The 144,179-nt window shown below is 35.7% G+C and overlaps 1 protein-coding gene across 1 annotated transcript; it reads left to right on the top strand.

Annotated features, from left to right (window-relative positions):
• Positions 1-58,934: 58,934 nt before the first annotated feature.
• Positions 58,935-135,199, top strand: LOC145679705 (venom dipeptidyl peptidase 4). Its single transcript, XM_081750274.1, has 16 exons — positions 58,935-59,037; positions 71,461-71,602; positions 81,317-81,414; positions 81,742-81,816; positions 85,139-85,191; positions 86,863-87,056; positions 87,611-87,780; positions 90,602-90,708; positions 95,288-95,411; positions 96,307-96,527; positions 98,816-99,032; positions 104,354-104,550; positions 107,227-107,421; positions 111,710-111,870; positions 131,850-132,061; positions 135,080-135,199. The coding sequence occupies exons 1-16, from the start codon at positions 59,026-59,028 to the stop codon at positions 135,185-135,187; spliced, it is 2,286 nt and encodes a 761-aa protein (XP_081606400.1). The 5' UTR covers positions 58,935-59,025; the 3' UTR covers positions 135,188-135,199.
• Positions 135,200-144,179: the final 8,980 nt, after the last annotated feature.

The following is a 144,179-nucleotide window of genomic DNA, read 5'->3' as shown; positions in this document are numbered from 1 at the left end:
CACGTGAGCATCCATGTGTCTAGTGGAGCTCGAGCAGGCACATTGACGGTCGAGGCGTATCGCACACTGCTTGCAGACTACGTACACCCCTTCATGACAACCATGTTTCCCAACGGAAGTGGCATTTTTCAACAAGAAAATGCACCATGTCACAAGGCCAGGAGTGTGATGAAGTGGTTCGAGAAATGTTCAACAATGTTCTATATCTGTTGACGGTGTGCGAATTACAAGGGGGATGAGGGAAATTTCCATTGGTAATACTGGATGTTGCTATAACCAAAGATTTCCCTCTATGTCAAAGCTATGAGTAGTTCTATATGTAGTGTGTATGAAATAAATTATTAAGAAATGTAACCTATGTGGCTTTCCGATTCCAAAAATGGCTTTGGTTCGAATAACATCATAAAACAATAAAAAGAAGTTAAATTTTATTGTAAAACCAGCATCCTTTCAAACTCAGACAGAAAAAGGCTGACACGTTTGTGTCTTTGTTCGGAACGAGAAAACTCATGAAACAATGGTTAGCCACTGACGAAACTGGCATTAAGAGAACTTGTATTTCTATAAAGGATTTTTATACATACATATAACCACCAGCCCTCGGAATGAAATCTTCTGAAACACTGATCTTGATGCATGGTTTAACATTTTACTTGAATCTGGAACACTATCACAAACTATTTAAACTTGAATCGATTGGAAAATGGAAATGAAAGCTGTTTGTAAGAATCATTAAAAAAAAACTTTAGGTATTCCTTGTTTTTAGGATAGTTTTCATTTGAAATAATAAACGCTGGTATACTTTCGAAGGTAATAATTTATTCCGAGTTAATAAATTTTTAAACACTTTCAAAAACTGTGTTTACATTTTTGAGACATGAGACGAGACGAGGCATTTCAAGAGACGTCGTCTCGTCTCGTCTCGGAAACCTAGCCGCCGAACCAGGATATGATCAAGGTAGGGACTAAAGCATAGTTGTCAACTTTATCCAGTGTAAATAGAGTAGGATTGAAACCCATTTTATCCAGTGTATACCAGAGCGTCAAGGGAAGGGCGATAATTATTTCATAAGTTCACACACGGCACGATCTAGCACTGAATCTATTGAAATCTTACTACGTAATAATTATCGAGTGTCTGCACTTTTTCTATTAAAATTCATGGTATATTCTATCATAATATAAATTGTCACTCATGTACTGTATGCTAATGTAACTCATGATAAAAGTGTTTTGTTTTAAAACAAAATGAAACGGTTGAGGTGGACTCTGGCGAGTAGAAGACATGCAATTTATTAAATCGCCTCGCAACCTACGTGGCCACACACTTAGGTTACACTCTTCAACTTTTTTCCGTGTTATCTAAAGTATCGACAAATCTTAAATTCGCATTGCCAATTTGGATTTTCTAACAATTAATCTGTTGCAACTTAGTTTGGATGCAAAATCCTGACTTAATTAGCATTTAAGAACTTTACACAGTGTGCATTAAAATGATGACAAATATAGTGAAATCTCAGTTTCAAATTTCATGTCTACCTTGAATCTAAATACCTTTGCCGTCATTTCCTTCCATGTTGAAAGGAGCCGAAACTTGCAATAGATCTCAATTTTTTGCTTATATAATCTTTAATTCCCACTATTTGTTCATAAAATTTTAAAGAAAAAATCAAATGAAATCTTTAAGTTTTACATCCCACGTTTATGGCAATTAGGCTAAAGGAGACGGTGATGATGAGAGATGAGTGAAATGGTGGAATGAAAAATCTGGGAGGAAACGGGAAAACCCCGAGAAAACACACGAGCACGGTGTTTGTCCACCACAAAGTCCACACAGCGCGAGCTGGGATCGAACATGGAACCCCAAGCACCGGAGGTGAACGCTCTACCACTGAGCCACCGCGCCTCCAAAATTTTAAAGAAATGTTAGTTACTAACAAGTAACACTTCCGATGTGTAACACTTCGATTTTGATAAAATTTGGCAGGTAGATATTACACATGAAATAAATGAATACGTGTCCCCTATTTTCTGCGGAAAAACAGTTTTAGGGGCAAAAGCCCCCACGCAAAATTTTGAAAGTTGACGGCCCGCAAGGCAAAAAAAATTGAACGGAAGTAAACGAAATTTTACACACATATTGCAGACAAAATTAGGGAATACGTGCTTTGTATTTTCCTTAAAAAAACGGTTAGGTGGGGCACGGAACCCTCCAAAACTTTCATCATGAAATATTGAAATTGCTAGTAACAGTATGTCAGATGTGTGTAAAGGACATGAAGAATTGCAACGAAACTTTGTGTAAGAACAATACGCAAAAAAATAAAGGAATACGGTTTTTTTATATTCTGCGGAAAAACGGTTTTAGGGGGCAAAGCCCCTCCAAATTGTTTTTAATTGAGGCCCAAAAGGCCAGAGGAAGTTAACCGAAATCAATGAAATTGTGCACAGATATTGTAGATATAAAATGAAGGAATACGGGTTCTTTATTTTCTTGAAAAAAAGATAACCGTTTAGGTGGGACACAGCCCCCTCCAAAACTTTGATCGTGAAATATCAAAAGTGCAAATAACAGTTTGTCACAAGTGCTTGAAGGACATGAAAAATTGGAACAACACATTGTGTAGGGACAGTATTATGGAAAAAGTATACGAATACGGGTTTTCTATTTTCTGCGGAAAAAAAGGTTTTAGGGGCAAAAGCTCCCACCAAAAATTTTGAAAATTGAGGCCGAATGGCCAGAGGATGTGGACTGAAGTGAATGAAATTGTGCATAAATACTGTAGACATAAAATTAGGTAATGCGTGTTTCTTATTGTCCTGAAAAAAAAAAAAAAAGAAACCAGTTTAGATGATACACAGACCCCTCCAAACTTTTGATCGTAAAATATCAAAAGTGCTAATAACAGTATGTCACAAGTGCTTGAAGGACATGAGGAATTGGAACAATCTATTGAGTAGGGACAATACGCAAAAAAAAAAAAAAGAAAGAAAGAAAGAAAGAAAGAAACGAATACGGTTTCTTATTCTGCGGAAAAATGGTTTTCAGGGGTCAAAAGCCACACCCAAAATTTTTAAATTTGAGGCCCAAAAGGCAAGAACTGCACCGAATTGAATTACATTGTGCACAGATATTGTAGACGTAAGATGAGATAATTGGGTTTCGTATTATCCTGGAAAAAAGCGGTTGAGTGAGGCACGGACCTTACAAACCGTTGATTACTAAATATCAAAATTGCAAATAAGCATATGTCGGACGTTCCTAAAGAATATTTCGAATTACAACGAAACTTCGTATATTCCAAAACAATAAATGAACCGTGTTTTAATTTTTGCAGGAAAACACTGTTGGGACCTAGGCCCCATCCGAAAAAAAGTAAATATTTCCTTAATAGCGCAGGAAGGAGTGGACCGAAGCAAATGAAATTGTGTGTAGGTTTTATATACACCCTATGTGAAATAATCCCTTTCGTGTTTCTCAAGTTTCCCTATCCGTTGCTTCAAATTTGGCAGATCAAGAGCAAACTGCAAATAAATCGACACGTATTTTTGTTTATGCGCAAAAACATTATAAGGGTTAAAAGTGCCTCCTGAAATACTATAAAAAAACGCTATACTGTTTGTGCTTGTAGTTGATCTGAAAAATTTAAAGAAATCGGATGGAGACACGACATATGTGAAACACGAAGGGCCATAGTTCACACACTCAATATCTACATACAATTTCATTCGCTTTGGTCCACCCCTCTCGCCTCTCAAAGCCTCGGTCCACTCAACAGTTTTTTGTTTCAGGAAGAATACGAAACATATATTCCTTCATCTTACCTCTGCAATACTTGTGCACATATCATCCATTCATTTCGGTCCATTTCTTCTTGTCTTTCTTGTGTCAACTTTCAAATTTTTGAGTGGGAGCTTTTGCCCCCTAAAACAATTTATCCACAGAAAATAAAAAAACGCGTATTCGTTTATTTTTTCCTATTGTTCATACAAAATGTTTCGTTCAAATTGTTCATGTCCTTTACAAATATCTGACATACTGTTACTAGCACTTTTGATATTTCGTGATCAAAGGTCTGGAGGGGTCCGTGCCCCACCTAACCGTTTCTTACAGGAAGATACGAAACTCGTATTCCCTCAGTTTTTATCTGCAATATCTGTGCAAAATTTCATTCACTTTGGTTCACTTCTTCTTACCTTTCGAGAGTCAACTTTAAAAATTTTGGGGTGGGCTCTTTGGCCACCTAAAACCCTTTTTCCACAGAAAATAAAAACAACAGTACTCGTTTATTTTTAGCGTTTTGTCCATACACAAAGTTATGTTGCAATTCTTCATGTCCTTCACACACATCTGACATACTGTTACTAGCACATTCGATATTTCGTGATCAAAGGTTCGGTGCCCCAAACAACCCTTTTTTCCAGGGATACACTTAACCCGTATTCCCTCATTTTATGTCTACAAAATCCGTGCACAACTTCATTCACTTTGGTTCATTCTTTTTGCTTTTCGGGTGTCAACTTTCAACATTTTTGGTGGGGGACTTTGCCCCCTAAAACCGATTTTCCGCAGAAAATAATAAACAGTATATGTTTATTTTTTGCGTATTGTCCATACACAAAGTTATGTTGAAATTCTTCATGTCCTTAACACACATCTGAAATATTGTTAATGGCACTTTTGATTTTTCGTGATCAAAGGTTTGGATGGTTCGGTGCCCCACCCAACAGTTTTCTGAAGGAAAATACGAAACACGTATAATCATTTCACGCCTACAATGTCTGTGCAAAATTACATTCACTTTGGTTCACTTCCTCTTAGCATTCAGCATCAACTTTCAAAATTTTTGGTGAGTTTTTTTGCAACCTAAAAACCGTTTCTTCGCAGAAAATAAAATAACTATGCGTTTATATTTGGCGTTTTGTCCATACACAATATTATGCTGCAATTCTTCATGTCCTTTACTCACACATCTGACATGCTGTTACTAGTACTTTCGATATTTCGTGATCAAAGGTTTGGAGGGGTCGGTGCACCAAACAACCCTTTTTTTAGGAATATACTAAACCCGTATTTCCTCATTTTATGTCTACAATATCTGAGCAGAACTTCTTCACTTTGGTTCATTTTTTCCTGCCTTTCGGGCGTCAACACTCAAAATTTTGGGTAGGGGCTTTTTCCCTCAATACCCGTCTTTTTTCAGGAAATAAAACACAGTATATGTTTATTGTTTGCGTATTGTCCATACACAAAGTTTCGTTGCAAGTCTTCATGTGCTTTATACACCAGAGATGTTCACCCTCGCGAGGGTGGCCCTCTCGAGGGCATCCTCACCCTCAAGATCCCTCGCCCACAGTGACGCGAGGGCGAGGACAAGTTTTGGCCGCGAGGGCGAGGGTGCGCGAGGGCGAGGACAAGCTTCGATGGCGAGGGTGAGGGTGCGCGAGGGCGAGGAAAAGCTTCGACGAAAAGGGTGAGGGTGCGCGAGGGTGAGGACAAGTTTCGGCAGCGAGGGCGAGGATGCGCGAGGGCGAGGACAAGCTTCGATGGCGAGGGTGAGGGTGCGCGAGGGCGAGGAAAAGCTTCGACGAAGAGGGCGAGGGTGCGCGAGGGCGAGGAAAAGTTTCGGCAGCGAGGGTGAGGATGCGCGAGGGCGAGGACAAGCTTCGATGGCGGGGGTGAGGGTGCGCGAGGGCGAGGAAAACCTTTGACGAAGAGGGCGAGGGTGAACGAGGGTGAGGGCCAAGTGTTACTGCGGGAGCGAGGGTGCACGATGGCTAGAGACAACTTCCTTCAGGAGAACGAGGGCACGAGAGGAAGGAGGACAAGCTTCCTTAAAAGCAACTTTTTTGGAGTTTGCTGTTTGACCACTTTTGGAGAGAGGCAAAATTTAAATATCATCTGCCATGTCTCCTAGATGAAAAGTTAGTGTCATAGCAAGGTTATACATTAATCGTATTTTTCCTTTCAATTAATTGCAGTAGTGAATTTCTCGTGTGTACGTACATAATTATTAAAAATAATAATGCAAATAAGAATAATATTTGATTTTTCCCATGAAAGTTTCCGGGTAGAAATAGCGCTACATTAAGAAGTAAGTGTGCCTCATTGTTGCCCTCCCTGTGCTGGAGACGTTTTAGATAAGAAGTGTCTACTACACTGTCATGTTTAAAGAGTGTTGGTAGACAGACAGACAGTCACTCACGTCATTCAGCAGTAAATGACAAGAGCGCTGATATCTGAACAAACACAATCAATGAGAGAACCATCAGAATGCAGTAGATCAGATGGAAAAAGACTTGACGGAATGACTTTGGTTCATAGATGGCCATTTTGCTCTGGACTCTCTCGGACTCGGGCTAATTTTTTTCAACTAAGCTCTCGCTCATTTATTCCTTTGGGAATCGTGCTCGGGCTCATTTCACTCAGTTGGACTCGCGCTGACTTATTTCATTGGCGCTCGGGGTAGCGCTTAATTATTGAACCCGAGAACGGTTGAGCGCGAATGCCGAGCTAGCGAGCGTTGGGCTCGTGAGTTTGGATGCCCATGAAATGGGCTGATTAATAGCATACATCCTCCTCCAATGTCCACCACTGATGAAGTTGTTACAATTAATCGGAATTTTTAACTTTTCATAGTTTTTTGACAGCCCAAACTATTATCTGAATCGATATTTGTTAAAATAATGTCAGTCACTATTGTATCGATTTTCATTGTTTCTGCTTTTATAATCTACGTGGGTAGAGCTATCATTTAGTTACAAAATAAATAATATGTTTTTCTTGTCCTTAAATAGAAATATCTGACACGTTAATACTGAAATTTTGTTAAAAGAGCTGCTTTAACAAAATAAATTTAATAAGTTCCACAAGACATAAGTTGTTTATGCAGCCGAAATTTGCAACTGTTGACTGATTGCCGTTTAGCGTCCTCTTTCGTCAGCGAGGCTATATGAGAAGTGGACCTATAGGTTTAACGCGGAATTCGATCTATTGTCGTTCAATGTTCTCCCACTCGGAATTGTCCCCAGGACCCCATGCACCAAAGGTTCGCGTGCAAGCCAGTGAGATAGGGTTTGTATGTTGTGTTGTTCAATGATTTTTATTATTAATAAAATACGTTACAGGATGATATACTGATTGTAAATATTATAGTGGAAGTATTGAACGATTGTGTGGTAAAAGGAGAAATATAAATTTGGACAAATTAAAAGAAAGGCCTGAAAAAAACTGTAGGATATATGAAACATATAAAACTTAGGAAAAGCCACTTCAGCAAAACGAGCAGGATTTTGTTGTGGGTAAACAGTTTAATCATATTATTATTAATTTTGCACAAATATGCCACATAGCATGGGCGGCGATTAGGGGCGCAAAGGGGGACAGTTACCCCCCCCCACTCTTTTGAAATGACCCATTAATGTCGCTATATAGTTTCATTTGGAAATATAAAGTTTTTGTATGTATTAAGGTTCATAGAATGAAAATGGTGCCATAAAATATTTGCCGTTCTGTGAGTACGTATTAGTTGTCTTCCCGTGCAGTTAAGAAAGCTACAGGAGTTGCGTTTTAATTACCACGAAAAATGGCTCAAAAATTAACCTATCCGAGTGTACTTTCATATTCATTCCTTCTTACAAGGGCTCGATATGTTAGTCAGCCGCTTTGGAACTAATTGAGATAACATTTCGCAGAAAAAGAAGTCCTTCATACGCAGTGTTTCTTTCAGAAACAATGTTCTGGGGGGGGGGCACACTTAGTATCACAGGGCGGCACTACAGGTACTATTCTATTCATTATTATATTATAGACGTATTATTTTGGTCTCCTTCGGGGGGAGGCTCTCAGAGCTTTGGGGGGCAGTACCCCCCAAAAAAACATGTCTGGAAGAAACACTCTTCACAACTTATTCTGTAATTGCACAAAAATCGACAGTTCCTGAAATGTCTTTTCTTCTTTCTAATAGTAAGGAATATTTGATTTGATTTTTTTTAATATCCCTTCAGCAGTGAGACTATATGAGACGTGAACCTACCGATTAACGTAGAATACGAACCACATGAGCTCCCGCCAGGAATCGAACCCGGGTCTCCCACGTCAAAGTTGCGGCATTGTTTTGCAGTGTAATATACGAGTTCAGGGGTGAACATATACAATTTTGTATATACAATTAAATTTAGTGAATTCAACATAATTCTAGGTTTTAGGATTATTTGGGATAACTGGAGTGTGGAGTGATTTTAAGTATTGTTGAAATGATATGAAATGAAATCTTTAAGTTTAACATACCATGGTTATGCCGGTTAGGCTAAAGGAGACGGTGATAATAAGAAATGAGTGAAATGGTGGAATGAATAAAGTGGGAGGAAACGGGAGAACCCCGAGAAAACCCACGAGCACGGCGTTTGTCCACCACAAAGTCCACACGGCGCGAGCTGGGATCGAACCTGGGAGCCCAAGCACCGGAGGTGAATTACTGAGCCACCGCGCCCCCTTAAATATTGTTGAGTTTATATATATTTCAAGAAAGTGAAAACTGCACCTAATGGCAATAAACATGTTTCGGGAAGCTGCAAAAGTATTTCTTTAAATGTCGCAGCATATGCTTGTACCGTAGTATTTACTGTCTTTCTAAGAGTAATAAGATATAATAGCATGCATGGAACTAAAAAAATATAAATTGTTCATTAATTCTCAGTTTCAATATAACTTTTGCAAAACAAGCCTCACTTTTCATTACTATTCGATTAATATTATTCTTTCTGTTTATTTGTTTTGCAAATTTGTTATTAAATAGATCCCTAATCTGATCATACAAATTTCCAGACAGAATTATAAGATATTCATGAGCAAGGAATCAAACCTCTTCTTACACCTTCGTTGTTTAAGAGTACAAAGCGCTAGTATCTACTTCGCGTTGCTCTTGTAAATTTACTTAATAAAATATGAAACACGATATATGGTATTTGAACTGGAAAAGAGTATCCTAATAGTTATACAACATTTCGTCAAGAAAAATGTTAGAAGCAACCAGGAAAACTAACATTGATTTACAAATATTGAGATCATGTCTTGCCCCCCTACTTGTAACGTCCAACCGCCGGCACTGCATCATAGCCCAAATACTGAACATATTTACCTCTTCTGGGATGCTTGTCTATCAGCAGACAATTATCCTGGACATAACAGACATCAAACATTACGCATAAATATCTCTTGTTTTTAACTTTTTTTTTAGAAGACAGCTTTATATCATGAGATCGAACCTTTGGAGTTATAATTAGAAATTTAAGGAGACTTTACAGGTATTCAACATTCATGAAATTACAGAACTTATAATCACAACTGCTAAACGTTTCTCCAAGGTGTTAAACGTTTGGTAAAGGAAGTAACAGTCACTCTGCCGCCACTCATCAAACCTTGATTTCACCCTCACCCTCATGAGAGCCGCCCTTGTGTGGCTGAATACTTATGCTTACATCATAGTTCAAGGAACATTTTGAAGTAAAGGCATTGGATACTGTTGATAAATGATGTAAACGTCACTATCGACCGAGATCTCCATTGTAACAGTTGTTCCATTTTAGGTGTTCCACAGTAAGTTATACGATGATATGTTTAGTTTCCTTTCTTTAGGACGTATGTTAAGCAAGGGCGGATCCAGGACGGACTTCTGGTGGGGGTGGTGGGTCGTAATACTGCTACTTAGAGCTACTTTTAAGAGCTCCAAACTCTGGGATGCGTTTTATTTGTATATATAAAATAAAGAAGTTTCCTTTTCTGGGGGGAGCGATCGCCCCGATCCCCCCCTGGATCCGCCACTGATATAAGGAAATAATTCAACAAATAGGTTGAATAATTGATGCTCTGATCCTCACGAAGGAGGCCCTCTCGAGGCCTCCTCACCCTCAATTACCCTCGCCCTCAATGATACGAGGGCGAGGGTGCGCGAGGGCGAGGAAAAGTTTTGAGCACGAAGGCGAGGGCGAGCGAGGATAATGGACAACTCCTATCGCGAGGGCGAGGGTGTGCGAGGGCGAGGAGAAGCTTCGACAGCGAGGGTGAGGGTACGCGAGGGCGAGGACAAGCTTCGATGGCGAGGGTGAGAGTGCGAGAGGGCGAGGAAAAGCTTCGACGGCGAGGGCGAGGGTGCGCGAGGGCGAGGACAAGTTTCGGCAGCGAGGGCGAGAGTGCGCGAGGACGAGGAGAAGCTTCGATGGCGAGGGTGAGGGTGCGCGAGGGCGAGGACAAGCTTCGATGGCGAGGGTGAGGGCGCGCGAGGACGATGGACAATTCCATTCTCGAGAGCGAGGGTGAACGAGGGCGAGGGCCAACTGCTACTGCGAGGGCGAGGATGAGTGAGGTCGAAGTAAAATGAACATCTATGTTATATACATCTGACATACTGTTACTAGCACTTTCGACATTTCGTGATAAAAGGCTTGGAGGGGTCTTTGCCCTACCCAACCCTTTTTTGCAGGAGTATAAGGAAACCCGCTTTTTGTCATTTTACATCTACAATATCTGTGCACAATTTAATTCACTTTGGTTCACTTGTTTTTGCCTTTCGCGTGTCAAATTTCAAAATTTTGCGTTGGGGATTTTGCCACCTAAAATTTTTTTCTGCAGAACATAAAAAGCCCGTATTCGTTTGTTTTTTCGTATTGTCCATACGTAAATTTTCGCTGCAATTCTTTATGTTCTTTACACACACCTGACATACTGTTACCAAACAATTGATGTTTCGTGATCAAATGTTTGGAGGGACCCATGCCCCACCCAACCGTTTTTTTAAATAAAATACGAAACCCGTATTCCTTCATTTTACGTCTGCAATATCTTTGCACAATTGCACTCATTTCGTTTCAGTTGTTCTTTCCTTTCGGGCGTCAACTTTTTAAATTTTGATTTGGGCTTTTATATTAAACCTTTGCAATATATATATATATTTAAATTCTTTTTTGGTGGCGAATGAGAGAAATGGTTTCCTCTGATATCTGTTTCTTGCCATTCATCTTGTTTGAACTGTTTAAGTAAAAACATTTTGTAACTTTTGATGTCATCCAACTCCGTCACGGTAATAAAATTGTCATTCTTAACAATTTGTTTCATTCTCTTATTTGCAGTTTGCCACACTGATATATTTGTTACAAAATTGAAGTTTTGTCCAACGCCTTTCGAATTCGCAACCAACCGAAGCGCCGAGCTTTTTGGGTTGCCTGCTATTGCAGGAAAAGGAGAATTGCAGGTGGTAATGCACTTTTGGAGTCGTGTATACATACTTACTGCAACGAATTTGTGTTCTAAATAATCGTGTTTAGCATGTGTATATAATTATTGTTACTATTATTGTATATTTGCAGTTCGTTAATTACTCTTGTAATGTTTTATAATACTGCTTGTATCGTGTTATTCGAAATGCTGGAAAATGCCATGATTTACTGGATCATGGTTAGAAAATATAACCATGTGTGTTTATTTGTTGTTTTTGAATTATAGTTAAGCTGTGTATGTATTTGAATTTGTTCATGTTGATGTACTTGTTAATATTGAATAAAGTAACTTAGGGTATTATTATATGATATAAAGACTCAAAATAGAGAACTAAGAATGATCTAAATAGTGTAAATAATTTATAAAATGAAAATTATCATTGCAACACTTTATTTTTACTCAAATATTCTGTTACATATGTTTTATTCACATAGACTCTTATGTACTTATGTTACTCTCAAATAACCACTTAACATTATTTCCAAGTTCCAAGTTTTTAAATGTAGTTTATAATGTAGTAACTGTATTCTTGCGCTGAATAACCAAACAATCATACCATTATTTGTATTTTAGTATAAATAAAGAAATCGCTAGTCTGACTAGCCCCAGGTAACTGGGAAAGCAGCCAAGAAGACATTGTATCAGTATTTCTCAAACTGTTTGGTAACAACTCCCAAAATCGGTAAAATATCAAGGAGTTTGTAAGTTTAAAAATATTCATTCGTAAATGACTTTGTGACATTAGTATTATACAAAGAGTAGACGTCGTAACTTTTACTGACGGTCACAAGCCCGGTGAATGCTGAGCGACAGTTGCCGATTGCTTTTCCTGTCATTTGTATTTTGTGTATATCTTTATGTAGAGAGGATAGAAGTGTGAAGGGGAGATCGACCAGTAGGGTCAGTGAGCGCGAAGTACGTCAGGGAAGAATGAGCATCTCCGCTCTATAGGACGAGTTTTTTGGAGTGAGTGACAGCTTCTACACGGGGAGGGTTACTGATCGCGCGTTGAACAGAAGAAGGATGGGTATACCACCATTGAAAGAACTCCCCCGCCACGGTGCTATAGTACCAAACATGTTCTTCTAATTACTTGGTTCTCAAGACAAGTTTTTGGGCCATTCTTTTTCCTTGAAATCCCATTATTTCAATTCGTATTTGATGCTTTTGTATTTCAAGGCGACAGAAGAGGTTTCTATGGCTTTTTTTTTTGTTATATTGTCGTTTCAAAATTTTATTAAATTTGATAAATAATAACAAATGATATATATAAAACCAGAGTAACCAGACGACGGTGTATGGCCCTGCACCGGCCCCAACCAGGGGTTTCCCCAGAATTTTGTTTCGGATTCTGTATTTTTGCTGGGGGAGTTTGGATATTGATGCATGGAGGAACAACATAACGTAAACGAAATTACATGTGTGATAAAATAAGGCAGAAAAAACATTTTCTAACAAGTACACCTTCTCCAAAAAATACTTTTCATGGCTTGATCGAGGGCTACTTCAGAATTGACTATCTCTACAGGGTACCCCTGGAATTTTCAATTAAAGTTTCTAACATTTCTTCATACATTTATCCAGGGACGTACGAAGAGGTTGGGTACTGGGGGCCCGGAACCCCCCCCCTCCGAAATTCCGACTTTTTTCTAAATTTAGTCTAACTTTACGGGTAATTTTACATATTTTAATATAATTTAACCTTAAATTGTTTTCGGACCTTCCGAAATGATTTGGACCCCTTCCACAATAAATTCCTGCGTACGTCTCTGAGGCAAATACAGATACTTTATCTTTAGGGGTGATATGAAAGGCTATGTATTTTTCTCTGTATCGATCGATGAATTATGGCAACAACCATTCAAACGATTGAAACAGATCAACGTGAAGCTTCCACCACAGCAAGTATATATAACAGGCACGTATCCAGGTGGGACCTGGGGGCTCATGTCCCCTCCGAAACTGAAGCACGTTTTTAATAAACATACTTTTACGTTTTTGAGATTCTTTTGTTTCAAATTACTTCGAGTCTGTGAAAATTTTGGTCAATGTGTTGTCGTCTTCTTTTAAGTCCAAGAACATACCGTGATACCATTGCCCCTTGGTGGAATAAAAAAGAACACTTTTAAATAGGATTAAAATTTCGTTTCTGTTCTGTTTACAACTTTAAATGTAATAGAAGTATACACTCAGTGTTTTCTTGTTATTCTTGTTATATGCTATCGCAGACATTTTCCTTAGTTACATATCTCTCGGAAATATTTGTTTGACTTTCTTTGTGCCACAATACAGTTCGTTCAAACTAAACTGGTTCTTATAATGAAAAGTAAGGAAAAGTTTAAGCAAGAATAGAACTGTTGCATTATATTATTATTATTATTATTTTGAAAACAAATTGATATTTTAAAACATTAGAATTACGTGCTTACGAGTTTTCCCCTTGTCACCCCTCCGCGAAAAGAAAACCTGGATAAGTGCTTAATATATAGTGATTAAATTCCCATCAAATCAAATAAGTTCTCATGTATCCGAACTTGATACATGTATTCAAACTACAGACCAGGAGAGCATAACGTGTTCTACAAGATAAAATTTTGAGATGACCAATTTCACATCACATCACATCAGGATTGTGAAGACAAGGGACGTACTCAGGGAGTGGGTCCGGACCCCCCAATATCCCGACATTTTTGTAAATTTAGTCTAATTTTAGGTTCAATACAAAGTTTAATATAATTTAGCCTCAAATTGTATTTGAACCCGCCCAAAAACTTTCGACCCCTCCCGACATAAATTCCTGCGTACGTCTCTGGTGAAGACTATATCTGAATTCGGTTTCTCGTAATAAATAATATAAACAAAATTTTATATAGGCATATTTAACATTACTGTACTCTTTTGAACAACAGTTTCATGATTTGTTAAGATTGTTTTCTGATTTATAAGATATTATATTAGATTCAGCTAAAAACATACCACCATATTTTAAACGTTATAACATATGTGGCAACAGTAGCGTAACTTGAAGCCTCAGAGTCCCCATAGCCCTTGGTTATGTGCCCCCTGGGCCGCAAGGCTTGTGGGGGCGCAATTTACGCCTATGTGTGGCATATACTATTGGGAAATAAACTATTCAATAAAATGATTCTGACAAGTATTCAGTGACATAAATAGAAAATATTTTGTCCAGCAGGATAAGTGGCGTAACAAGATGAAGGACCAAGAGAGGTGCCCCTCCCTCAATTCTGATAGAGTTTGAGGGGCGTCAAAGGTACATAAGATTCATTTTGCAGCCCTCAATAAAACAAAAAGGAGGCAATATTACAAACAAAAAAGTAAGTATATTAGTTATTTCTTTTGTCGGCGCTGACTGACTACGGTCGCGCCTTCGGTAGAATCTTTTTGTACATAAAGTAGTTACTATATAAATTTTCTTTGTACTGTATATGTGAAATGAACCCTCCAAACATAATGTATAAATAAACATGAATAAAAGAATAAATAATGCTATTGCAGTCACGGGAGATGTAAACATATGCCTTACTCCCTTTATCTATCTGTTAGGGAAGCGTAATAAAATAGGTTTCCCACGACATTTTAAACTTCCGTACTCGGCTGAGTAGTGTTTTCTTTTTTCCTCAAAATCAGCTAAACGGGACGTTTTCCTTCTTTAAAAAGTAGTATTACTGTTTTATTACAAACGGTAATAGTTTTTGGGACTATATTGAGGAATAAGAGCTCAAGATTTAAAATTATCGCACTTTTTCGTACGGTAATCGGGTTTTGATGTACATCTGCGGACAGTCAAATTACTGTACAATTTCCATCCCTAAATCGAACAAAATCTGTTTTTAAATACATTAGTATTTTATTTCGTAACAGAAGAAAAGACTTGATGGGTTGAAAATATATAAATATTGGGAACAGAAGGAAGAAGTTAAAGGGTTACTTACAAAAATAAAAATAACGTAAGTGTATTAGCGCGATATTGCACTCATTGGTACGCGTTTTCGTGCACAGAGAAATAATAATAATAATAATAATAATAATAATAATAATAATAATAATAATAATAATAATAATAATAATAATAATAATAATAATAATAATAATAATAAAACGTATCAGATACTACATAGAAACACATTATATACCAAGCAATACAGAACAAGTAATCATTTCATTTCTTCCTTTTCTCTACTTAAATGTATTTAATTTACTGGTATTTCGTATTCTGAAAATGTACAAGAATGAAGATAAAACAAGAAATTCCCATTTATCAAAAACTTTCAGTACTTTTTTTTTCCCCTTTTTCTGAGACTTCAAGGGGGTCCGAATAATGATGAGAATCTTGAAATTATTTTCATTATTTCGATCACTGGTTCTTAACAATGGCTTAACGCCCCCACAGGCGTTTTCCTTTCTAAACGAGGCTTGGAACAAAAAGGGGCGATTGGAGGGTGTTTGAAATTTCATGACATGTTATAGACTGTTTTCTTATTATTAGACGAAAACTATGACTTATTTTACCAATACACACAAACATACACGTATAAATATACAGAAGAATTGTGTATATATAAAACAATTATGTTCTTTATGTTCATTATTTGTCAACTGATTTGACTGTATTTAACACTTTTTCATTATTGAGATGGCAACATCGAATTAAACAACAAACATTTTCACACACGTTTTTGCGAGCGGAGGCAAGACCGACTGCGATGCTAACTCCATCTCTGGACGGAGAAATAAAACTCGTGAAAGTCCTTGGCTGTTAACCTTCTGCGTCGATTGACCGGTACCACTTGGGGACTCAGTGCCCACACTCTCCTCACTACCTATAAATTGTTCTTACGTCCCGTTCTGACTTACGGCTTTCTTGCCTGGATCTCGGCCGACCCATCCTTCTACACTCGCTTACAAATTCTGGAACGACATGCACTTCGACTTGCTTTCCGCATTCGCCTTCCCAGTCCTACCCGAGAACTATACAATCGAACACCATTTCCGCACATTCTCTATCACTTAGAAACGCTACGTCTTCGCTACATCTCTCGGCGATTTAATTCCCACCACCCTCTGCTTTTTGATACCATCCATCAGTGCGCTCTCATTAGACCCCACACTACACTCCGCCACACTCCCCTCTCACTTCTTTTCACACTCTACCGTTACTCCCTCCCCCCGGACAGCCCAGATCTCATTCTTATCAATGACTTCATCACCGATACAGCCCCTCCATATATCATTCCATCATTCGCACAGTAGTCCTAATGTTTTACCAGGGCTTCCCACTGTCTTCATCAGATTCGGAGCTGCCCCCGAATCAGAAGATAACATGCATTTGTTTCACTAATCTCAACCCGTTGTTGTGATGTCTAATGCACCTCACCATCATACCTTTCCTCTTACCTCATTAATGATTATGGTTAATGGCCATAATGTCCACACACCTACATTATAATTATCTCCCCCCCCCCATATTGGATAAAATACTTCCTTATGAATTATAATTATGAAAAAATATGGTTTAATAAAGTTTAATAAAACTATCAAAACCCAACCATCGTTCTCCACTCCTAGTCGTTCCACTTGCCCCTCTTCCCGATGTAAAGGGCGGTACCCTTTGGACGGGTGCTAGTCGTACGCGACTAGCAAAAAAAAAAACTTTGCAGTTCGATACTCACTCAGAATTCAGAATCGATTATCGATTCACAGGGCTAAGGTCGATTGCTAACGCTCTACGAGCATTGTCTAGCATTTTTTGCTCATTTAGGGAGGATTGTACTGCTACAGACAATCGACATCCCCTTGCAGTCCGTATTGCTGACTCAAGTGGGAGCCCGTGGCCATCATCATATTCGTTTTCTCATCTCTTTTGTGGAGGGCCAGTGCTTGCACTGACCGACATCTCCGCGAGGACGTATTGTTGCCTCAAGTGAGAGCCACAGTGGGCTTCCTCTCGATCGAGGACACTTTAGAACCTCATTCAATAGTTACTTTCATCCTCTTCACCGCAATCTTTTGCGCCCATCTGGATGGCGTCAGGTGGCCATCAGGGACTACCACAGCAACCTCCAGGGCCGTCTCTGAATCCCACGTTAGTGGGCCAGGGGACTGACCGAAGGCATACATCTGCTTCTCAAAGCAAAAATACTGGTAGATCCCGATCACGCACACCGGATAAACATAACACTTCCTCAACTCAGCCACCGTCTAAGCGTCATCACACCATGAGTGAATCATAACAGTCTGTTTCGTCCATGAACCTTGACGACGGTAATGAATTTCTATTTCTGCAAGATTCCTCCAAACCTCGTCTCCATTCATTCTTACTAACTAATTTTGATGCCAAATTTGAAAACACCAAGCTGGCTTTCCAACAGCTCATCAAATACCTACCCCGCGCTTCAGTCGCTCAAATTGTTCGTACACGAAACGGGATAATCTTCAAATCGTATGAGTCAACATTCTTAACCACTGTACGTAACAAATGCAGCTTTGAAATTTTTGGCAAGAATGCTCAAATGAAGCGACTCGACTCCAAGGAATTTAAACAGACGCCACCACCACGAAAACCACCGGCTCTGTCAGTTGTTATTAGGGGGGTTGATCTCTCCCTCACAGACGACGAGATTCAGGAAGAACTCACTCTCGAGGGTCACTCCATACTTAAGTGTATCCGCATTAAAAGCGATCATGGAGCCACGTACATGGTACGAGTTTTAACTAATTCACAAACCACCATTGATGACCTGTTAACTTATGGCGCTCTTATCTATAAAAAGAAGCATAGAGTCGAGCCGTCCAAATCACAGCCACCTTTACCACTGAGATGTGAACGCTGTCAGGCGTACAATTCTCATCCGACTTCGAAATGCACACAACCTAGCAAATGTGGATACTGTAGTGGTGCCCACGACACCAAGGCTTGCACTAACTTAGCTAAGCCCCCTCAATGTTCTACATGCCCGGAGCAGCACCCGACTTATAGTTATCGCTGCAAAGCACGGCCTACAGCTGAGCCTCTAAATCCGGAGCTAACTGTGCCGTTAAGACCTGTTTTACCACCAACTCAGCAAGCTCTACCACTACCAACTGCCGACGAAGCTATTACTATCCAACAACTACTTTCATTTTTCACTATCGCTCTGCAAAATATCCATCCTTTTCTTCGCCAACACATTCTCGGCGTGGTCAACCACTCTGCTCGCCTCATCTTTAAGTGAGGGGGGCGCGGTGGCTCAGTGGTAGAGCGCTCACCTCTGGTGCTTGGGGTCCCGGGTTCAATCCCAGCCCCCGCCAAGTGAACTTTGTGGTGGACAAACACCGTGCTCGTGGGTTTTCTCGGGGTTCTCCCGTTTCCTCCCACTTTCTTCATTCCACCATTTCACTCATCTCTCATCATCACCGTCTCCTTTAGCCTAACCGGCATAACCGTGGGACGTAAAACTCAAAGATTTCATTTCATTTCATTTCATCTTTAAGTGTTCCTTTCAAGCCACCTACTCTGGCCCACACGTTTATTTTCATGTTACCCCACTTGAAGAACATGCATCACCCGAAACTTCCAACCCTTCTGCTGCATCGTAATTATGGGTATTTCTCTATTATTTGTTAATATCCGGTCACTAGCCTCTCACTATACCCTTTTTGAGCAGCTTCTCTTAGAAGAAACCATCCAAGCCTTTCTCATCAACGAAACTCATCTAACCCCATCCATGTCGTTCAAAGTACCTCGCTATACATTTCTTCGTTGCGACTCTGCGATAGCAGCACGCCGAGCAAACGGGGGTGTGGCCATCGGCTTCTATCCTTCAATCAGTCATCGCCAGTATCATCCATCCTTGCCTAATCTGCCAGAGTATCTCATTATTACTCTGTACTTTCGCTCTCTTTACCTTACCATAGCCACCATCTATGTACGCCCTGGACATCCAATCCCCTATTCATTCTTTCAATATATATCCAATACCTTTAAATACTATATCATCATGGCCGACATCAACATTCATAGCCGTCCGGATAATCAAAAACAACGTTTCTTTGATTACATCACTACTCATACCACAGGCAATATTTTTCATATCCCCAAGCCCACTCGACCTATCACTGAAACCACACCAGACGTAGTAATTTCCTCTATCAACCTTTCACAACGGTGCACTCTTGAGGTACTAGATTCCATTGGTAGTGATCATCTTCCCATCAAGCTTCACATAGATCAACCACAGGCTCCTACTCCTCGAGAATTACCAGAACCTCGTCGTATTCCACGCTTCGACCAAGCAAACTGGGAAGATTATCGTTCAACCATTACCGCCGACTTACCCCATATTGTGCCGCCTACAACAGAAGAGGATCTATATAATCGTATCTCCGACATCACCAGCTCTATCCGTCATGCTTCTGACCTCCACATACCAACCACTGCACTAACCAGGTATCAACCTCGCTTACCACCAAGCTACTTACCTCTAATACACCGTTCCCGTGAATTCTTCCGTGAGTTTCAGCGCACTGGGAACTTAGAAGCTCTTCGACATCATCGCAAGCTCCAGCGCACAGTCCGAAATTATGTCAAGGCATATAAACTCCGTAACTGGGTAAAGACTTGCAACACCTTAGCAGAAACTTCCCACCCAACTAAGTACTGGAAGCGTTTTAATATGCTAACGGGCAAGCTTACCCGGACGCCTTATCCATTGCTAATTAACGACTGTCCGCTACATACTGACGAAGAAAAAGCCAACGCTTTTGCCGACCACCTCCAAACTACATTCACACCCTTTTCACCAGACTTTCCCCGGAGGCATCCTACTGACATCTTAAACTTATCAGCACCATATCTACAACCAAGTGAAACGCATATCCTCCCCGGTAATAATGCTCTTACCGCTCCTATCTCTACTGCTGACATCTCATCTGTTGTAACTCGCAAAAAGAATACAGCTCCTGGTCTGGATCGGATAACGTACCGCCACATCAAAGAAGCACCTTACTGTCTTCTCCTCCTTCTTTCTTATATATATACGTTCATTCTCCGTACCGGCTATTTTCCCCCAGACTGGAAAACCTCATCTACCCTCATGTTTCTAAAGCCTAACAAACCTCCAGCTTCTGTTGCATCCTACCGACCGATTCAACTAACCTCCGTATTTAGTAAAATCCTAGAACGCATCATTGTCATCAGACTTCATCTTCATCTCACTACCCATAATCTGTTACCTGTGCATCAGGCTGGTTTCCGTCCTAATTTTAGCATTAACGACCAATTACTCAGACTCATAAATCTCATTACGAATCATTATATTAAATAATACTGCACGTCCGTCTTGCCTCATTCTTTTCGATCTCGAAAAAGCTTTTGATAAAGTCTGGCACTTAGCTCTCATGTTTAAACTTCACCGCTTCCGGCTTCCACTCTCTTATCTCCGCTTCATCTTTCATTTTCTTTCTAACCGCCTCTCTTACGTAACCATCAATAGCTCTCTATCTCATCCTATTTTTATTCACTCTGGTGTACCTCAAGGCTCCGCTCTTTCACCCCTTCTATACCTTTTGTTTGTAGCTGACATGCCGGCACTTCCTCTCAATGTGCACACTTTTCAATATGCCGATGACACTGCTTTTCTTTGCACAGCCCGGACCATTCAACAGATTAATTCTTCTCTCAGCATAGCGATTGATTCCTTCCTTCGATGGTGCAATACGTGGCGACTTCACATCAACTCCACTAAGACGCAGGCAATTGTCTTTATTCCACCTCGCAAGCGCTCTCGAATACAAAAAAATCCGAACCTTCTTAACATCAGAGTCGATGGCACACGAATTCAAACCGCCAAACAGATTACTTACCTAGGTCTCACTATAGATCATCACCTAACTTGGCGGCCATATTTGAAAGAAATCATTCGCAAGGCCTACAATCGACTAAATCTACTTAAACGTCTTATTGGCCCCACCTGGGGATTACAGCCTAATACAGTCCTGAATACCTACAAGGTATTTTTACGTCCCATCTTGACGTACGGCCACCCTGCCTGGGTTAGTGCTTTGCCTTTTTTCTATGCCAAATTGAAAGTACTCGAACGCCATGCTTTCCGTTTAGCTTATCGAATCAAGCTCCCGAGTCCAACGCAGGAGTTGTATGACCGCATAACTTTTCCTACCATACTACATCACATAGAAAAGTTAAGGCTCAAATTCATTACCACCCGATTTCAGCAAAGACATCCTTTACTTCTGGACACCATGGACATCGACCGCCACTACGATCTGGGATATAATTTAGTCACTTGCCCTCTATCTTTGCTCTTCTCCCTTTATCTGAAAACAATTCCACCTGACCACCCCGATCATTTTGTCGCTTCTGCCTACGCTTCCGACCATCTTCCCCATCACGTCTCGCCCACATATGTTGCACTGTGAACTCATCATACTAACAGGGCTTCACTCGTCTTCATCACTGTCCAGAGTAGCCCCTGGACAAGAAGATAACCAGCATTCGTGTTTTAACAACTTGTTTGTGTTTGTCCTGTCAAGTGCACCTCATCATCATCTTTCCCAGCCCTAATGATTATGATCACAAGATCATAATGACCAAGTGGATACCATACTTGTATAATATAATGAAATAAAGATGAAATATAATAAAGTGGTATATATAAAATGATGCTCCAGTCTTCCTACATATCTCTTAGACCAGCTCCAATATCCTCTCTGCCCCAATAATTTCACCTGTCAACCCGGATAGAGGGCGTAACCCTCGCAAGGGAGCTAGCCTTCGGCTAGCAATTAAAAAAAAATTTGCAGTTATAGATGCTGTTACTGCGTAAGACACCAAATATGTAAACTCCTTTTATCGTTGTATCTCAAATTTGCTTTTGCATCACCTCTGTACTACGAGGAAATCTGTGCACTACATGTAAGTCATCTGGATACTACTTCAAATCATCTCTATCGTACATGTAAATCATCTGGGTACTGCGTGTAAATCACCTGTGTGTTACGTGTAAATCATCTGGGTACAGCGTGTAAATCATCTCTGTCCTACATGTGAATCACCTGGGTACTGCGTGTAAATCACCTGTGTGTTACGTGTAAATCATCTCTGTCCTACATGTAAATCACCTGGGTACTACGTGTAAATCACCTGTGTGCTACATGTAAATCACCTGTGTGCTACGTGTAAATCACCGCTGTCCTACATGTAAATCGCCTTGAACTACATGTAAATCAAATACGTGCTACTTGTAAATCACCTGCGCGGTAGGTGTAAAACACTTGTGCAGGACGTGTACGTGTGCATTGCACATGTGCTGTGCACGTGAAGATGTTGAATAGGACCTGGCATGTATATGTGCATCACATGTACAGGCGTGCATTTATACAGATGATGCACATGTTGCATCCGTGCAATTGTACATGTACTATACGGATACTGTACGTGCATTGTGCTGTCTGGGATTGGCGGATTATAGTCCTAGGGTAATTAGGGATGTCTCAGGATTGTTTTCCCCTGAGATCATAGTGTTTTATGGCACTTTGGGGCATTGTGGGAATTTTTGATAAAAATTCTCCCGCCCTTACTATTCAAGATAGAAACTTGAAATTTGGCACACACATTCAGTATACAAAGTACTATTTATCAGATTTTTTTATGGCTACGGTCACACAGGGGGGGCCAGGGGGGCCAAAGTTCGAGAAAAAAATTTTCCCTCCGAAATTTTCACTTTGACATTTTTTCCCGCTTCTGGTATATGGTATGAGCATGCAAGTGGTACAATTCGAAAGCCAGCTCTATTCTGAAGAGAATGAGGTATGAACCATGATCCTAGGATAAATAGTGACGATACAGTAGCTGCTTGACTGAAAGTCTAAAAAATAGCCCAAAAAGCCAGGATCCGGAAAGGGTTAATGAAATTTCTAATGTGTTAATATATATATTGAAATTATTTACGTGTATAGGTAGAGACAAAATAATGGGCCGGGCGAGTATTTTCCTCTTCACCAATTTATTATAAAATTCCTAAATACAATGTCTTCGATTTACACAGAATAAATAGTGTATTTTCTTTTTATTGACCAAATGAAGGAGATTGGTGTTTTGCACGGTGCCTCTTCTCTCAAAGCAGTCTCCAAGGCACCTGCAAGGTTTTGGTAAGTCTTGAAGAAAAAAAAACCCTCAGTCCAAGGCAACTTCGTGAGGTTTTGGCTGTGGTGAGGATCCTTAGTCCAATGCGTCTTCGAGTTAAGGAAAGGTGTACCTCTAATCCAATGCCACCTCGGAGCAGGCGTTGGTTAGTTGATCAGTGGTGAGACTGATAACTGGTTCTCCTCAGACTGCGCTTTTAAAGAAGGCCTCTTGGTGGTTCGTTCCTCCTCGGGCTCCGCCGTCTTGATTTCGTGTCTTCCGTGTTGACTTCTCGTCTGCTTCATTGTTTGTAATCAATAACACGTGTTGTATTGGCATGTGCTTTTGTTGTGATGTGGTGATCCTTACAATATGTAAATTTAAAACATTTTTAACGCGTATCATCACCGTTAACTTTAGTACTGTGTTACGGTATAGACGAGTGAGACCAAATATGGCGTGATGAGTTGATTTTTTGTCACTTCCATTAATATTGGTACAGTAAATGGTAATGTTATTATTACTTAACTCGTAGTGTTAAGAATTATTATTGTTTGCAGTGTATTATAATAATACCGTATGCTTGTATATATTATGCCGTTTTTGTTTATATATATACCGACCATTCACAAGCATCCCACCCTCGTCCGAAAGTTTAATTCGAACACTGCTTATAACAATATTGTTTTACGCTTCCTAATATCCCTGGAGCTGTTCCAGTTTGCCCTCATATGCAATATTACTGTCGCTCTTGTTAAAAGTGCCAAAAGTGACACTACGATACAACTCATCAGCAGTTCCATAAAAATTTTGCTCTGGGTAGTGAAGCTCGTCAAGAAAAACTCCAGGCATATGTAGCTGCTTACCAATAAAAAAAAAGCCTTACTAAATTGCTCTATGAGCATGCAACAAGAATCTGCAGAATAACGTTACGTGTGTGATGTACGCTTAATGTACACCAGAAGCCATTTTCAGACTCTGAGGTACTAAAAAAAATGTATGTTGTGAGTGGCGGCAGCACTTTTTTGAAGAGAAAAAGAATATTGTTGCCGCAATTCAAGGTATTTCATTGTTGGCAAGAAGCAATACGAGAAGAACCGAAACTTTGGCTGCTGACAATAAATGTAGTCTGCTTGATCTTCTGCGGAAGACGCCTTCAACGCCATAACACTTGATGAATCATGTGACTTGTTGAAGAACAAAATGCCTACTTTCATGCGATTTTTGGATATTAAAAGTAAAGCATTTGGGGAATAATTGCTAGCAATATTGCCTTTTAAAAGCAAGACTTGTGGAGAAGATGTATTCAAGGCTTTTGATGACCTAATTACAAAATCAAACATTAGTTATCGATAAAATGGTGTCTCTTTCAACTGGCGGGGCTCCAACGACGATTGGCAAAGAAATGGGACTAGTCAGCCCCTTGTGGGAAACTTAGTGCCATTCTGAAAGAAATAATGGACAGGTTGATTAAGTTAATTACTTTAATGAGGTCTCGTTCTGCTCTTCAGCACAGGCCGGTAGCCAGCCCAAAAATGTAAGGGGGGGGGGACAACTGAAGTTAGGGGGCCCGATCCAATCATATCATAGTTCATCACCGTATTATAGTTCATTTTCAAGCCTACGGTGAAAAGTTTAGGGGTAAGCAAAAATTTTAGGGGGTGCCCCCCTAAACACCCCTGGATACGGGCCTGGTTCAGCACAGACAATTCAAAGAGTTTCTATCTGTGATTCGGTGCATTCTGATTTACTACAATACAACCATGAGCGTTGGCTAAGTAAAGACCAAGTGAATGAATGCTTTTGGCAAATAAAAGAAGAAATAACCTCCTTCTTAGACAACTTGGATACATAGGAAGCAAGGAAGCATCTGGAGTTCCTAGCAAACAAACTTGGCTGGAGTCCCCAATTACACAGAGTGCAGTTGAGGATTTTCGGATTCTGTCATGGAATCCAATCACTGGCTGAACGTTGACAAAAGTCTGCGACTCTAGCCAGAGATTACTTCCACTTACCATGTATTGTAGTTTTTATTTTAACCCTCTTCACTGGGCTGATGTCTCGCCTTTAGTACTAATGGCCCAGGTTTCGTTGCAGGTAATGGGGCGTTTACACTTAGTCGATTTGCGTTCGATTCAGTTGAATTGACGTCACTTTCAACTTAATCGACCATGTAAACGAGACTTCAACTTAATCGCTTGTTGATCGAAGGCGATTAATCGACTGGCAACTGAATTAAAAGACGTTCTATTTTCTGTGGTTGAAATAATTGAACACATCCATCAATCTGATTCGGCCTAGTTGCTTCGATTTAATGGCAAATGCGTGCGACTAAATCGACTAAGTGTAAACGCCCCATACGAGAGAAATCAAATTTGAAACGTATTACGATAGCTCGGATTCCCCTTTAAACTGTTAGTCCGTTTCATATAGCCTCATGTTTGAAAAGAGATGCTAACTCTAATTGTTTTTGAAAAGGTCACTGTTATTTTGGGGAGCTTTGAAACTGACACACATCATACGGACATTTCAATCGCAGCAATCTAATAATAGAAAATTATACGTCTGCTAAGGGTTTTTTCAACCTGCCACGCTTTTCATAATGTATTTTTTCTTTCCATACTGATACTCCGTCTTTTAACTGTAACAACATAAGAAAAAATTGTGTGATCGACCTTGTTTCTATGATAAACAATTTGTGTGTTCGTATGTGAGAATATGTATGCTGTTTGTGTATGAAACCTGTGGGCGTTCTTGTGATATATTTTTTAATCATTTATGAGCAGAAGTAATTTAGCTGTCCTGTGTCATTCACGAAGAATATGCTTATGACATGTAATTATATTTGTTTACTATGTCTGGTGCACGGCTTTTTAGTTTCATCACGTGGGAAGCAAATAAGAGATTTTTAGAGAAGAATAAAATGATATGTGATTGATTTAAAAAAGAAGCATTTGTGCATACATACACCTTTACATAGTTTCAATGAATGCGAAATATCTATACATATGTGTATCTCGTGCCAAAGAAAAAATAAACGAATGTACATTCATAGTGATAAATGGGATCAGATAAGTTGAAAGAATCTAAAAGTGATAAAGTGCAGAAAAAAATGTTAGTTATTAATATCAATACTGTTTTGTTTGCGTTGAGAACTTGATGGATTTTGTAGATTGTGATAGATACTAACTAACTTACGGATAATTAATATGTTTTTATCTTGATAAGAGGTAATGGAAGTTTCCTAAATTTGATAATGAAAGAAATTCAATTCGTGGTACGTATTTTCACATTAAATGCAATGAGAATAAGGGATCAAGCTGTCTTACGAATAAAGAAAATGCATTTGCTTTCTTATAATTTCAGTGTCATAATATACGAAACTTAAAAGATATTTACGGAGTATACTTCTGGAAATGCTGATTTATTCTGGTGAGTGATATCATCAATTTTGTTTTCAATTATGTAGTACGCTTTACCGGTGGTAAAGCATTCTTTCAATAAAGCAAATATGATTCTGATCTCTATAAATATAGTGATACTATATGGCCTACTTAAACGAGTCCGTATGTTTGTTTTGTGGAGTTGCTAATGTGTGTTTAGCTCCCTTACCCTAACAGGCATAATCATGGGATGTTAAACTGAAAGAATCTTTGAGTTTTACGTACTACGGTTATGTCGGCTATGCTAAAGGAGACGGTGATGATGAGAAATGAATTAAATGGTGGAATGAAGAAAGTGGGACGAAACGGGAGAACCAAGAGAAAATCACGAACACGGTTTTGTCCACCACAAAGTTCACTTGGCGCGAGCGGGAACCCCATGCACCAGAGGTGAACTCTCTATTACTGAGCGACGGCGGATCCCGTTAAACTGCAAGAAAGTGCTGTTGGGGTTGAAAAAGTTCTTGGGAGGGGAAATATGATTATTTTCCTCGATTACCTTAAAGGGTATCGGGAACCTCCGAGCACTAGAAACCAAAACACATAGTCCATTTCTTGGTTTGTTGAGTTATAATGTTATTAAAGTGATCGTTGTGATTTGAAGTGGAAATAGAAGCGAAAAAAAAATCACTACACAAAGTAATGTATTCTGATAATAGAAGGACTACATATAAATGTTAGAACTTTGCAGAAAAGAAAAAAAGTAGACTCATATTTCATTTAATACAAAAACAGAGTTACCTGTTCGCTGAACAGAAATGTGAGAACTATTATCAAAATTGGTATATTTTATTAAAAATCTCAAGTAAAATAAGTGTGTCTGGCAACATTGCCATGTGACCGAAGTTACATGTAAACAAGGTAATTAGTCCGCAGCTTTACCGCACGCACAGATAAATCCGAGATATACACCATCTAATAACGGACTTAGGGACTATGGGTGCAAACAAAGTGTGAAGTTTTCGTGAGACGTCCCACAAAATAATCGGACATATCAGACTTTTCGGTTCAATGCGTTAGCCTACGGTCACAGTCCATCCGATTTTTCACTCTGGGTTTTACGGCTGACTGGTCGGCCGACCGCGTCTGCCGACTGCTTGGTCACACTGCAACCGATCCGTCGTCAGTCTGTCTTCTTGTGGGATACAGTATAGACGAGGAATTGCTGCTATTAGAAAATCCTATGTTAAAACTATTACTTTTAGAGCAAGATAGGAGCGAATATGTAAACTATTTTTCAAGAAAGAGAGAAATATGGCGAGTTTCACACGCTATTTTCAAAATTCGTGGAGCAGCCACAGAAGTTTTTTTTTCAGTACTTCAGAATGGAACAGGATAAAATTTGGCACATCTTACAGAAGATCCGAGGACGCATAGAGAAGCAAAGTAATTTTCGAAAATGTATATCACCAGAAGAACGGCTTGCTGTAACATGTCTCAATACTTGCGATGAGTTTTAAACCACCCGCTGTTCTGACGTAGTTTGACAACAAGAATAAAATAATTTGTTTCCGATCGGTGGTCGGTAGAAGTCGGCCGTAGTCGCCAGACCATGTGGGCGCCAGTCTGACCACGTACACTTCTCTCAATGCACTTGTTAATTTCACCGATGTCGTCAGAGTATGTCAGACTAAAAACTCGGTGAAAGTCGGATCCTCTGTGACCATAGGCTTGTCGAATTTTATACAATTGACGACTGAATCATTTCTCGCTATTCTTAACAATATTTTTCATGTTATTATATCGATTAGCTCTTGAAGATTTCTTGCTTTGATATTTGTTGAATTTTTCGTGAAAAATTCTCATTTTATTGATAATCCCCTTTTCCTTGATGTGGATAGAAACATATTTAATTTAATTTAAGAAGAGTTTATCACCTGCCTAATTTGAATTGGTTTCTATTTACCAGTGTTAATTTTCTAGTTCAGAATATATTTATCTGTAAATGTAGGGATTTGTCTTATAAATATCAATGCATGAAAATTTCCGGTATATAAATTCGTAAATTATTATAAGTAACATATACTGTAAAAATACTATAAATCAGAAAATGATACCTAATTACTTTCATGAAGTTGAAACTGGATTTGAAATATGCCAAAAGCGATATAAGATGCCTGACTTAGGCTGAAACTTTGGGATTGAATCCATATCATTCTCAGTTGTTAGACGTTGAGTCGGCGTAGAGGCGTATATGGGGTAGGGGAAACAGATCACGTATCTTGAGAGCTACTGACGGAGAAGCACAAAATACCATAAGGTCAAGGTCACCGATCCTGGGAGGGCCGAGGGGGACCGGGCTCCCCAAAGCTCATGTGGGCCCCTTATTGTATTTGTGAATATACAATATTTGGCATAATTTGAGTGCAATTTGTCTTAAAATCTTCATATATATATACCTTCTGCATCTGAATCCCCCCCACAAATTTACAGAGAAATCGGCGCCCTTGCATAAGGTGCCCGAAAACATAGCCTTCTTAGACTTCATATTAGTAGTCTATGATATTTATATTATCTATAGCCTTCTTGTCAATGTGGTCGATATCATCAGTTGTAAAACTTGCTGGTTGTGTAGAATCCTTTCCGTCATCTCAGTCTATTGAATTTACTTCCTCTGCCAAGTTTGAATTTGACAAGTTAAAAACCTGGCAGGTTATTTTCTCATTACTTTTCTCTTCCTTTCCTTCCTATCTCTTTCTTTTTACTTAGCATATCCGATGTCTGATGCATCAATTTCACTTACGAAGGTGGATCAATTCAAATACATCACTGAACATAAAGTCAATCCAGTATGAGATATGGAAAGGAGTCTTCAGGCGAACCAGATTAAGTCATTATTTAAGTTTCTGAGTGGTGTGAGGCTCAAGACAAATCCTTCTATCAAACAATTGTAGACAAATTGCAACTCGGAATGCATAAATACATTCATATAGGAGGTGAATATCCTATGTTTCAATCCAACTGTAGAGTCCCTTCCAGGTGTGACAAAGCTCTTCACTCTTCCCTCTTGAATAGGGCTGAGAGGAGTAGAGCGAAGTATATTTTTACCTCTATATAGTGTAAAACCAACACGTATTCAGCAGAAAGGAAAAAATGTAGCATATTCGAGTTGCTATTTCTTAACTATACAAAAAAAATACACAAACATAGATCCATGAGTCTATGTGGTACTTTAGAGACATATGCTACATCATATGCAACAGTTGCAAAATGAACTCTCCTTAGGATTAACACGCACCACAACAAATAATGAAACCGTTCGTCAAGTTCAGGACATAGGTATGGACGATAAAAAAATGCATATTAATAGACAGTGCAAAGACAATACTACATGATTTTTCATTTGAGATGGTGAGTGAGGATGGCTCTTAATCTTTCAACAAATGAAAAAATGTAACTGACTTTAAAAAGAATCTTGTTTTCTTTCAATTTCTATGTTGTAATACTCAATGAGTAAGATTTACTTTTAATAAAAATTTATCTTTTCTATTTCAGATCGAGAAGCTGTAGGAAGTATGACAGCATACAAAACAATGTTTTCTCTTCAGATATTCGTGTGTGTTTTCCTGCAGCAATCTTTCGGCAGTTTTCGCATTCTCTGTGACAATGCAGATGAAGAAGAGGAAATGTCGAAAATCATCACTTTAGTAGCAAATCCAATTTGGTCTGCCTCTTTGTCAATAACAGTTTTTGATACAACAAACCGTTCGATTAGTACTTTAGTCATTCAACATTTAGCAAATAACCTAGAACTTCCGGTAATAATTGCATCTCTTTCCAAATCCACAAATACAATGGAAACATATAAGAATGTGTACTCTCCAGCATACGATGGAATTTACATGATTTTCTCTGTAAATGATCTCACTTTCAAATCAGAATTACAAAAATATATTACTTGGCCATTATGGAATCCAAGACTTAATACAATAGTGTTCTTGCAAACATATAACTTAGAACAAGACAAACTCGAAAATGTATTACAATTTACATGGTTAAGTAAAATGTTAAATGTGCTATTGATTTCCCCTGTTCACGTATCAGAATCAATTGCCAGAATTAGTATCACGACATTTAACCCCTTTACAACAACAAATAATTACAACACATTCACGTATGAACTAAGAAAAACAAGAAATTTTAACTTAAACAATTCTTTTGAATTCATGTCAATTTTTCTCTCTGACAAATTGACCAATCTTTATGGTTATAAGTTAAGAGGTAGAGGATACAATAAATTCCCTAATGTAATATTTGATAACTCCTCTATCGTTATACAGGGTGAAAAAGAAGGCAAGCCAGTTGTTTTAGATGGAGTTGACGTCAATACTATACTCACCGTGGCTACTCACATGAACTTCACACCTGATATCCGGTACTCGAATAATCCCTGGAAAACAAAAAATATTTCATATAATACTATACTATATGAAGTTGTGACGAATGAAAGTAATTTCTTTCTTAATGCATTACCATTATACATTAACGAAACAAATGTATTGGATTATTCAATAGTGGTCAACCTATTTCCTCTCTCATTTGTTGTTCCCGCAGCAAGAATTATTCCATTTTGGACAATGATGCCCCGTGCTTTCCATAAAGATGTGTGGAGTTTAATTATAACTAGTATTGTCATATTAGCATTAACTATGAAGGTTTTCACAAAAGCTTTGAAAAACAGTAAACTAGAAAGTGATAACATTTCGTTCTTATATGTTTTATCAATTCTTCTTCAAATGTCTGTTCGTTTGCCGGTAACCGTACCAATGAGAATACTGTTCATTACGTTTACACAGTTTACCCTTATTGTGGCCACTACATATGTTGCACATTTGGCACAAATTTTAACTATTCCATTTTACTTTAAGGAAATGAACACTCTACATGATGTAGCTGCCAGTGGCTACGAAGTAAGAAGCTTTCCAGATCATGAAGAAGCTATTCAAACGTCTACAAACCCTGCAATGATGGAAATGTACAAGAGATACACTCCTGACAATGATGTTAAAGGCACACTAAAGCTAATGGCCAAAGGCAATCGTATAGCTCTCTTCGAACCAAAAACATTTCTAGAAAATCTTTTCATTGATTTAAACCTGTACAGGAATAGTCGTTCCTTATTACATATTGTTTCCCAACCAGTTCTTGTTCATTTCAATTCTTTCTTATTCGAGAAACATTCACCATTTCTTCCTAAGATAAACTTCTACATCAGGAAAATTCTAGAAACAGGTCTTCGTCACAAATGGCATGATGATTTAATTTATAAAAAGAAACTTAGTAAAGGACTGTTAAGTGATTTTGGTAGTGATACAGACAATCGGATTGTCCTCTCGCTTTTGCATTTAAGATATTATTTTTATTTCTTCTTACTAGGACTTGCAGTGAGTGCGATTACATTTATTCTGGAAAATGTCTATGCGTGGTATCTTTGTTATAAACTGAAACGACTTTGAACATTTGTTAACTACTTTCATCGTATGTTAGATATTGCTTTGAATCAGACATTGCTGTTCGCATAAATAATGCATTACATATACAGTATAATCATTTACTTGTATAAAACTGACAGTTTAAAATAAAATTGCAACTAAGTATTTCTTTTAATTTTCTGTTAACGACAAAAATTGGTATAACTTGATATATGCAAGTTCTTTTAAGGTAATACTGACTATAACGAGGTTTCACCATACTTAAAAGTTTTTTCATCAATAGTGTTTAAAAATTATGGTAATTATTCGATAGCTGTAAATTTTTGTTAAAGTTAAATCCTTCTAATCACTAAAAAAAAAGGAAAGATAAATGAACAACCTTTTTAAGAATAAAAGTTCCTGTAAAAGCTACAGAGGTGGCTAATGATGATTCTAGACACATCTTTTCATATACCGTATTCGTTTGTTTCAGAAGTTTAAAAAATTTGGATAAGTATGATCCTTGCGCTTACCCTTCAGTACTTACATAAATTGGAAGCTGTATCCACTGTTAATTAGAGCTCCTTCATGAACATATTTGATTAGTATAAAATACTTCAGAGCGGAAGACCCGGGTTCGGTTCCCGGTAAGAGCTCATGTGGTTCGCATCAAAAGTTAAAATTTGGTAATATCAGGTTAGCATTTGATATCAGATTATCTAAAAGGTATTCAGCATTTGGAGGTCAAATTTGAGAAGACATTTATTGTCTCATAAAAATAACGTTATGAGACCGTATCTCTACAGGGGATAGACAAAAAATCTAAAAACACTTCATACAGGACACGTAAGTTTGGCCCTCCACTGTACAACACGTGTTGCGGTTGCCGATAGTTTTTTGTTTTCAATGTATCAGGTGGACCTTTTTCTTACGTCAGCAGTAACCACTTCAACTGTGAGTGTCGTGGTTGAAAGTGCTGCGGTAAAATGGGCGATCTGAGAGACTTCCAAAGAGGCATGATCTTTGGTGCCCGTCTGGTTGGAGCTTCAATGGCAACAGTGGCAAACATTGTGAGGGTATCGAAAGGCACTTTGTCCAATGTCACGAGGACATACACAATTTATGAGCAAATGACGTCTGCAAAGCACAACAGTGGTCGAAAGACAATCTTGTCAGATAGGGACCGGAGGGCATTAAAACGGATTGTAGCAGCTAAAAAGAAGACCACTGCAATGAAAATTACGTCTGAACTCAATTTCGGTCTACAGAATCCGGTTTCATCGAAAACAGTGCAATGGGAACTTCATAAAATGAAAATTCATGGCAAGGCCGCTATCGCCAAGCCCCTGGTCACAGCAGTAAATGCAAAGAGGCGTATCCAGTGGTGCAAGGACCATGAGGCGTAGATTCATGAGGAGTGGAAACACGTAATGTGGTCCGATGAATCGACCTTTACCTTGTTTCCAACAATCCGTCCTGTTTACGTATGGAGAACACCGTCGCAGGCCTATGATACAGACTGTCTGCTCCCAAGTGTAAAACATGGGGGTGGTTCTGTTACAGTGTGGGCAGTGATATCGTAGTTTTCTGCAGGTCCCATCATAGCCCTCCATGAAATGATGAATGCTAAGGTGTATGAGGCCATTTTGGGGGACCAGGTTCTACCCAGGGCCCAAATATTGTTCCCTGGTAGTGATGGCATCTACCAATGTTTTTTCACCCTGTCACGCTGCAAAAACGGTGAAATCATGGTTTGAGGAGCATGACCATGAACTATCACACCTCCCCTGTGTCCCACAATCACTAGATCTGAAGATCATTGAGCCATTGTGGTCTGAGTTAGAAAGGTGTGCTCGGTCTCATTACCGTCCACCAGCATCCCTTAAGGAACTGGAGCATGTTTTGAAGGAACAATGGTACAAAAGTCCACACACCACGATTCAGAAGCTGTATACGTCCATTCCACGTCGGATCGAAGCTGTTTTGGACGCAAAAGGAGGCCCCACACCATACTAGGTATGACTTTCACACTTTTGCAAACGTTTTAGATTTTTTGTTCAACCCCTGTGTGTATATATATAGGAAACCATGTCCTATACAGACAGATAATTGACCATACACAACCCGTAATGTCACCATATCAACATGTCTTTATTTTACACAAATCAACAACAAACCTTGCAATTATCACAGACTTTAATGCAAATTCGTTAGATGTAGAATGTATGTCTATCACTTGAAATATATACAGATTCTGAAAAGGCGTTTGACAGTCAATCACAAAGTATTATTTTATAAGTTAGGTGAATATAATTTTGCTTCTCCCTTGATCAAGTTCTTCGGATCATATTTAAGCAATCGTAAGCAAACTGTTATCTACGAAGAGTATAAATCAACTGATCATATTGCATATTCTGAAATTCTACAGGGTTCTAACCTAGGTCTGTTATTTTTTTCTTTTATTCATTAACTATCTCCTTGATTATATATATATATATATATATATATATATATATATATATATATATATATATATATATATATATATATATATATATATATATTATTAACAAATTGCTTCTTACGAATGACCTCAAATATATACGGTAGGATAAAGACCATCCATGATTGTTTCAATTTACAACATGGCATGGAAAATATTCCTAACTGGTGTTGCCTTAACAAAGTTAGTAAACATAAACAAATGTAACATTTTATCGTTTACTATAAACAAAAATCAAATAGAGTTTAATTATTCAATGAATCAGATCTTACTAAATAGATTAAATTCAGTCAAGTATCTTGAAGTTACATTTGATATGAAACTGACATTTATAAATTACACAATAAACATAGTAATTGAATTTCTCAAAATGTTAGGGATCGTAATTAGAACTGGGAAGGAATTAACAATATTACCACACTAACAAAAATGTATTATTCCTATGTTCGATAAAAATTGGAATATGCTGCTGTGATATGGAACCCATCACAACAGCAATTCTGACACCAACTGAAAAAAGTCCCATCTAAATTTATCAAAAACTTGGCATACAAGAGTACTGGAATCTTTCTATCTTATGAAAATTATCTAACATTAATAGGCAACTCTGTAATCCTATACTTGAAGAAAGGCGAAACGTGATAGCTCCCTTTTTCTTCACAAAATAGTACAAAACGAGTTTAATTGTACGGATCTCATATCGACACTAAATTTTCATGTCCCGGCACTTAAAACTCGTGCTGATAACTCTGGGCTGTTCTATTGCAAAAAAGCAAGGACAAATGTATTATTGAAATCACCAATCTGGAGAATATGCTTTTCTTATAACAAAATATTTATCGAACAGAAAGAAATTGACGAACTATATGGTTAATAAAATTATTGTAAATTTATTTTGTAATACACCAACACTATAATTGGGCTTATACCAATGTGTTGATGACAAATAAATAAATTATATATATTGTTTTTATTAAATTTATTTCAAACTATGTTAACATCATTCAGAGAATTCTGCAAAGACCGAAATAAATTATAGCCTGATGGTGCCAGGCCTGTAGTATACGGTGGGTGCATTAAACCCTCCCAGCAACGCTCTCACAACTTCTTACCGGTCGTTAAAAATGTACACAACATCCTTTCTCATGACCAGTTCCGGCCATTTGTTTTGAATTTCTAGTTGTTGACAGCACAGGTCCGAGTCTATTGTTCTTCCGACCTTCAACAGCGGATGCACGATGACTTTCCACCCATCAAATGCACAGCATTATGATCATTTATGTCAATATGGCATTGTCATAGACTGTAGAGTTTCTCCTCACTTTGTCCACTATCTTCATCGCACATTGTTGTAAGTTATCCATTTTTCATCACTCATGAACAACCGCTTGAGAATGGTTTAAGTTTGCTACGTTTCAGTAGATATTTGTAGATAGAAATTTGATTTGGTAAACGTTTACGAGTCAAATCATTTGGTGCTCAAACATTGAAATTCTTGCTGTAGCAAGCTTTCTGAAAATGATCTGTCAGTGTTTGGTAATAGATGTTCCAATCATTGGCAATATCATGACTTCCTATATACCAGTTTTGATTGACTTTTGTCAGAATATCATCCACTTTTTCTGTTATTTTCACCTACAACGAGTAGTAAATTACGTAGGCATCGAAATTACCAGAACGAAAGCTACTGAACTATATTTTAACTGCTGCTTTTCGATAATGTATCTTTCCCAGAAACAGCACAAATTTCTTCATGTAGCTGCACAGCATTTGCGTCTTTATCGGAATGGAATTGTAAAAGTTGCGAAGTTTTAAGAAAAGTTCACGCATCCTCATGGTGCATTAAAAGTGCACTGGTCATAAGAATTCCAACATATTTTGTATATCTACTGGCTTCAACTGTCACCTGTTAAATAGCATTAGGCTTGGTCAGTGACGACGCCATCTTTAATTTCTTAGGAGGGCAAAAGAGGGGCAACGACATTTTTTGGAGAGGCAGCTATTTTTAATATCAAAATGATAGTTTTATTATGTTTGACTTCCATTAGAGTTCAACGTGTATTTCGTTGTTGATTTCATATTATGTAATTATAAATTAAACTTATTTCAAGTAAAATTTGCAACTAACAAATAAGATAACGTCTGCAACATAATACAACTTTTGATAGCCTAAATATAAATTGAACGGCTTTTGCGTACGATACATATATATATATATATATATATATATATATATATATATATATATATACTTATTACGAGGGTCTGCTAAAAAACTGCGAGTGCAAATGATGAAATTTTGGAAAACATATCTCTGTATGTGCAATTAAAAATTTTCATGTTAATAATGAAATTCTATTTCTGTTTTTCAGGCCTCTGAAGTGAGTATGCGTGTCCAACCAACGAATTTCACGAAGATCGAGATCACAGCTATTATAAAATTTTTGTTCCACCAAGGAAGTCACCGAAGTAAATTCATGAGGGAATCAGCGAAATACTACGGGAATCTACTCCGTTATATATGATGGTGAAGTGAGTGATACAGTTTAAACGTGGTGATTTCGCAACAGATGATGCTTTACATCCAGGATAACCGAAAGCAGTGACTGCCCACTAAATAGGGAATGCAATTCGTTGAGTAGATTTTCAGTTTAACGTCCCTTTCAGCAGCGAGGCTATATAAGACGGGACCTACTGATTAACGTGGAATCTGAACGACATCAACTCCAGCCGGGAATCAAATCCGGGTCTCCCACGCCAAAGGCGCGTACGCTTATCGCTTAGCCACGAAGGAGCTCTGGATGCAATTCGTGACATTATTCTTGAAAATTGCAGAATTTCAGCAAACCATGTGGCAGAGATTGTGGATATTTCTCTGTAACGCGTCGGTATCATAATCCATAATGACTCTCAGCATAATGGTGTCTAAAAAATCTGTCAGGAGATCGAAAAAGTGAAAGGGTGACGGCATCAAGGGAAGTCTCATCCCATTTTAACCGCAATGTCGATAATTTCTGTCACGAATAGTAAAAATGGATGAAATATGGTTGTACCACTGCGTTCCTAAAACGAAAAAACAGTCAATGGAATGGTAGGACTCATTTACCCTTGCCCCAAGAAGTTCAAGAGATAGAAGTAGGTTGCGAAAGTGTTTGCAACATTCTTCTGAGACAAGGATAGAATCATATCCATAGACTGCCTGCCCAAGGGTCAAACATTTAATGCAGAATCTCTGCATTACTCACAAAACTGAAAGAAAAATTGAAAGTGCAACGCCGCGGAAAACGACAAGAAAGGAATTTTGTTCCTTCAGGAGAATGCATCTGTGTATCAAGCAGTATAAACACAACTGACATTGCATGATCTAGGGTTTCAATGTCTAAATCATCCTCTGGATTACCCAGATTTAGCTCCATCTGACAATTACTTATTTCCAACTCCAATAACACTTGAAAGAACGCCATTTTAGACCTGATAAGGGTAGTGCTACGAACAGTGGTGCGAGGAAGTCTCCAGATTTTTTAAGTGATCTGCAAAAACTGGAGCACCGTATAAGTGTATTGAACCTCGGGGAGAGTATGTCGAAAAACTACAATTTCAATGTTCGACGTGCAAGTTTGTGTGGGTTACGAATTTTTCTGCAGCTTCTCGGACATTTCTATTCAATATCGTAGGCATTACGTCAGTGCTACCAGTGAAGCAAAATAACTAAGGCAGCAGAATGAAATTAAATCTTTAAGTTTTACGTCCCGTGGTATGTAAAGGAGACGGTAATGATGAGAAATGAAGGAAATGGTGGAGCGAAGAAAGTGGGAGGAAACGGGAGAACCCCGAGAAAACCCACGAACACGGTTTTTGTCTACCACAAAGCCCACTTGGCACGAGCTGGGATCGAAGCAGAAACCCTACGCACCAGATGTGAACGCTCTACAACTGAGCCACCGTGCTCCCCCCCTAATTACTAACTAAAGATCAGCACTCTGACAATATATTTTATTGGGAGCTAATCAATTTAATTGCATACATTTATTATTATTATTATTATTAATATTATTATTATTATTATTATTATTATTATTATTATTATTATTATTATTATTATTATTATTATTATTATTATTATTATTATTATTATTATTATTATTATTTGCAGTAAAGGAAAGCACACTTCATCTACTCCAAAAATTAAGCTCTGGTACTAGCAAATTAAGATGTTATAAGCCCATCCTATGAATATTGAATGCCGAGAATAATGTTTCAGACAAAAGTATAGAACCTTTAAATAAAACAAAATGTTTGTTTCTAATCGAAGTTGATCCGAAGACCAACTCGATTAGGGTCTATTGTTGTTTGCTAAGTATAGTGAAAGTTCTGTTTCAAGTTGAATCGTATATTCGATGTTACCAATTCTCCGAAAAAACAATGTTGCCTATTCTCACTGTTGGAAATTAAAAATCATAAGCAAGAACCATAACTATAATTTACTGGAAAAAGCGCTAAATTAAAAAACAGAAATATGTCATACTCAGACACTCAAAGAAAAAAGCTTGAGCATTAATCCGATACATAGTAAGTTCGTGGATAGTACAATTTGACAATGAGATTGGTTCTGATACTGACGTATAAAATATCATATGTTAAAAGCTTGTAGGAGTCTAGGGGTGGTCAGGGGGCAAGAGTAGCAATCAGGGGGCGCTCGCTCCCCTTGCCCACCTCTGGCATCGTAAATGGGCTTGATCCACTGTGATTTATACCCTGAGCTTCCATTCACTAACGTCACCTCGTGCCAAAATATTCAATACTTTTAGACTACCTGATGTTTTTACTACTCAATGTTGTAGACACGAGTTCGAAATTAAAACCTCACAAATGGACAAACCTATTCCTATGGCACTTGCAGCTGGCTGAGCTTCACAGCCGCATGGGAACGAAGATGCCAGAATTCGAACCCAAATCGCCCAGTTGTAGGCAGACGTCTTACTGACTACGCTATTGCACATCTTTTCACAGAGTAAGCACCTCTGCGTTTTCTCGAAGTTACGAAATAACTACTTTTTGTTGGAATAGCAACTGATGAACTGTAAGGCGATGTAAACATCAAATTATAGTAAAATGTTAGTTTAATAAACGGTTAATAAGATCAGATTATTGAAGTGGAGATTAATTCTCAATTCCCATCCCAGATCTCAACCATCGTAAAGCTATCTTCATTCTACGAAACGAAATCTTTCAATCCATACAAAATAGCATTGGCCATTGATGAGCAATCCATGAGTACATTACATTATCAAACGTGTCACATTTAAGAAGAAAATTAAATAACATTACCTTCCGAATTGCATTGTTATTGAGTTCTTATAAGTTTTAAAGTGTTACAATTAATCTTATATTTTATTTTAAAAAGTAAAAAAAGATAAGAATTGAAAAGAGGTAAGAAACTAATTCGAAATTTGGCTGGTAATACTATCGCTTACACCACATTAGTTCCGCTGAATTACCCTCTTACTTTTACCTTATATTCATATTTTCGAGCACTTCTCCGAGCCTTAAGAGAAGAGTTTCTTCTGTGTATTTCAATATTTTTACACGAAATCTTAAATGACAAAAGCCGATATATGCTTGACAATATAGATGCTAGATTTAAACCAAGAAATATCAAAACAGTTCACAAGGTATTAAGCAATTAGGAAGAATACAGTAACTTTTCTCAGGTGTTAGTATGAAACAGTTTTTCCAACGTCAAATAAATTGTACACACACAGACACACACACGCGTTCATATCTATATCTATCATATATTTCTATCTATCTATCTATATGTATATATATATAAATACGGATTGTGCCACTTTGTCTGGAAAAGTTTTTTATTCCTTGAGATAGTTATAGAGCTAAATAGGGAATTACGATACTTTTTTTTGTTGTTGTTGTTTGTTGTTCTTAGAGTGACCTTTCTACTACTTTCTGGACCGATAGTGACCTGATTCACCCAGGCTCGTATTTATACATTGTGCGCCCCTGTGCTCTAAATAATTTGCCGCCCTCGCACAAAATTTTCCGACCCCTTTCCCCAAAATGAACAATATTAGGGTTAAATTCGTAACTTTTGGTGTCGCTGAGGTGAATAATGACAGTTTTAATCCAATTCAACTTCAAAGTCGTACTCTACTTCCCAGGGAGGAGCGAGATTTTAAAAATAATCGAAAACGACAGATATTAGTTTGAATTCATAGTTTTCGAGGTCGCTCAGTTTAACGGTATCAGTTTTCATGATGTTTCCCTCCCTTGAGGTGGGAGAGGATGACTTTTAAAAATAATCATATAAGCTAGCTAATTAGTACCTACTGTAATTAGAGCGAATTAAACACAATATTATTTTCTCGCGCTTTCTCGGGACTCTGCGGGTTACTAGTTTTAAATATTACTTTATTATGAGTCTTTTAAAAAAATCCAAAATGTTCCCGCTCCCTAAATTCTGCCGCCCTGTGCTCAAGCACAGAATAGCACTTACCTAAATACGGGCCTGGATTTATCCATAATCCGCCTGGATTTTCATTAAAAAGCAAGATTCATTTTTATTATCTCTTGGAAGCGTGGATTTGTTTTTTTATTTCCTCTCAGAAAGCCTGTTCATTTTTTTAGCAGTCCCTATTATTTTTATCAGCCTTTAGAAACAAAAGCTTGTTTTTTTATTTCCCTCAGAAAGACCTGTTCATTTTTATTAGGCATTAGAAAGTCCTTTTTTATTTTTTATTAGCCATTAGGAAGCACTGTTTGTTTTTATCAGCTGAGATTTTCTTTATTTATCTTATGACATGTGTAAGACCTTCCCGCTGGCGCCATTATTGTTTTGCCCCGTCGCGGCTTTCCTTTATAAACATGTCTCGCTTTGGATGATGTTAATGACCGTGTGATTTTGGCCCACCCCGTCCGCTGCGGCTACCTTTTATAGATCCGAGCTTGCTTCGCGAGGCACTATATGTATATCGAAAATAGGGGAACCAAATCCTAATAGCACACGAAAGTTACAATTTGATTACGTAAGAAATTAGCAAAATTTGAACAAAATTTTTACCGCCACGAGGAGGCCAAAGTTTGGGGAAAACTTAAAGAAATAGGCCTAATGTAATAATGTTTAAAATATATTGAAAATGACAAGGAGTATTCCTCAATAAAATGCAAAATAATCTTTATCTTGCACAAATTACATATAAAAAATATCACTTGAGTTGATAAATTACTACCATAATAATTCAAAAATATATCAATAATCGTATTTTGCACTTGAGGGATTAAGCTCTCTAGTTTAATAGCTTCAATGGAATGATTAGGGAAAAGCGATGACAAACTTGGTTCTAGGACTTACAAATAAACTGGGATCTAACTGACTAGATTGTGTGATGAAAAATCCTTAAAATATAGGAAACGGGAGACAGATATGGAAGGTAAAAGACGGAAATCAAGAGGAAATAGCTTTACGGCAGTATTTCAAGTACAATCCCTTTCTATATGAGTTGGCTACTTGCAACACTTTTGAGTTCTTGGTCCTAGTCATGAATGTGTAGATATGAGTGGCTCTGGCTCGGTAGACGGCTCGTACAGTTAGTAGAAATTTAAACTTGAATTGAGTTCGTAGGTCTGGCCCAACACGGAATTCTCTCTCGTTTGGAGCTACGGTCAGGACAGCGCGCTGATGTGTTCAGTCAACTCTTGATTCAGCAGGTTTTTCAATTTCATATTTATGAATATACTTCTGTCATGATATAAACGATGGAAACTCTTCTTGGCATCGCTATCGAACTTTGGTTTCTTGATCTAGCTTCCCAAAATCTCTTGATCTCTCTGACTCCCAACCAACGTTAGAGACAGTTATCTATTAATTCAGAAACCTACGAAATGTTGAGTATCGCAGCAGTCGTTATGTAAGAAGGCCAGACGTGTGCTGGCACTTATAGAATTGGGTGAAAAAGAATTAGTCTATAGTTTGCTGGCCGCAAGGTAAAAGCTGATATGTCACATTTAGCATAAAATCATTTGTATATCAATTGGTTCCGAATGTTGATCCCCAACTTTACCCAAAATATATCAAAGGCAATTTTCTCTTAAAGTAAATGATAAAATTTATTGATACTTTTAAGACTATTTGACCATATTTTGCTTCCAGATGTGAAATCAAATCATACATAAATATTTCTTGCATCGGTTTCGAATCTTGTAATGGCTGCTGCTTTTGCTCCTGCTAAAGAACCAACAAATCTTAACACTGCGAATAGCAGGTAACGTAAAAATAGAACCACCAATATGTTCTTTCGTTAAAGCTCTGATCTTTTTCATTTGTGTTGTATTTAGAGTAAAATTCGTTCCTTTACCTTCTTTGATTTTCTTGGTTTTACCGTTAAGTTCTTTGATCGTAAGTATATGATCTATTTTTAAAGTAATTAACTCGTTGTGAGAAATGGAAAAGATAGCTTCTTTTATTGAATACATTTTCTTTGTTATAGAGAAAATCTTTATGAAAATACCCATAAGAATTAAAAACAAAATAATAAAACATAAACATACAAATCCTACTCTGATTTAATTCTAATCCTACACACACTTTGGCTTCATTGCAAAAGTACTTCCTAAAACAGACAAATTTTCAGTAATTATTGACAAGTCTTTACCAAATATTCTTCCCCGTACTTTATTTACTTTATTTTCTTTGTTGCCAATATGCCTTGATCTCGTATTTTTATTATCTCTGTAATATATATCGAGTTCTTGACAAGCTTCGTCTAATTATTTAATACTTCCATCTCCTCTTTGTAATCATTGTTGAAGTTTGTAATCGTTGTATATAATGTTTGTGATTAATATTAGTTTCGTATGGTTTTGTTCTGTGAAAATTTCAAACTTTTCTTACTTTCATTTTAGTTATTAATAACAACATTAAGTAGTCCGTTACTGTAAACGTTTCATCAACAAAAATATATTATTACATTTTATTCATACTTCTTCATTTCCAATTCCCTAATAACGAATTTTTCGTTGAATCTTTTGTAAACCAAATGTATAATTACGTTTCTGTTTTGGTTTATGTAAATACTCAGCTATTTTTCTTTCAAACTGTAAGCGGTGATTTTCAGTTCGGTATTTCTTGAGAGATTGGAGATACACCCCCTATTTGAAGAAACATTATTTTCTTTTGAGGTGGTGTTTTTCTTCTTTAAATAATTCATGGCCAAATGTTGTTTCTGATGGTGTTTTAAGGTAATATAATTTTTCTTTTACAACATAAACAAATTTCTGTTATTAGATCTTGGTTTTGTTCTGTTACTTCTTCAATCTCATTTCCTATATCGTAAATAGCATCACTTACGAGCTGTTCTTACTTTTTGTATTTACGTAGATTCCTTGTTTTTCTGCCAATTTTCAAAACCTTTAATGACGAACACTTTCAACTTAATTTCAATTTATCTCAATTTCTTTCTTATCCGTTTATTAGATAGAAAATGTTCTAACGTCAAATGATTGGATGTTGTATGTTGAATATTTGGATGTTGGACGTTTAAACGTTAAATGTTGAACGTTAAACATTTCGATGTTGTTTGAATGGTATTTATTGAACGTTAAATGTTTAGATGTTGGATGTTTGAACGTTGATCAAAAATTTTATGAAAAATACCATAAAAATGTAAACAGTATGTGAAATGTTTATAAATCTCTCAATTTTATTTCTGTATCTTCCATTGTTAATTTTCGTCGTCATATCAGTTGCTATAAAACCATAATTATCATTCCAGGAAGTAGAATATATCTCTTTGAATTTCTCGTAAGACATACTTTCCCCCAAAACTCATTATACACAAGGTTAAGATTAGTATCATGTTGACAAAATATACAAATGAAATTAACTTTATCTCTTACTAATTGTTTTGGCACTTTTGCTTATGTTTTAACAAGATAAGAACAATCCAATCCAAATGTTTAAGTCTTTTTCATGTAAAATAATCATTAATTTTGTGTTGATCTTCATTAAACACAGCATTTGAGTAATTTTCACATTTATCAATAGTTACAGTCAGAAACGATATTCAGTTTAGTTGGAGGTATAAGAAATGATAACTCATACCTATACTTAATATTGTTTCTGACGGTACAATTGAATCATTACTTGATAAAAAATTATGCTTTTTGATCTTTAAATTTCAATTATTATTCTTCAAATCATCCTTGCAGTTGTTCGAAGTAGGTCAAGCAAACAGTGTGAATTCGTATACCGGACAAACAATCAAATATTCATTTCATTTATAACATTAACCATTTCTTCCCCTTGAGTTCCTATCCTTCCTTCTTCGGAATATGCAGCAAAAGATTTTAAATAGACTACACAGTCTTTTACAGACTAGGGTATCTTCGATACAGTTATTTAGAAGTATGCTACACGGAGGGCTAAACAGATTTTGTATACAGGACGAACAAACGAACATTAATCTTTATATATAAGATAAATGACCCTTTCCCTTAGAGTTCCAATCATTTGTATTTAGGACATACATCAAAAATATAAACAACTCAGAGTTCCTTCTGGATATGACCTCTTAGTTAAGGTTACTTAGGAATATTTCAAAAAACGTTTTGGATTTGCATACCAGCTAAACAAGCAGACAAACATTCTCATCCTTTATTTGATTTTTCCTTGAAAAATCAAGAACACTATATACCGTAGAAGTTCAGTCGAACTCATCCGATCAGGACTGAAGCTAGTATGGTTTCAGACCTTAACCAAGTATATAAGTGTTTGAACTATGTTGTGCAGGCTTACGGTTCCCAAATTATTGGCGGTGAAATTTGCACCATATTTTCGAAAGGAAGAGAACATAATTAAACACATCGGATCAGAATCAAATTTTGCATGATGGAAGAAATTCACACACTTTAAAAGTGTGTAAAATATTGAGTTGCTGAGTGTTCTACTTTCAAAGTTATCTGCGGTCGAATTTTACGTTATATTTTCAAAAACAAAAACCTATATTTATGTAAATGATCCGATTGGGATCAAATTTGCCACGATGATAGATCTTGACCGGCTATACAAGTATATGTAATAATATGTTGTGAAGACTTATGGTTCCCAAATTATTCTCTGTCAAATTTTGTCATGTTTTCGAAACCAAAATCCTACATATCAAACTCATTATATCGGTATCAAACTTGGTATGTTGGACGCATTTTATCCACTGTAAAAATGTATAAAATATTGTTGTGAATGCTCATAGTTTCCGAGTTATGGGTCGTCAAAAGTTTGAGTACTTTTTTTTTCAAAAAGCATAGTCCACATACATATAAATGATCCGATCGGTATCAAATTTAACATAACGGTAGACTTTGACTAGTTCTATAAGCATATAAAATATTATGTTGTACAGGCTTATGGTTTCTCAGTTTTAGAGATTGAATTTTGCATCATATTCTCTAAAGCAAATACCCATACACCAAATTGATCGAGTTAAAATTTGCCTCATGTATTCTAATAGAAAAATCCTTATTCGATCAGGATTTAGGCCTTAGGCTTACCGACTTAGCATGGCGGTAGACCTTGATTTCGTTATTAGAGTGTGAAATAAGACTTTGTAAGTCTTTTGATATCCAGAATTATGTACAATCGAATTTCTAAATTATTGTGGATAGCAAAATAAAATAAATAACAATTAATAACAATTAAAGCTCTGTCTTGATCTGAAGTAAAACAAAAATGTAATGAAGTACAATTTCTTACGAGTATGCTTATTTAGGGAAGGAATTAGGAATTAAATTTCTGGGCTGCCAGCATCTAAGGCCATTTAGCCCATCACGTATATGAAGGATGACAACCCTCAGTGAGCACACTATCCGATGAAAGGGAAGGAAGAAAGGATTGGGGAAGAAAGCAAGCGGCTTCGGACCATTATGTTAGATACTATCCCGGTATTTGCCTGGTGTGAATGAGGAAAACCCAGGAAACCCTAATTTAAAATTACTGGCCTGAAAAAGCTGTTATAATTTACCACACCAAAGGCGAGAGCATTAGCAACTACGCCAAGCGGGGCTACTACTATGTTTGTTTCATTTGTTATATGTAACACTATAGTGGTATGGGTTGTTTTTGTTTCGACATAATTCAGTCTATATGTTTGAAACAGTTTATTTTACGAAAAATCTAAGGATTTTTTAAATGTATAATCGATATGTTATATTTTTTATAACTATTTACCTCAAACATTGGTAATTTTGAGAAAATTGCAGAAAAGTAGAATTCCGCCCTTTTCACCCTACAAAGCAACAAAAAATCCCAAATTAAGTTTTTGGATGTGCTGAGCACATCAATATAAAGGTATCCACAAAAAACACAATTCTTTCGGATCTTTCCGAAGGTAAAGACTCATTTGATTGGACTTCAAGACGTTTTTGGTTTATATGACATCATCGAAGGAGTTAGGCTGTAGGAATAGAAACAAATGCAGTTTCAATCAAGTTAATTAATACGAATATATGCAAGATTTTTTTTAATTTAAAGAATTCAAAGGGTATTTTTAATTTTACACGCTTTGAAAGTTCTGCTTTTATAAACTCAATACTTATTTCGAGTTGAAAAGATCATATAAATGCGAGTATTGCTGTTAAAAGAGGAAGTACGTTATTAGTCTTGTTAAACATAGTCTGCCTAAATGATTACATATATTAAGAAGTGGAAGTGTTCGTGGAATAAAGGTTAAATTCCTGTCGAGTGGCGAGGAAGAGGTAGAAATAGACGAAAGAGTTTAGGTTTACTGTAAATAAAGACCAAAGCTATCAGCCGTGTAAGTTTCTAATGATTGAAAATTTTGTTATTTTGCTTTTAAATAAGCCACAATTGACTAAGTACCTAGGTATTTACCTACTGTAGATTATTTTAATTAATACAATTGAACTATATAAAAGGAGTTATTTCGTAAAATAAGATTATATTTTCATATAAAATAGGTGGCTGAACAGTTTTCGTATACTGTATTGGAATACGAAATTGTACTTGTATTTTTGTTGAATTGTATAGATATATTTGAGCCGAATATTATCCAATATGACTGCAGAAAGTTAGAGTATTTAATACTGCTTCTGTATACTAATAATTAAATAGGGCCTACATGTAATATTGCATTTTTTTATTAGAAGCAGATCAGTTGTGAACTGCGTCATTGCAGTTTTCTCAGGTAACATGCAGAGTTAAATAAGATTGAATCCAGTTGTCAAATCATGAATCTCATTAATGTTAGTTTATTTATAGTGTTTTCGAGCAGCTATTAAAATATTTTCTTGTCCATATAAACCGTTTGCAGCTTCCCACTTTCGAAACTATGACTGTACACTTGTACAAAATGCGATGGTCCTAACAGTAGATTCGGTACCAATCACTGAAAATTGGCAATGTCGTGATGGGATAAGTTAATTTGTTGTGCACAAACGTTTAAGATCTTGAAGTTTAGTAGTTAGATTTAATCTCCGAAAATACCCGAAAGAGTTGGATTTTTGTGGAAACCTTTATTTTGATGTCCTTCGCACAACCTGAAAAGTAGCCTTAACTTTAGCCTCGGGTTCTCTGTTTTGAGCGTGACAGGGGTGAAATTCTAGTGTATGTGGTTTTTTCTCGATAATTATTCATTTTTCGAGGAAAATAGTTATGAAAAATTTTAGCGTATAAAATTCTGCATAAAAAAATTTCTTAGACGTATTAATAAAATCAACCGTTTAGAAGATATAGACTGAATTATGTCAGAAGAAATAGTTCATTATATTTTTATTTTTTCTGTTGAAGGTAGTTATTATTAATCGCTCTTTATTTTGTTTTTACTATGTCCAATGATTTAGAAATTCAACTGTACATAACTGAAGAACCCAAAGCATGCATAATGTATTATTTCACCCGCTAATAAAGAAATCAAGGTCTACCACGATGCCAAGTTTGATCCCAATCAGATAAGTTCGGTGTATGGATTTTTGTTTTAGAGAATATAACACAAAATTCGACCGCCTGTAACTCTGCAACCATAAGCCTGCACAACATATTAGTTCATACACTCATATAGCTGGTCAAGATCTACCATCATGACAAATTTGATCTTGACTGGATCTTCTACACAAATATAGGTTTTTGTTTTTGAAAATATTACCCAAAATTCAACCTCTCCCATAAATCGGAAAGTATAAGCCTGAACATCTTAACCCATAATCTTAACAGTCTATATTAGGGTTACCTTAATGATGTCAGCAAAACGGAAGTTAAAACACAAAAATAAGTAAATTAACAAACATTATTTAAAAAGTTATACATGGGTTATTCAGCAAGAAGTAAACACCCCCTGGTTTATTATTTTTTGTTTAAACATTCTGTTTTACTAATTACTTAGATATATATAGTGTTAGGAATCTTGTTAATGTTATATTTTTGACACAATTTCACGGAAATTCATGTTAAGGTGAAATCGATTAGATATAACCATGACTACATTTTGATGAGAATAAACATCAGCAGCTGGTCACGTAAGTAAATATGATTTAAAACCTTACCTATTCCAATATGAAAGGTGTATTTTTCTTGTTAAATAAGAAAATACTTGTAAAATACAAATAACAAATATGATTCGTTTTCTGATAAATGTTTGTGAATTATGAAAGAAAATTATGTATTGATATGTAATTTAGTAAAGAGCATGGACGTTATTTTTCTTTAATATCAATGTATCAATCTAACTTGTCTTTATCAATGGTGTCTGCTAAGTGTGATAGATGTTCTGTGTGAATTATAGGTAAGTTCATTGACAAAGCCAATACGTTTGGTGCACATATATACTGTTTACAACATGAACAAGTACTTACAGAAAAAAATGTTGTTGTGTGTTTACTTACTATAATTAGAAGGTGTTTTAATATTTGCTAATCATTAGAAATGATAAATTTGTTTTTCTATCACAATGACATCCAAGTGTTGATTGAACGATATTTCAGGATTGTTATAGCCAAAAGAGAGCAATTGATTCAACATTGAGAACCCAATGGTTTAAAATGAACCAAGACTTGTATAAAGTCAGTTTATAATAACATTAAAAGAAGTGGATGTTTAGTGTATAAATATTCTGTTTATGGCTTACCGAGTTCAGAAAATAGTATTTCTGTGATTACATTTGCTTGCCAAAATCTGGAATATAATAAGAGTTCCTGATAGAAATTATTATTGACTGTGCGTATAGAATCAATATTTAAATAGATTTGATAGTACTAGAAGGTGCGTAACACCCAGAAAAAGTAACAGTAAATGATTTACTTATCTGGTTAGATAGGTGAATAAAATGAATAAACAAATGCTACTAAAATTTGCATAATAAAGAATATGAGTAGTATTGTCCGTAGAGTTATAATCATATACATTTTGTTTACATCTGTAACTGAATAGAAAACACGGAGAACAATCATAAAGCCTTAGATTATTCTACCAATTTTGTTTTACATTTTGTGGTATTCAGATATGAACTCGGAGCTCCTTCGTGGCTAAGCGGTTAGCGTATGCACCTTTGGCGTGGGAGACCCAGGTTCGATTCCCAGCAGCTCATGTGGTTCGGATTCAACGTTAATCAGTGGGTTCACGTCTCATATAACCTTGCTGCTGAAAAGGACGTTAAACGCAAAATCAACTCAGATATAAACGCGTTCTGAATAATACCTCGGCATTTAGTGGTAATATTCTTTATATATATACAAATATATCTCTTAATAACTATCGTCATATAGATGTTTTATGTGATTTTAGAAAATATTAGATAAAGTAAATTTCCTATTGGAAGATAAACATGTGACTTTTAGATTGATGATAAATCATATTTCAGCATTGGATTGCTATTAATAGGTATTGGGAAGGCACTTAGGATAGGCAGAAAGTGTTTTACAGAAAATGACAATTCAAATGTATGAATGTAATTGTTAGGCTATTAAGGGAATAATAGGGGATACTTACTATACGAATTAGTGTGGAATAATATTATCCTTCATGGGCATTTATGAAAGTATTTGTCTATGTGATTGTAGGGATCCTAGGTGAATATTCAAAACAAAAGATAGAAAAGTTTGAAACTATATCTGTCTTAATACATAACAGAAAGTAGTTGATATTCTAAGAAATGTCTTAGATGAATATAAAGATTTGTGTAGCATTAATTATTTTACTGAGCTACACTTCTAGTTGAATATTGTGAGATAGATAACTCCTTCTTTTCCAAGAATACATCAACAGATAAAAATAATATTAGTTCTATTACTTATGTTTGAAATTGTATCTAATATGTGTATTATGTATCTTACACGTTTATGATTTTCAGGTAAAAGGTGTTTCATCGCAATGGTTATTTACAAATTCTTCATTTATATGCATATTTTCAAGTGCTCGTTCTTCCCAAAAGTAACTTCTGCAATTCTAGATCCACAATTGGAAGAAAATGATATATACAGAAGTTTAACTTCAATAGGAAATTCTCTTTGGTCTGACTGTCTACAAATCACAGTATTTGATGGAGTGTATCTTTCAACGGGTCATTTGGTTATTAGATACATAACCAGTGTGTTGAGAATTCCTGGTGTATATATAAACTATCGAGGGGCTGCTATATCAAAATTCAAAGGCACTGCCCCCTTACTGCTCAAAAGTATTCATATTATTACTTCTAAAGATGAAATTAGTTTCAAATCAGAAATTCAAATGTACAATATGTTACCCTTCTGGAATCCACTGATCAGAACATTCATTGTATTAGAAGATTTTGATCTAAGAGAAGATCAAATTGAATCAATCTTTGATCTTGCATGGTCATACAAAATGTTAAATGTGCTGTTGTTTTATCGTGTTGACGAATTACACACCAAGACATCAGTTCGTATTATTACATTTACTCCATTCTTCCCAAACAGAAATAGTCGTAAATTGCTTCTATATCAATTAACATATGATAACATATTTGACGAAAAACATTTGGTTAAAAATAAAGTTATGTTTCCCAATAAACTTAACAACCTTCATTCGTACCCAATCACGGGTGTAGGTCTTCATAAATTCCCCATGGTATTGTTTGAAAATGGAATATATGAAAGACATCTGAATGCTAATACTGTAGGTGGACTCGATGACAATACCATATTGACAATAGCAGTTTACATGAATTTCACACCTATCATCAAAAATTTTGTTGTGCATGATGAAGCTGTGAATGCTACTTATAATCCTATTTTATACGAGGTTGTTAGTGGACAAAGTGATTTTTTCCTTAACAGTCTACCACTGTATACTAATGAAACGAACATCTTAGATTATTCAATAGCAGTTCAACAATTTCCTCTTTCTTTTGTCGTTCCATCAGCTGAAAAAGTACCATTCTGGGAAATGATAACTCTTGCTTTCCAACCTAATGTGTGGATTTTAATTACATTTAGCATTGCTATCACCAATGTGACTTCAAATATTTTTACAATGATTTTGAAGAGGTGTAATACAAGACTTGTGCGTAACAGTGTCTCTTTATTAGATACTCTTGCGATCCTTCTACAGATATCTGTCCGTATGCCAAAGGCAATTTCATTGAAGGTACTGTTCATTGCATTTACATACTTTAGCGTTGTAATTGCCAGTATTTATGGTGGCTATCTTGCAAAAATTTTAACTGTTCCTCTCTATTATTTGGAGCTAAACACTTTAGAGGATGTGGCAAAAAGAGATTTTGAAGTTCGAAGCTATCCAGAACATGAAGAAGCTATTAAAGGATCTGCAAATCCTGCGATGCAAAGAATGTTTAGAAGATATGCTTCTGAATATGATATTGAAGGACTACTCAAAAGAATGGTCAAGAAGCATGACATAGCTTTGTTCGAACCCAAAGTATTTCTCGAGGATACCTTTATTGAGTTGAATCTGTACAAAGAAGATCGTTGTCTCTTACATATTGTTCCTCAACCAGTGCTTGTCCATTACCTTTCATTTTTCTTCAGTAAACATTCGCCGTTTCTTCCCAAGATCAATTTCTACCTTAGGAAGGTTCATGAAGCTGGGCTTCGACGCAAGTGGTATGTTGATTTAATTTACAAAAAGAGACTTGAAAAAGGATTGATTAATATGCGTATAGGGCAGACACATCATAAAGTTGTCCTCTGTCTCAGTCACTTACGATTTTATTTTTATGGTTTGTTACTAGGGTTGGGAATAAGTATTATTGTCTTCCTTGTGGAACATATTTGTACGCATTATATTTTTAGGTTTCTGTGACAATAAGGAATATAACTGTCAACAAGTGAAGTGGTTAACAAGTGTACAAATTAAAGATTTAGAACAGACCAACAGTGCAACACTTACAGTTTGAAGTGAATGTATGAAGTCGCTAAGTGTGTCTAACGGTAAGTCATAAATACACAAAAGACAACAAAAATAATCTTTAATCTATTAGCTATACAAAAAAGAATAATTACTGGTCGGCAAATTATTATGCAAAAAAAAAAACAAGTACAAGTAACTTTATGTATCTTTTCGAAAAAAGAAACAGATATACTTGTAACATAAAGTGATAACAGGGATGTAATGGAAGGTATACAGAGGTACACAAGGATTACAAGCCTAATGTCTGTAGTTCATCGTATACTCACCTTAAATTTACGAATTACGCAATCGGTATGCAGAAAATTAACATTGTTTATTTTTTCCCAGTTCTTCGAAATAAAGAGAAATGTATCAGATAGATAATTTGTCTAATGTAGCCAAAGGTTTAGGTAGTTGACGAAACTGCCACGCATCGATATTTTAATGAAAACATGGCGTTTGCTCCGAGACTGTGTTATTTCCGTTTAGAATAAAAACGATATTTGTGTATTTAATGATTAAACTTTTCTGCTGGAACAGTTTATTTTTGTCTAGTAATCTTTTATTTTCATTACGTGTGTTTATGGCAAGGTGTCAAAAGATAGCAAATTCTCTAGTTGTCTCAACACTTTTTGATACAGTTACAGAAATTTATAAAAGGAAAAGATAGAAAAAACAAGTTGTTTTGGTTACATTGTGGAAATTCTGGTCGATTGTCACCAATATCTATTGGAAAATTGAGAACAAGGTACCTTATATAAAACATCGAAATCTAAAGAACTATATAAAATTACGATGCAAAGATATGAGTAGATTAAATTCACAGTATAAAAATGAATTCGCTTCACAGCACAGCGAGCGCATATGTTGTTCCATATTAAACTAAAGAATTTCTTAAGCACAAGTTGACACAACTCTCAGAGAGTATGACACGCAATACTCATTGTTGTTTCATTTCACTAGCAAAATTTCAGAATTGAAACTGCTATTACATCTTTTCGAGCCCACTGGGAATGAAACACGCGACCACTCATATCAAGGCGAGAGCGTTAGTGGCTACGCTACGCAATGACAATTTATTATCTTGTGTTCTAAACGTCTCATTATGTATTTTATTTCTTCATCCTTCCTGTCCTCCAGGCACTTTGTATCGATTATTAGTCAATAGCCATAGACCTTCGAAAAAATGTTTGAATTCAAAGTTGCGATATCTTACTTCTCTTAGATAGAAAAAGACATGTGAAGCTATTTGAGGATCTTACTTTTGAAATATTCATTTAATTATTCGTTCATTGCGGTAAAAAGTTAAATGAATAACGTTTCAACGTAAGGTATATGGCTGAGGTCTCTTACTCGTTTTGGTAGACATAGGCAGTGGTGTCATTCAGCCAGTTAGCACCGGTTCACCAGAACCGGTTGTTAAAAAATTTCGAGTTCGCAGAACCGTTTGTTATACCCAGACACAAACACACACACACACACACACATTAGCATGACCTGTCCAAGAGTCAAAGAAAGAATCCAAATAAAGGGCCTAGCGGAATAAACATGTGAAAACTGCCCTCAAGCATATCTGCACCAAATTTACAGCATCGATTAACATTTATGAGAAACACAGTTTCCAAAAGTTTCAGCCCCCGAAGCGCTTTTGAAGGGATGTTAGGAGAGGGGGAAGGAAAATTGAATTTTTCTTTTCTTCTGAACGGCTCAACAGATTTGCATGAGAAAAGGATGTTAGGTCGGAAAATATTTTTTTGAAATTTTGGGGGGTTGAAAATTGAAGTCAAAAAATAAGATATTTTCAAAAAAAATAGTGGAAGACTAACTGGGACACCCACAATCTTTTGCCAGTTTTATCTTGAGAGTGTCCCTAACAACATATATTCTTTTCATTTGGCTTGCAAGTTTACTTCATAGTGAAAAAAGGCAAATGTACATAGGCCAGCATCTATGTGGTATACGTATGATACACACTGTACACCACTAGGATACCCAATACCTTTGAATGGGGGGATGAAGTTGTTATAACATTGGAATCTTATGATAACAAGTATTTTTTGTCTTAATGGTAAATGGTCTCTGTGTTGAAGGGGATTCTCGACCCTGTTCACACCTCTGTTGGCTACGCCACTCTTGTACATCAACTGAAATTATACATTCCCGCATTTTGTATTAATTTTGCACATAATCAATGGTCTGTGATATATATAGATCTTTGTTTAGTAATTGTTCTTGTTTTGTAACAGATGGTTAATAATATGCCTGTTGTTAATAGGTATTTATGTGTCTAGTTTGTTTCGATGGTATTACTATACATATGTGTGTTTAATATGATCAAATAAAGAATGAATTAAAAGAAATTAATCCTCATCACTGTTTTCTTCCACTACTGGATCGTCGTGCCGCCGCGGACGGGTACCGGCTGCCTCCGGCGGCCAACCACCATCAACAGCAGCAATACCTCTTTCCGGCCGCGACTTCCTGATGGGGATAAAACTTTATAATAATACATGGTGTATGGTGGTCGGGTGTAATTAGCCTGCATGCACATGTGTTTAGGGATCGTGCACAGTGTTTCCATATGTAGATAAAATGTGGTAAATGAAACGGTACAGTGTTGGGTAACTCCGACATCGAAAAGTTTGGGAACACAGGTTTATTTTATCAATTCAATATACTATACAACACATCTAGTAAAGAGACTTATGAAAATTTATCCTGTACTTTTCAGATTAAATTTGGTGCGCAATTAGGTCCGGAAAAGCTTAAAACGTAGCTGGACTGTAGAAACTATGAGCGTAGTTGTGGACACTGTAAAAGCGGGAATGGACTTTCAGACGTGCTGACAGGGGACATGTTTTTAAAATTCCTTGATCATCTCGCAACATACAAACCCGAAGGTCCAATTTTACTCCACTGAGACAAGAAAAAAAGTTCTATTGAACTTTTGGCTATCGGACAGTTTCGGATCTACAAAGTGCCGAAAGCGTGGGAAAATGAGTTTCGGACGCCAATAGTTCGGAAACTATCCTACGTAAAGAGGGCGGGTAAAAATTCACTGAAGAAGTCATACCTGCTGTATTGAATTTTGCATGTTTCACAATCCTACCATGCACGCGCAAGGGATTCCCCAAAGGAACGTAGGGAGTCCCGGATAATCTGCCAAATTGAAATTGGTCTAAATTGATATGAATTAATAGGGTTTCTACCAGGTAACAATAATTCGTTTGTATTAAGTCGATATCTGGAACAAATACAAAATGGCGGACACTTCCATGCCCGTTGTGTGATCTTGCATAATCGCCAGGTACGGATGTTGGCCAACAATGACTTTCTGAGTATTAAGTGTAGCAAATTTGTTCTCAAATGCTCTAGAAAGACATCTGGAGTGTCGGTAGAGCACAACAGATGAAGCAGGGTGATTCACATGTGTGGAAACACGTAACGAAAAATGCCCAGAAATGCTCTCATACTCAGTAAACGTGAGTTCAAAGCGTCGGAAATGTAAGGAATAGCATCAAGAACATGAAAGCCATTGCCAATTCGCCAATAATATTCGCTCATTCCGATGCAATATGATGTGCACGGTTGCATACCAATAAGGATGCAACGACTGAGGCCAAGTTGAAATTGTGCAAGAGGAGTCACAAAGAAACTGAGTAAACTAAATGAATGTCACTAGTGGGATCGCATGGTCGATATTGAAATGTGGCCAATGTGTGTGTTCATATCAACATGTAGCTAATGGACACTACTGCTGGGACACCGTCCCAACTGCGAAAACTAGGAAAATAACGTTGTACATTCTACTATTACATCTGGTGCACTTTTTGGTATAACGTAACTAGAACACGATTATATCAATGTCCCTCTTTGTTTGGGACATTGTCCCACAGTCGACATATATGAAAATAAATCTCTTAATCCATGGTTCAAATTCTGATAGAGCGTGAAAATAACAAACTAGTATCATGCCCCACGTCTTCTGGGACATGTGACGTACTCGAAATATAGAAAAATACCTCGGGAAATCCGTATCTTACACACAGGGCACATGCCAAGACATAGACGAAAATGAACCAATTTGGCACATGTAACACTACTGATAGAACATTATACATATGGAAAATAAAACGACATGAGAAATAGGAAGAAACGTCTTAAAGCTCAGATTGTTTACAAGTGTGCAGTAGGAGTAAAAAATGAAACACACAAGCATGTCGGGAGGCTGTACAAGAGCGCTTGCCAAATAAAGTGGGTATTCCTCAAAGGAATGAATACAGATAAAATGAGGCTCCCTCGAAGGTTCAGGGCTAGAGCGCTCGCTTTCGCTCGCGTGGTCGCAGTTTCCAATCCTACTGGGAGCCCACGGCCTCAGATTCAAGACCCGAGTATTTTTTCTCCTATTTTTCGCATATGGGACGGTGTCCCAGCAGTAGTGGGACATGTTGACATTTGTCCATTAGCTAGATACATGTTGATATCAACACACACATTGGCCACATTTCAATATCGATCATGCGATCCCATTAGTGACATTCTTTTAGTTTACCCAGTTTCTTTATGACTCCCCTTGCACAATTTCAACTTGGCCTCAGATATTGCATACTTATTGGTATGCAACCGTGCACATCATATTGCACCGGATTGAGGGAATTTTGGGACAGGCTGAGACAGGACATTATATCAGAAAACCAGCATGACGTCTGTTTGTTAACATCCAGAACACACTTCATTGTCCTTCTGTGGACTATATTGTATGTCGAAACGAAATCAATCGCTTTCTGCGTGGAGTTATACACAATCTTAGAGAAACTTACGACTGTAATGTTCTGTAAAGTAGTGATAGTATTGTGTGTGTATGTGTAAGTATATGCATCTAATTATACATAACATAGTATAACATAGTATTGTATGTAGTGTAGAGTAATGTAGTGTAATGAGTACGACGTGGCGATCAATATTTTGTTATTAACTGCGACAAACAATTTGACAACATATATAAATACATTTATTAAAAAATAAAGGAGGAGTATAAAAATATTTGCTTGAATATTTGTTTGACGTGCTGTGTATGTGTTCATTCAGCATGTTTCTCAAATTATTGAGTATGAATGACACGACTACGTGATGGATGACATGCTTTCTTCCGAGCCTATTTTAGTATTCAAGATCTATGTTCAAAGTCTATTTTGATAATCAGTTTGCCAGTTTTTTCTTTGCCATTTTTTCATTTACCATCTGAAACTCGCAGGTAAAAAGGTCCACTATAATCCAAGATCCTTAGGAAGATTAGTGATGATAGATTAAGTCTCCTCAACATGTTACGCAAAGAAAAATTTGTAGAGATTTTTAGTTATTTGTCCTAGAATTAGAAAACTTGAGGATAACGATAGTATAACTTTTTGTATCCATAATAGAACAGGAATAATCCTAATCGATAAATGGACATCAGTACGTCAACGTTAATCCAAACTATTGTTCTGATTTCACACTTTACAACACCAGACTTCTCTTATATAAACAATGAATCAATAATAAAGATTTCACAAAGGTATTTTCCAATATCTTATCAGAAGAGACTATGGAGTGATATTCTTGTATTTCCTAATCAGAAAAGGATTTAGGAGATTTTCGCTAAATCTTTTAGTGGGATTATAATATTTTTTTAACACACACACACACACACACATATATATATATATATATATATATATATATATATATATATATATATATATATATATATATATATATATATATATATAGACTCTTATATAATATATATCCTTTCGGAAGTGTTTGTTACTCGGTGTGCTATTATATTATAGTTAGTTGCTTTTTGTTCATTCTTCTTAGCAAGTGTGAAATGCATACTAAGGTAAGAATTATTTAAGCGTTGGATTGAACGTGTGGAGTCTTGATCAAAGCATTACATTTTATAGAGCTGTTCTTTCATCCACTCCTAAAAATGAATACTTGTATCAAACATGCGTGATTGGTCATTATGACATTTTTTTTCACCCATAGCTAAAGTTGAATACTCGTATTAGCATCATTTCTGCTTCAGTGTCATTCTTTCATCCATAGTTAAGACTAGCACCATACCTGGTTGATTGGTCATGTTATTCTTTCACTCATAATGCAAAAAGTATGTGAATACGTAATTGACATCGTCAGACTGACCAGATATCGATTGAATATTCGCTATTACTGAAGATCGATAATAAATGTACCGTATTGTGTAAAAAGTTTATTTTTGTATTTATAACTTATGTGTCTGCTTTATATAATTAACCTTCGATTATGGATCGGTTATTGATTGGAACCGATAATTCTAGAAAGATTCAACCGACATTCTTTATTTTACGTTTTTATTTGTGACTCCATTATCAAACTCTTCTGTGACAAACGCTTAGCTGTCCATTACAAAAAAAAGTACATATTTAAAAAAATTCGTTTTCGTTCAAGAGTTATTGTGTAGATTAACGGACGGACGTAAATAACCCTTATCTGTTAAAAAAGAAGTTAACGAACCAATTTTGCTAAACATATCATCAACATCTTCATCATCAAAGCAACCCTACCATTATTGGCAGATCATTTGCTGCAACTGAGAAGCTTCGATGTGGTTCTCAGCTAGTCTCTTCGTCTTTACGAAGCAATTTTCTGTTTTAATATCTTCCTTCAACTACAGTCTGTTTCACCCCTTCCCTGTCTTTCCTTCTATCATACCTTCTAGCATGTCCCTCACAGTTCCTCCTCAGTCAATGTTCCAACCAGTTCCTTTTCCTTCTCTTAATTTCATCTAAAATTCTTATTTTCTACCCTAGTGCTACTATTTCTAACACCTTCTCGTTCGTTTTCCGTTGAACCCAGCTAATTTTCTCCATTTTTCTCCATGCCCACGTTTTGAGAGGCTATATTTTTCATTGCTTTTGCGTAATGTCGATGTTTCTGCCCCACAGAGTACATATTGGAGTTAGTAAAACAAAATCTCAATATTTAATTGGAAGTTTGTTGAATACAAAGATTAGCTAATCGTGGTTGAAAAGAAAAACTCCATTGCCTTTAGAGTGTAAAAATAGTTTTGCAATTCATTGTATTTTAGTAATCTGTGCCGTCTTTACGTTCTTCCATGCGTCTCAGGGGTAGCCTCTTCAATTTGGAAACCAGTGGAGTATTGGATTTGTTAAAAAATATAAAAAGATTATGAAACGTTGTGATTTATCTTATAAGTAGTGAAGCATGGGCACCCAAAGAAAACAAAACAAAGTCATCGCCTATGTTGTACACTATCACCATACTTTCATATTGTAATTCCATTATTATTGGCTCATTGTAGAATTTATTATCCCATATATCCAGAGTAAAATTTACCTATGAAAAGCATAAGATTTCTTAAAAGCAAGACTGCAAAACTCTTGCAAGCCAGACCAAGACCAAGGGTTCCAGTGCAAGACCAAGACCAACACTCGGTGTGCAAAACTAAGGTCTCGCATTTTCTCATCATTACTGAAGCTAAGAAATTCAAGTGAAAGATGTAATCATTTTTCCCCTTCCTTTTTACATTCTATATTTTAAAAAATCAAGTAGTACCGGTACTTGTGCAAGACTCTTGCACTAGAGTCTTGGTCTTGCAGGTATGGTCTTGGTCTTGGTCTTGATCTTGGTCTTGCCTGCAAGACTCTTGCGCTCAAAACTACTTTGAAGCTGAAAACTTACGTGGATGTGGTTCCAACTAGTGTTGTGTTCCTGTCTGAATCCTACAAAAGTATGAATGCTTTGAAAAAAAATCATGGATGCAAGGCACGAGGGACATGACAGACTACGAAAACTTCAAAAAGTTGATGCAACACGATGGTGGAGCAAAAACAAGGCACTGAATGCGATAATCGATACTAAGGAGTTTCGCTATGAAACAGGAAGTCAAGACGAGAACGACTGTTCATCATCATCAATATCACATTCAGTGCCTTCAGCGCATTCAGTGTAAAAATATTTCTTACATTTTTATTGTTCTTTAATGATATTGTACAGGACAGGCCCTGTTCCAAAATACTTACAGTCCCAAGGATTGGACTGTCTTATGGCCTGGACACTTGTAGACATTTTGCAGCAGTAGTATCAGAAGAAAATAGAGGCAAAAGACGATGTTTGTTTAATGCTTTAAATATTATGTGAGGAGATAAATCAACAGCTTGTGCAATCTGGTGTAGAGATAGAAATGGAAGAAGACTTTCCGCCCAGAAGAATCTCAAAGAAGAGAAAATGCCAGGAAACTTGCCGCAGATGAACTGGGAAAGAAACTAAATTTTCAATACAGCTGCTACATATTTCAGTGATAGATTTCAGCAGCCAAAAGACTTACTGTCTGAACTTGAAATGTTGGATCCCAAACAGTTTTCGGAAATCAAGAAGAATGGTGTGCCTGCAGGACCTTTAAGAGTTTTTTCGAAAGAAACTAAATGTAAAAGAGGAGGAAATATACAAAGAGCTCCAGCAGTTCTCTGTCATGTATGACACTCTGTCACAAAACGTTCTGCTTTTTGATGATCCCGAAGAGAATGATGCCCCTGAAATAGTAGAAGAAAAAGATGATGATTATGATGATTATGTATCTTAGCCTGCTATGCGAGATGGAACATCTTTCAATGGGATTCACGGCAAGAGTGATAATGATGCTGCAAACATCTTCTGTAAAAATGTTTGTCATATAAAGGGAAAATTTTGTATCAATTTCTATGTCAGTCTACAGTTGTTTTAATAATTTATACATTGTATACAAATATGCGTTGTCTTTACTATGCACACAAGTGATATATGAAAGGTACTTCTCAAAGTTAAAGTTGGTGAAAATAAATCTCAGAGCTAGTTTGTCTGAAGACATTTTGGACACATTTTTACTAATGAGTATGGAAAGAGACATGTTACATTTAGTTAGCGAAGTTATTCAGGAACTCTGCAATTCATCATCTGAACTGAAAAGAATCTTAATTTTTTTTTTAAATTATTAGTTGTTTAGTGTTTCGGCAGTGTTTTCCATTTCCAGTAAAACTATCGTGTTCATTCCATAGTCAAAATTATTATTAGTTGTTTAGTGTTTCAGTTTTCACTAAGCTGTCATCATCATTGCTAAGCTGTCCTTTTCATTCCATACTAAAACGTTATTGGTTATTATTTGTTTAATGGTTCAGCTACTATATGGCAATACAATAATTATTATAAAATATTCTATCGAGAGTTTATGTTTCTCGAAATCCTGTGATTTGCTGCTAGATTACAACTTGCTGTGACATCAAATTTACAATGACCAATGATAAATCATAGCTTGCAAAAAGTACCAAGTAACAACGAAGTTGCAACTGCATAACATGATGGATCATCGCAGATTGGTGTTATAGTCTAAAATTTCTATAGCAATTTTAGAAATTAGTCTACAACGAGATACAACGAGATACTTTGTATCGATTGATAATTATCTGTATTTTTGGGCAGAAAGTGCTTCTACGCAAACACTATGCCTGATATAATGTTAATTTAAAAATAACAAAAGAAGAATGTTTTTAATATATGTAAGAAAGATGCATTATTGTATAATTGGTTGCTAGGTAGTTGTTTATAGATACTCAGTGGACATGTTTGATTGCAAAACAGTTTGTATGAATATACGTTAAAAGAGAATCAACGAATAAATTATTTACTACTCATCATCGACGTGTAATTTCAGTATAAAAGGTGAGAATAATAACGGATATAATTACGGAAGTTATTTTAAGGTGTGAACAATTACTGCCATGAAAGATTTATTTATGTTATTAGCCGAACCAGGGTTGACGACCACCTTTGGTGAGTCGTTGTAAGTCTTATAGTCTGAGGGCCCTCCTTGGTAACTGCGGCCTAGGCCCTAATACAGAGATTGTTCAGTCTACATTTGGCCAATTTCGACTTCCCTAAAAATTTAGAAGAATCCATGGCACCAGGTCCGTAAGTGCTCGATGAATTTCCCTTGGTTCCTAACAATAGAACGACAGCGTAATTTCCACTGTAATAGGTTTCTCTGAAGAACTGGGAGGGGAATCTTGTCCCATTTAATTTGCACAGCTTTCTAAAGTCCTTCCACAGTTGCCACACGCAGTTTACCCAAAGCCCGCTTCAGCAATCCAAATCCACAATAGTCCATAGGACTTGCATCTGGAGATCTAACAGTTACCTCATTGAAAGGTATCACCTGCATACCACTTGCCTCCTCCATCTCCTTGTAGGATGCGAGGGACGATCGTGAGGTATGTGATGAGGCCTTGTCCATGTGAATGCGCACCAGATTGGCGCCATTTCCGTACATTATTGGAATCTCATCTAGATCGTCCGCATGATCTGCTTCTAAAAATATTGCGAATTTATTTTGCAGTTCTTCACCACCCTACGAATCTTCAGTTTACCTCGGTAACAGTAGCCAGTAACGACCATGAACCCTTTTGGGAAGGATTCTTTACAGACACGGACCCACCATCTGAAGTTCTTGGCCCCTTGCTCTCGGTTTACCACAGTCGGAAAGGTAAATCCATGCTTTATCGAGCGTTACGACGTACATCCACCTTTGTTTTGCCAAATGCCGTTCTTACAGTTTCCCGGCGTTACACTTTTGTTCCTTTTGGTGGGCATCAGTGAGAAGATGGCCGCGAGCTTTCATGACTTTTTCCAGCTTGAGTTGATGGTGTAACGTCCGGCTCACAGTCCCCAAAAACACGTCAAGACGATTAGCCATACACCTTTGTGTTGGCGGATTTTCTTGCATTGCCATTTTGCGAAGTTTAATCTCCATGGTGGAGGTGGCCTTGATGCATTCCCGCTTCCTAGGCAACTTCGTTGGCGATCCAAATGGTGGAGCGTAGTTGCCCTTGTACTTTTTAATAACATTTTTTATTCCACTTAAACTGATGTTGCAACCATTCTTCTTGCACTGTTTTCTAATGACAGAAACGCTAAAGTGGGCGTCATAAAGAGCCGCAACATAGCCTTCCCAAAACTGGCTTAGTTTGGGCTACATTATGGTCACAGAGCGGAAACCCACATACTTGGAAACAAATTTAACACAACACTCACGACAATAGTCCTGTTTTATGTGTTATTGTCGTCTCCGCGGGAAAATAACTCCGTTCTCAGGAAGTCACTGCACAACACTGCAGGACGCCACGAGCCAGGTCGGTTGAGTCCATTCTGCCCGGGAGGGGGGAAGGAACGAAATCGGCCAAACGTAGACTGAACAACCTCTGTATACCTCTGATATGGACGTGTGATTGAATTTCCTACTGGTGAAGGAATTGCACCAATTGAAATCCATCGACGCTTGATAAAGGTTTATGGAGACGATACAATAGACGTGAGCAATGTGAGGCGATGGGTACGATATTTTCAAGATGCTGAAAAGGATGTTCATGACAAGCCAAAACCCAGTCGACCCTGCACAGCTGTCATCCCTCGCAATGAAGAGCGTCTTGATCAACTCATCCGTGCTGATCGCCGGATAACGACCATGGAATTGTGTACAAAGCTGAATGTGGCGAACATTTTCAAGACTCGGAAGCTATTGTCAAAGCTATAAGAAAGTGGTTAGCCTCAGCTGGTTCCTACTTTTACAATCGCTGCATGCAGGCTCTAGTTCATCGTAGGCAAAAGTGCATAACGAATGGTGGAAACTATGTGGAAAAATGACAGTCTGTAGTAAAATATTGCTGTTTAGCCGTGCTGTTGTTATTTATGTATCTCCATTAGTTTCCATGAACAAATGGGAGTCATTATTTTCGGAACGACCCTCGTACTAAGTCTTCTATTTCTTGAAAACTGAGAAACATAATAAACTAGCGTTGATTACTCGCTTCGCTAGTTTGAAATAAAAACTTTAAATTCACAACGTCTTAAGTTATATGTTTGGTAAAAATGGCAGTAAAAATTAAATATTACTATCGTATGCTGAATTTGGATTTAAACAGCATCGGAAGTGTCACTCTTCATCTCAGCAGCCCCGAAAACTATGGATTCGTCACTAATATCGGTCAATTTTGGTCATTTTTAAATATATTCCCCTCCTCTTTACCTGAGTTCCACCTCATCGATGTTGAAAATTTGAACGACATTAAATATGCATAACATATAAAATTAGTTTATATCAATAATAGTTCAAAGGAAAGTTGCATTTTTTATATAATTAAGTATTATCAATAATAGTTCAAAGGAAAGTTGCATTTTTTTATATAATTAAGTGTTGACTTACATGGGGTAATTATCTTCTTATTTGTACGGAAAAAATAGGAAAACAAGCTAATTCTGTTTGTTAAGAACATAAAGTAAATAAAGTATCAGGAAAAGAGAAAAAAGGAGAGAGAGAGAGAAAGAAACTATTGATATGTTATTCCGCCGCTATTGTTTCAGAAGTTTTGTAAGACTTTTAAGTAAATAAAAATCCATCATATAAGTACTGATAATAGGGCAACTTATTATTTTCAGAGCTTTTAAAGGTCAGGGTTATTGTGTACTAAAGTAATCTAATCCACCATTGTTCATAAATTGTGTTTTTATGTCAGTGGGATTTGTACTGGATTTTTTTTTAATCTTGAAACAGATTAGTGATAAAACTTGTGCAATATTCTGAAAATGTGAAACAACGTGAGGATTACACTGTTCATTGCAGACGCTCGTAACGTAAACAAATTTATCTTTGTCTCAAAATGGGAGTTTTCGTTTTTTTTATATTATTGTTGGTTTTTCTACTTATAAAGAATAAGGACGTTTTAACCAAATCTTGAGCAAGTCGTGGCCAAATACTGAACTATTGTTATAAATATTCTGTTGGTTATAGGGCTGTCAAGGTATTCTGCAACAGTTGTTCCGGGAAGTATAGTGGCTCAGTGGTAGAGTGTTTACCTCTAGTGTGCAGGGTCCTTGGTTCGATCCTAGTCAAGTAAGTTTGGGGTGGACAACATCGTGTCCGTGCGTGTTCTCAGTGTACTCCCGTTTCCTCCCATTTTCTCATTTCACCAACGCTTCCATTATCATTCATTAGCTTTAATCGTCATCTCCCTTAGCCTAAAGGACGTAATCTTAAGTGAAAGAAAAAAAACAGTTCTTCCGTCGTCTGATTGAAGTACTCTATCGTTCACTGGATTTAAAAAAATAATTTTATGGTCTTTAATTCTGCTAGGTAGAATGAAATAAACTTCAATCTTACTATACGCAACTGATTATACATCCTTTCCACAAAAGTCTTTCCATTGCATATCTTGTTGTTTTTCGATCTCAGAGGGAGGAAGAAAACGGATTAAATAAAAATTGTCAGCTGACTCAAAATTCACTGAAATTTGTTGGGGTCTGAATAGGTGCATTGGCTCAACACCGTAACATTCCTTTTGTCTTTGCTAAGCTTACCCTTACTTCTTTTTTTTTAATGTGTTAACTTAAAGACAATAAAGAATAACACAAATGTTGAAAGTATCATGTCCATGAACCTGGCTCCACCCACACAGCACTAATTTTAAAACATATGCCAAAAATAAGTGCCCAATTAGTGGTGACGACCTGTAATGTTAAAAAAAAATATGCTGTTACACACACATCAAAAATACAAAAAGAGAGAACATAAACAAAAAGATTCATCTAGCCCCACCCACTCAACCAATCGAGATGAAACCTGTACACAAAGTGTTAAATTAGTGCTGACAATGCTGTACAGAAAGAAAATTAGTGCTATTAATCTCAAACAAATGACGAATCGATTGTTTCCCTTGATGATGCCGCTATTAAAGATTCTAGAATATATTTTGGCCTTCTGATAATAGCACTAATTTTCTTTTTATGTGGTATCGTCAGCACTAATTTAACACTAACTTTGTGTATAGGTTTGATCTCAATTGGTTGAGTGGATGGGACTAGCATGAATCTAGTCCCACATAGAATCTTTTGTTGTTTTTCGACGTTTTAACAGCACATTTTTTTGTAGGTCGTCGGCACTAATTGGGCACTAATTTTTGGCATGTTTTAAAATTAGTGCGGGTGTGGGTGGGACCAGGTTCACGGACATGTAAGCAAGGTAGTATCTACAAAACGTTCATAAATACAATAGTAACGTTTTCTAAATGTTTTCTTTTAGACCAGAAATTTGGGTGCGCAGTTTGTAACGTCATAATTGGCACCCAAATTTATACATTATAACGACTTGAAAACAAATTAGTAGTTTATAATAATAGCTTTCTACCTACACATGCTGGTTTACTTTCTTTATTCTTGATATCCTTCATTGGTCTTAAGTTATTCACTAAAATTCTAAGAAAGTAGAGGTGGGTTTAAAGAAGACCCTTGCCGTGTATGTCACCATTTCCATCTTGCCGATATATGACGCCAGAGCACTCTTTTTCGCTTAGAACAGATACTATAAGAAATAGGATCGTTCAGCAATCGTTCTCCGGAGCTCCACCACATAGCCAATATTCCTTTCTGCTAACCCTCGGTTCATCAAGTCCCACACCACTTCAATAAGGTTCATATCTGGAAATCGTGCTGGCACTCCAGCAGAGGTATTTTCACCTCGTTAAACCACTTCTTAGCCTTTCTGGAGACATGTCAAGATGCATCATCTTGTTGGTACAATCAAGTCTTCCTTCTTCCCAGCAATTTTATCTTTGACGGAATCCAATATTCCTTCATCAAATTTAAGTATCTATCAGTATTTACAAAACCATCCACGGGTCATTAGGATTTGGGATCCGCTTCCCTTTTGGAATTTCGGCACCGTGCATTCAGGTTTAAATTTTTCTTCTGGTGTTCTGGCCGGTTAGACAATACCTGAAAACTTGTCTAATCTAATCTAATGCAATGATATTTCGCCCATTTGTATAGTTGCTTTCGGTTGACAGCAGTCAGAAGTGGCAACCCGCTATCTCCTTCCCACTTCGACGAATCTTAGTTTCATTGTAGCTTTAGACACTTCTTACCCAAAGGATCTCGTAGTTCTCTTGATGTAGCTGCTTCGGTCACTTTTGAAAGGTTCATCAACTACCGAACAGCACGATTGAACAAGAACAACAAATATGACTGTGACAGTCAAAAAACATTTTGAACGCTACTGTACTCCGCTAGACTTAGGATTGCCATTCGGCCCAGAAAATTCCGGACCGTCACAGAATCGAGATCTGCATCCTGGCGTCCCGAAAATATTTCTCGGGACGCTTACATGTCCCAGATTTCAGCGAAAAAGAAAGGAAGGGATTACTATAGTTTGCTTTTTTCACATAGTTAGGTATATAATTATTCTCCCGTCTCTTCAACTTCTGAGTATGGCAATTCAAAAATTGAAAAAAAAAAGTCATACTGAGATAAGCATACATGCGAGTTATTAAGTTGTTAGTTTGTTAAAAATGACAGAAATAAAGTTAAAAAAAGTCAACGAAAGAAGTTCTTTGAAGATAACAAATGCCGCCAGATCATTTTGAGAATGAATTAGCCGTTCTAAAAAAAAAACGAACAGACAAAACGTGTGAAAGGGAATATCATGCCTTGAATAAGCTAAAGCATACTCTGTAATCCACAAAACATAACAGATCTGACAAATCAAAAAAATGCTTACCAGGGGGAGGGGGTAAGTCATCTGCTTACGTTTGCTTAACTAGGGAGGAGAAATTCTACTAAAATGAATAAAAAATGTAATTATGTAATACTTCAACAACTCTATCTAATGGATAGTGCCGCGGTGGCTCAGTGGTAGAGCGTTCACCTCTGGTGCTTGGGGTCCCGGGTTAGATCCCAGCCCCTAAGTGAACTTTGTGGTGGACAAACACCGTCTGCGCGGGTTTTCTCGGGTTCTCCCGTTCCACCATTTCATTCATTATTCATCATCATCGTCTCCTTTAGCCTAACCGGCATAATCGTGGAACGTAAAACTCAAAGATTTCATTTTCTATCTAATGGAAGACAGTAAATTAGTATATAACACTTCTTTTTAATTTACACATTTCAAAGATTCTCGTAATTTAGTAGCGTCCCGAATTTTCATTTTTGAAATATGGCAACCCTAGCTAAATTGCACTAACACTGTACTGAAACAAAAACTGCCAGTGACGATAAACATTCAACGAACCAAGAATGTTATAAAATAGAAGATCTACCATGAAGCCATGCGTCTAAATTTCGCCCACTCCCCTGCCCGAACCGTCCAATAAGATCGCAATGTTTTAAGCCAACATTCATGGCCGAAACGAGAGTAGCCAATCAGTCGGGCCGATACTCGGTTGTTTTTTGGCTTCATTGAGTTAATAAGATGAAGATACGTATGGGCAAATCCTGTATTTTGTAACATCCTTGAAATGAATTGAAAGCACGAGGAAAGCAGTAGCGTAATCTGGTTATCAAGGTCAACAAATGTCTAAAAAGACCCGAAACAAAGAAAAACGCAAGCGGCCCAATCGGTCTCTGATTACACAATGTGACGAACCGTAAATTCAAGAGTACTTCCAGTATATCCTTTACGCAATTTTCTTATTGTTGTTTACGTTCTTTTGCTAACCATTCAACATTAGAACAAAGAATAATCTTTAAATTAAACACAATGAGCCGTATCCAGAGGCGTTCTTACTTGTGATTAGCGTGATGCTATGGGTTTGACTAACGTATGTTTCATGTTGTAATGACGTCAATCACACTGAATACTACTCAATATCTCATATTTAGACACAATGAAAATTGTTAATGGCTTCACAGACTATCTTCATAACAACAAACTCAAAACGGCATTTTCTTTTTCTTTTTTTAACAACACTTTCCGCTAGAATCGCCTGCACGATTTCCCATCTACTATTACTTTCTTAGCTAATAATCTTTTGGTGGTGTATTTACAGGAGTCGGTTACAATATAATCAATGGCGTTAAAGTCCTAGAAAGTAATGTTTAAATGTGTTTAAAAATAAAAGCACTGGAATGACGTTGCTACAGCTGTTTCCTCCGTGTAGGAAACTCTCTTAGGAGAACTAAGGCGTTAAAAATCTAAGTTAAGCCATAGTGCACTGATATATCAAAAATAATCAAAATTACTGCAGCAATCTAAGATTTGTCCGTCAAACATTGTTACATTATTTCTTTATTTGTATGAAAAATAATGTATCAGATCAGTAATTCTATGTATTGAATATCATCAACAATATGCAACTACTTAAAACGTTCTTAATTTAAATGACAAATAGCGGCGATATTTATGTGTATTCAGTTAAAATCAAATTAAACTTTAAAAGAAAATGAGAAAATTTCCTTCTCTTTCTCGTAGTTTACTGAGAATGGGGACAAATAAAGAAACTGTGACGTCACATATCATGAATTTTGAAATGTCTGTAAAACAGGTACTTAAATAGACAATGTTGCTAATTTAGCCATTTTACGGCTACATTTAACCATTTCCATAAGGTGTTTAGCCATTGAAAACATAGTTTAGCTATTACCTACAATTTTAGCCAATTTCAAAATTCAAAGTTGTCAATTTCTAACCGTTTATATAAAGCGGTAATTGAAGACCTTTTTCAATTAAAATTTTTCTAATATTATGAATAAAGACGTAATTAAGTGTTATTTCTATTTTCATAATTATTCTCCTCGTTGTAATATTTGGATTGCCACACCACAATGTATATCGCAATTATCTTATTTATAAATCTCGCTTAGCAGCACGAACTTACGGTAAATCGGAATTTTGGAGATTCCATCTTAGTATAGCTGATTTAATCGCATAATTAAATTTTAAGTGAGAATTTTGACTGTATGTTTGGCATGGACGATATATTTTTATTGTTGACCTAGAACAATTTCGCTATTGACATGTAGCCAACATTACGAAGAAAGAATTCAAAAAATATGTAGCTTAGTTGTAATGCAAGGAAAGCGCGCTGTGTAAATACTGTATTTTAAGTATGGGTTAAGGATGACAGTATTTACATGTATTTCGATAATAACAGGAGAATATTCATCATGTTGTAGCTGTACAGTAAAATATGGCATATTTTGTTTAATTTATTGTCGAAGTTTCTGTTATTTATAAATTTGACTATACTTTTAAAGAGTGTAGACACAATTAACTTGGTTCTGTACATCGTTTGGCTATTTTCTGAAGGCACTCATGGTAACGCTAAGTTGATGTTCGCAATCATTTATTCACACAGTATACCAAATAAATCGACAATTTGTGCTTTACTCTCATACATCTCTAAACTTATGTATGAATATTTTAGGAGATTTATAGATCTATCATTGCAACTTTTTTTTTTTTTAGAGTTTACTTTGGACACTCTTTGTATTATGTTCCTTGCACCAAATTCAAGGACGTTCTCTGAAGGCGTCATCTGCATTCACTTTAGAGGAAGTGATTGGAGCAGACTTCGCCACTAGCGGATTTGGTGCCACGTGGGTGACAGGTAAGCAACAATGATTATAACCAAAAATTGCAGTTCCAAAAGTTTAAAACAATTATTTGTAGAACTCTCAGTTCTTAATTTTTATTATACTGTTAACTTCTTTAAATAATATCATATTTTGTTGCCAATTTCGTATACTAATAATGTCTATTTATTTTGTTTAGTTTTCGTTTACATCAATTAGATCGTTATTTAAGTAGCTTATATGTGGACATAGTGATACTAATGATCAGGTATGTTATCCATCGGAATGCATATATTTAGGAAAATTTTTATAAATTGTGTGAATTTATATTATTTTAGTATTGTATTTTAAATATTTGTTTTCGTTAATTGTGAAAAATATTTTCAAAATTGTTCATTCAAAAACTTAGATGATTATTGAAAACTAGCTGAACCTGCACTCTCTACACAGCGCATCATTCACATATGAGCATGAATCTGCTTGTTATTCCTCACAACATCTGTACATGTCTTTTTACCGACACAAGTGAAAGACGTCTTGATAAAAATCGGCAAAAAGTACCATAAATGGGAGATTTTTCGTTTATTTTTTCAATATCTCGCACCGTTTGCAAGATTTTAGCCTACTTCCGGTTGGAGTTTCTAATTCATGTATGACCAGTGTTTTCTTTCTTCTTGCATGCAGTATGTAATAAGCAAATACATTACATACACAATTAATTATAATGTCAGTTATATACGGTGTTCATTGGGCAAAACACTCCAAAAATAAAGGTTCATCTTAGACTGGAGAAATTATCCTTCCTTTTATATTATTATTTGGCCATGAAACAAACGCCTGAGACATATACAACCCCTATATACAACAATGTGGTGTTGGAATGCATAATGCGTAGGACGTGATGCTTTAGTTTTTTTTAATTTCAACTCTTCCAATGAACCGTAAAAATGTAATAAAGAAATAGTGGCCATATTTTTTTTAATATTCAATTAGAACTGGACAATCTACATGAAATTTGCAATCGATCAGTGAAAACATCATCTTTCTAGAGCCTGTAGTTGCCGAGATCTCATTGTCGAAAGGATTGACCACAAACATATAAACGTCCACAACATACAGTTTAAAAGAACTCGGAAGATGGCATTCACGTGCAATGATTTTAGACAAGGCTTATTAAAATACAAAGGCTTTGAACAATAATTTTAAAACATAAACTTTATGAAAATGATATATTTAACTAATTTATTTAAAGTACACATACTTAAAATGTTATGTTTGTCTCTGTTAAACGTGAAATCACATATAACCGTAAATGAATGATTTGAAAGCCAAAGTTATAGGTTGGAGTTCAGTCGCCTTTAATTGCTATTGTATCTTTTTAATAAATAGATAGTCGAAATATATTCATAGTTTTGTATATGTTTATATTCAAATATGTATTAATGCAACGTTAACATTGGAAACAGACGTGTGGGCTCCTGATTTGCTGAACGTCTGGGGTAAGAGTAAGTACTTGATGGTGTTTTAAAAAGGAAGACAGTCGTACTTAATTTCTGTTCCTGAATATAGTTAACAATATTACTGTTTATAGCAGAAATAATGTCTCTTAGATACTTGAAGTTTTATTAGTGAAGTCAAAACAAAGTATTGATTTGAAATTATGGAAGAAAATCCATTGAATGAAACAATTGAAAAATATTTCCAATGCAAAACTATCACTAAATTCTTGTGAGCCAAAAGGCAATTATTTCATGAGTAAAATAACTTGTTTCATCTAATTGCTGATCAGTAAATCTTGGGCAGTAGGGTGGAGCGAAAAAATCAAATTGTTGAGTATCGAATTCTAATAGGGCTCAAAAGTTGCGTATTCGCATGCTAATCAGGGGGAAAATAACGAAAAAAAAATCATACTTTGGATCTTCGGATCGCGCAAACGACCTAAAGTTTGAAAAAAATTACAAAAAATACCAAAATTTATTTTTACGAAAGAAGTACACAGATAACTATTTTTTATTTCTATAGCGTTTAAGTACTTTTTTGTATGAGGTCATGCTTGTTAATGATTCGTTAATGTGAGTGATTTTATCTATTTTCGTAATGATTTTGCAGCTCTTCGCCCATTTCTCAACGTTCTTTTTTCATGAAGTGACACAGAACTCACCACGAGGAGGTGGCTATAATTCGAGTTCCACCCACACCCTATCCAACTATCCTACCAATTAGGGTGTGCTAAATTATGTTGATTTAGTCAAGGATTTAGCCTTAAAATCAGAGTTTTAAAAAATCAAATTTTGACATTGTGAGTCTTGAGAGCAAAATTATTCTAATGTAGCCATCTCTGTTTTGTTGTCCCACACTTTTCCTGCAGACTCTGTGGCAAGTTTGACATATCTTTCAACTTCCTGAGTATGGCATGGAAAATTTAAGGAGTCAAACTCATGACCAGGTATGTCATACATAAGTGATAAGATGTCATACATAAGTTTCTGATGTCAAGCTTTCGAGCACTGGACGGGGAGACAGGTTACATTTTGTCCAATCTATCAGCTCACTGTAGTCCGTGGTATCAAAATTTATTGAAGGTGCTATAAACGTTCTAACAGATTTCCCTTTCGGATCTTGATTTCTTGCCTCTAGCACTCTCCTGTAACCCAACTCTCGTATGTGTTCTCTCTAATCTATTGTCATAGTCAACAAAATATTCTCTAGATGACAAAAGAACATATTTCTCTCAATCACAGGATCGATGATTCTTTTAATATTGTTTGGCAAATGTCTTGTTGTTTGAACTACCCTCAAAATATGTTTAGGTCTATATTTCAATGACTAATATCCCTTTTTGTCAAACCAGACAGAGGAATATGTCTTTATCGAGTAGTTTACAAGAACTTTGAGTTCGTTAGTATGATTTGTTTGAGAAACGTGCAACTGTAAGACCAGATTTGCACCAGGATCTCTTATAGCCAAATCTGGAGCACACTGTCCTGTTTGAATTGCTCTCTTAGAACTTATGGCACCTTCAATAGATTTTGGTGGCACGGACTACAGTGAGCTAATAGATTGGACAAAATGTAAGCTGTCTCCCGAAAGCTCGACAACAGAAACTTATATATGATATCTTATCACTTATGTATGACCAGAGATGGAGTGGGTCGATGGGTCAGTGGGTCAGTGAGTCAAGTGGGTCAAGTTATCCGAGTGGGTCAGTGCGTCGTAGGTCAACAGAATGTGACCCACTGTGACCCACCACCCACCATGATCCACTGCGACCCACCGACTCAGTATGATCTACCGACCCACTCTGCTCACTGCATTGTACACAGTATCTTCTGAAGACTGGTAAATTTGTCTTCGTTTTACTTTCAAGACCTTCATTTCCCTTCCTTTTCCATTTGTTTCTGTTTACTTACCTGAGGTGAGTATATCTAACCACGTGAAAAAAAGAACTTCAGGGACTTTTAGATATTGATATTTTTAATTGTAATAATAGCAATAGGACTTATACTACTACTTGGCTTTCGAGACCTGTGAGTTTTTAGAGGAGCTAACTACTGGAAAAAATACATTTTTGAATAACTGTAATATATAAATTATTATATAAAAAATTGAATATAACTATGTGTGCCTGATCATCACGGTCAAATTGCAAAGTCAAATGAAATTACTTTTGGTATATAGTTAGGACTTAATCGAAACTGGGATGTTATATTGCTTTAATTATAATGCATAATATCCTAAGGAGGTAGTGAGGATCCGAATTTTTTAGAAAAAAATTAGTATCTCGCACGCCGTTAAACTTACGGAGCTGAGATTCAGTGTATTGAAAACAAACAGAATGTGTCCTAGCATTTTTTTTAAATTCTCCTTTATGGGGAGGGGGTAGGCACTATCTATATATGGAAAATTGGTAGTGAGTTGGTTTGTAAAAATGATCGAAAACGATCGATGTTATTTAAGAAAAAAATCAGAAACAAAAAATACAGTGTTTGGCTTCATATACCCATTGCTTTCTACTATAATCATTGCTGAAGCTTATATTTATTATATGGAGCGCTTACAGCACAGGACGATCAACCCATAAAGTTGTGAAAAAATAGGCATAAAATTTGTGCTTTAAGCTTAATTACACGGAAACATTAAGTTTGGATTGTACGCATAATTATATGGAAATTTTTACACTTTTTCCCCTTTACGTTGGTTTACTTACCTTGATTTGGAACTTTCAAATTTCATCTTTTTTTCCACTGAAAAGTATCGATAATTCAACAAGGAAATAATTATACTATGATAATTTAATTGAAATTCCTCGTAATTTGGCACATGGCAAACAGCAGTGTGGTAATTCAAGGGGAAGAAGGAGGGAAATTCCCATTCACCTCTGAACACTTTCCAGGAACCTCGTTCCCTTTCGCTTTCTAGAGAGGGGAGGGAACTTGGTAATGGCATCAAACCTTCATTAATTTAATTACAAAAATTAAATTTATAAACAAATAAGAAATCATCAGTTTATCAGGCTTTATTTGATAATTTATTCACAAGATTCCCTATCGAAGGCGTGGTAGATGAAGTTTCTGTTCTCCATGAGTCGACATTGCCAACCGGCATGGTCGATATGGAAAAGATGTTCTATGGTGATAGAGAAATGATACTTCTTGCTGAGTATTTCAAAACTGACCAAGAAAATTCGTTATCAGACTTAAGTCGAACAAGCAGATTGTCGATGAGGAGTTGCAGAAATTGGGTAGAAGTATTATCAATTTCCACGACAGAGTGCGAACGGGGATTTCCCCTTATGAATTTACAGATGACTATATTAGAAATAGACTAAGTGCTCAAACATTGTCTAACTTGTTGTTCATCAATGTTAATGGCCCACCACTAGACAAGTTCAAAGTAGACGAGCTAGTTATTTCTTGGCTGAAGGATGGACATCATTCCGCTGCGGATGATTTACCACGAAAAAATTCTGGAAGCCAACAGGAAATAAACCAGATTTCAGATTTGTTTTAAGATGGAAAATTACGAGTTATGGAAAATGTATACTTATATTACTAATGGCTTATTTGTGTTATTCAACTTTGTACCTAATTTTTAATAAGTCTCTTCTTGCTTTAGGTAAACTACTTTGAATAAATATTCATAATAATTGCAATTATGCATATTTGAAACTTAAATTTAACGTTGTGTTTTAGTGATTACACAAATTACAATTATGAGCATACTTTATGGAGATGCTCTCACATAGGGTACCCGAGCACCTTTATACACTATGAAAAACTGTTTTTTCAAGTCTTTTGTGAGAAAAATACTGTGAACTGAGAAACCATAACCTTTTCCATATTGTACAGGGATATTTTCCTGCGAATAGAAGTTTCTTTTGGAATGCGTTCAGAAATTAACACTTGCAAGAATACTCTCGTAGTACAAGTATATTTTAGGCACACACTAATTTCCCCCCACCTCGGACTGTTTCAATTTCCTCACTGACAAACACTTTACCATATTATATCGTAAAGGTCAGATCCACCGTTATTGTAACAGAGTAGTGCTTGAGCGATTGACTAGAAATTCAAACTCCGATTAGTGACAATTTCACAGTCTTGTATTATTACAAGTGCAAATTCTTTAGTCAGTACAGAAGAGGCCGTATATCGTGTTCAGAGTTGATGACGATGGATTTTGGTGAGTCAGAGTAGGTCACAGTGGATGAGAAAGTTCATGGTGGGTGGTGGGTCACGGTGGGTCAGAGTGGGTCATGGTGGGTGGTGGGTCAGTGGGTCGTGGGTCAAGTTTTCATTGACCCACGCCAACTCTGTGTATGACAAATCTGGTCAAGTTTGACTTCTGAAATTTTCCATGCCATACTCAGGAAGTTGAAAGATGTGTCAAACTTGTTGCAAACTCTGTAGGAAAAGTGTAGTACAGGAAAACAAAGATGGCTACATTAGAACAATTTTTCTCTCAAGGTCCACAATGTCAAAATTTGATTTTTAAAAAATCTGATTTTAAGGTTAAATCTTTGTCTAAATCAACATAATTTAGCATACCCTAATTTGTAGGGTGTGAGTGGAACTCGAATTACAGCTACCTCTTTGTGGTGAGTTCTGGGCCATTTCATGAAAAAGAACGTTGAGAAATGGACGAAGAGCTGCAAAATCATTACGAAAATGGATAAAATCACTCACATTAACGAATTATTAACAAACATGACCTCACACAACAAAAATAAAATACTTATAGAAATGAAAGAAGTAATCTGGGTATAACTTGCGTAAAAATAAATTTTGATATTTTTTGTAATTTTTTTCAACCTTTAGGCCGTTTACGCGAACTGAAGATCCAAAGTATGATTTGTTTGTTATTTTTCCATTAATTAGCACGTAATTACGCAACTTTTGAGCTCTATTAGAATTCGATACTCGAAAATTTGATTTGATTTGATTCATGGCTAGTTTAATTTTGTCCCTCCTCCCACAGAGTGAAATGGCTGTATATCCGAGTATTGCACAATATTTTACTATGTATCTAAATTATTAATATCTTTGCAGAAAGAAAGAGTTTGGGTAAGCAAAAATTTTAATTTTGGTTTTAATTCGTGACCTAAAATTTATAGTATCGACAAAACTCTTCAAACCAGTTTTGTTCCTTAGAATAGTCTTAACAGATAAATATAAGTGGAACAATTACAACTTAATGGATACTTTTATTTTATTTAGACTTGTTCTTTGCTGGTGTTTGCAAAAATATTCCCTTTATATTTAGACTTGATTACCTTCCTAATTTGATTCTGGTGCAGATGCATGCTTAATGACCCAGAAAAGATGATTAGGTTGTATTTAAGAGTAATTGCTACAAATAAAACGACCATTATATAATATGAATAGTACACGCAATTTCAATTTATGTATGGGCCAATATTAGAGTAAATTAGTAATGTATGTCATAATTTCTGTGGAAAGCACGTAAGGCTATAACCCTACGTTTGATTTGTTATGTATATTAACATTGCATGTACAGGAAATAACAAATTTAATATTTCATAAACTATGTGTGTAAATAACTAAACACAACTTTTCATAAAAATATGTTCACATTTTCATGCAAAATTGTGCTTAGGTGCTTACATGCATAGTTTATGAAATATTAAATTGTCAGTGTTGTCGCTATAATCCAGCGTTTCCCAACCGGTGTGCCGCGAATGGACCGCTGGTGTGCCGCGAGGAAATCGAAACATAATTATTAATTCTATAGCAACCAAATTGCAAGACATAGGGAAAAATGTATATTTTTGTATTTCACATTACTATGAATTTCTACCATGGAAAAAATTACTGTAACTGTAATATATTATTCTACATCTATTACTGTGTAGCAGACAGTATTTCGGCTCGTATACATTTCCACGGTTAGCTGCTATGTTGCGCTTCAATTGAGAGTCATACTAACACAGAGATGGAAGCACTTGTACGGTACGCGTCAAATGAACGTTCGTAGAACACTCATTCGCACGTGAATGACAGAACAACACTTTGTTCAACAGATGTGTTTTGACTTCAATGCATCGCAAGCTGTGTGATTGCAATAATATGCACTGGTTTTGGTTATAGACGGCTTTGGTCTATAGCAAAGTTAAAACTACAAGACATTTGTTTGTTTGTTCGTTATTTAGTGATCTTCGTTCTTAATGAAAGGTTGGATACAGTTTTCGAAAAAGAAAGCATATTTTTAAAAAATCTGAGTCCTATATTTCATTGCAATTGTTTTCTATTTTAAAATTAGAATAAAAAAAATAAGCATAATGAATAAGCATGGGGGAAAACCAATGATCGAGCTTTCATATCTGTGAGAAGGAGATCAGTAATCACAGAAAAAAAATTACCATGGTATTTTATATTTGTAAATAATAATATTTATGAGTGCGTCGCAAGAATTTAAGTTACACCCGTAGTGTGCCGCAAGTTGAAAAAGGTAGAGAAACGCTGCTATAATCGCTTTTCAATAGTAATATACGATTCTCAAATTTTAAATAAAATACATTTCAAAATTTAGTTTATTTAAAATTTTAGAATTATATAACTATTGAAAACCGATTATAGTAACAACACTAACAAAATTGTATATTAATCCAGATCAGTTGTCACTAGGAGTCCATTGCAAACTTTGTTTTTCATTTAAACTGTCCATATGTAATTTACTGTGAACAAAGATTACCGTAACTACTACGTAATTTTATTTCCGCATTTACCTAAATAATTTCCTTGTATTTTAGAAGTTGTTTCATAACAATTCTTCAGCGTAATTTCAATTATGAGAAATTAGTTTTTTGAAAAAACTAGTAACAGCAATAGGTTTTCATGAGTGCAAAGACGAACATGGAACATATTCCTGAGTTCCTTATTATCTTCTCTTCCACCAAATCTTTATCATGTCTCAGATTACAATTTGACCTCAAATAATGTCTTAACAACTTTCTTTTCTATCTCCTATATTGTTCTTTTGTCCGTTCCAAAATGTTTATTTGCATGAATGAAATAAATTTTCTTACAATTAAGATCGAACTGTGTAATCTAATTTTTAATGAAAATTATTAAAGCTATTTTAAGGTAAAATTTTATGTGAAGCAAGATTTGCAAGATTAAAATTATTGAATTATAACACAAATATATGCATATATTATCTTACTTCCATTAAACTTCTTTACAATGAGTTACTAATTAAACACAAATATTTTGTTTTTTACACCATTATGAAACACCGACATTACGAATGAAAAACAGAATGTACTGCTTAAACTGAAATCTTTACATTTGTAAGAAAGATAAAAGTGAAACTAGTTTTTTTTGGTTTCAAATTCACTATTTTCTACCTTAGAAATCTTCAACGTCCTATGTTTACCGTATGTCCTGCAGGCTAAAGGAGATATTTGATTAACGAAAGTGAAAGATGATGAAAGAAATAGTGGAATGAGTATATGACAGGAATCGCAAGAATCTCACAAGAAAACCTACAGACGTGATGTTGTTCACTAAAACTCACATAGTTTGGAATCCCACACACCGGAGATGAATACTCTACCACCGAGCCATTGTGTTCTCTAATCACGTTCCAGTTGTGTTCTCAAATATAATTTGTAAGTTCCAATTTCCGAGCAGCTAAAAAAGTGCATGGAGAAGTTGGGAAAGGGATAACTGGCTACTTACTGTCTGGTACTATCAGCACATCGGATCCTATATGTGATATTTCATTCCAAATTTTCTATATTGTCTCTCGACACTGACTCTACGCGAAAAGTCCTATACTCTATAGGCATCAAAACGAATATGTGACCAAACCAACAATTCCTTTCCTGTAGTACAATTATAAAGTAAATCAACATAGAAACTTTCAGAAAGGCATAAGTAGTCATGTGAAAACTATCAATAACGTAGATTTTGTCAATATTATAAAAGATTAGTCATTTACTATTATAATTAAGAGACTAAGCTTCTTCTTCTTCTTGGCACCAGCAATTATTAAGCTTTGAAAACGAAGTTTCTTTTGTTTGTGTTCAAACTATAAGTGTGTTTAACTTTATATCACACCAGTACTTTAAGAGGTAGGTAAGAAGCAAAATACTTGTTCTGCATTGTAAATAATCATTTTATATGTAAATAGTTAACTGCTTCTTACACGTAATTAATAGTAATTTAATATGTCATAACAGACACACAGTCTAAGCATATTTTTCTAATTTTTGTACTTCTTTGTAGGGGATACATTCATATATCAAGCTTCCAATACCAGAGACATTTATTACTACAATGCAACGACAAAAACGCAAACATTATTAGCACGCTATTCTGTTTTGGTAAGTACTGTACTTTTTTTTATTTATTTTTTAAAAAGGAGTTTGCTTTTCATTGTAGTTTTAAGCTTTATTCCTAAAGTAGTCCATAAACTGCATCACGAATTGTAAATGTTATTTCGTAACATTCTTACGCTTGTAGGGTAGTACAATGTGGTTCTACGTAAAATACAGGAAGATTTGCATTAATAGGTAATTATCCATCTTTTTTTTTAAAAAAAAAAAAGTACTAAACAACATGTTTTCATAAAAGATAGTGTATATTTTAATTGTTTTGTTTGTATTTGGGGAAAAATTACAAGCAGCTCTTTTTTTTTTTTTTTTTTTCAGGAAACCCACAACGCCGGAAGGTATATTTTATCTCCTCAGAGAACTCATTTGTTACTAGCATATGACACTCAATCCGTAAGTTTTATTTACAACCAGAAAATGTAATACTATAGTTCATTTATGAATATTGTATAATTTATATAACTTTTGTATACATAAAAAAATATGTAATGATGAAAGAAAAGTTCATATAAATCGTTCGCTGGACTAGCTGGGTATCAAACTAGTGCCTTCCGCTTGATGTGTGGATAGTTAATCATAAAGCTTCTAACAAACATTAACCATGTTATGTGTATGTGTCTCGTGTACCGTGAATCTCAAAGATAACTTGTTTTAACAATTACCAGTAACAAAATATTTTTTCGGGAATTTTAGTTGGTTAAATTCAAATTCCCTTTCAGCACAGATGTCGTATCAGACGTAACCTCGTGTTTGAAAGAAAACTCCAACCACTACTTAGGTTTGTATTCGAGCAAGTAAGCGTACTGGAAATTGAATCCGGGACCACATCTACAGAAAACCTGTCCGTTAGCCACTTTGGTCACTGTGGAAATCTTTATTAAAAATACGTGTAATAAACCTTAAACGTTACCCCCCCCCCTTTAACCAGTACACAAATGTACATATTGGTAATACGATAAGACAAATGTATTATACCTTTCCCGACTGGCCTAGTAGCTAACATGTTCGTCTTTGATGTGCATAGTCCCTAGTTCAATTCCGCTCGGAGGATATTGAATCCATTACGGTAGTTTGGATTCTATCTTATACTATAGTGCTACGTCTCATATTCTCTCGGTGCTGAAAAAAGACGCTAAATGCAAACAAACAATAAATCTATTAGAAAATTGAAATCTGTTTAATGTTTCAGATAGACCTCTAAGAAACTAACTGAAGACGAAGTTTCATCCTTCCCCACTGAAAGAAAATCATTCCACCGAGTCTTATGATCATGCACCAGCTACATTCAATCAGAATATGTATTTCATTGCCCACTTTCCTAAGATCAGATCAGATATCAATCAGATACCGCATCTCAAAGATATCATGCGCTAGGGCTTTACAATAAAACTGTATGCACTTGTCGCGTATTTTGCATGTTTTGCTTTTTTTAAAAAAACTTCTCGATTGTTAATTATGCACTCAAGCAACGTGTTAATGCACTCAAGCAACGACTAAATATTGTGAAATTCCTCGATATGCAATTCTTTCCATACATTAAGACTTCCCTCTTCGCGTCATATATTTTCCTCAAAACTTACTAGGGAATACATGATGTGGTACACGGAGCTCTTCAAGTGTATATCGTTGGAAAAGTCACACCAAGTACACCTCACATGTGAAATATCTCGCTTGAATACGGCCTGTAGGGGGCGTGGCGTCCATTTGAAGATCAGAAAAAGGCACGCTCCGAAATACCAGAAAACGTGGACAAAATAGGAAGCTATGATGTAGTTGTTTTGAAACGTGGTATATATAGGTTTCAAAGGTAACTAAATACGAATCTGACATCAAATATTTCCAAATCAAAATGGCGGATCCAACATAGCGGATACAAATTACAAAACACAACCTATGGATCTGCAATTAGGTATATAGAGATATTCGACTTTGCTGTGTATGAATCGGATATCAAAAAGTGTTAAATGGCGGATCCAATATGGCAGACTAAATGCAAAAAACTGCTATGGAACGGAAAGCGAGTAGGTAGAGATTTTCGTGGTCGCGGAGTACGGGTTCAATGCTAAAAGTGCAAAATGTAATATGACGGATGAAAAATAAAAAAAAATATGTACAGAACGGGCATATGAGAAAAATACCTATAGTGCAGGGTACGTTGCGACTGTAGGGTACGTTGCGACTATTGGGAGATACCATCTGAAGATCCGAACAATGACAGTGAAAAGTGCGCGTTTAAATCATCGTTATGCTTCTATAACTGTTTTTCCGGTTTCACATTATGTCTTGTATACTTGTGAGCAATATGTATGACAAATGTCCACTCTCCGTAGTAAGGATGGTACTGACACTGAGACTAGTTTCAATTTTGACGAGATCGAGACAGAGCCCAGGTTCGTCTAGATACACATACGTCCATTCTGTAGCTTTGCACTTTTTGCCCGCCATATGGGATGAGTCATATTGCATTTTGCACTTTTACCATTATATTCGTACTCCGCGACCACAAAAACCTCTACCTACTTAGCTTCAGTTCCAAAGCAGTGTTTTGCATTTTGTTCACCATATTTTATCCACCATCTTGAATTTTACACTTTTTGGTATCCGATTCATGCATTGAGTGTCTCTATATACACAATTTCAGATCCATAGCTTTTTTTTAGTAATTTATGTCCGTCATGTTGGATCCGCCAATTTGACTTGTAAACATTTGATGTCAGATTCGTATTCTACTACCCTTTAAAACTATACATACCACGTCTCAAAACAATTACATCATAGATTCCTATTTTGTCCATGTTTTCTAGTGTTTCTGAGCGTGCCTTGTTCTGATATTCAAATGGTCGCCACGTTCCCTACACGCCCCATTCAAGCTAGATATTTCACATGTGAGGTATACTTGGTGTATCCTTTCCAACAATGTATAGCACTTGCAGATTCCCGCGTACCACTTCATGTACTTCCCTAGTTAATTCTCAAAAACCTTCAGTCTTGGCATCAAACTTTCATATCCACACAATATAAAACGCAAATTTATGTCTGTAAATTTTTACTAGCATTTCCTTTGATATTAATCTTGACAACATTTTTAACTATTCTAAAATATCTATTGGGTTTTCGATCTTCGAAGCACAATTTCCTCTAAAGGGAGGCGAGCGCCCCACCTTGTCCTTCCTGATGGGCGCCCTTGTAGTTAACCTACTTTCTAAACCAAGAAAAAAATATTTTCCAGTATTGTTCTGAGATGTTTCATTTGCGCAATATATTCTTTTATTTTATTTGATGTACGCTTGATAATTCATTTTTAATTAATTATTTATGGCTTTATTAGCGGAAATTTTCAAACTTAAACATTGTTAAATTTTGAGTTTAAAATACTTGTTCACTGAAAGTAGTTTAACAACGCTTTACTACAAAGTTGTAAGTCAATTTAAATACACAGTTGTTAGCAATGATCAACAAGTTTTCTATTCAAAATGTGTTCTTATAACATTATGTATCTTTATACCAACCATCAGTGAAGAAGTGAAAATTTGTTCTAATTCAATATTAATAAACAGATTTTTTCTTAGATTTCTGTAGCCACAAACTTAGCTTGATGAATAGATAGGAAATTATGTAAAGTAGTGTGTTTCACAGAAATATCATGCAGATTAAGTGACAGTAATACTTTGCACAATCTTCCAACAAGCAGTATAAGTATTATTTATTATTTCAGGGTTTTCGTCATTCTTCACAGTCAAAATATGTCATATACGAAATATCATCAGGGTAAGATCATTAAAACATTACTTTCTTTACTATTCTACCTATTTAACAAACTCATATATTAATGGAACCATTAGTTTGTAAATGATTCAGGCAAGGTTAATACCTAGATATTTTAGAATTAAGTAAATTAAATAAAAGCTTACTGGACGGTATTGTTCAAAACAAGTTTTTATTGCTCCAAATGGAAAAAATATTACATAATTATATTACAGAAATTACAAATCAAATTATTTTTGTTTCATTTAAAAGAATATTTTTAATGCATAGAATAACCGTAACTTCAAAATTGTATATTGAACATTTTAGAGCTTGCAAAATGCTACTACATTTACTTACATATTTTTCTAGAAGTTGTGATCGTTGAGTTACATATTTCACTTAAAATGTATGAAGTTTCAATTAACGTACATGCTAGTTATTAATTATTCAAAATCTATGAGTCGTATCTAGAAAAAAATTACAAAGATCGCAAATATGTGCCAAATGTTTCTTTCATAATCCTATGATCTAGACGTAACAATTTCACTCAAATTACATCTAGACCTATTGCACAAGATTGTTAAGTCATGAAGAAAGCTTCAACATTGGCAAGTCATATGGCTGTTTCTTACATACCCATAAAACAGCTTCATTCTTCCTGGCACAATAAACAATAGTACTGCATATTGAGAAATATGACATCCAAAAGAAGAAGAGTGGAATGTTAACGCATGTTGTCTGCTTGCTTCATATAAACATTAAGTCACTCCTTGAATATTACAATGGCACATCTGCAAGGAATTAAGTAAGATGCTTTGAGAAATACTTCAAATCACAATAAACTTGTTTCTTCGCCTAAAAATGTAACCCAGTATAACACTGGACAATGATAATGCCTTGAAAGAAGCCAGTAACAATTAGACAACAAATTTCTTTAATTTGAAGGTAGTTTCAATTCAACAAATGTTTTAATATTTGTGGCAAGTTGTGTGGAAAGATGTTATGTATAGATGATACATTATTGGCCATAGTTTAATGAGATAAATGTTTTGTAAAGTTTGTGACCTATACAAACTTACTCTCCAGAAACATGTCGTATTGACTTTTGTTACAACCAGTAATATTTCAAAGATAGTTTTTGAAAGTCATCTGGCTCTGAGACACGCTTCACAGATCTTGAATCCATAGGCATGTATAAACCCAGATAGATTCAGGCACATCGTGTTGATCCAGTAAGATCGATTTTTTTCTTTTGCTCACATTGATATGAGAAAGAAAGAAAACAGAAGAGTAAGTAACCCTGGTTAGAATCATATTAATCATATTACTAATGCGCTGGTTTAGTAGCCAGCGCATGTACTTTGCCCAAGTAGTCCCGGGTTCGATTTCCGGTGGAAGAGTACAAAAAAAACAATTTCATAATTATTCAGTTTCATTAATCTTCCGCCTCCTTTAAACTAAAGGCCATGATCATGAGGCATTAAATTAAAAGAATAACCTATTTTGCTTTTTATGTTACTAATGCAATATGAGAGTGTTTTGCATGGTCTGACTGATTCTGTTTACCGATTGAATGGACCACTAGTTCGGTTAATTCCAGTTTTGTCGGATCACAAAGTCTATGACTCTTGCTATCATTAATTCTCTTCTTTTATTTATTGTGTTAGATACATTTTCTATCTTTTGTTGCAGCAATTACTTTAGCGTCGGAGGTGGAGACTTGCTACAAACATGCGATTGGACCCCAGGTGGTAACAGCATTGTCTTTGTGAAGGAGAATAATTTATATTATAGGCCCACTCCTGAAGCTTCTGTAGAATATCAAATAACAAAGACAGGTATTCCTGGTGTCATTTACAACGGCGTTGCAGATTGGGTGTACGAAGGTAGGTATTTTGTATTGCGAGACATTAGTATGACACAATTTTAAGATCTCCAGAAGTGATTCAGAGAGATGGATTGTTAGCTACTAATAGTAATTGTGATTAAGATATAGTGTTACGAGAGCATATTTTTTTTTTTTTTTTTAGAAAGACTTACCATATGCGAATTCTGTGAAAACAAGTTATGTTTGTTGTGTTAAAATGTTGATTGGTAGTCAGGAATTATACCTATTTCTATAGTACATCGAATTTGATTGTGCTGTATTCGTTTATTTATATGTACGTTAACTATGGATCTTTAATGTTGTGTGTAGACCTGTTATATGTTTGTGAGTATTTATAGTAAGTTTTGTTTTCTAGTCACGATTTATTCGGATATCTGTCTAGTATCGTTAAATAATCAAAAGTTCATATTTATAAGTTATGTTGCCAGATCTCTCTTTAGTTTCTGAACAATAAAACAAGGTATGTGAAAATGAGACTGTATTAAATGATGACATTTGAATATTTAAGTTTTGTCAACATACATTTTAAAGATATATGTTCATTTTTTGTAGAAGAAGTACTGAGCTCAGGGTCTGCAAATTGGATATCCCCCGATGGTTCTTATGTCGCTTTCGCTGTATTTAATGACACTCTTGTTAGTGAAGCTGAATATTCTCACTATGGAATTCCAGGAAGTCTTGAAGATCAATATGTGGAAATTATTAAAATTCGTTATCCAAAGGTAAAGGTTTTTTTTATACACTAACGAAGGGGAATGTTAACCTTATTTCTTTCGATTTAAGTGAAAATATCATACATCCTACAGAAACAGAAATTTACCATATTTCCGTATGTTATTTTTTCTACCTAATGAAAGAAAGTTTTGACACGCATAAGCCAGAACAAGCGCCTAATTGAAAAGCTATAAGTAACTGAAAGCCTTTAAAAAATCTATTTACGATGTGCTCTATCAGAGATAGATTGGCTCACTAGACAACGGCGCAAATACCTGGTACACTCTTCTTTTTGTGGCACCGCTAGTAATGTGAAGGTGAGTATAATGTGAAGATGACGCTATAGACAACATAAGATGACTATAGCAACAGACTCTATGAATGACATAACTCACTCATCTCCGACCAATTGGTATGATGCTCTCCCGATATCTCTACAGGTATTCCTGGTGTCATTTACAACGGCGTTGCAGATTGGGTGTACGAAGGTAGGTGTTTTGTATTGCGAGACATTAGTATGACACAATTTTAAGATCTCCAGAAGTGATTCAGAGAGGTGGATTGATAGCTACTGGAAATAGTAATTGTGATTAAGATATAGTATTCGAGAGCATATTTTTTTTTGAAAGACCCTTTCCATGGAGCCGGCCCACCCAATGCTCTATCCTTGAGCGACAAGAGCACCTAATGATTTTTTTGTGTAGAATGGAAACAAAATATAACAAGAGTTTCTCTTTCTTATGTTTAGGTACTGTAAGCTACTTAAAGTAAATTTTAATAACTTACGACTTAACAAAGATTATATTAAAGAACACGGCAAATATGGTATCTTTAGCAACAACAGTCCTCAGCTCATACTTTATCCTAAATATTTAGAAGAGATTTCTCTTAGGATCATATAAATAAAGTGAAATACGGTTTCGCAGGTTAGATGCTGCTAGACACAATCCAGTCTAGCTGTCATTAAACGCAAATACTGCATTTATGATGAAGGTTTGCATTTTAAGAGAAATTTACATCTTCCACTAAACTCAATCTCGAATGCGCATGTAGCTCTCCAGTTTGTCATGTTTCAACGTATGAATAAATTTAACGAGTTATAGAAATAGGTTATGGTAATTAAACTGCACTGCTATTTTACAGCTCATACAGAAGAAAAACATAATCAACGTTCAAATTCAATTTAAGTTGCAAATATACTATTGTATCATAGGTTACCATTACGCACCTTTTGTTGTGTTGTAACTATTAACAGGATACAAGAATATTCTAAGTTATTATAAAGGAAACCCTTGAGTACGTTAACTCTATCACACTTTTTCTTATCTTTAAATGCAAAATAATGTAACGTACCCGGTAAACCCTTAGTCTAAAAGGAATTCAAAATCTAGAATGTCTGTGACTCTTATATGCTTGTGAAAAATGAATATATTCAGTAATACAGAATTATTACAAATTATAACATGTGCCATATGCTAAGTTGTGCTCTGACTGCACTATCAAAGTACGACAGCAAGGAGTGGGAAAGCTTTGCCTTGCGGTAAACCATGTCGCCTTCACTTCATTCTAAAATCAGTTGCATTAGGTTTATGAACAAAAATAGTGTTTTTGCCCTATCCCTTTCCTCAAAACGACGACATAAGATCTTCACTGAAATCTCTAGAAACCGTGCCATCAATGTAGTGCGAACTCATAAAACACAACACTTTGTGATATTTCTTGGCCCACGAGCATGGTTTTGATAGCAAATTTGTTCACTTAGTCACTTCTGATAACAAAGAAAGTGCAAGGTTCCAAAAATTGCATGTTCGGTTCCAAATAATCTGGATCAGGGTCATATTTAACACTATTGACGCTCTGGATCATTCAAGTTTTGCCCCTCCATCAATATTAATAAATACCGGTGTAGAAATTTTCAGATAGTGAAATGAATAATCAATATTTAAGTGGAAGTGTAAAGAACTTAAAATATATATATACAATAAATATAACAATAACAATAATAAATGTATAGTATAATATACTAAAGGTAATATACATGTACCGGTGTAGTATAATAATATACAAATAATAATAATAAAAAATAACACATTTCCACGAACAATATATGGTCCAAAAAATTTTGTCACCGCGGACCATGGCCTATATTGGAACATGCATAAATACGACTGTGATGTGGATGTTGGCAAAACTAGAAGTCATCAATAAGAATTTGGCCATATGCCAACTCTCATCTCTCCTAAATTGACGAATGTGATCTTTATTTATGAATGACGATAAAATATATTGCGAAACGGGAATTTGTCAAGTAAAGAGTAGACCTATACATACAAGTGTTATGTTTACATCGTTTTACGAAGCACCTTAGTATGTTCTCCTTGAAGATGATCAAAACAATGTTGCTGGCTATAAGGGCACGAACACAATATATTTAATATACTCTTGATTAAACTGTCTTACATCCAGCAATTGTAATAACGTATTCCTATGTTTTAAAAACTAAAACGCTTATTTTCTGTAAAGCCACCATCTTGTAGATTGGGTCATATTGTCATATGGTCGGTGAAAAGAAAGGTGGCTTAGTTTTCTTATATTATTTGAGAGATACATTTTCATTACGTGAGTTCCCTAAACGAATGCAATTCATAGCTTCGGTACTAGCTGCAACATTTTGAAACTTGACAAATCATTTGTAATAACTCTTTATTAATCCACGAAACACAGTTTTCCACATTTGTGAATGAACTCTTGCATTTAATTTTGGAATTAATCTGAAAATTTTAGAAATAATTTGTATATATACTTTTACAGTCTATGTTTTAATTCCAGTCTGGTACAACAAATCCTACGGTTGCCTTAAATGTAGTGAGTTTGAAAGGTGATGTTACCAACAACAAAATCATAAATATTCCAGCTCCTGTCAAGAAAGTCACAGAGTAAGTTTCGTACATATCTCCTTCACCGTCCTAAGGCATATATTCATATATTCAAGGGACTTATATGGAAGTTACTTTCATATATTCATATAGAAGTTATTGAGGCATATATTCAACAAGCAGGACAAGTTTCATAAAAAAAGAATTAAATAGTGTCACGATTTAGATATTTAATGCAAATTTACTATTGAATCAAAGTCAAATCTATCTACGCCAGCTACTTGGTTTAACAGAAAACTTGCAAACGTATAGTGTTCTATCAGGGTAGTTATATGCTACCAAATTAAGATGATGTGCATGTTATAGATTTAAAAGAATTTACTATATATTGTTTGAATTTAATGTAGAAATTGCATTTGAATATCAGGTTTTATTTTAGAAGACGAGTAATCAAATATATTTAGTAAATTCTAAACGTATTTTTACTATCAGTTTGTGTATAACGTTCAGCACAATATTCGCAGTTCAATAACTTGGAAAACTTTGCTAAGCAGCGTTAACAAATTCGTTTCAGAGGGGAGAAGTGTTAAACGTTTGGTTATAACTGCTATACTATGGAAGTCGAAAACTAAACTCGGTATGTTGTCTCCATAACCCCTTTAAGATTTCAATGCTGATAAGTTCATGTTCGCTTACATAAAAGGATAAACAAACCTCAATAATATTGTCTGCGTCTTTAATCCTTTTGCTGCGAAATTCGACTTCAGTCAAACTGATGACCTACGAAATTCTACTTTAGTCCACAACTTTGATTTTTGCTAATTATTACGAGAGTCTTGCTTCATTTGGTAAGGTGTGCTTCAGTACTAATTGGAGTACTAAGTTATGGGATCAAAAAAAGACAATCCACGACAATCAAATAGCTGCGTTCTTGTTAGATTCTAAGTCGAAAAATAAAGGTAGTTAATTCCGCATCAAAGTGATGATTTTTGACCACAATTCAGTTTAAAAAGATTTCTTGTTGATAGGTGGCAACACTGAAATCTTAGGGCCTTTTGGATTGGTTACCATAGAGTTCTTTCTTGATGGTAACAGGAAATACTCTTGCCGAACGTCATGAGAAAACTATGAATGTTACAAAAGAATTTTCAAAAAATTCATTTCGAAATAGGCTGGTAACACTATGGAAGAAACAAGATTAGTAAAAGTTGTGCATGAAGCTACTAAACATATGAGAAAAGAGGAGAATACAAAATGGTTTAGGAGAGTTAGGAAATTAGAAAGAAAATATGATCAAGCTACCCGCTGGTACAGAGAAGAGAATTTAAAAAATTGAGGGAAACAGCGAAAGAAACAATTAAAGAAAAAGCACAAAAAATTGGTATGAAGAAGTAGTCAAAAAGAGCAGTTTGAAAGGAACATGCACACAAAAAAGCGTTATGAGAAAATAAATTATATGGACAATGATTTAAGGAGGATTTTGCTTTTCAAAGCCAGGTCAGGGAGCCCTGAAACAGGGGTAAGATTGAAAAAATTTAAAGAAGTGAACGAAAAATGCCAACTATGTTCCAAAGAAGATGAAACACTAGAACACTTAATTTTAAAATGTGAAGAAACCCTAAAAATAAGGAAAACATGGAAATGGAATGATAACATGGAAAAGGAAGGGATCATCGTTAAATTAGCTTGGAGGCTAGGCTTTAATGTAAATGGAAAGGAACTAACCTGTAAGTGAGAAAGAGATAAAAAAGAAAACAAAGAACTTCTAGAATTTTGTTGGAAAAAGAAAATGAAAAATGTTAAATGAGGAAAAAGAGCAGTACATATTCATTTTTCTCTCTATTTTTTTCAGAAAATAAACTTCCGAAGAGAAGGAAGAAAAATACCTTGAATCTGAACCTGAATGAGGTGGATGAAACACAGAACAAATGTCTTTCAATATTGGAAAATATACTGGTATCAGATAGGATGCGAATAATGTGAGGGGTGGAGAGAATCATAAGAATGGTCAATAATAACAAAATTTATCTAGAAAATATCAAAACAAGAAGAAAATATTATAATAGGATGTCAACACTAACAATAGGAATGCACAGAGGGATCGGGGACAACATATATATCTTCCTCAGTTCTGCTTGACATTTATTCATAAGAAAATTAGTCTTAGAATCGAAACCAAAAGTTGTACAAATACTCGTTCTCACCACAGTACGCAAATTATCTAGTTTCTTACGTTCCTGACACATCCGATTGTCAGGGACGTAATCAATTTATTTACATCAGTATGTATAACATTATTTACCTAAGAATGTCGTATTTTCTTAACGTAGGTGTAGGTAACTTGATATTTATATTTATATTTATATCAAGTTACCTACACCTACGTTAAGAAAATACGACATTCTCAAGTAAATAAAGTTATACATACTAATGTAAATAAATTGATTACGCTCCTGACAATCGGATGTGTCAGGAACGTAGGAAACTAGATAATTTGCGTACTGTGGTGACTAGGAGTGTTTGTACAACTTTTGGTTTCGATTCCAAGACTCATTTTCTTATGAATAAATGTCAAAATTTGGGGATTGGTCTAAAAACTAATTATGCAGCGAAAGGGTTAATGTTTAGCAACGAAGCTATATGACATGTGGACCTACAGTTTAAGGTGAGATCTGAACCAATGTGTTCAAATTTTAATGCTCTTCCACCAAGAATCGAGCCGGAGATCACGCGAATCAAAGGAGCGTGTGCTAGCCACTAAACCAACCGGAAGACTTAATAGTATTGAATCACCTTGTTGAACTATACATAACTACCTAAATTAAATTTTAAAAAACACACACTAATATATATATATAAGTAAAAGTGACGTAGTAAAGGGAATATGGAAGGAATTTTTAATGAGGTTCATGAAAGTGGATGGAAGTTCTTTAAAAAAATAAAAAATAAAAGAATCCTAGTCTCACAAATTGCCGAAGTTGAAATCATAAGTTGTAGTATATAAATTCCTCATTGAAACTGATCAAACGCATAAGCGGTTTCATAAATCCAACTTCCAAGAAAATGTTATTTTGAGTGCTTAAAAGGTAGACAAATTGGAATAAAAATACAGATAAGCAAATGCCTGTTTAGGGGTATTCTAAAACAACTTCTACGGTGAAAGGAACAAATTAATTTCTTAAACGATAGAGTAAAAAATTAATCGAATTGGTGTCACTGAGGTTGATGACATGAAGTTCAGTATATCGTGTATTTGAAATATTTTTTTTTTCGATATTGAGCTTCCAAAGGTAAAAGAAGGCAAATTGATTTATCTCAAAATTATTTCCTGAATTGGAATATCTTTGTGTGTTATGACTCGTTATCATCTGCAGTAGATTTCATTATAATCATTACATATATATATATATATATATATATATATATATATATATATATATATATATATATATATATATATATATATAAAGTACCAAAAGTAAGGTTCCCCTATTTTTACCAATAGAAAACATTGTTTATTGTTATTAATTTATACATCGTTCGAAAGCTTACATTTTGTCTATTTTTCAACATCGTCTCCATTTTTTCAGGTCGCTCAGTGTTCGCTTGGCAGCCGGCAGAGATGGAAGCGTTGATCGCCACTCCCGCCAAGTGTGACGTTCGAGCAGTAATCGGTTTATCCACGCAAGGAAGTTACCGCAAGTGGAGGTTCATCAGCAACTGACTGAGGTTTATGGTGAAGAGTGCATGTCCTTGCAGCACGTCTGCAAAAGGTACAGGGCTTTTGCTGAGGGTCGCACCGAAGTTCACGATGAAGAACGAAGTGGACCGCCGGTGTCGGATGCGATAGTCTAGAAAAGCAACAGTGAGCTGCTCAAAGATCGAAGTGTCACTGTCCGTGAACTTGTCCTTCCCTCTTCCCCAAGCTAAAGGAACACTTAGGTGTCAAACGCTTCAAGAGCGACGTTGAAGTCCGAGCAGAGGTCACACGCTTCGTCAACGGCTTGGCGGGAGACTTCTTCGACTTAGGAATACAAAGGCTGGAGCACCGTCTTCAAAAGTGTGTTGAGAAAAATGGAGACTATGTTGAAAAATAGACAACAGTGTAAGCTTTCGAACGATGTATAAATTAATAGCAATAAACAATGTTTTCTATTGGTAAAAAATATGGGAACCTTACTTTTGGTACAACCCTCGTATATATATATATATATATATATATATATATATATATATATATATATATATATATATATATATATAAACTCAGATAATGAGGAGAATAACTTGTGTTCTTATAACATACTTCACTTGAACCACTAGATTGGAAAGCACGAAATTTAGTGAACGCAGATTTCTTACTTGACTAGTGTGTCATTTAGTAATACCGGTAGTGAATGTGCAGAGAAGGGGAGAAAGATACGGGAAAATGTAGTAACGTTCGGGAACACCTTCTACTTCTAAACATACCTTTTTTGTTAATAAATTTAAAAAACAAATAGCGGCAGTGGAAATCATGAAATCTTAAATTATTCTTCGTTATTATTAAACTTTCTCGTTTTAGTATGATTAATTTCAATTTGTTTTTATATTATGCTTAAAGTATCGCCATTTATCCTAATTGAGCTTCTATTTTTAGGGACCATATCCTTTCATCAGTGACCTGGACTCCAAAGAATGAGATTGCAGTAACATGGATGAACAGAGTCCAAAATTTATCTATAATTTCCATATGTAATCCATCAGATGGGACTTGCAATGATGTAAGATTTTTTTGTGAATTATACGAATTTAAATTTAGCCCTTTCTTTAAAAATAATACATGCTGAAAGATTGTACTCAAAGCCTATCTATGATTAATGTATTTGATAATATTTGGAAGAACAACAATTTGAAATGCAATAGCTTATTCTACAAACTTACTTGAATACTTGTCGTATGTACTATTATTTGCTACAAAATAATATCAGTAGATCAGTAGCATTATAGCATTTATGTCAATTATGATTGCTAGAAATTGATATTCAGTGCAAAACATTTGACTGTTTAGATGGTAAAGAAGATACAAGAAAATCTCCAGAATAGATTCATGTACCTAAGACAGTCAGGGCCATGTCGTGGGGGGCGAGCGGGGCGATGGCCCCGGGCGCCGAAGTAATGGGGCGAAAAATTCGAGAGAAAAACGGAAAAATATAGAAAAAATTACTTGGAATATATATATATATATATATATATATATATATATATATATATATATATATATATATACGGGGGTGCCGTCGTATACTCTCGCCCCGGGCGCTGATTTTCCACGCCACGGCCCTGGACAAAGTACAATATTTTGGCATTTTTAAGCATTTAACAATTTACATATTGTAGCCAAACTTCAAAATTTCTTTTCAACGACAGTTTCGGTCAATGTTTTATCTCTTCTATTTTGCTACCTGAATTTAAGTAAATAGAGAGGAAAATTCTCTTAATGTGGGGGCAAATGCAAAACAGTTAAAAACAGTACGGTACTGTACCTCTAATTGTATTATATAGAAGCCATCATATAAAAAGATCCTTCAATATATTTTAATAGATTAGCATTATGAGTTTGTTAACGTGTTGTAAATGTTAAGGGAAATATTTTGTTACGGACACTATTTATTTTAGGTATTAGAAGTGAACGAAACCAAAGGATGGGTCGAAAATCTGGAACCAGTGTTTTCTGAAGGATCTTCGTCATATCTCTTGATTCTTCCACAACCTCAGGAAGGTCGCGGAAACTTCAAACATTTGTCGTTGGTTGATCTAAATGGTAATAATGTATCTCTATCGTCAGGAACACGAGTTGTAACTTCCATTTTAGGATGGGATAGCACTACAAACAAAACGTAAGTGAGGTTTGTTTTACTTTTCTTTCCACTGCGATCTACTGTGCGTGAACATTTTATACGTGAATTGTGTATTTTTGTGTTTCTTATTAGCAAAACCGCAGTATTGAGTGGCATTCTTCATATTAGCTAATTCTGAAAGGATCAATATTTTGGCAACAAACAAAAGTAAAAAAGTGAGTCAGTTTATTCTATACCTTAGATAACAAGTTACACTTATTTTAGAAACTTATTTACTGTAATGATTACCTAGGATCAGGACAATATACACTGGGAGAATGAAAAAATATGTTTTTAAAATTAATTTTAATATCAAACAAAATAAAGCTGTTTTTCTACAAGTCAACAAGAAACCGTTGGAAAAGTTTCCGTGGCTGCATTAAGACACGGAATACAAGCTAAAAATGAACTTCTCAAGTAAAATTTAGTTACAAAAAGTTCTTGACCTGAAAAACCAAGAACAGCAAGCAGTATTTAAACTTCGGGTTTTGAGGTCACAAGAGTGGTTCTCGGATGGCAGACCAAGGTGGTGCAGGTTTTCAGACGAGTTTTTGGTTAACAGGCTTTGCAAATTGATTCTCGATTCCATACCCTGAGATTTTGGAAGAGAGAGATCCAGAGTTTAATCTAGTTTTATCCAACTTTATAAACCACGCAAAGAGGTTTGCTGTGGGCCGTGCCTGTTGCCTACCTCAGAGGTCCTGAGATCCATACCGTTTTATATAGCCAGGCAAAAAGGTTTGCTGTGGGCTACCACTGATGCTATCTATAGAGGTCCAAAGTTTGATCCCAACTACGTAGCCACACAAAGAGATTTGTAGTGGGCTGCAACCTGATCGCTGCTTTAGGCTTGGAAGAGGAAGACGTGATGCCGTGAAGACGTGATGATCTAGTAAATTATAGTGCCTATAATTAGTGGGCAATTAAAAAAAGTTATCGTGGGACATGAAAAGGACACGAAAAACTGACTTTCAACACGAGGCCGAAACGTGTAAGTAGCCGGTAATACAAATAAAATTTAATGCATAAATAATGGGATTTACTCTTAAGACAGTTCTAAGCAATATAGCCCAAGGCTTATCATGTGTCTGGCGTATTATTTCAAATTAATTTGATAATATAATCTTTATAAGTCAAACAAAAACTTCTTTATTTAATTAAACTCTATGAAACTAACTTTTATGACACACAGAGTCTGGTCTTGATTTACATTCAACATAAAAGAGTTTGACCCTGGTTCAGCATAATTACTAAATACAAAGATAAACAGTAGTGACCAACAGATTCCCTTTTGTTGTATGTATAGCTTTTGTAAATAAAGTTATCCTCATTATATGTTTTCTCTCTTATTCTACTTTGCAGTTCTTAAATAAGGTTAACGAAAGGTTGTAAAAATTAGTAGCATTATATTAGCAAAGGTTCACCAAGTAATTTGTAAAATAATTACGTATTTATTTATAATAAAGTTGCATTGGCTTATCGCCCAGCCTCGTTAGGGAGAAGAAGAAGCATATACAGTACTTGCATTGCATTGCTAAAGCTTTATTGCATTGCAAATAGGATACTTTACAAAGAAAAATCAAACCATAAATCACACTCTATCACTATACTACCACACCAACTCAAATAATAATAGTAATATTCTAAAATAAAAACCATTGTTTTGTTCTATTACACTATGAAATTTCCTGTCTCCACACCAGTTTGCGCTTATTATTTCTTAAACATAGTTTCTCTATTATGAAGAAAATTAATGCAAATTCAACGCTAAGAATAGTTTTATAGTTTTAAAACCAAAGAGTTCTGAAGGTAGAATAATTTGCTAACGTAATTTCATTTTTACAACCCTGTTTAATAACGCAACTTCTCTTGACTGTCTAATTACCTCAGCCAGTTTGCTGAACGTTTATTGAGTTTTATTGAGTGCGTGTTTTGCTAAAAATGCGTTATCTTAGCTCATCCAAATGATGTGTTGCTGAGGTGAGTTTCCCACTAAACGTCAAACAGATATTTCATTCGCACCAGCCCAGTACGCTCTTATTATGATGAATGATTTCATTTCATGAGTTATATAGAAACAAAATGCAAACACAAAAAACTGATTATGTTACTGGAAGATCATTCGTTCGATAAGATTAAACTCAAGTTTTGATTTCTAACTAGACCACCAATTAGATTTTTCTCTGTTTCCGAAAATGAACTATAAAGTGTACCATTATTTTGGTTGAAATATGAAGTATTATGTTACATACTGATCTATTTAATCTATGTATCTTCCTACCTTTCAGATATTATTTATCAACAGGAGACACAATGCCATCTCGAAGACATCTGTATGAAGCTTCTATCGATGGAACAAGTGATGTTTGCGTAACATGCGGAATAAGAAATTCTGATGGCGATAGTTGTCAATATAATTCTGTGACATTTAGTTTGGATTATTCTTATTATGCTCTCTCTTGCAATGGACCTTCTGTTCCAGAAGTTGTTATTCGTAGGACAAGTGTAAGTTTGTTTTATTTTCTATTAAAAGTTTCCCTAAGTTTCTCTTACACTTTAGACCTACCACCAAGTTTAATTTCTTGAAAAGCTAGTAAAATAATCTTAGTTCACTTGGAGATATAAAAACTCTTCCTAAACTATTATAACATTAATCTGTGTAAAATCAAGAGTTTTTTACGTTCACCAACTGAAATAATTCCAAAACTAGCATTGTATTCTATTTTATTAAAGTAACCACGATAACTACTATTGTATTCTATTCTATTATAAATACATAATAACACACTGAGCAAGGTTATGTGATTATATATTTTTTAAAAAATACTATATAAGCATCAGAAAGAGAGAACCACAGGATAGGGTGGGAAGGAGCAGAGATCATAGAAGTAGAGAACAGAACTTTGGTGAGAAAATGAAAAGAAGCCAGGGAGATTATGAAGGCAGGAGACAAGGTGATGAATTGGAATGCAGGACTCTCGATAAATAAAGAGTGGGAGAAGATTCTGCTTAAAGAAGAAAAAATGAAAAGGAAGAAGGAAGAAAGGGGAAAAATTATAAGGAAAATAAATTAGAGGGCAGAATGTATCCAGTGGAAAAAGTAAACTTTTAATTGGACATGTGTGCAGCTAAAAAGTGAAAGCCACACAAGTGTTACTTTTTAATGAAGGGGCGGAGCCTAATTAAAAGTTGATATCCGGAGACTATATAAGTGATGATCAACTCCCAAGCAGCCAGAAGGAGTGGAAGTCTGATGAAGACACAGTTATTGTGTTGAAACTGTTACGTGATACTGTTTTTTACATATTATCACATAGCCTTGCTCAGTGTGTTTTTGTGTATTAGTACAAAATGGAAACAAAGCCTGCTAGAATAGTTTTATTAGAAAGTACCCATGACAACTAGAAATCGGTCAGAGTTTCTACTTTGCTGTATTTGCTTCTTATTGCAAGATTTGAGTGAACTTTGTGGTGGACAAACACCGTATGCGTGGGTTTTCTCGGGGTTCCTCCGCTTCCTTCCACTTTCTTCATTCTAGCATTTCATTAATTGCACATCATCACCGTTTCCATTAACCTAGCTGGCATAACCATGGGACATAAAACTCAAAGATTTCGTTTTTTATTGCAAGATTTTAAGGCGCTTCAATTGATTTACTAACGCATTTGCAAATGCCATTATTTATGCAGACCCTTGTGTGTTATTCGAATAAGAGTAAAAGTTACGTTTAACCTGAAGTTCATAAACTGACATGTATGAGTGCAGCAGATATTTGTATATGATCTTTTTGTTGCAAGTTAATATTAATTGTTATTCCTATATGCTGATAGAAGCATTGATATCATCGTCTAAGAGATCGATATATTTGTAATGATATATGAATGTTCATATACACTCTCACAAACTCCGCATCTTTGAAAAATGGAGTAAATGCAGTAAAGATAACACATTGTTAGCCATTGTATAGTTAGTTCAGAAGAGTATTCAACAATGAGCACAGGATAGTGTGTGTGTGTGTGTGTGTGTTACATCATAAGTACTATTATTGTTATGATATAAAAAAGAGAAAAACACTAATATTCGTCCTTAATAATTATTTAATAATTGGAACGTTTCGAACGCATCTATGGAGCTCTTTCCCAACCTATCAACAACGAACTAACAATAACTAACACATAACAGCATAGAAAATATATATAATATATGTACCTGAATTATCTATAGATAGCAATAGTAGCAAATAAAAGCATACACAAAAATCCCAAACTTTTAAATTAATGTAACTAAATGTTTAACCTAATTTTGAATATATATGTATATAATGTATTAACGTCCTATACGTTGCGAAACAACTGAAAATATACCTCTAATATCCTGATTTTACAGAATTATTTACATCTTTTAATGATCAGAAGTACCTTAGAGATGCTACCATCATCACCGTTTAGGTTGGGATTGTTTCTCACAATAGAAGAAGGCCTCAGCACCTAAATTATTTGTTAAGCTTTTGAATCTATGTTTTAGCTTTAATTTGATTATTGAGGGCTACACTCACTCAAATGCTTAATTAGAGATGAGACCGGTTTTCTACTCATTGTTTGATGTCCCTCACTTGTTCCTTTACTCTTTAATTATAGTTTCTTATTGTTTGTCGAATGTATTTTTCCCCACATGAAAATGTCACTACATATCCCAGAATTTTTAAGATATTTTACAAATTACTTTTTGTTGAATGAAACAAATTTTTGTGTGTTCGAAGAGGCTGATGAAGATGAATCTTTGTTAAAATGCCGGAAGATTCCTTTTAATTTGGGTGATAAACACTTTACTTTATGGTACTGCAACCCATCTTTCATCCTCAGCAATAGTTTATTATTATTATTATTATTATTATTATTATTATTATTATTATTATTATTATTATTATTATTATTATTATTATTATTATTATTATTATTTCACAGATTATATTTACATCATTACTATCAATTTTATTTTCTGTTGAATTTTTGCATGGTTTTCTATTTTTGTATTTGATCCTCTTTATATCCGTTATTTTATTTATTTGGCGATGTGTGCAATATTCTGAATTTCTTGATTTAACCTTCTCTCGAAATTCCGTTTTGCCTTTGTCGAACACTTTTGAACTATTTTTGTCTTGAAATCTGAAATAACACTAATGAAAAGCAACACGGTAGAACGCAATATTTCTCTCAAAACCTGATATGATGGACTGAATGATAGCAAGATGTATTAACAATGCATTTCGCGAGATTGATTCGTGATGCATAAAGTGTTTATCAGTCCTATATCTACTTTTTCATATTTCACTAACTATTGCGAAAGTTAAATGCTAATACTAAAGTTGATCTGTGTAATTATTTTATATTACTACTTAGTGGAACAGCTTTTATTGCCGATAGATTTATCATTGTAAAAGAATACGTCCTCCAAGTAATTATGACGTCATTGGCTTAGATGAAATGAGTAAGAACGAAAGTCACCTGAAAAACATTGGTTAGTTTAGTAATGAGTTACAGTACTATTTATAAAATTAGACAGATATTATTATTATTATTATTATTATTATTATTATTATTATTATTATTATTATTATTATTATTATTATTATTATTATTATTATTATTATTTGAATATTTTGGGGGAAGAAGATGGAAACAAGAATATACTGATGAGAATTCCGAACGCTCTGTTTTCTCAAAAAGAATTGACTATGTGTGAAGATTAGAGACACTTCATTTTAGGACAGGATAAGATATATACCAGTTTTATAGTAATGTGAAGAGGACGACTATTAATTATACAGCCAACAAGAAGGAATGACTGCTCAGAAAAAAAAACTCAAATTGATGATCAACTAGTTAACTTTTAATAAAATGAAGGCTTTTCGATCTCATGTTTTACTGAATCCCTAATAAAATTAAATCTTTAGAAGAAATAAGTCACCCTACGTTAATTATACTAACAGAAATAAACTTGTACTTATGTAAAGAGTTGTAGAAAAACCGGGGAGAATGCAAAATGAAGGTGGGGTTGTAATTTGAATTTCTTTTAAAAGGAAATGCATAGTTTAAATAAATGAATTGAAGATAGCAGTAGAGTTGTAGGTAGAGTAGGAGAAGCAACTTAAATTTAAGGAACGGTCGCACCTTGGATTAGCTGTTTATGGCTGGAATCGTCTTTCAGGTTGGTTTTGGAGAATACCGTTGACTTTCTGGAAAACGAAGAGGCGATGTGACCTTTACGAAACGGTTCCCTTCCAAAGGCCACGACCAAATGAACACGATTATAACTAATTAATTCTATGGCCTTTGAAACCCGAAGATTCCATGCCGCGTTCACAAAAGCTCTCCACTGACTTCTATCCTTAGCCAACTTTATCCAGTTTCTACTTTGGATTTCTATTTCTGCGAGATCCATCTTAATATTGTCCTCCCATCTGAGTCTAAGTCTTCCTAATGGTCGTTTTCCGAATGGATTTCCAGTTAAAATTTTGAAAGCATTCCTGCTTTCTTCCACCCTGGGTACACGACCTGCCCACCTGACCCTCCTAAATTTGATGACCCTAACAATGTCTGGTAAACCGTATAAATTATTTAGTTGATTGTTATGAAGTTTCTGCCATTTCCCGTTCCCGTTTCCGTTCCTCTTGGGTCCGAATATTCGTCTCAGGATCTTGTTCTCAAATACTTTCAGCCTACGTTGGTCCCTCAAGGTAATCGAACATGTTTCACAACCATCCAGAATAACAGACATAAGACATAATTATCGTTTTATATATTTTACGCTTCAAATTCCTCGACAGAATTCGCTACGACAAGAGATTTTGAACTGAAGAATAACACGAATTCTCTACTTTTCTTCGACATTTAACTTCTTCGTGAATATCTTTTTCGTCTGTTAATAGTGATCCTAGATATTTGTAAGTATCCATTTGATCAGAAGTATTATTTGATATTTTAACGCATCTATAATTTGCCGTACTACGATTCCGACGAACTTCCATGTATTTCGTTTTCTCTGCATTTACTTCTAAACCCATGTCCGTGAAAGCGCTTAATGAGACCTCTGCATTTCGTCCTTTTTTTTCCTATCATCCCCTATTAAATGTATATACATCATCAGCTTACGCCATAGTCTGGTGAATACCATTCAACTCTAGGCCCTGGTTGCTATCTTTGATATTCCTTATACCGTAGACCTACTCCAGGACAAAGTTGAATAATAATGACGACAACGCATCTCCTTGTTTCAGGCCATTCTTCAAATGAAAGCTCGTGGACAAAACTTTTCCTACCCGGACTTTACTTTGGAAAATGACCACGATTATGCATTTTGAATTGGTTGATTTGACTGTTCGTCTGACGTCATAGACGTGTAGATGGAAGAATGATCATGTGGACCTATATTACACAGAGGTGGTTAATTACTTAAAGTTGAAGCAGACAAAATTTTTACTTCAACCTGCCGCCGACCCGACATAAACGGGCCAGCCAGAAGAACCAAGCTGCTTGTGTTGCAAAATGTGACTATATGCGTATGTTATATGTCAAAACCCAGAAAAACCTGTTTATAGATGTTAAAATTTTAGTTATTGTTATAGTTAAAGTAACAATTATAATTTTATATAATATGTAGACTAATGTCATATGCTATATATTATCATTATCACTATCATGAGGGAGATTGGTGTATATAGATAGATAGATATTATTCAATGCAATACTTTAATGATTATTTTCGCTGAGTAGTACTTTGATTATCAGTGTATTAATCTAATCAAACATGATTTTCGTACATTGCAGAATCATTCTTCTGTCGTTGTATGGGTTACGAATGACGCTGTGAAGAAACGACTTGCTTCAAAAGTTCTTCCTGAAGTGATGGATTTGGAAGAGGAAGTTCCAGGCGGTTTTAAAGCCAGAGTGAGACTTCTACTTCCGCCTGGTTTGACTCTCACGAGAAACACGCGTGTAACAAAATATCCTATGCTTGTATATGTGTAAGTTAGTTATTGTTTTTTTTTTTTTTTTTTAATTTTTGGGTATACTACTTGTTAAGTTTTATTAAACTTGCAGAGTATGCTATGCATAAGTATGAGAAATAATATAGAAGTCTGTCCGTCTGTATATCGACAAATATCAGAGCATAAAATATAAGAAAGGGGGTGAAATTGTTTTAGTAAGAATTCAGTATACCAAAAATAGGTTCTGTCAATGGTGCCTTTCAGCAGGCTAGCTTGAAACGGTTGTTAAAATTTGTCAGGTTCCCCGAACCGTTTGCCAAAGTTGTCTCTTCTTAGTACTTACGAAAACAAAATTAATTCTCAAGTACTATTTTTGAAAACCAATATACAAACCGTAAAGCATGTTGTATGACATAATCCTAGTCACTGTTCCTAGTACTATTTGAATAAATAATAGTAAATAAATACATAATAATGTAACATTGTAATCATGTTAATACTAATCCAACTTGATACGATTAAACTAACCATAGAACCAGTTGTTAAATGATTTGAATGACACCACTGGTTCTATCTAACAGTAAGTCATATCCGTCTATTTTAATTGGAACTAGTAGATCTAACGCATCTGGTTTTAACTTGGGATTCCTTGTTTCTAAGTCTACCATAGTCTCACTATGTAAGAAGAAATTTACTTATTTTGAAACTTAAAAGTTTTGATGCTGGAAAACAGTGTTTTTATCTAGTGATTCTCTTCTGAAAATATAGATGATTTCTTTTTCGGCTGGCTGTGCCACGCATAGGCCATGAAATATTCAATAAAAATTATTTCATGAAATAGTATATAAGAACTGGGAATGTACAATGTATGCAATCGTTAAGTCAACCAGTTCCACTTCTGCATGATTAGATATAATAAAATCAAAAACAGAAAATTACCTTTATGAGAATTCTGAGTTGAGGTCCTAGCAACACATTATATTATACCGTATTTCTTCGAATATAAGGCGCACCTGAAATTTCACCTCATTTAAACTCATTTAAAGAAAAGCATCGAATCTAAGGCGCAGAAATAATGTATAAATATATTCCTATTTCGATGACAATTTTCTTATCAGTAAAACGAAATGTTCATTGTTAGTGAGCGATTATCATCTTTGTGTAGTCTGTCATTGTTGTAATACAACGAAGTTCAAGCAAATTAGTTGTAACTACGGTACCAGTATTAAAGATTGCAGTAGATTTCATGTTGTGTGCCTTTAAGGAAAAAAAAAAACCTCGTTGGAGGTAGAAGGAAAGGAACCTACGTGCAATGAATAAATATGTGTATTGCAGTATATACATCGAATCTAAGGCTCACCTGAATTTTGACCGTCTAAAAGCTGATAAAAAAGTGCGCCTTATATTCGAAGAAATACGATAATTGATTATGGAGATTAAATTAGCAAGGTGCGAAAGAAATATCGAAGAAGACAAAAGTAATAGTCTCAGCTTTGTCGTAATAAGTAGAAGGTAGAAATATTGTTTATAGTTACTCTTAATTAAGCATTTTAATGAATGAAAGTCCGTTTAAAAATACGAAAGTTCTAAAAGAAATGGAGGGCATGATAAACGTCTGCCCAGACATACTTTTATTCATCTGTCCACACTGATTATATCCATCATAAAATAGTATTAGGCAGAGTGCGAAAAGAGTCGAAGTGGAGGAGGGGACACAGAAGGGTAAAAAAAAATATTTACATTGGAATGTTTCGACGTAGACAATTCACATATTTGGACATCTCTAATTATTTAACAATGTAAGATTAGAGACATAGTTCACTCACAAATTAGGCCTACAAATGAAGTACTAGTATATATTAACTAGTCCTATGTATGAATTACTGTAATTAATTTGCAAGCTTCTGACAATAGTATAATTTTATTCAACTCACAGTAATTTTATTCAACTCACAGTCAAGGTGAATTTTCATCCAGAAATATTAATTGGAAGAATATCCCCTCATGCTCCCAGGGTTTCGTACGCTGGTGTTAAGTGCTAAATTTCCATCCAATGATCTTTGTTTCTAAAAGTTTGTATAAAATTTTAAGTTGTTAATTTTCATAGATACTGACACGTTTAAAATTGGCTAAACTATTGTTAATAATTCCTGTAGATAAAAATTATTATAATAAAAACAAAACCAAAGCTCTGGTGCAACAGCCTTTAGGAAGCCAGGACCGACCAGCGGTTTGTGACACTCATACCTTTGGAGTGATGTGTGGTCAGAATATTGGTTCCCCTAACCATTAGTACTGGCTTTCTAGACCGGAGTTTGTTACTTCTTTCCTTCAAGTAGCTCCCCAATTGTCCTCAGGACACTGGGTGAACGCAACAATCCCAACACCTTCTGGTCACTACAAATATTCACCCACGTTTCCTCTGATCAGACTCAGCATTGTTCAACTTTGGGAGCAGACAAGAAATTTCATTCAAGTGTGGGTATGGAGTTGACTATTATAATAATAACTATGAGTAGTTTCTTGTAGTTTATAAAGTCGCACGCTTAATATAGTAACTGTTTTATTCTGGAATTCCTAAACGTAAGTTCAAAATGTGTATTAAATAATCTAATAATGTGCACTAATACTTATTACGTATTAGATTAATATTTTCTTGTAATTATTACTCAGAAAAAACTTTAAAATGTAAGCTCTTGTGTCTAACTGTAGCTATGCAGGTCCGAATTCTAACCAGATATCAGATGACTTCAATATCGATTACTCCACCTATCTGGTTACAAACAGGAGTATTATTGTTGCCCTTATTGATGGCAGAGGATCAGGACTTAAAGGAGACAACATGCTATTTGCTGGCTACAGAAATTTGGGAACTGTTGAAATAGAAGATCAAATAAATGTTACCAGGTAACTTAATATAATGTCTTGATTTAATGTCAATAACTTAATATAAAGTCATGTCACTAAATCCAGAAAATGAGTTTTCTTAATTTCGAAATACGTTTTAACGATTTTACGTTAAGAAGATTGCTTATGATTTGGAATAAAAATAAACATTCTCTTTTTAAGTTCTGTTCTGTCTCAAATCTCACTCCCCACCTCCCTTCTCCTGACACACCACACACTCTGGTGAAAACAAGAAGTGCCGTTAGCCAGATAAGAACTAATTCTGAGTGTATCATCATCACATTATGAACCGATTTCTATATTCTCTGAAGATTTCACAAACTAACACAAAAATTAATTCAAAGGGCTTTTGATGTTTCATTCATCTTTTACTCAGTTTTATTTCCATTTTGAAGTTTTGAAAAATTCCATTTTCGTCATTGGAGCTGTTAAAGTGAATTAAAATGAAGTGAAGAGAGTACTATATTACTCAAATATCACAATTACACTAATGAAGAAGGTTAAAAACACGGTAGAACACAAAAATCAAAGGAAATACGTTATTATTATTATTATTATTATTATTATTATTATTATTATTATTATTATTATTATTATTATTATTATTATTAATAATAATAATAATAATAATAATAATAATAATAATATTTTAATAATATTTTTTATTTTGTTCTTTATCAACGTTAGCAATTGTGCTATTCGAATAAATTATTTGTTTTAATAGCTCGACGACGAAAACTGTTATAATTCTTAGAAACACCAGCAAAATGAATGAAAAATCAAATAAAACTATGTTAGTTTTGTTTGGTATTTAACTTCCATTTCAGAACCAAAACTATACAAGATCGTTAATCTACAGCTTAAGGTGGTAACCAAAAATACAGAAGTTCCCAAACTCGGGTCTTCCCTGCCGAAGGCATGTACACTAAACATGGATAAAACACTGAAAGCCATTGCAATTGATTCATGAAGCAGTCTTTATTAGTTATTTCTGCTGTCGTCTGTGTTTCTTCCAGGCATACTTTATCATAATCATTGTAACTAAGTATAGAAAATTATGAAAATTTTGCTTTATGAGAATGACGATCCGCTCGGAAGAGCGAAGCTTCCGGAAGTACTTTTTTCGCGCGCTACTCTAGCCAGCTGTTATACGCGCTATCCTAGCCAGCTGTTTTAAGTTGGTCACAAAATTTATATCATAGGGGGTCAAAGTGGAACAAAACGAGCCCTGTGGGGCTTCTAACCCGTTCCTACTACTACTCCTACTCCTACTACTACTACTCCTATTCCTCCTCCTCCTACTACTACTACTTATTTGCACAAAAGTAAGTAAATCACTTTTTTGAGTATTATTTTCATTTTATTTTAATGAAAAAGTGTTCTGAAAATTAAAAAAAAATTAAAAATCTTCCTTGGGCCGGGTTTGAACTCACGCCAAAAGCGATGTCCGTTACTAGCACGTAGCGCTAGAACGCTCGGTCACGAGGGCCGATAACAGCAAGCTTTTGATTTCTGCTGTATAAATGTTACGTGGCAAGACATGGATAAAGCCAAATAATCAAAACCGTGTAGTTCGTTCATACTTCCAGGAACATTACTCTCCCGAGGTAGTCCTTGAGAATGATGTGTTCAGATCTTAGCAACACATTATATTGTTTCTTGTTTTGAGGGTAAAATTATTAAGATGTAGAAGAAATGTAGTAGAGTTCTCTCAGGTTCGCCTTGGCGTCCACCTTGAAGTTCTCAAACCGTTCGCGTTCCTCTTCTCCTTCCTGGAGCTAAGATAAAAGAAGTTGTAATTAGATGTCACTCTTGGGCAAGGTACGTCTATTAGCGAATACTGTCTCAATGCTGTCCCTTTACATTTTCATTTTGACTCTTACAAAATTTTCTTGACGGAACCCTAGATATTATTATTATATTTTAATATTGTTACACTAAACAGTGGCGTCGTTTTAAGGTTCTTTCTTCAACTACCAATTTTATTTTTCTGTCCTATACGTACGCTCATTAATTAACAAGAATTTCACAGAAAGGAATAAATGGTTAATCCTATGTTTGATTGCCGTTCAAAGCGTTGCTCGGTTTGATTAAGGCACATTTTCATGCAAGCTTCCGCTACGTTCTTTGCTTGCGATGTGGATGAATAGCCAATTAAGAAAGATGTTTAATTACGGTTCTACGTGTAACACAACTTTCTGTTGGCTACACATAGAAGTCGCAAGCAACGAACGCAACGGACGCTTGCATGAAAATCCGCACTTAATTTTCGAAATGAAATTGTCTTGTTCATCTGCAAGGCTAAGTAATGAAATTTATTATTATTACTATTTGTGTTGCATAACTACAATCTTACCATTTCCTTAAAGTTATACCAAAAACCAAATATCGCTTGGCGTGACAGCCCTTTGTGAGCCTGAGGCGTTCCAACTTCATCTGTCAGCGATCGGCTGAACTACGTTCAGCCCAGCGACTAACACAGTCAGTGCGCTGCATCGCTCTGTCTCTAACAGGCGTATCAGGATCCTTCTAGACCTAAAGCCTGTGACAAATATCTTGGCATTTCAGCTAAACGAATAAAACGCAAGCTCTGACGCGATGTTGCCGAGTGCTTAGGGATGTGGCTATGGCTGAGCAAACGAACTACAGCGCGATCAGGTGGCAGAGGATAGACGTGGATGTGTACAAAATAAACGTGGCAATACCGCTGGCCTCTCATTTGCTAGCAGTATTTAAAGGGAACTTGGAGCGCAGCCTTCAAATGCCAAAATGTTCGACACGCCGTTTAGTGCAGTGCCCGTCACATGTTTTATTTATGTGACTACCCAGTTTGCGTCACGACGCTTGGTGGACGCCGAAAATAGGGAATCACCGGCCAGGAGTCGAACCCAGGACCACGTGGACGTGAATCTAACTCTCTAACCACTAGTATACCTTGTCCCTTCTAAGTTATGCATCTTTTCTCTTTTAGCCAGAGAAGAGGAAGTTATGTAACTTCGAATTAACTTCTCTGAATAAATAAATAAATAAATAAAACATACTACACTTACACAAGAAAGACAAAATTACTCAACCAACATTTTTTTCTCTTTTGACATTGAAAGTAATTACTGCATGTCAGGTTCTCAGCTCAAGTATCCCTTCCTATGAACTTTCAAATATTAATTTGACTAGTTTATTATAAGCTTTGTAAAATTTAACTACTCTGAGTGTTTGTAAACTTAGCACGGTAGTAAAAGTTAGTTTATCAAGCAATTTCTTTCTTTAGAAGTTATTGTGTGTCAAAATATTTGAATAAAAGCGTGCTCTTTTGTCACTAAATCTTTAAAGCACGTAGTCCTTGATATGGGTACAAAACCTTGGATGAAAATCTGAGTAATGACTTGAAACTCACTTTAAACAGTGAATTCCAACTGAAATAAGTTGTTTAACTCACGGATTATATTGAAAAAAGAAATATCAATCCAAAGAAATTATATATATATATATATATATATATATTTCTAAAATACTATCTGGATCCTGTAGACCAAAATCATTTTAAAATGTACTTCATGAACGATATACAGTCGGACCCGATTATAACATCAAATGGATCGAATGCCGTTACACGAAGTAGGGATGGCCAAAATTTTCCGAAATTCGAATATTTTCCGAAATCTGAATATTTCCGAATTCCGGAATTTTTCCGATTTTACTTACCGGATTCTGGAAAGTAAAAATTCCAGAATTGACCATCCCTAGTTATAACGGAATGTCATTGTAATTAAGATGTGTAATATCAGTATCAGGCATTAAAGGTTGGGAATGATTCAAGTATTTGATAACTCGATCAAACATATTATTTATTTGAGTTTGAGACCTGTTATATACAAGTTTCATGTGTTTGTAAATATCGTACTAAGCTTGATATAAAATAATTTTCCTTATGAGGAATTCGTTGGTCTCACTGAATTTTGACACAATATTCAAGTATTGCATAAATTGAGGTTGCTAAAACCAAGTCCGACTTTATTTGATAAGTATCAAACTTTATTCATATTAGATACAGTCTTTATTCAAAATATCCTGGCCAACCACCTCTCGTTGAGAAGCTCTGCATTCTTATCTATAGTTGGAACTAAGCCAAACAGATGTGAATTTGAAATCTTTACTACGACTCAAAATATTAGAATTTAACAGTTGTCAGTATATGAACTTCTAAAGCAAGGTAGGTGGTCAAGATTTTTAGAACAAGACTGTATTTATGATGCTAATATATTTCATTCTTTTTTCTTATATCCACTAGAAAACTTCAAGAAAATTATGATTTCATTGATGCGAATAGAACAGTAATTTGGGGTTGGAGCTATGGAGGATATGCCACTGCAATGACCTTGGCCAAAGACAAGTCGGGAGTTTTCTCTGGTGGAATATCAGTTGCACCTGTCACCAGTTGGATCTATTATGGTAATACAGTTATTCAAAATGTAGATCTAAGTGCTGATATTTATCTAGAAATTACATCACACTTTGTTGTAGACTTTTTTTTATTAGTTTACGTTCTGTTAGGTTCTTATATTCCTAGCAAATCAGGAATATATTATTAAAATTGCCAATAAACTAAAAATTTTATGCCCAAGAAATAAAACTGAAACTTTTATACTTTTTAATTGTCTAAATAAAGACATCTTTTTTGTTACATTTTTAGTGATTTTCAGTAATACACTATTGTGTAGAAGTTCAGAATGAGGTTATACTTTGGTCAGAATTAAATAGTCGTAGGGTGGTTGTGCCTGTCTTCGACCACCTCCTAGTTGCCGACCACTTTTCACTTTAATACCGTGTATTAGGCTTATTTTCCGATAAGAAAAAGCATGATTTTCCTATATAATTGAATTATAGCTTATTCTGAACCAATTCCAAAGGTATTGTCAAAATATATTGCACATGCATTCGGTAATAGCCGTCAAATGTATGCTTACGGAAGACACACTGAGTTTCCGACAGCTATAATCTGTTGCAAATGAGAACGACAGTGCTTTGTTTTTCGTGTTTTTTTCGTAGTTTTATCGTACCAGGTAAGAAATGCACATACTATTCTGTTGCATGGAACTGTAGAGCATATTTTAGTAATAAACTTTTAGTGATAACTGTAAGATTTGAAGAATAAATCGATAAAATATAGTGATCGGACAGCGACTTATGAAATATTCTTTGTTAACTAGTGCTAGACCACTGAAAATTTGTAAAAACATCAATAATGACTAATTTTCGATTCATCTGCATGAAATAAACAATTCTGAAGTTATAATTGTGTACAAAAACATTTACCAGTGTTCGACCATTACCTTTCGTAATACATTTGCACTGGTCGAGGATTAACTTTTTTCTTTGAGTGTCCGATCATGCTTTACGTTTGTATTTTCTAGCAGAATTCCTTGATTCAAGCATTAATTCAGTGATCAATTTACAAGCATCTGCTGAATCTTACTGTTAGTAACTGAATATTCACCAAATGGCTGTGGCTCAATGGCACTGGTTTCGGGCATTAGGCTTCGGATCATGAGGCAGCAATCCACTGGGGATTCGAATCCCTCTAAAGAGCAAGGGCATTTTTAACTGTCCTCCATATTTTGTGTTCGTGTCGCTATCGTGATTGGATTACGCCAAATTGACGCGAGGAGCCTTAAGGCTGAATGTCTCGGTTGAGACAAACATTTAAAAAAAAGTGATAAAGCGATGGCTTAGCATTCGGATGACCATCCTGACTGAGGTATTTCCAGAGATTTTCCTCACCTACACGAGGCGAATGCTGGGATGGTACCTACAAAATAGGCCCTAGCCATCTACCTTCCAACATTCTCTTCCTCACCATATCCCGAACGGAACCTTAGATGCTTAAAGGCCATAAAATAAATTCAAATTCAAGTAACTGAACATTCATACAGTTTCCCAAGATTTTCATGCAAAATTAGCGGCACAGTTACGGTATGACATTTCATTTGAATAATAAATTTATTATATTTTAGCTAATTCGTTTAACACTGAACTACATCATTCTCGCTTTGTCGTGGAACTGTATTCAAATATTGTTAGCGGAATAGCTATTATCAGCTTAGTCTGAAATACGCCTGTTTTCCTTGCATGTCTTTAAGAATTTTCCTGATTCATTCAGAGATAATGGGCCATATGCAGAATCGTTCTAACGCGTGATTAGTGTCATACTAAGGAATTCGACTAACACGTGTTTTATGGAGTAGTCAGGCCCTTAGTATGATGCTAATCATACGTCAAAACGACTTAGCATAAGGCCTAATGAGTTTAGTAGGCCTAAGCTTAAACTGCCAGTTTATTCAAACGAGGATCTACAAAAAGATCTGGAGGCTTGTTACAAGAAAGAACACTCCATACCAAAGGCATCGGCAATCTATGGACTTCCTCGGGTAACGCTGATGGATAACTTCATGATCACAGTACCGAAGAGCAGAGAATCGTAGCAGAGATCGTGCGTGTAGAGACCACAGAACCGTACCTAACACAGAAAGAAAAAGAGGGATTAGCAAACTGGCTCATTAATATGAACAAAAGGGGCTTTCCCCAGAAGGAAGCGCTATCCAATCTTCGAGATTTTATAGCATATTATGAGTGTAGAACTGATCATACAGTGGCTATTCTTTCAACGGACTACTCTAAGGCTTTTGATAGAATTCAGCATCAATACTTGTTTCATGTGTTAACTCGCTTTGGCTTTGGTGACAAATTTATCTCTATGATTAAAGGTGTCTATTCTCAGAGAATCACTAAGATGAAGATTAATGGTGGCTTAAGTGTCGCGATTCCTTTTAATAACGGAATCCTTCAAGGCGATAGCATGTCCAGTATTTTATTTAGTTTATCTCTGGCTCCTTTGTTATTTTCTGTTCAATCTCTTTTACCAGGGGTCCCTGTATATAATACTAAAATTGTTGCACAAAGCTATGTCGACGACACACATTACTTCGTGAACAGCCCTGTAGAAATTCAACATATTCTGTATTTACTAACCAAGTATCAAAGAATATCTGGTGCAAAATTAAATGACAGTAAAACGAAAATTATGTGTTTAAATGACAATTGTACTCAAGAGTATGGGGTTTATTTTGAGGTTGTCGACTCTCTTAAAATACTAGGAATTGAATGGTTTCCTAATACCACACGTACCATTACTACTAACTTTGCCCACGTTGCTGCAAAAATTAAAAATATTCTTTATTTTCATAAACATCGTCATTTTAGTTTATTAGGCAGAACGTTGTTTCTTAAACAGACTGGGTATAGCGTACTCTGACACCTCGCCCAGATTTATCCCCTCCCTCACAATATCGCCTGCTCCTTACATAGTTCTGCGTTGTTTTTCCTTTGGCACGGCAAATTATTACGTGTTTCTTCTACTCAGTTACGTTTGCTTCCCAAGGACGGGGGCATTGGCTTTCTAGATGTAAACATTCAAGCCAAAGCTCTCTTGTTACATCGCAGCTGTCAGGTCGCGTGTTCTACTCACAGCACTGTCTCTGCAGCGGTGTTTGCAGCGTGTTTTGCCTGTATTGACCTTGAGGGACCTATCAATGCCTTCCCGTCTGCCGTGTCGTGACAAAACGCTGTAACTTTGGCGAAGAAGTTTTGCGAAAATGAGCCTTAAAGTTTTCATCCGAAAATGTGATCTGTATCGTGTAGAAATAGTGTATCTTGACTTTGGAAACACGTGGTTACATGTAATGCTACGTAAATGCATGTTGTGTGATTAAATTTGGTGAAAATTGATTGGTTGACCATTATTGCCTAGTTACACTGGTTCTACACGATACAGATCACATTTTCGGATGAAAACTTTAAGGCTCATTTTCGCAAAACTTCTTCGCCAAAGTTACAGCGTTTTGTCACGACACGGCAGCCGTGGAGTTGGAAATATCCTCACCTGAAAGACGTCATAATAGACATGGCTTATGCACTTTTGACAAAATGTGAAATAGAATGCATGTCTGTTAAGGACTTGTATTGGTACTATTTAAACATTCATCCCGCAGTTACACCACATATAATAGTCAAGCAACCCTCTCATAACTGGTCTCGTATCTGGTGTAATGTTCATGCTAAATTTCTGAACTATACCCACAAATCTCTTTGGTATGTTATTGCTAATAACCCATATGAAACAAAAGAACGTTTGTATCACTTAAACATTGGCGCTGATAACTTGTGTAATGTTTGCCAACAACCTGACTCTCTTAGTCATAGATTCGAAACTTGCTCCTCAGTCACTAGTATTTGGCAGCAGTTGTGTGTACTTTTAAGCAAAATATGCCGTCTTCCTCCTTCCTCTTTTCGTGCCACTGCTTTAATACTCTACCCAGATTTTAATTACTACCCTGTTACAAAGAATAATACTGTGATTTGGTTTGTGGCACACACTATTGTCTATTTGTTAACCACCCCCGGACCTTATCACCCTGATCTTTACCTTGCTTTCCTAAAATCCGCTGCTACCAGCATTTCTATTGTTCGTAAGCGGAAATATTTTGCTAATTTTTTAACAGTCTTAACTTAATCGTCTGGTCTTTTGTATATACTATCAATATGTTTTGGTGAGTATTTTTCTTTTTTTATTTTAAACCTTCCTGTGATCTTTATGTACTACTAAGCATGTAAATAAATAGTTAATAAATAAAAAAAAGCTTAGCTCAGAAAAAAAAGTAGTGTAGGGGAACGACGTCAGCCTACTGGGCAGGAGACCTGGGTTCGATTCCCAACAAGTTTTTCTATCACTTTTTCTTTTTTTGAAAGTTTATTTTTATTGCATAAGTGATTGAAAATAAGCTTGACTCTATTATACACGGCATTTCATTGCAACCGGACCCGCAACTAAAACTATTAAATCGAAAGGGGCACTTTTCCACGTATCTTATATATTATAACTATGTACGCTGCCGACGAGACAATTTTCAAGAGGTGCTCATTTGTGTGTATGTGTGTGTGTGTATAAGCGTGTGTGTGCAGTAGCGTACGCAGGAATTTATTTCGGGAGGGGTCCAAACTCAATATCAGGGTATTTTATATTGAAATTCCTAAACTTGTCCCTAAAATTAGGCTAAATTTACACAAAAGTTGGAATTTCGGGGGAGGTCCGGACCCCCAGGACCCACCCCCTGCGTACGTCCCTGTGTGTGTTTGTGTTTCCTTAAAATTAATATTTTATACTTTCCACTTGTGGTATTCACTTCAAATTTGGTATACGCATGTATCTTAACGAGGGACATAAAAGAAGAGAGAGATATTTTGCAATCATTTCCGGTTTGAAGCAGAAACTGTTGTCGCGAGACAAAATGTATTGTTGTTTTGTATGCACACTATATCGTGAAAATGATGCACAATGTTTCTTTTAGACTCTTTTTCGGGGACACTGCCTCCACAGAGCGCCCCTGGCGAGATCAAAATAATACGTTTATAATACAATAACAAATAGAATATTACCAGCAGTGCACCCGTTCAAATAATTATCTCCCCCCCCCCCCCGCGGAACATTGCTTTCGAAAGACACACTGGTGATGCACCACTTCCAAAGCTACATATGTTTGAATTTAAATACTTCAGTATCGTCTCGAAACTACACACGAACATACAAGTCGCGGATCCAGGGGGAGGCGATCGGGGGGATCGCCCCCCCAAAAAAGAGGAAACTTTCTTATTTTATATATAAATAAAATATATAGTTTATTTTTTATCGCTCTTAAAAGTAGCTCTAAGTAGCAGTATTACAACCCACCGCCTCACCCAGAAGTCCGTCCTGGATCCGCCCCTGGAACATACTGCCTCGTTTCGGGACCATCTCAAAAGTTGCTGTATAAATATACCTTTTCCCTCTACGTATGTAATAATGAAAATATTTCGTCCCCGCAATACGAACAGAAAGTAGTTTGCTAAAACGAAGAAATGGAGATAAGAAAAAATACAAAACCATTTAGCCGGGAATAGAACCCAGACCTGTTACTAGTGTTGCCACGAGACGAGACATAAACAACGTAAACGAGACGAGACACGAGACGGGACAGGACCCTCTTAGACGAGACACGAGACGAGACAGACTACCTGTCCCGTCTCGAAAACGAGACGAGACACGAGACGAGACGGGACGTCTCGTGAAATGTCTCGTCTCGTGTCTCGAAAATGAAAATGCTGGCGGGAATGGCCAAGATTGAAACTGCCAGTGGTCATATAGGTTGCAAAAGGAAAATCCCCTTTGTGAGAAAATATGTTGAAAAGCCTTCATAGAAAAGTGTCCTCTGTCTATTGAATGAAACAATTGTGATACATGAGCTTCCAGGAATATCATCCTTAATGTCTTGTCCCCAATTCCCTTTGCTGTAAACTGAGGAATTCTCATTTTTTCTTATTTCTGGCTGGAATGATGACAAACAAAATCAAAGACAGGGAAGATTTTTACAAGGTTAAGAAACCGAACTACCACCACCATCTATTCAATTTGAAAACTGGGTAAGGTCTACACTTGTCTTTATTCTCTGGTGGCGGTATTCTTTTTGCTCTATGAACCGAAAACGGCAATTGAAGTATGTCATCTTGCAACTAAAATTTTGTCTTCTCTCTCTCTCTCACACACACACACACACATACATAAAAACACACTTTTACCATTTTACCAATCGCACGCTTTTTATACAGCAGTCATGTTGTAAAATTCACCTCTTCGTTTGGAAGGCGGGCGGACGAGAAAGGAAGCAAAGATATTATCGACGAACCCTTCAAATTGTTTGCTTTCAGCAAATTTATGATACTAATAATAACACTTTAGGTAAAGAAGTTTTACAGGGGGACCTTCGTTTTGTTACGCGGAGATGTTTGATCTGACGAGAGTGCGAAATTGCCCTCTGCTTCCATGTTGAGAGGAGAGGAATACTTCCCTTTCCTAGTGAATAATATTCATTAGAACCTGAATTATCTTCAGAAATTGTTTCTTACAGGCGCATAAAACCTCTCGAACTTGATAAGTGTAAAGAACATTTGGTATAATATTCATGGAACTCCGTTGAAAGCCGAAAATATCATGAGAATGATCAAAATTCGAACATTGAAGAACATAATTAACAGAAAAGAAATAGGATACTCAAACCATATTTTTAAACCTGCTATAAAATGTATATCCTATATTTTTACTAATTCCTTACTCCCATGAAAGTATCCTGGGGAGGATATTCTCTCTATTTTTTTCAGACTAAAATCCTTTTATCCCGTACGATTTCCCCCCCTGACACAGTACGAAAAAACAAATGTTGTTAAAATCCATACACATGACCCTTCCGGGACTCAACCCGGGGCCTTCAAGCCGATGGTCTATCGCCGCAGACCGCTCGGCTTGGTATGAAGATGTTCGTTGTATGATTGCGAATAGATCCCGACAATATAAGGAACTTTAATCCAAAATGGCCACCCAAAAATCAACTTTTTTCTTAGCCATTAGCTAATCTGGGTGTACTGTCATGAGTTTGTTACACAAACGGGGCAAGCACCACATAGTATCACACACCCTGCGGTTATGGGAACAGATTTGAACCATGGAGGTGAAGACTGGCCCCAAGCATTCTTTCGTCCGATGTGTCGTTCATTTCCCATTACTATGACACATTAAGTAGAGCTTAGTATGCAGTAACATATAAAATTTCAATCAAATACTTTCCATTACTCAATAAAATTATTTGGTTCCGAGCTTTTTTTAAAAAAAAAAAATAATTGCAACAAACCTAAATATGCTAAAATGGAAAGTAGTTTTTGGATTGTTATGGGTTAACACTGTGAAACCTAAAGGCTGGAATATATGAAATCAAAGTGTACACACATATCTATCTCTCTATTTATCTATATATCTTTCCATCTCTCTCTCTCGGGGATGATGACACCTTTACATCGAACTTTGCTTGTCGTGTAAACATTATATGAACAAAAACACCAGAGATGCAAAAAGTGCAGCCAAGTTCGCCAGTCTCAAAAAGTGTTGAGATGAGGATGGATGAGCCAAGTTCCTTGGCCACTGCATCTGAAAGGAACACTGGAACTTGGCGCGAGGTGTCTAACATATTCGAATACATTAAGATGTCTGTTCCTAGTTTCACGGCCGGGACATTTCAGTCCTAAGGCTAGTGGTGACCCCCAAATCCACCACGCTCACAAACACCATTCCTAAGGCTCGTTAACATCATTTACTTTGACACTTCGTGGAGGAATATAAGTTTTCCTTGTCTGGGTTTCGAACCACCAATCTTACTGCAGTATTCTGTATTTGTGCCTTAGCTCATTAGCAAAGTTGATATTCCTAAGGTTGATGGTGGTCCCAAACCCACCATGCCCACCACCACTATCCCTAAGGCAGGCACGTAGCCAGGATTTCGTGAAGGGGGGGGGGTCCGTGACATGAAATATTGTTGTCATCACACCAGAAGCTCGATCATTCTAAACTATTTTACTGGAACATATATTGGTTCGTTTAGCCAGGATTTCGTGGGGGGGGGGTGACGAAATTCTAAAGACCTAGGAGCTCAATTAATCGAAACTACTTTACTATCAACATATATTGGTTTGTTAGGACAATAAAATGAGGATATGTTGGTAAGTATTTTAATAACAAACTATGAAGAAATCTCAAGTAAAATAATAATAATAAGAAAAAACGTATTGAAAAAGATTTTACAATATATACGTCCTTCCTCTGTTTATTCAAATATAACTATTTTCCTTTCATTATGAACTCAACTATTATAAAAAGTACATATTCACTATTATGAAAAGTACATACTCAATAATGTCTTGTAAAATATTTTACAATATCTGCGTCCCTTTCTCTGTTGAATCAAATGTTAACAGAACTTACTTTCCACATAAGTTTTGTCTTTATTTTTCCGTCAACTACTGTCTGTTCCAAATGATAGGTTAAAGGAGTAGCAGAAATTATTTTTGAAATTACATGTTTGATACTGCAAGGATGCGATGACGAAAAATTATTATAAAAAATGTCCACGCTATTACCCAAAATCACTATCCTTTCGGAAGCTTGAAATCTCCCTCACTGGTAGCTGAGAATTCCGTAACTTTTCTAGAAATTTCAAATTCCCTGACTTTTCCAGGATATCTCGCTCACCTTGCCACCATGTATTGCAAGTAATACAAATCTCTTCATAAGAAAGAGTAACCAAAAGCTTCCTGTAGCTTCTTATTTTTAACACTGACCCTTCTTTTTCTCATTTCATTTTGTTTCATCCTTCCTTAATTTTTTTACTTCTGGTCCGGACCCCCCTTGGCTACGTGCCTGCCTAAGGTTCCTTAACATCATTTTCCTTGACACCTCGCGCCAAGTTCCAGTGTCCCTTTCAGATGCAGTGGCCAAGGAACTTGGCTCATCCATCCTCATCTCAACACTTTTTGAGACTGGCGAACTTGGCTGCACTTTTTGCATCTCTGGTGTTTTTGTTCATATTTCACTTCTTTTTGTAGTTCACCATGTCAATATCGTATATTGGAATTCTCAATTGTGGCATATTGCTGGATTTAAATTTAAAATTGTACATTTTTAAAGGAGTCATAATGTGTCACATACAACATTAGTTCCCAAGGGCTCTCCCACCGGGAATCGAACTTAAGACCTGTACAAGAAAGGCGCACATGCTAGCCACTAGAACAGCGGGGAGGATTTATTCTATCAAATATCTGTCAGAGCGTTATGCCCAAACGGGATTCCAATTCATTTACCCGAACTACAAAATCACGATCGCTAACATCTCATTTTTCATTGCCTAAATACGAAGAGTATCAACAGGGCCCAAAACCCTTGATGCTGAATCCTCGCTGCTACATTACTAGACATAGCTGGTGTTTCAATATACCTAGTTGTTCTCTACCTTTTCACATTGCGAAATTACGAGTTCATTACATGACGCGCATGTTGCGCAGTTTCATACTGCCTCGGGTTTTCCTTCCAATGATATACACCTTTCAAATGACTTGTAAACTTAATAATATTTGCTACCAACATATCCTAACTGTATATAAAGCTACATGAACTGTCATAAATTAAAGGGGTGCTTCCGGTTGACGTGGAAAGTTGAAATGGTGAAGGGGGATGAAGAATTTTCCCATGTTATTTAAATGGGTCTTTTTTTTTTTTGACATATAATCTTATGTTTTAGGAACTTGGAATTGGAATAAAAAATTGAAATTCGGTATGCTTGTACGTTTTCATTAGTATTACCTAAGTAAATCAGTAAAAATAAACAATTTCAACTTTAGAGTGGTTTTCTGGGGAACTGTAAAATCTTTCCCATGGTACATATTTATATGGGACACCTTTTACACATCAAAATTATACGGCACTTCTTGTAGGGCTACAATGATTAAATTTGACGTGATTGTAGTATTTAGAAACTAACCGACAGAAAAATTGCCAAAAGTGAATATTTTTAATTTTTAGGGAGTCTAAAGGGGAGATGAAAAATTCCCCATGCTATTTAAATAGGCCTTTTTTTGGACAAATAAACTGTATTTCAGGTACTTGAAATTGGAATACAAACGTGAAATTCGGTATGCTTCAACGTTTTCGTTAGTATTACCTAAGTAAGTCAGTAAAAATGAAAATATCCAAATTTAGAGTGGTTTTATGGGGAACAGAAAAACCTTTTCCATGTTATTTATATTGGACGTCTTCTAAACCCCGAAATGTTCAGGCACTTCCGGCATGATGAAATTTGGCACGATTGTATCCTCCCGGGACTAACCAACAGGAAAATTGCTAAAATTGAATATTTTTAATTTTTAAGGAGTCTAAAGGAAGATGAAAAAATCACCATGTTATTTAAATAGGCGTTTTCGTGGAATACAAAATCTTATCTTTTAGAGAGTTGAAATAGGAAAAGAAACTTGAAATTCGGGAATTATAAGCTTAAGAGGTGTGATGAAGTAGGACGAGCAAAGGCGAGGGTGTGGGGGCGAACCCCCGAAGGGCAAATTAAGATAATATGAAGAGCAAAAGGCACGAAATTCACTGTTGATGAAAAGTCTGATACGTAAGAGATTCTCACACTGTTCACGGATAGAGACACGAAGTATCAAGAACATTTTTACATAACAACTGTGGTAACTATAATATAACTCTGGTACCAATATATTTACGAAATCGGTTACATTTTGGATTTCTCATTTCTTCGAAAACTTTATTAATTTTAAACATTCTCACCTCTACATTATCTTACTTATCAAATTAATTTCAATATCTATTTAATAGGAATGACTGCAATAAAGGAAAAATATTCACCGAAAAAAGACAAAATATTGGCTTTCCTTGTCTGGGTTTCCAACCACGAAATTTACGGCAGTATGTACGTGTCTTAGCCCACGGTTTTAAAAGTTAACTGATTCACAGAACGTGCCTCATTAACTTGTTTAACTACTTATTACTAGCTTTCACTTATTTTACTCGCACACTGAGAAAAACTGTATGTGGCGTACGTAAAACGTTTGCTACATGTCTAAATCCTGTAGTTGTTGGACTTAACGTACAGTAAACGTATAACTGAAAAAGTATATTTGAACGTACTTTCCGTATAAGTGTTCCGAATAAACGTACTTTCCACACGAACGAAAAGACTGTATGTAGGCGGTCAGGATCTCACATACAGATGGCCGTATGTAACTTATAGCTGACGTACGTAATGTACGGATGACTGTTAGATATCAGACATCCTGCAACGACATTGTGTAACATCTAAGCGGAAAAGAGGGCAGTGAGTATGTAACATATGGATAACGTATGTTAAGTATAGCCAATACACCAGCGAGGAGGGCACCAACTCGACCACTCAACGATTGACAACATTATCACTATGCACATGATGTGTTCAATAACGGAATCATTCCCGATTTCTGATTGTAAAGACAGTTTTTTTTTTTTTTTTTGCTAATGAAAAATTTCCGTAGCAAATTCCTCAAATTTCATTTTCAAGCCGTTATAGTGTACCTTTATGGAGAGTTTCGCACCTTTATCTCATTAAGAAGTACCTAATGGCTAGTTTTTCGCACATAAAAATTCCCATAGTACATTCCTTAAATTTGGAACCTTTATTTACACAGGTCATTACAAAAGATAGGTACCATTATGCAGAGTTTCAAATCTCTATCTCATTTAGAAGCACCTAATCAATGATGAGTGAGTAAATGAACCAATTTCTGTTTGAGTAAGGACAATTTTTCGCCCATAGAAAATTCCATAGCACATTCCTTAAATTTCGGATATTTTTCATATTCAAGCCATTATAAGCTACCTTTGTGTAGACATTCACATCTTCATCTCATTGGGAAGTACCTAATGGCTACGGACAATTTTTCGTCTATAAAAAATTTCCCATAGCACATTCGTCACATTTCGCACTTTTTCCATAGTCAGGTCATTATAAGATACCTTTATGCAGAGTTTCACGACTTATCTCATTGGAAATACAAAATCAATATGATGAGCGAGTGAGTGAACCGATTTCTGCTTGACTAAGGACAGTTTTCTCCCATAAAATTTTTCCATAGCATTTCCTTAAATTTCGGACATTTTCCATACTCAAATCATTATAAGGTACCTTTATGCAGAGATTCATCCTTCTATCTCATTGGGAAGTACCTAATTAATGCTATGAATGAGTCAATCATTGAGTGAACCGATTTCTGCTTGGATACGGACAGTTTTCACCCATAAAAATTTCCTTTAATACATTACTTAAATTTCAAACCTTTTCCATACTCAAGTCATTGTAAGGTACCAATATGCAGACTTTTACGTCAATATTTCATAAACAAGTACTTAATCAATGTGACGAGTGAATGAATGAACCGATATCTGCTTGGCTAAAAATAGTTTTCACCCATAAAAAATTCCCATTACACATTCCTCACATTTAAGACTTTTTTCACACTCGAGTCATTATAAGGTACCTTTATGCACAGCTTCACGTCATTATCATTGGAAACTAACAAATCAATGTGATGAGTGACTGAATCAACCGTGCTTTGCTAAGGACAGTTTTTCGCCCATGAAAAATTTCCAATAGCACATTCCTCACATTTCGGAATTTTTTAACACTTAAGCCATTATAAGGTACAGTACCTTTATGCAGAGTTTCACGTCTCTATCTCATTGGAAAGTACCTAATCAGTTTGATGAGTGAGAAGACGAACATTTTTATGTTTGGCTAAGGACAGTTTCTCGCCCATAAAAAAAAAACCCATAGCACATTAATCACATTTCGGACTTTCTCTGTACTCTAGTCATTATAGGGTGCTTCTATGCAAAGTTTCACGTCTATACCTCATTGGGAAGTACCTAATCAATTTGATGATTGAGAGAATGAAACGATTTCTACTTGGCTAAAAACAGCTTTTCGCCAATAAAAAATTTCTTATAACACATGCCACACATTTCGGAATTTTTCTATGCTCAAGTCATTACAGGGTAACTCTATGCAAAGTTTCACGTTTCTATCTCATTGGGAAGTATCTAATCAATTTGATGAGGGAGAGAATGAACCGATTTGTGTTTGACTAAGGACAGTTTTTCGCCCATAAATAACTCCCATAGCACATTCCTCACATTTCGGACTTTTTCCATATTCAAGTCATTATAATGTACCTTTATGCAGAGTTTCACGTCTCTATCCCATTGGGAAGTACCTAATTAACTTGATAAGTGAGTGAGTGAATCGATTTCTTGCTTGGCTAAGGACAGTTTTTTACCTATAAAAACTTTCCCGTAGAACATTCCTCAAATTTCGGACTTTTTTCATATTCAAGTACTTATAAGGTACCTTTGAACAGAGTTTCACGTCTCTGTCTCATTAAAAAGTACCTAATCAATTTGATGAGTGAGTGAGTGAAACTATTTTTTTTCATGGCTAAGGACAATTTTGTGCTCATAAAAGATTTCCCATAGCACATTCCTCAGATTTCGGAATTTTTCCATACTCAAGTTATTGTAGGGTACCTTTATGCTAAGTCTCAAGTTTCTATCTCATTGGGAAGTACCTAATCAATTTGATGAGTGAGTGAGTGAAACGATTTTTTTTCTTGGCTAAGGACAGTTTTGTGCTCATAAAAGATTTCCCATAGCACATTCCTCAGATTTCAGACTTTCTCCATACTTAGGTCGTTATAGGGTACTTTTACGCAAAGTTTCAGGTTTCTATCTCATTGGGAAGTACCTAATCAATTTGATGAGTGAGTGAGTGAAACGATTTTTTTTCCTGGCTAAGGACAGTTTTTGCCTATAAAAGAATTCCCATAGCACATTCCTCACATTTCGGACTTTTTCCACACTCAGATTGTTATAGGGTATCTTTATGCGAACTTTCAAGTTTCTATCTCAGTGGGAAGTACCTAATCAATTTGATGAGTGAGTGAGTGAAACGATTTTTTTCCTGGCTAAGGAAAGGTTTTACCTATAAAAAATTTCCCATAGCACATTCCTCAGATTTCGGATTTTTTCCATACTCAGGTTGTTATTGGGTACCTTTATGCAAAGTTTCAGGTTTCTATTTCATTGGGAAGTACCTAATCAATTTGATGAGTGAGTGAGTGAAACGATTTTTTTTCCTGGCTAAGGACAGTTTTTTGCCTATAAAAAATTCCCATAGCACATTCCTCACATTTCGGACTTTTTCCATACTTAAGTTATTGTAGAGTACCTTTATGCAGAGTTTCAAGTTTCTATTTCATTGGGAAGTACCTAATCAATTTGATGAGTGAATGAGTGAAATGATTTTTTTCCTGGCTAAGGACAGTTTTTTGCCTATAAAAAATTTCCTATAGCACATTCCTAAGATTTCGGATTTTTTCCATACTCAAATCGTTATAGGGTACTTTTATACAAAGCTTCAAGTTTCCATCTCATTGGGAAGTACCTAATCAATTTGATGAGTGAGTGAGTGAAACGATTTTTTTTTGGCTAAGGACAGTTTTTTGCCTATAAAAAATTTCCCATAGCACATTCCTCAGATTTCGGACTTTTCCCATACTCAAATTGTTATAGGGTACCTTTATGCAAAGTTTCAGGTTTCTATCTCATTGGGAAGTACCTAATCAATTTGATGAGTGAGTGAGTGAAACGATTTTTTTCCTGGCTAAGGACAGCTTTTTGCCTATAAAAAATTTTCCATAGCACATTCCTCACATTTCGGACTTTTTCTATACTCAAGTTATTGTAGCGTACCTTTATGCAAAGTTTCAAGTTTCTATCTCATTGGGAAGTACCTAATCAATTTGATGAGTGAGTAAGTGAAATGATTTTTTTCCTGGCTAAGGACAGTTTTTTGCCCATAAAAAATTTCGCATAGGACATTCCTCAGATTTTGGACTTTTTCCATACTCAAATTGTTATAGGGTACCTTTATGCAAAGTTTCACGTTTCTGTCTAATTGGGAAGTACCTAATCAATTTGATGAGTGAGTCAGTGAGTCAGTGAGCCTGAAAACTGCATATTTTGGGGGTCCAGTACTCAAATATGGTTGAATGTAGGAATGTGAGATTTGGCATATGAGTACATCTGTGGGATATCTCCTTATATTCTAAATTTCATGTTTCTACCCTTAATAGAATCGTTTTTACAAAGCCTCGAAATCGGCGATTTTACCCAAAACTCTTGTTCGTGTATAATATGCTTACGGCAGTGCAGGCCAGTTTTCATTTGCTTCGCGGAACTTGGCTGCCATGCACTGCCGTGCATGTTGATTTAACATTAGTGTCTTCATCTTCGACGTACCTATGAGCAATTTACTGTATATTCGTGTATTGAAACTGGTGAAACAAATTTCAACGTTTTAGAATGAAAAAAAAAACAGGGTCGAGAAGCCTCAGACAACTAACAGCAGAGATATATTATCTTGTAAACTATTTGTCCTTGCCTTGTGAGCTTATTTGAATTTATTTTTAAGACCATTAGGCAACTTTGGCCGAATGGTTGATGATGGGAAAATTAATGGAATGAAGAAAGTGGTAGGATACTAGACAACTTTGAGAAAACACACACATTCGAAAAATGAAATGAAATGAAATGAAATCTTTGAGTTTTACGTCCCACGGTTATGCCAGTTAGGCTAAACGAGACAGTGATGATGAGTAATGAATGAAATGGTGGAATGAAGAAAGTTGGAGGAAACGGGAGAACCCCGAGAAAACCCACGCACACGGTGTTTGCCCACCACAAAGTTCACTTGGCGGGGCTGGGATCGAACCCGAGACCCCAAGCACCAGAGGTGAACGCTCTACCACTGAGCCACCGCGGTTCCCACACACACATTCAATGTTTGTCCACCACAAAGCTCACATGGCACTAACCGAGATCGAACCGACTACCACATACACCAGAGGTGAAGGCTTCACGGTGTAGCTACCGTGACATTTCTTGTCTTGTGTGCTCTAGGTAATACTTGTAACTTACAAGGGAAGAGAGGGAGATTATATATCGAAGTGGAAGATGGTTTATATACCAATGGGAAGCACTAATGACGCCTATTACAAAACTGTAATAAAAAATTTCCGAATGCATATACTATGCGAGTTATATGGATATATAGAGTGTCAAGATAATCCGTTACCACCCCTTGAAATTGCAAACGATAAGACAGATGCCAAAACTAGAAAACATGTGTTTGATTATTTTAAAAGTACAACGTATCAAAGCAAAAATTCTTGTCACAAGGCCACCTGCAGTGTACTGGGCGGGGTCCAACTCAAAAATTACAAAAGGTAATGGGGTGAAGTAGCATATCGTTCGAAACTTCTTGGGAAATGAAAGAAGACGGAACAAGTCTCAATACTCTAAAATTACCTTGTGCAAAATGGCGGCCGGTCAAACTGTCAGCAAAAACGTCATTGTAAAGTCGATGGCCACCCCCAAAAAAATCCTGAAACGGTGAGGCAGATGTCAAAACAGGAAAACATGTGTGTCATCATTTCAAAAGTACAATGATTGGAAGTAAAAATATTTGTCTCAGGGTCCTCCACAATGTCCCAGGCGGGGTCATGTTCAAATTGTTCAAATGGCAAGGGAGGTCAAGTAGCACATCGTTTAAAGCTGTTATTAAATGAAAGCAGATAGAACAAGTATGGACGCTCTACGATAATACTGTGCAAACATCATGCATTTTAGTTGTTGTTTCTGTAACCGGGTTTTAGTTTATTTTCACTTTAATTCTCGTACTCAACGGAAAGAAAGGAAATGCCCCTACTGTGAGATTCTGCTCTTAATATCTAAATAATATAAGCTATATCTATATAATAGCCCAATAATATCTAAATAAAGAAAAAAATAATAAAATAAAAGCAAATTAAGACATAAAGAAAAGAAACGACAACATTTGACATCTTTGAGTATAGAACTGACTAGTTAACATATAATGTACTTCCACGAACATAAATAAGTAGAGGTTGGGGCCATCAGAAGTAAAGACTCTTACCTCTACTTATTTACGTTTATGACTGCACAACAGTGGTACTTATGCTCGTTATCTGGTTTATCAATTATAAAATGATTCAAACGAAAGAATTCCTTGCACCAGGAAGAGTAAATACGTACAAATGTCTCAGAATGAAAACAAGTGCCGATTGCAAAATGGAAAGTGACCGTGCTCAGAAACTCGAAATGAAGATGTACATTTTGACCGGCCGCCATTTTACACAGGGTAATTTTAGTGGATCGAGACTTGTTCCGTGTTCTTTTATTTCTCAACAGCTTTATTTGACCATATTTGCCATTTGAAAATTTTGAGTAAGACCACGTATGGAACCTTGTGGAGGACCCTGGGACAAACATTTTTACTTTCAATCATTGTACTTTTGAAAAGATGACACACATCTTTTTCTTTTTTGACATCTGTCTTACCGTTTCATTTTTTTTCTTTGGAGGGTGGCCATAGACTCTACAATGACGTTTTTGCTGACAGTTTGACCGGCCGCCATTTTGCACAGGGTAATTTTAGAGAGTTGGGACTTGTTCGTCTTCTTTCATTTCCCAAGAAGTTTCGAACGATATACTACTTCACCCCCTTACCTTTTGTAATTTTTGAGTTGGATCCCGCCTGGGAATCTGCGGGTGGCCCTGGAACAACAATGTTTGCTTTGATACATTGTACTTTTATAATGATCAAAAACGTGTTTTCCAGTTTTGGCATCTGTCTCATTTGTGTCTATGTGTGTGTGTGTATGAGCGTGTGTGTGCAGTAGCGTACACAGGAATTATTTTCAGGAGGGGTCCAAACTCAATATCAGGGTATTTTATATTGAAATTCCTAAACTTGTCCCTAAAATTAAGCTAAATTTACACAAAAGTTGGAATTTCGGTGGAGGTCCGGACCCCCAGGACCCACCCCGTGCGTACGTCCCAGTGTGTGTGTGTATTTCCTTAAAATTAATATTTTATACTTTCCACTTGTGGTACTCACTTCAAATTTGGTATACGCATGTATCTTAACGAGGGACATAAAAGGGGAGAGAGATATTTTGCAATCATTTCCGGTTTGAAGCAGAAACTGTTGTCGCGAGACAAAATGTATTGTTGTCTTGTATGGACACTATATCGTGAAAATGATGCCCAACGTTTCTTTTAGAATCTTTTTCGGAGACACTGCCTCCTCAGAGCACCCCTGGCGAGATCAAAATAATACGTTTATAATACAATAACAAGAGAATATTATCAGCAGTGCCCCAGCCTAATAATTCTCCCCCCCCCCTCCGGGAACATTGCTTCCAAAAGACACACTGGTGATGCTCCATTTCCAAAGCTACATATGTTTGATTTTAAATATTTCAGTATCGTCTCGAAACTTTACACGAACATACTGCCTCCTTTCAAGACTATCTCAAAAGTTGCCGTATAAATATATATTTTCCCTCTACGTATGTAATAATGAAAATATTTCGTTCCCGCAATACGAACAGAAAGTACTTTGCTAATAAGAAGAAATGGAGATAAGAAAAAAAATACAAAACCGTTTAGTCGGGAATAGAACCCACACCTACTACTTAGAAAGTCCACACGTTACCTCTGAGCTATGCTCGTATGTTGATTCATTTTTGTTCTATTATGCTTTACATAGCTCATAACAAGGCAGATCAAGCCAATTCAACAACATGGCATCTTTGCATTCAAGATGGCGACTTCTCCAATGATTTGTTTCTTCACTGAAACTGCTCTTCATCCTTAAGAGTATAGCGAAACATGACTGTGCTACCGTGAGAATAACTTACAATTTTCGTGATTATAAACTTTTGAACCGCCATCTTGAATCGAAGATGACGACTTTTCCAACATGTCTGATTTTTCCCCTTACTTAGGCTTTAATCCACACACTTGAACGCAATTCCGTGGTTCCACCATATCTACAAGTTGTCTAGAATTAAACGCCCCCTTATAACATACTTAGCACTTTCTTACACCGAAAATGACTATTTTTTTTTCAAGGATAAGGGCGGATTCGCAAACTACGCATCAGAATAAACATCTCCTTGGAATTTCAAAGTCCAAACGCAGCCATTAAAAATTTCACATTTTTTTGATTTGCGCCGCCAAACAAAAACGAATTTTAATGCTCTTTCTTCTAGCATAATCAATGTTCCTATCTTCACTGTCTGACAAAATATGACGTTTCTATGATGTACGGAACTACTCTAAAAACCAGCATTTCGAAACGACGAAAAATTTCGACACTTCATTTACATGGAAAATGTCGCCTTTTTCATGATATCGGAATTTTCCCATTACTCACATCACATGACGAACAAGTATGCAAAATTTGGTGTTTGTATGTTTTGCGGAAGTATGCAAACAATTAAGTGTGTTTCCGACTTTAGAGGTATATAATTAAAAACACATAAACCGAGTAGTTGTCGATGACTAAACAGTATGTGGTCGAACATTAACGAAAAGTGGTCGAAGACTAAAAAAAATTACTCATTGGTGTTTCTCCAACTAATATTATATAAGTGGTATAAGTTATCTCAGTTTTGGATAAAATATAGATAAAATATACTTTTAGGAACATGTGAGCTAGTTACATCCTCGTAAGTTGTTCCACTCAGTGAACAACGATTAAGGACCATACGAAAATGAGTTAGGTGGTCGAGAACTGGCACATTTACCCTACAATGATTTTAGTTCATATTATGACACTCTGTGAGTAAGAACTGTGATCTTATATTGTTATCTTTCTTTATGTTCTCGCATTAGTTAGAAAACAAAAATTTGCGAAGGGTGGGGGAGAGTTCAGACAAAATCCGTCAAAATATATCAAAAGGTACCAGAAATTACATTTTAATTGCCATCACTGATGGTAAACAGTAACTTTACCATTAATGGTTGAAACTCTAACTTTTAATTTCAGATTCTATCTACACTGAGCGCTATATGGGATTGCCTACAGTGGATGACAATTTAGAGGGATACAATGCCAGTGATGTGACAAGACTTGTAGATAACTTCAAAAATAAGAAGTATTATCTTATTCATGGAAATGGTGATGATAACGTTCATTATCAACAGTCCATGATGCTTTCGAGGCAGCTAGAAAGAAACGATATTTTGTTTAGGCAACAGGTGAGTTACAGGTTAAGAACTCTTTCAGAGCTAAATAGAGTACAATTAGCCAGACAATGGTGAAGATCTTATTAAGTAGATACTCTAGTTCAGCGTTTCCCAACCTTTTTCAACTTGCGGCATACTACAGGTGTAACTTGAATTCTTGCGGCACACTCATATAGATATTATTATTATTATTATTATTATTATTATTATTATTATTATTATTATTATTATTATTATTATTATTATTATTATTATAATTTGAAAATATAAAATATAGTGGTATTTTTTCTCTGTGATTATTCATCTCCTCACAGAGAAGAAAGCTCGATCACTGGGTTTCCACGGTGATAAATCATTATGCATATTTTCCATTCTAATTTAAAACTTGACAACAATTGCAATGAAATACAGTACTCAGGTTTCTAAAAGTACAATTCCTTTTTCGAACACTGTATCCAACCTTTTACAAAGAAGGAAGATCACTAAATAATGAACGAACAAACAAATCTCTTACTTTTAAAAGACAAATGTAGGTAATTTGTATGCACATTTGCTTTGTCGAAAGGATTGAATCATATTTTAAAATTTCAAGTTACGAAATTGTATGCAACAATAAAGAAGCAATAATGATCATAACAATGATAACAAATACTTTTTTCAACGTTAAAAATGTACAGAAAAGTAAGTCAAGTATGAAACTTAAAATTGTAGATTCATAGTAGAGGTTCATAGTAATGTGAAATACAAATATACAATTTTCCCTATGTCTTGCAATTTGATTGCTATAGGATTAATAATTTTGTTTTAATTTCCTCGCGGCACACCAACGGCCTACTCGCGGCACACCGGTTGGAAAACACTGCTCTAGTTTCATTTAAATATAATATTCTTATTATTATGATGTTTTCCGTATAAAAAAGAATATTAGCCATTCTGTGTTTAAACAACAATAAATAAGTTTCATAAATAATATCAAAAGTCAGTCAGTCCTCAAGCTGATATTTTTGGCCAAACACCATTAAGTCTTTAGCATGTACTAGAATCACATGTAGGTTATGTATAGTCACGAAAGAAAGTATTCTTCAGTTGACAACATTTCTTTTCCTAATAACTCAACAATAAATTAACCTATTAGACTACCGACTTCGGCAAGTTGTCAAGTTATAACTGTTCTAAGGATAACAACAAAAAGATCCAAATTAATTCCTTTGTTCCCGAGTTATTGGCAAAAGAAAATTTGTCAACTGTCAAATACGTGTGTACGTAGATAGTTACTTCCGGTAAGGTATAGATCTTATTTTCATAAATAGTTTGCCATTACAAAGGGTTGATCCAGCATTTTTGTATGTATTGTAGTGAACAGAAGTTCTTGAGCAGTTTACAAATAAACTCTATTTAAATGGGCTTCACCTTTATCCAGGGTGCGAAATGATAACAGTCGAAACGAAAGGGGAGAGACAGAAATTAAATAATAATAATAATAATAATAATAATAATAATAATAATAATAATAATAATAATAATAATAATAATAATAATAATAATAATTTCTTCGTACTGGAATGTTTCGACATGGAGAGTTCACATAATTGAACATTCATAATCATAATAATTAAACTATATAGAATTAGGGATGGCATTAGGCACTAGTTCACCCATTAATAGACCTACTTGCGAAATCTACCGGTATCCGTATATATGAATTACTGTAATTAATTTTCAAGCTTTCGACGAAGGAGAATTTTCTTCCAAAAATATTAAATGCAGGCGAATTTCCTATCATTCCTCCAGAATTTCGCTCCCTGCCTTTACCTATGAATTATACAACCCACCGTAGCATACAGGCATAAAACTAACAGTTCTTTCTGAATTAGTAAAACTGGAATTCTTAATTGTGAATGCTGGAAGAAGTAAGTTAAACGTCGTGGAAAACGTTAATATTTCTTGAAGAAATTCGTCCAATCTTTGATTAGTAACATATTTGGTGTGTATGAAATTATTTCGTAGTAGCAATTAGGAAATAATAGGAGAAAAAGACTCAGAGAGCAAAGAGAAAGGTAAACGTTAATTCTTCTACTGTATAACGGCATAGCACATCTTCCTCTCCTTCTTCTTTCTTTTTCTCTCTCTCTCTCTCTCTCTCTTTCTCTCTCAATCTTTTTTCCCCTTGTCTCTTCTTGCAGATTCATCTATCTCTAATTTTCTAGAGATGGGGATATTAGTGATATTCCATAATTTATCTTTATTATTTCCTCCTCTCAGGTTGTAGTCTAAAACTATGTCCATGCACGCGTATATTCACTGTAGGAAATTTTCGCAGATATTCACTGTAATAAAAATGCCAGAAATTAAATCGTTAATATATTAATAGGACCGATTAAATCTGTAATAAGTTAAACTGTCTTCCATTTCGTATTGCAATCATGTTTAGTGAAGATTTTCCCTTTAGCGAAATACCTCCACATCATCAGTGATATTTTATATTGATTCCAAATATTTCCTTTGAGTAACTTTGCCACATCGTAGAAAAATGAAAGTAATGTCCGTGAGAACGATAATATTGTGACCGCGGTTTTTCTTGAAGTTCTCCCATTTCTTCCTACATTCTCATTTCTCCATTTACTGAAATTTTACCCTTTAACTTTCCATTAGCATTCTTTTTCCTACAGGGGATAATCGTCGGGTGTGAAATCATATATTTTATTTTAATTTGAGGAATTGGGACCGCTAGTCGCTCAGATTAACTTAAAATTAGCTACTTCCAATTTTCATGTGAAGCACGTGTTGCTGCTAAGCTCGTTAAAAGTAATTTTGAATTCAAATACCATCACCTAGATTAATAATGATCAATAACGTACATCAAACTTTCATGTACGTATCTACTTATATGTACAGTTTGCCTAGCTCTTGTGTATTACTTAATTTCATACAATTAACTTATTTTTATATAGAGCTTCTTATTAGCAACTGATACAATTTCTGTTAGCATTAGCTTAGTTAAAAGTTCTGTAATGCAATATTTGTTTTCAGAGCTATCCTGATGAAAACCATGGCCTAGGAGGTGTCACTAAACATTTATATCATTCAATGGATCAATTTTGGACTGAAGTACTACAGCTAAACAACACAACTTCATAAAATTTACCGAGGATTGCAGTTATTATAGTTTTGGTTGTCGAAAATCAACGTTTTTTTTAATATGTTCTCAAATATGTAATTTTTAAATCATATAATTTGTAAGAAAAATAGATAATAAATTATTTAATCTGTTACAATTTCAGTCTCAAAAAATTATAACATACACGTCGATTCAAAGCTAAAGAATGTTACATTTTAAAATTCTGTTTAAAAATTGTCAACACTGAGATACTACATGAAATTGCAATGGCACTGTAAAATCATCGTGAAAAAAATCGTGAATACTCAAATTTCTTTTAGAAAATTTAAACTCGTACTAGCAAGTATTTCTAGTTTCAGAACATATTTGGTCTAGGAATTAATTCGTGCGGTTGGTACGCACACATTGAAGCTGTAGTACAAACACAAAATACATAAATACCTTAAGAAAAATATTGTCCATCGCTAGCCACCACTTTCGCCCATCTGTCAGGCAATGTACGGATTCCGTGGCGAAAGAAGTCCTCATCCTTGGAAGCGATCCAGTCAGAGACCCATGTTTCAATATCTTCTGAAGAAGTAAACCGCTGTCCAATCAAATCGTTGTTCATGCAATCGAACAAGTAGTAGTCCGAAGGAGCAACGTCTGGTGAATACGGCGGGTGGGGTAAAACTTCCCATCCGACATTTTCTAAATAGTTTTGACCGGTTTTGCGACATGTGGGCGAGCGTTATCATGTTGAACAATAAGTTTATCATGTCTGTTCTCCCATTCTGGTCGTGTTCTGGCCAGAGCTTGCTTCAAACGCATTAATTGTCATCGATAACGTTCTCCATTCATAGTTTCACCCGGTTGCAGCAGCTCATAGTACACCACACCTTTCATATCCCACCATATGCACAGCATAACCTTTGCACAGTGAATATCTCGTTTTGGTTGTGAGGGACCTTGCTCACCTGGTTTCACCCAGGCCTTTTTTCGTTTAGGGTTCTCGTAATGGATCCACTTCTCATCACCCGTAATAATTCGATGCAGAAACCCCTTTCTGCTCTGTCGTTGAAGCAGCAATTCGCAAATGGTTTTTCGTCTTTCAACGTCTCTGTCTTTCAATTCATGTGGAACCCAATGTGACATCTTTTGAATCATTCCCATGGCTTTCAAGCGTTTGGAGACTGTTGTTTGATCAACGCCTAATGCTGCTGCAAGTTGTTCCTGCGTTTGACACGAATCCTGCCCCGAGCAATGCTGTAATTCTTCGTCTTGAAATTTTTTTGGCTGTCCAGCTCGCTCTTGGTCTGCCAAGCCGAAATCACCACTTCTAAACCGTGCAAACCACTTCTGACACGTTCGCTCAGCTAGAGCATGGTCACCATACACTTCCACCAAAATACGATGACTTTCAGTCGCACTTTTCTGCATGTTAAAGTAATGCAGCAGGACACCCCGCAAAAACACTTTATCAGGCACAAATTGCGCCATGTTCACTTAACTACAAACTGGTGTTGTTGACGCTTTAATCCACTGCCCTATACTACGAACGATACGCGATGACAGGGGTTTGCAACACATGTGTGGATACACGGAACTGTGGGACGCTCCGTTCGTTGCGCCATCTCTTGTCCACCCGCACGAATTAATTCCTAGACCAAATAGGTTTGAAAGCAAGCATAACAGTGTACGGTAGAGTGGGCCGAGAAAAAACTTTTTTTGGAATTTCGATTGGCCGGGTTACGGAAAAGTTTCCTTGTGTTAGTGGTAGTCTATACCGAAAATGTGAATGTTTTTGGTCATCCCCTTCCTTTGCCTCATGCGACTTGAATATTTTTTATAGTCGTGGTTATGCAACCCGCACGACACTACGAAAAACTTGCACTGCACAGCTGTAACCTTTGGTTCTTTTTCATACTGAAGCATTCTGAGGCTGAAAATAAAACGCAAGATAAAAGTGATATGTAATATTGTTTCTGTGTGGTTAAAAATTATAACCAATTAAACGAAGAAATTGCATTGATGTTTTCAAAACGCATTATGAATATACATCATGAAAAATTGTTGATAAAACTTCCCTTGTAGCTCTTAGCTCGTCTTGGCACATACACTCCGAAACTCCACAGAACCACCACGAGGAGGTGGCTGCAAATCGAGTTCCACCCGCCCACCCACTTGCTTCCGGTTTTTGGCTCATTTACATTTGATAGTCCTGCTGGGAATCCAACTTTTGCATTTTTTTTCGAGACTCTACTTTTGCCATGATAAAGTCATTTCTTCGATCCGCTCCACACACTAATGCTGACGCTTCTGTAACTACTTTTATCGTCCTCTCCACCGCTAGCGAATGGCACGGAAAACATCTAATTTCCTCAGAAGCTGTAGCCGCCGTTCTAATATTTTCTTGTATCTGGCCCGAAGGAAGTTCTCTTGTCAATGGTGGCTCGGAGATGTCGGTTGAGAACCAACCGATCATCTCATGATATTTGCGTCTAAGTTTACTTTCGGAACAACATATTCAAATAGACTTGATCTCTTTCTCTGTCGACACTTTTTTATTCTTCTCCATCCTAAACCTTGGATGTCCTGGCTCCTGTTGGCTAACAACAAGTTTTCTGGGTGTTCAAAGTAAGCGTTGAGCTAATCACAATACACAGGACTCTTGTTAATTCCTCTGGAAGAAAGGATGCAGATCGAGCGAGTAGCCACAAGTGTCGTGTCCCGTTGGTTAGAGAGAGAATGCTTTTTTATTTCAAGCTAAACTTGTGCAAATACTATGCCGACATACTGTGCAAGCCAACGAAGTGTTTCTTCGGGATTTTTGGTGCTAATATACAATCGGAGAATGCAAGACGCTGTCGTCGATCATAGGGACATGACAATTGGTCCAGGGTTTTCCTTCTGAAGGTCTGGTGGACACAAATCTTCTGAAACGGCTCGGCAAATATCCAAAAGGTACTGCTGGTGGTTACTCAAATCTTTTAACACCATCTTGTCAGGTCAGGCCGACGCCGAAAAACACAGGCTGCTGGACTGTGTATAAAATTACAATGTTTCCGAATTCTTATTTAAAAAATGCTTTACGTATTATTATTAAAGTCGTGTACGATGTTGTAGGTAAATATATATTTTCTATTATTGCACAGCCGATTTCAAAATTACTTGGTATCAGGTTACTTGATTAAAATTTCTTTATAATATCAACGGGTCTGAAAGAAATTGCTGCAATGTAAGGTTGACAACATATTTTTCATGCTATGTATGAAGAACATGAATTGAAACATAAAAATACAGTTTTTCGCCTAATTGATTATAATTTTTAACAACGTAGAAACAATATCACATCTCATTTTTGTCTTGCGTTTTATTTTCAGCCACAGAATGCTTCAATGTGAAAAAGAACCAAAGGTTATAGCTGTGCAGCGCAATTCTTTTCGTAGTGTTGTGCATGTTGCATAGCCGCTGCTATAAAAATATTCAACTCCCATGAGGCAAAGGAAGGGGATGACTAAAAGCATCCAAATTTTCGGTGTAGACTGCCACTAACATGATGCAACTTTTCCGCAGCCCGGCTAATCGAAAATCAAACCAAAAATACCTCTACCGCACAATTTACTTCGTAGTGTCGTGCGGGTTGCATAGCCGCAGCTATAAAAATATTCAAGTCCCATGAGGCAAAGGAAGGGGTTGACCGAAAAAATCCAAATGTTGTGTGTTCACTACCACTAACACGAGGCAACTTTTCCGCAACCCGACCAATTGAAATTCCAAAAAAAAAATTCGGCCCACCCTAGTGTACGGTTATTGCAATTTTATGTACAGATAAAAATACAGAATTTCAACAAGAGAGATGGATGTTCAAGTACTTTTAGCTTGGTTATTGGTTATACATGTCACTTTTATAATATACATTAAAGATATTTTGCATTGACATTAACATTTTAATCGTTAGATGCGCATTATTCTTTGTGATGTGCATAATTACATTCAAGCGATATTTCTGTATAATGCAAACACGCTGGTCAATGTTTCGTTGTAATTTCAGTTTAAAATTTCAAAATGTCCCTAATTCATCATGCTATTTTCTTAATTATGCATTATATTCACCTCAATTCCCAAAATTATTTACATATAGATTTGTGCTATATTTAAAATTTTTAAAGAAAAAGGATCGGGACCTAAACTCTCTTTCTTATTATGGCCAGTCTACATCTCATCACATAACTGCTTATAATAACCTTTTACTCTATATTTAGTAATTAATAATATAACCAATAACATTCTGTTAATATACTTTTATTTTCCACGTTATTACATAATTCTTAGAAAAATCTACTGCATCTCTTTACAATCAACACCTATAATAATAAAATGTACCACCTCATAAAATCTATTTTGGGTCTCCTGTTAAAACCTCTATATTAATTAAATATACACATTCTCCTAATTTCTTATACATAGGCATACAACCTGAATATCCATGCATAAATTATAGGAAACCAACACAAACAAGACCTCTTCGTGACTATATGACCAGCTTACGCGCCTTCGGCACTCGAGACCCACGTTTAATTCTTGGTGGGAGGTCATGTTTCGGATTTCACGTTAAATTATACATACACGTCTTATGTAGCCTCGGTATGGAAAGAAACGCGAAACTCAAAGTGAAATCAACTCAATAGTTTGGAGAATTACAGAGAATTAATTAATTACAGAGAACTGTTCTAAATGTATGAAAACTTGCTCTAAAATCGACACTATTTAGAAAAAGAACAGTTATATACAAACATATATATAATGATAAATGATAATACGTTTCTAATGTATACTAAAGCAAATCAATATCTAAAATGACAAATACTTTCCTTTCAACTCTAAATGAAGTTTGATACTGTGCCAGTCTATTATAATATTGATTCATCAAGTTGTCAATTAGAAAACCAACTTGTATTATGTTCATCATACACAATTATAAAGCATAGCAGATGCGTTTACCTGGCGTTCTCCTTTCATAGTGTTAATTGGTGTGGTACAAATAATATCTCACTCCATATGCATTGAGTGTATTTTCAAAAAATTAAAAATAATCAAAATGTGCTTTAAAAAAACCTACAACTCAAAGAGCTTATGAGTCACGCATATACAATGGAAACAATGAGCACACTCACAATCAGTATATCCAAAACATTTGCCTCGCCACTACGTTTATACCATCATACAACTGAAAATATATCAATGCTGAGATGCGGCAATAGTACCAACTAAACATACATAAAAACTCTCAAACACATATTGGTTAAGATTGAATATTACATTCGATATCGCAAGGTCTAAAGATTGCCAATGTGAGGTACTGTACACATATTAAAGTTTGGTTTTAACGTTATCTACTTGAGATTAATGAAAAGTAATGAGTGAAGATGAATCCATGAATTTAATGATATATGCAAAGAAATGCATAGTCCCCTCTTTTCCTTCTGGATAAACTTTCTTTTTATTTGTTTAAACAGTAGCCTGACTCAAACATGTAGTTTGTCTGATATTATTTTGTTGTTGTTGTTGTTGTTGTTGTATGGCGAAATTGTAGAAATACAAGGATTTCACTAAATAATCCTGTTGATTATACTATTTTAATAAATTATTCTAGCAATGTTTAGTCATTGTAGTAACATGACGCTCTTGAAAAAATATCTATATATGGGAATAAATTTGTTGTTGACGCTTTGCGATTCAACAAAGATGGCAATAAAAATATAGTATTTCTAATACAAACAATATACAACTAATTCCAAGCCCGGAAAGTAACAAGTAAAAGAATAATATCTCACTCCATATGCATTGAGTGTATTTTCAAAAAATTAAAAATAATCAAAATGTGCTTTAAAAAAACCTACAACTCAAAGAGCTTATGAGTCACGCATATACAATGGAAACAATGAGCACACTCACAATCAGTATATCCAAAACATTTGCCTCGCCACTACGTTTATACCATCATACAACTGAAAATATATCAATGCTGAGATGCGGCAATAGTACCAACTAAACATACATAAAAACTCTCAAACACATATTGGTTAAGATTGAATATTACATTCGATATCGCAAGGTCTAAAGATTGCCAATGTGAGGTACTGTACACATATTAAAGTTTGGTTTTAACGTTATCTACTTGAGATTAATGAAAAGTAATGAGTGAAGATGAATCCATGAATTTAATGATATATGCAAAGAAATGCATAGTCCCCTCTTTTCCTTCTGGATAAACTTTCTTTTTATTTGTTTAAACAGTAGCCTGACTCAAACATGTAGTTTGTCTGATATTATTTTGTTGTTGTTGTTGTTGTTGTTGTATGGCGAAATTGTAGAAATACAAGGATTTCACTAAATAATCCTGTTGATTATACTATTTTAATAAATTATTCTAGCAATGTTTAGTCATTGTAGTAACATGACGCTCTTGAAAAAATATCTATATATGGGAATAAATTTGTTGTTGACGCTTTGCGATTCAACAAAGATGGCAATAAAAATATAGTATTTCTAATACAAACAATATACAACTAATTCCAAGCCCGGAAAGTAACAAGTAAAAGAATAGGCGTATGTGAGTAAGTGAGAGAACAACCCGACGATCATCTGAGCGCCTTTGAGATATTCCATTTTCAAGTCCCTTGGTGTATATTAAGTCATCGTACCATTTATCACGAAGTCCAGCTTCTAAAATGTTACGAATGTGAAAGTTGATCTTTGGCAGAAACGGTGACCATCTTGCAAAGAAAATGGAAATGAAATGGACAAGAACTGGTTGCTGTACAATGTGCAACAAACAACGACCATTCTGATACATTTGTAAATCTATGAAGTAGTTTTCAAGATATACTCTAGGTTCAAATAGAGCGATATCGTTGTTTTTTGCCATTTGCCGCAACATTCCAGCAACGTCTTTATCAGCAAGGTACCTCTGGTACATTTTGATCATCGCAGGATTACTGGACTCTTCAATAGCTTCCTTATGTTCTGGGTGGCTGCTTATTTTCAAACTACTTGCAGCCACATCATCTAAAGTATCCATTTCTTTGTAATAGAAAGGAACAGTTAATATATTTGCCAAGTGTGCAGCATATATACTAGCTATGACTAGAGAATAAAAGGTAAATCCGATAAACAAAATTCGTAAATGTACTGCTTGTGGTATACGAACAGACATTTGGAAAAGTGTCGAAACGACACTCAGGAATGTAACGTTATCAGCTACAGATCTTTCAATTTGTTCCTTCATAATCATAACGAAACATCTGAACGTTATTCCTGTTATACCAACAGTTACTGTAACTAAAAGCCATACTTCAAATTTGAAAGCGTGTGTCATCATTATCGGAAAGGGAATAGTTTTAGCTGTTGGAACAACAAAGGAAAGAACAAGAGGTTGAACTGGAATAGAATAATCCAATACCCTTGTGTCATCAATGTACAATGGCATAGCATTTAAAAAGAAATCACAATTTCCTTTGACGAGTTGGTAAAACACATGATTGAAAGTAATATTTGTGTTGTCAACATCAATAATGTGTCGGATATAAAGCGTGAAATTCATGTGAGAAGCTAATATAAATAACGTGTTAACATCAGTGCCATCAAATGGCTCAGGATCAATAGTTTTGCTGTTAATTGGGTTCTTGAATAACGCCATCGGAAACTTATGGAAACCTTCACCTACTATCTTGTATCCATGCAGATTTCTAAGTTTTTCAGGAAAATATGTTTCTTTTGATAAATGTTCTTGTTCGGACAAGAAACTTTTCATTGATTTATCAATAATATTCTTGTAAGAATTAAGAAATGGATTGAATGTGGACACACGAACGGCTGGCTTATATTCTACTTCTGCATTCATTTCATTGTTAATAATGGAAATTACCACTAAGTTTAACATTTTATGCGACCATCCAAACTCCAATACTGTTTTGATCTTCTTGTCTCTTAAATTATACGTCTCTAACACAACAATTGTTCTAACTCTACAATTCCAATACGGTGACATAATATATTCTTTTAGTTCTGCTTTCATAGTTACATCATCACAAGATAGAATTATGTATAATGAGTATTCCGTACTGTATATTGCACTTGATGGAGATCCTAGTAGAACAGGAACATTTAGCTTAGTCTCAATATATGCACTGAGTTTAGATTCTAGCGAATAATTGGTTCGACCAATTATAGTAACTAACGCAGCTTGTGTCTTTAAGGAATCTACAATTTGAGAGACACAGTTGAATGAATAATAATTCAGTACCTGTTGCTTGTGTAGTTCAGAGATGATTGCATTTGTGTGACGAAAGAATGAAAACCTTAGAACTTGTGTCAAGGCCAAAAACGTACGAATGTTCATGATTTTCGTTGTTTCAATCTGAAAGAACAATCAATATATAGATAAGTTAAAATAATAATCAGTAATAAAAATAACTGAAGAGTAATTGATTCCATTATTTTCTTCATTACATAGTGTACTCTTTCTAGGTAAGAAAAGAAATCAACCTGAAATATGAGATTGTGGAGTAAATTACTTTTCTGTTTTATAAATTCGTCAATATTGATCAAACTCACATGAGTAGTTTAGTCTTTTAAACTAAAGTATACAAATATTGCAGATAATACCCAGCAGAAAGGTGAATGTGTTAAAACAACTCCAGCTTAGTGGTCCCGGCATGATTACCACTTTAGCGTATTATTTTATCAGCAAGGATCCGGCGTTGAGGTTAACACATGCCCATTGTTACCGATTTCACATAGAATTGGTGTTGAGTGGTGTTAAAGAACTAGGTGAAGAAACACGGAAATGGGGATACCGCTATAATCTTCTTTCAATATACATACTATATGGTGTCAGTAACACCCGAGCAAGCTATTGAGGTATTACTATTGGCAACTATATTATTCGTCAGTGTTCAGCGAAACCTTTCATCTGCTAAGAACAATGACTTAACAAAGGTTTAACAGTGCTACCTCAAAATCCTGTGA

Source organism: Thermobia domestica, chromosome 2 (assembly GCF_964235325.1).
Source record: "Thermobia domestica chromosome 2, izTheDome1.hap1.1, whole genome shotgun sequence".
NCBI lineage: Eukaryota > Metazoa > Arthropoda > Insecta > Zygentoma > Lepismatidae > Thermobia > Thermobia domestica.
Note: the sequence above shows the minus strand (reverse complement) of the source record. Positions and strands in the feature narration are given on the sequence as shown.

What these genes read in the sequence shown, in the direction of transcription:
- LOC145679705 (XM_081750274.1), top strand. An exon ending in TAGCACGCTATTCTGTTTTG is followed by an intron (nt 81,415 to 81,741) that starts GTAAGTACTGTA and finishes TTTTTTTTTCAG; the next exon opens with GAAACCCACAACGCCGGAAG. An exon ending in TAGCATATGACACTCAATCC is followed by an intron (nt 81,817 to 85,138) that starts GTAAGTTTTATT and finishes TTATTATTTCAG; the next exon opens with GGTTTTCGTCATTCTTCACA.